General features: G+C 46.0%; 2 protein-coding genes across 4 annotated transcripts; both read left to right on the forward strand.

The window, feature by feature from the left end:
* The first annotated feature begins 44,896 nt into the window (after positions 1–44,896).
* On the forward strand, positions 44,897–101,248 carry ahnak (AHNAK nucleoprotein). 3 transcript variants are annotated; one of them, XM_041179871.1, is made up of 6 exons: positions 44,897–45,021; positions 75,996–76,104; positions 78,301–78,454; positions 79,696–79,886; positions 82,306–88,099; positions 89,840–101,248. In XM_041179871.1, exons 3-6 carry the CDS (start codon positions 78,301–78,303, stop codon positions 99,793–99,795), a joined length of 16,095 nt encoding a protein of 5,364 aa, XP_041035805.1. In that variant the 5' UTR covers positions 44,897–45,021; positions 75,996–76,104; the 3' UTR covers positions 99,796–101,248. The 3 variants fall into 3 exon arrangements, with proteins under 3 accessions (XP_041035805.1, XP_041035806.1, XP_041035804.1); XM_041179872.1 differs by having other exon boundaries at positions 82,306–87,517; XM_041179870.1 differs by having other exon boundaries at positions 82,306–101,248.
* Positions 101,249–119,871: 18,623 nt separating this feature from the next.
* polr2g (RNA polymerase II subunit G) lies at positions 119,872–135,804 on the forward strand. The gene is made up of 8 exons (XM_041179838.1): positions 119,872–120,005; positions 123,082–123,191; positions 127,091–127,250; positions 129,080–129,130; positions 130,716–130,781; positions 133,169–133,240; positions 134,050–134,083; positions 134,621–135,804. The coding sequence occupies exons 1-8, from the start codon at positions 119,994–119,996 to the stop codon at positions 134,632–134,634; spliced, it is 519 nt and encodes a 172-aa protein (XP_041035772.1). The 5' UTR covers positions 119,872–119,993; the 3' UTR covers positions 134,635–135,804.
* Positions 135,805–144,179: the final 8,375 nt, after the last annotated feature.

Raw genomic sequence — 144,179 nt, forward strand, 5'->3', positions numbered from 1 at the left:
ACTGAACTGATATCCTCCTACCTTGGCTCTGTTTTCTATCCCTTTGTCTAGTCTCTCCCCACCCACATCCATGACTCTTCTGATGTTCTCTGTCACTTTAGAAGTTTCCAATTTCCTGCCCCTCATTGTCTCCTCTTCACCATAGACATCCAATCTCTCTACACCTCCATCATCCACCAGGATGGTCTGAAGGCTCTCTGCTTCTTCTGGAGGCCCAACCAGTTTCCATCCACCTTCACCTGCCTCCACCTGGCTGAACTTGCTCTCTCATTAAACAATCTCTCCTGAATTTATCTCACTTCCTCTAAATAAAAGGTGTTGCTATGGGTGCCCGTATGGATCCAAGCCATGCCTGCCTCTTCATTGAGCATTCCTTGTTTCAGTCCTACTCAGGCCCCCTCCCTCAACTCTTTTTCTGATGTATTGATGACTGTATCAGTGCCGTGTCCTGCTCTCGCCCTGAATTGGAAAACTTCATTAACTTTGCTTCCAATTTCCACTCTTTTCTCAGTTCCACCTGGTCCCTTGCTGACTTTTGCCTTCCTTGTCTCTGTTTCATTCATGGGACGTGGGCATCAATAGCTAGGTCAGCATTTATTGCCTATCCCTTGCTCAGAGGGCATTTTAAGAGCTAACCACATTGCTGTGGGTCTGGAGTCATATGTAGGCCAGACCAGGTAAGGATAGCAGATTTCCTTCCCTTAAGGACATTAGTGAACCAGATGGGTTTTTACAACAATCATTTCATGGTCATCATTAGACTTTTAATTCCAGATTTTTATTGGATTCAAATTTCACCATCTACCTTGATGGGATTGTGAACCCGAGTCCCCAGAGTACTAGTCCAGTGACAATGCCATTAAGCCTACCACCAGATTGGGGAGGTGGTGGCAATCAACTAACATTCATTATCAGCCCACTGACTCCCACAGCTACCTCAACTACGTTTCCTCATGCCCTACACCCTCTAAGGATTCCATTCCGTTCTCCTTCATCTCCTTCAGTTCCTTTATCTCCATTGCATCTGTTCTGATGATGGAACCTTCCACAACAGTGTTTTTGAGGCGTCTTCTTTTATCCTATACCAAGGATTCCCCCACTCTGCCACTGTGGTTGACAGGGCCCTCAACCGTGTTTGCCACATTTCCTGCTCTCACACGTTCCCCTCCCTCTCAAAACTAAAATAGGGTTCCTCTAGTCCTCACCTTCCAGCCCTCCAGCCTCTGTATCCAACGGATCATTTTCCATCATTTCCGCCACCTCCAGAGTGATGCCATCACCAAACACATCTTCTCCGCCCTCCCTTGTCAGCATCCCAAAGGGACTGTTCCTTCCGTGATACCCTGGTCTGCTCCTTGATCACCTTACCAACACCCCAGCCCCTTCCCACGGCACCTTCCCATGTAAACACTGGAGGTGTAACACCTGCCCTTTTACCTCCTCCCTCCTCACCGTCCAAGGCCCCAAGCACTCCTTGCAGGTGAAGCAACGATTTACTTGCACTCCTTTCAATTTAATCTACTGCATTTGCTGCTCACAATGTGACCTACTCTGCACTGGGGAGACCAAACGCAGACTGGGTGACTGCTTTGCGGAACACCTCCGTTCAGTCCAGAAGCATGACTCCGAGCTTCCAGTCGCTTGCCATTTTAATTCTCCACTTTGCTCTCATGCTGACGTTTCTGTCCTTGGTCTGCACCTGTTCCACTGAAGCTCACTGTAAGCTTATACAACAGCAGCTCATCTCTCAATTAGGCACTTTACAGCTTCTGGACTCAGCATTGAGTTCAACAATTTCAGACAGTAAACTCTGTTCTCCGCCCCAATTTTGTTTCCTTTTCTTTGCTTGTTTCAGTTTTTCTCTTATTTTTGCTTTCAGTCAGCAGCACTCCTGACAACTCTTTTGTTTCTATGTTTCTTCCCTTGTCCCATCACCATTCCCTTTGGCCCTGTCAGACTAACTGTTCTGTCATTCAATCTCTGTCTTCCATCCTATCACAGACTTTCCCTTTGGCCCTTGCCCCACCCACCCCTCGCTCAAAACCTACAACATCTCCAACATTTCCCAGTCCCTAATGGAAGGTCATCGACCTGAAACTTCAATTCTGTTTCTCTCTCCGCAGATGCTGAGCGTTCCCAGCATTTTTCTGTTTTTATTAGCGACCTCGGAGGGTTGGAGAGCCGTGGGAGACTACAACGATAGGGAGACAGGCTGGGAGAGGGGAGGTCTCATTCAAAAGGACAAGGTACCGCAGCCAGCATGTTAGCCTGGATTACAGGTTTGAGTTGTGGAGGGACCATGCATCTCATACCAAACTGGCACACAAAAAGGGGAAAGGGAAGAGAAGACATGTTGGCTGTTTCACGCAGATAAAGGAACAGAATGAGTCGGCACATTTCTCAACTCAGAGACTCATTTCATGTGGAGGATCGAGGCGGTGGGGGTGGGGGGGCGCGATGGGGGCAGAGCGTGGATTTCTGTGTCAGAGCAGGGTTTCTCTAAGGAAATGCTAGTGACTAATGCTGCGGAGGGGAGATAACAGGCTGTTTTCCACTGACTCACCAGAGGAAACAGGCTCATTCCAGCCCCTCCCAGCCCCACTGACTCAAGATCCAGGAATGCACAACTGGATTGTGTCAGGGACAGTGGGGAAACATGAGAGCAGAGCTCTTAGCTCTTGCACAGCACAGCTCACTGGGGCTCAACGCAGGCTTATTAAACATTGCACAGCAGATCAGGAGGGAGTGGTTTGTACACAGGAATTTATTTAGGAATGCAAGCATTCCCACCCTCCTTCCTACACTGGACTATGGTTAGAAATTTTCCCTCCCTCCTGTCCTGAAGGTGCTGACACCTCGCTGAGGTATGCTTGCAAAGGTCCTGTCCACCCAATGCCAAGTGGCCATGTGTTGCAGCACAGATGCTGAATACCAGCTGGATATTCAATGTTGTGGGGGAAGGCATCGCTGTCAAGTGGCTCGATGCTGGGTATTGATGAAGGGGCAGGAGCCATTGCTGACTGTTTCCCCCCACGTACTCCAGGAGCACAGAGGCCAACCATTGCACCCCAGTTGAGATCAGCTAACTAACATGAGCATTTGTGTGTGTGTGGGGGGGGGGGGTCACAAGATCACAAGGGGCAGCAATTTCCGGTCGGCGAGCGGGGGCGGGGCCCACTTGCTGACATGGGGCGTGCGTCCCGACATCACTCCGCGTCGTTTTGATTCTCAGCTCGGCGGGCCCGCAGCCAAGTCGGCTGCACGCCCATCGAACTGTCAGCGGCCACTTAAGGCCTTTAAAAAAGCAATTTACCTAATTAATGGGCCGGCCCGTCCAGCCTTAAGGTTGGCCAGGCAGGCGAAGAGCCCAGGCGGCCTTCCAAGAAAGCATGAAACCTCATCCCCGGGCGGGGTGAGGGTTTCATGAGGGGTTTAAAATGTCCGGAAAATTTTAAAATAAAGGTGATGGACGTGTCCCAGCTCATGTGACACTGTCACGGGAGGGGACAGGTCAGGAATATGTTTTCCTGCCTTTAATAACGTTTTCACGCTTGAGCCGATCTCCCTGAGGCGGCCCTTCGCCTCAGGGAGATCTGTGCGCTCTTCTGTGTGCGTGCGCGAAAGAGCGCGCTCCCGGCTCAGGGAATCCCCACCCCCACCCCCACCCACACCCCGCCCGCACGGGGAGCGCACAGCACTTCCGGGCGGACCGGCCTTAAATGGCCCACCCCACGTAAAATGGTGGCACGGCCCCGACTGGGGGTGCCGATCAGGAACCCACCCCCGCCCGCTCCCGCACAACCCCCCCCCCCACCGAAGGGGGGAAAATGCTGCCTAAGAAATAGAAGCAGGATTGGACCACTCAGCCCATCGAGCCTGCTCTGCCATTCAATACGATCGTGGCTGATCTTGGGCTTCAACTCCATTTTCAACTCCAAGTCTTGAGAGGGTCAGTCTTGAGACCTTCATATTCTGTACACCTCATTGCCACTTTGGGTGGTGCCTTAATCCATATTTACCATCCCTTTTTTTTTCCCCTCCAAAACTGGAACTCCCTAACAAGCAACGAGCTGTGACGTATAATGGTTCCGATGCTGCACCAGCCATTTGAAGGCTGCGTGTTCAAGTCCCAGTGGGACAAGCTGACGACTTGCATTTGGTGAAGTTAATCTGGGGGTTGGCAACAGTTAAAACGAACGAGCATGAAAATTGTTGGATTCTTGTAAAAAAAGGAAACCGACTGGTTCATTAATGTCCTACCCTACCCGGTCTTGACCAACACAGGGTTTTGTAGTCCTGTGTGGTTGACTGTTAATGACCTCTGGGCAAATAGTGAGGCCTTTGTCCCTGAGAAGAAATACATTTTAAAACGTCTTCGCCCATCGACTCCAGCCTTCAGTTCTGAAGAAGAATCGAGAGGAGATGGTGGTGTGGTGGTAATCCAGAGGCCCAGGCAGTGATTTTGTTTGAAACAGTGTCATTTTATAACCATGCGTCACAGCATCACACGGTGCAGAAGCGGCCCCTCGGCCCATCGAGTCTGCACTGACACGTGAGAAACACCTGACCTACCTGCCTAACCCCATTTACCAGCACTTGGCCCACAGCCTTGAATGTTATGACATGCCCAGTGCTCATCCAGGTACTTCTTAAAGGATGTGAGGCAACCCGCCTCCACCACCCTCCCAGGCAGCGCATTCTAGACCGTCACCACCCTTTGGGTAAAAAGGTTTTTCCTCACATCCCCCCTAAACCTCCTGCCCCTCACCTTGAACTTATGCCCCCTCGTGACTGACCCTTCAACTGAGGGGAACAGCTGCTCCCTATCCACCCTGTCCATGCCCCTCATAATCTTGTACACCTCGATCAGGTCGCCCCTCAGTCTTCTCTGCTCCAACGAAAACAACCCAAGTCTATCCAACCTCCCTTCAAACTTAAATGTTTGGGAGGTCCTGATTCCATTGTTTCCACTTTGAGGCTTAAACACTTGGACATTTCTCCAGCTTTTCCCTTGTGGCTCAGTCCCGTGTGTGCAGCCCTTGAAGCTCCTCTCCTTTCCGTCCTTTGAGGAGCACCAGTTGCAATCTGGCCTCTGCTGATTTGTGGGCTGGTAGAATGTTTTTTTTTTCAGGAAACCAGTGTTTCGGGTGAAAGATTTTTTTTTAGTTCATTCTTTCATGGGATGTGGGCATCACTGGCAAGGCCAGTATTTGTCACCCATCCCTAGTTGCCCTTGAACTGAATGTCTTGCTTGGCCATTTCAGAGGGTAACTCCACATTGCTGTGGGTCTGGAGTCACATGTAGGCCAGACTGGGTAAGGACAGCAGATTTCCTTCCCTAAAGTGAACCAGATGGGCTTTTACAACAATCAACAATGGTTTCATGGTCATCATTTGCCATGGCAGGATTTGAACCCAGGTCCCCAGAGCATTACTGTGGGTGCCTGGATTACTAACCCAGTGAAAATATCACGACACCATCGCCTCCCCCTTTTACCTCAGCTTCTGGTGTATCACTTGACAAGTCAAATCACCACCACCCCCACTCCTCCAATCTCCCTTGCCTGGCTGCAGTGTCCTCACGGAGTTGTAGTCTGAGCTCCATCCAGTTCCTCACGCTCCACCATTCAGGGATAGGGAGGCTACATTTCTTTCCCAGCCACGTGACCCTCCTTCCTGGTTTGGGGGATTGTGGGGTGGGGGTGGGGTGGGATGTGGGAGGGGGGTGGGTGGTAGCGGGGTGAAGGGGCACTGGTGATGATGCTTGTGGACCAAACTGACTCAACTCACTTAATGGCGTCAATTAAATATTGTTCTAAAATCTCCTGGAAGGCTTTCTTTGGCCACTGAGAGATTGGTGCCAGCTCCAGAAAACTCCCAGGGAGGATTGGCAATCTTAGCCTGGGAGGAAGGGACTGTGCAGGCTTGCTAGAGATAGAACAGGTTTTAAAGGGTTAACTCATGCATAAACTTATTTTGTGTTCCATTGAGTAGCGGGTGATCCAACTAAGGCCTTTAAAAAGATCAAACTGGTTGATACAGAGAAACTATTTCCTCTGGTAAACAGGGTGCATTGTCTTAACAAAATCCAGAGCTTGGCCACTTAAGAGTGAAACCAGGAGCCACATTTTCACACAAAGGGTAATGGAAATCTGGAACTGTTCCCCTGCAACACCACCCCCACCCAACCCCACTGCAAAGACTGTGGCACAGGGGATCAATTGAAATGTTCAAGCCTAAGATCAGTACCAAAGGTTTTCGCTGGGTGAAGATTTTGAGGGATATGGGGCAAAGGTAGGAAAATTGGGCTGCGATATGGAGCAGCCATGCTATGATTGAATTGATGCAACAGTCTTGAGCGGCTGGATGACCTTCCCCTGATCCCTTAAATGAAAGAGAGGTCCTGTCTCCCTCCTCAGGTGCGCCTAAAGGGTCACATGGTGCTATTTCAAAGAATAGCAAGGGAGTTCTCCTGGTGACCTGGTCACCAATTACCCCTCAAGCAATGTTTCTAAAATAAAAGCAAAATTCTTCAGATGCTGGAGATCTAAAACAAAAACAAAAAAAAAAACTGGAGAAAACAGAAAACTGGAAGAAGCTCAGCAGGTCTGACAGCCACCTGTGGAGAGAAACAGAGTTAATGTTTTGAGCCCATTATGACCCTTCTTTGGATCTCTGAGGAAAAAAAACAAGTCATTCGGTCATTTATCTCATTGCTGTTCATTACTGAGAAAAGAGACATGCTGTCAAAGCTTTTTGTCTTGCACTCATCAGGACAGAAACAAGAATGCCAAATTTCAAAGAAGCAACAATTTATACCACATGAGAAAAGGTAAGTTGATTGGTCAAGGCCTTGCCATGGAGAATGCACCAGGGAACTGTTGTCTCCCGTGCGTTTGTATAATTCAAAAAAGGGTGCAATGCCTGGACATGTTCTTTCTGCGTCCAGAGGACTGGCCCTTGCGTATGGATATATGTAGCTTCTAGCAAGCGTAAGTGAGCCACATTGCAAGCCTGATTGACAGTCTTAAATTGGTTGTTTGCGTAATTCTTAGCATGCTCTGGATTGTTCAGCAAGTGCTGTCCAATCGTAAAACCACATCTAACATTAGACACTGTGCTCTGAGTTTTTCAAGCACAGGCTGGTTGAGTACATTCAGTACTCTGCCTTTTGTGAACAGCTGTTGATACGATCTACTGATTTAACGTCGTTGGGACATACGGCCTACATACCTAGCATCACACTGGCACTGAAATTCATATGACCCATTATTCATTTGTGTGGTAGGCAAAATGTCTTTTTGGCTTGACGGCAGCATCCTGTCAGTGGAAAATACCATTCATGTTGCCACTGCATAGTAGCAGCATGAAACAGATAGCTTCACTGTTGCTGAAATTTTTGAGATGCTTTACCCCTCCAAGGTGATTTGAGGTAGATTGGGCGCTTTTCAGGTCTGGAAGTGGCAGCCTTAGGCCCATTTGTGAGTAGGTGCGATGTACAGCGAGCAATGATCTGATCAGGGTAATCCTAATCCCACAGCATAGCTTTGATGCACCCTATTTCAGCATCAAACTTGCACAGTGAGCAAATGTCTCAGGCCCTATATACGAGGTTGTCGATAAGGCCAATCTTATAGTGCATGGAACTGTAGGAATCCCAACACATAAACCGACCTGTAAAGGTAGGCTTTAATGAACTCATGTATGCCCAAATAGATGGTGTTGCTGTGGGATCCCCTCTAGGCCCAGCTTTCACTAACACTTTTGCTGGTTTCCACAAGATACACACTTTTGAAGGAATGACGCCTAACCTCCTGCATCCCCTTGGATATTTCCGATATGGTGATAATATGTTTGCTATTTTTGAATCTGCGTGTAAGAGTTTCTTTGCACATCTTAATTAATGGGTTCCATTCTGCACTCAAATTCACCTTTGAAATGGGGCAGTCTAACAAGATCCCTTTCCTTGACATTCTAGTTGAGAAATCCACAAATGGGTTCTCTGCGATTATCTATCGCAACATCACCACCTGGAAGTTTCCCTCCGAGACACACGGCATTCTGACTTGGAACTATATCGGCCATTCTTTCATTGTCACTGGATCAAAAACCTGCAACTCCCTATCAGCACTGTGTGGGTGTACCTAAATCACCCAGATAGCAGCAGTTCAAGAAGGTGGCTCACCACCGCCTTCTCAAGGGCTTTTAGGGATGGGCAATAAGTGCTGGTCTTGCTGGTGATGGCCACATCCCAGGAAGAGCCAGGGCTCAACAGCGAAGGTTGTGGTTGAGGGAGGAGGAAGGGCCATGCAGGTAAGGTCACACCATCAGGACACTGCAACATTGTTGTGTTTGCTGCATCTTTCTCGCTGTTGCTCAACGATTGACTTCCGCTCACTCTACCCAGCTGCAACAAAGCCTGGCCTTCCCAGAATCACAAAACCACAAGTGAAACCACATGGTGTGGAACGGGGACAGCAGGCAACCCCGTCTGCTCACAGCGAACTGGATCACTCCACAAAGGAGCATTCATGCACACAGTGTCAAACACACCTGCAAACCACACACACTTAACAGAGAGATAGCAAGCAAGGGATGTGGGGAATTGGGATCTTCTGGCACTCAATATGTATCCCTCATAAAACAAAGTCTTGCATTTCGATAGCATCTATCATGCCCTCAGGATGTCCCAAAGTGCTCTAGACAAGTAAGTACTTTTCAAGCGCAGATAGTGTTGTAATGTGGGAAATGTGGCAGTAAATTTGTGCCCAGTAAGCTCCCATAGACAGCAATGAAATAATAAACAGTTCATCTGTTTTAGTGATGTCATTTGAAGAGTAAATTTTGGCCAAAACTTCCTCATCCTTCTTCCAACAGTGGCCTTGGGATATTTAATGCTCATCTGAGATCCAATCCAAACCACGGCAACTCCGACAGTGCAGTACTCACTCAGCTGTGGCACTGGGAGTGTCAGCGGAGCTCTTGTGCTCAAATCTCTGGAGTGGGACTGGAGACCATGACCTTCTGCCTCAGGGTCCAGGAATCTATGGCTAACGCCAGTGTTTGTCCTAACTCATTCCCGGGGAGTGGCCTTGCAGTTCTTTAATGTTCTACCGCCAGGGTTAAGTTGCTTCCCTTGTGTCCTGGCGATCAGAGCTGGATACTCATGAGTGGTTTGTGGGTCAACCTCTTTGTGTTACTGCATGATTCTGATTTGGGAGGCCGAACTGAGTCTTAAAGGTTTGGCTTCTGCCAGGCTTATCACTGTGGGGGTGGGAGGTTTAGCTTTTTATTTTCTTACATATTTGAGCCTGAGCCAAAGAAAGTACAGGAAACCAAACACTATAACTTTTAATAGGATTAAAGGGAATGAAAACTCTGAGGATTCCACCCACAAAACCCAGAGGCTTGGATGTTTCGTCTCATTCTTACGAGGAACACAAGGGAAGGTTCAGGGTTCAGGATGCTGCCAAGGTTGAAAACAACAGGAGAGAAGATGAGCAAAGTCAGTGGATAAGTGACACCAAGCTTGGGTTTGTAAAACACTGGCTGGGATTTTCCAGCCCTGCCATGGCGGGACCCACCCTGGTGGGATGCGGCAGGCCAGACAAAAGTCCACTGGCTTTCGGCAGGACCGGAAGGTCCTGTCGGTGGGCAGAGTGGGAAAAGCCCGGCCACTGTGTCTCCTGCCAATGCAGTATGGCCACGCAAGATGGCCACCGTTACCCGTCTGAGCATGTGCACTGGCCTGCGCTTGTGCACTGGTCCTGCATGTGCACTGGTCTGCACTTGTGCACTGGTCCTGCATGTGCACTGGTCTGTGCGTGTGCACTGACCCTGTACGTGCACTGGTCTGCGCTTGTGCACTGGTCCGTGTATGTGCAATGGTCTGAGCTTGTGCACTGTTCCTGTATGTGCACTGGTCTGCACTTGTGAACTGGTCCTGTATGTGCACTGGTCTGCGCTTGTGCACTGGTCTGCGCTTGTGCACTGGTCTGTACTTGTGCACTGGGTCCGTGTATGTGCACTGGTCTGGGCTTGTGCACTGGGTCCGTGTGTATACAGGAGCCCAATGATGTCACTGATGGAGCCTGCAACCTAGAGTGGCAGAAGGGGGAGGTAATGATTTGCAGACAGGAAACTAACCTTTCCTTGAGGGATATTTTACTGCAGTCATGTTGGTAGTGTTGCTAAACTCTATCTCACTATCCCAATAATGTAAGTGGATTGTAGGTTGCTGTGAGGCAATATAGCCCAACGCTCACAGCAACATACAATCCACTTGCGTCACTGGGATGGTGAGACACAGTTTAGAAACACTCATCAATGCAACTGCAGTAAAATATCCCACAAGGAAAAGATCTTAGTTTCCCGTCTGCAAATCCTTCCCTTCTGACCCCCCCCCTGTAAAAGGAGTTTCCAAAATCCATCACTGTCAGTCCAGGATAGGAATTCAATAAATTCTCTCCTCCTGCTGCCAGTGATGACTGCACATGCGCCCTGCTGTACATTTCCCCCTATAAATATGGCAGCCTGTCTGGTGGGTGACATATTAAACCAAGGTCCCCCTCCCCCTGGGGCCTGTCATCAGTGTACAATTGCACGTGAGCGGCGTTGGCAGCAAACGCAGCCTTTTAAAACACGTGAAATCTTAAGAACAAGGGGAGGAGAAAGGTTGCCCAGCTTTGAGGTCCTGAGGAGGCCAGTTAGGTGGAGACACTGGTGTTGTGGGTGTAGTGGTAATGTAACTGGACTAGCAATCCAGAAGCCTAGGTTAACACTCTGGGGACGTGGGTTCACATCCCACCAAGGCAGCTGGTAGAATTGAAATTCAATTAATAAAGTCTGGAATTGAAAGCTAATCTCAGCAATGGTGACCATAACAACTATCATTGATCGTCATAAAATCATCTGGTTCACTCATGCCCTTTAGGGAAGGAAATCTGCTGTCCTTACCTGGTATGGGCTCCAGACCCACAGCAATGTGGTTGACTTTTAACTGCCCTCTGAAATGGCCTCGCAAGCCATTCAGTTCAAGGGCAATTAGGGATGGGCAACAAAAGCTGGCCTTGCCAGTGACCCCCACATTCAATGAAAGAATAAATTAGCCCCTGGAGCCTGCTCTACCATTCAGTGAGATCATGGCTAATCTGTATCCTACCTTCACCTACCTACTGATCTTGGCTTTATAACCCTTATACCATAGAATTGTAAACAGAATCAAAACCATAGCAGCACATCACCACCTTCTCAAAGGCAATTAGGGATGGGAATAAATACTGGCCTAGCCAGCGATGTCCATATCCCATGAACAAATAATTTAAAAAATCATAGAACAGTGTAATAAAAGAGGCCATTCAACCCGGTGAGTCTGCACCAATGCCTTCATAGAGCAGCCACTCTATGTTAGTTCCACTCCCCCGCGCTCTCCCTATCTGCTTGCCATTTTATTCAAGTATCTAACCAATTCCCTTTTGAAAGCTGCTGTTGAATCGGAGATGCTGTCTGCTGGGTGACATATTAAACCGAGACCCCCGTCTTCTGGGTGGACGAGTAAGATCCCATGGATACTAATTGAAAGAAGAGCAGGGAGTATTATCTCTGCTGTTCTGGGCAACATTTGCCCTCAATCAACATCCCTAAAACAGATTACTTGATCATCGTCACTTTGCTGATTGTGGGAGCTTGCTGTGTACAAATTGCCCGTAAAGTTATGCATAAAATAAGTTTCCAATGATGCCTCCTCTGGTTTCTTCTGCCTATCGTCTTAAACCTGTGGTCTTTGGTTACCCTGCAACCACTGGAAACATTTTCTCTTTATTTGCCCTATCTAAACCCTTCTCATTTCAAACGCCTCTATCAAATCTCCTCTCAAGCTTCCCCGATCTAAGGGGAACAGTCCCAGTTTGCTTAACAAAAATCTATCACTCTCAGTTTTGGAGTTTTCAATTGACCCCCAGTTTCACCAGCCCTTTTTTTAGGAGGTGGCATTGTTGGAGTAGGAGGCAGTGATCTTGATCTTGACACAGAAAGGATGCAGGGGGAAACGAGGAGGAACAGTGGGATTTTGTGTTTAGGAAGAAGAGGGTTAGGGGAATCACTGGCCAGATTTGATAAAACAGGAAGACAAAAAGATGGCAATCTTAGAGAGAGGTTGTTGAAGGCAGGGGGTACCTTCACACCATCCTGACTTGGGACTATATCGGCCGTTCCTTCCATCGTTGGGTCAAAATCCTGGAACTCCCTTCCGAACAGCACTGTGAGTGTACCTATATATGCTATAGGACTGCAGCAGTTCAGGAAGACGGCTCTCCACCACCTTCTCAAGGGCAATTGGGGATGGGCAAAAAATGTTGGCCCAGCCAGCGACGCCCGCATCCTGTGAAAGAATTTAAAAAAACCTATTAAATTGCAAGATTTCTCTTATATCCTTCGCAGGAGTTTGAGAGGCGCATGCAAAGGGACAACCTGACTCGTTCTACGTGCGCTAAAGGGAAAATTTTTCAAGCTGATCATGTCCCTTTAAATTTTGATGTGGTCACTTTGATGACAACAATGTTGCTTTATTTTAATTTCACAAACCTCGCTATTTCTGCCTCTTAACAGATCAAAAACGCCAGCAGGGGAAAATAAAAGATTCAAAGCAACCACATCAAAGCATAGTCACACTAAAGAATGCAGAGGGAACCTGTGAAAGGGTTGGCACCATTTCGAATGAGGTTACAGCACAGTGGAAGGCTATTCGGCCCATCCTGCCTGTGCTGGCTCTTTGAAAGAGCCATCCAATTACTCTCACTCTTCTCGCTCTTACCCCATAGCCCTGCAATGTTTTTCCCTTGATGTATTTGTCCAATTTCCCCTTTTGAAAATTCCTATTGAATCAGCTTCAGGCAGCACATTCCAGGTCACAACAACTCACTGGGTTAAAAATAAATCCTCCTCTCTCCTTGGGTTCTTTGCCAATTATCCTAAATATACCTCCTTTCATTAGAGCCCCATGCCAGCGGAAATAGTGGTTTTTCCACATTTATTTAAAGCTGTCCATGATTTTGAATCCCTCTATTTCGTCTTCCCTTAACCTTCTCTGCTCTAAGGAGAACAATCCGAGCTTCTCCACCTCATTGAAGCCACTCATCATCCTCCTGGCCCTTTTGCCAGTTACTTTAAATCTGTGTCCTCTGGTTACTGACCAGTTGGTCCTGTTACATCTCCTTTTCGGCCCCCAAATTCTCCTCCCCCATTTCTTTGTCCTTTGCTGCAAGTGTTCACTCCTCGCTGACGTACAGTTCTGCACACGTTGACTCCTGTGTTCACAGTATAGCCATTCTTCACCCATGAGCTTAGACTGTCAGGGTCACAAGAACACAAGAAATAGGTGCTGGAGTAGACCATTCGGCCCGTCGAGCCTGCTCCACTATTCAGTACGATCACGGCTGATCTTGGTCTTCAACTCCATTTTCTCACTTTCCCATACTCCTTAATTCCCTGAGAGACCAAAAATCTGTCTATCCCACAGCTCTCTGGGGTAGAGAATTCCAAAGATTCACAACCCGCTGAGTGAAGCAATTTCTCCTCATCAGGGTGTTTGACCTTCCCCCATCCCCATCATCGCCAACAAACTCAACACTTCAACAAACACTTTCCAAAGAAAGGTTAGAGCTTGCATTTATGTAGCGCCTATCATGTCAGCAGGAAACCCCAAAATGCTTCACAGTCAATGAAGTATTTAATTCGAACTGTTTTTTTTAATTCATTCACAGGATGTAGGCATCGTTGGCCAGGTCAGCATTTATTGCCCGTCCCTAATTGCCCCTTGAGAAGGTGGTGGTGAGCCACCTTCTTGAACCGCTGCAGTCCCTGTGGTGTAGGTACACCCACGTGCTGTTGGCAGGGGGAGTTCCAGGATTTTGACCCAGTGACAGTGAAGGAACGGCCAATATATTTCCAAGTCAGGATGGTGAGTGGCTTGGAGGGGAACTTGCTGGTGGTGGTGTTCCCATGCATCTGCTGCCCTTGTCCTTCTAGGTGGTAGAGGTCGTGGGTTTGGAAGGTACTGTCGAAGGATCCTTGGTGAGTTGCTGGAGTGCATCTTGTAGATAGTGCACACTGTTGTAAGGGACAGAATATTTAAGGTGGTGGAAGGGGTGCCGATCAAGTGGGCTGCTTTGTCCTGGATGGTCAAGCTTCTTGAGTATTGCTGGAACTGCACCCATCCAGGCAAGTGGGGAGTATTCTGTTGCACGCCTGGCTTGTGCCTTGTAGACGGTGGACAAGCTTTGGGGAGCCAGGGGGTGAGTTACTTGCTGCAGGATTCCCAGCTTCTGACCTGCTTTTGTAGCCACAGTATTTATATGGCCGGTCCAGTTCCCAGGATGGTAACCCCCAGGATGTTGATAGTGGGGGATTAAGTGATGGTATCACTTAATAGTGGGAGATTAAGCCTATGGATGTTATCTACTTGGACTTCCAGAAGGCCTTTGACAAAGTGCCACACATGAGGCTGCTCAGTAAGATAAAAGCCCATCGTGCTAGAGGCAAGGTACTAGCATGGATAGAAGATTGGCTATCTGACTGGAGGTAGAGAGTGGGGATAAGGGGGTTCTTCTCAGGATGGCGGCCAGTGATTAGTGGAGTTCCGCAGGGGTCAGTGTTGGGACCACAACTTTTCACTTTATACATTAATGATCTAGATGAAGGAACTGAGGGCATCCTGGCTAAGTTTGCAGATGATACAAAGATAGGTGGAGGGACAGGTAGTATTAAGGAGGCGGGGAGGTTGCACAAGGATTTGGACAGGTTAGGAGAATGGGCAAAGAAGTGGCAGATGGAATACAACGTGGTGAAGTGTGAGGTCATGCATTTTGGTAGGAAGAATAGAGGCATAGACTATTTTTTAAATGGTGAGAGAATTCAGAAATCTGGAGTGCAAAGGGACTTAGGATTCTCTTAAGGTTAACTTGCAGGTTGAGTTGGTAGTTAGGAAGGCAAATGCAATGTTGGCATTTATTTCGATAGGACTAGAATATAAAAGCAGAGATGTGCTGCTGAGGCTTTATAAAGCTCTGGTCAGTCCACATTTAGAATATTGTGAGCAATTATGGGCCCCGTATCTCAGGAAGGATGTTCTGGCCCTGGAGAGGGTCCAGAGGAGGTTCACGAGAACGATCCCAGGAATGAAAGGCTTAACATATGAGGAACGTTTGAGGACTCTGGGTCTATACTCGATGGAGTTTAGAAGGATGAGGGGGGATCTGATTGAAACTTACAGAATACTGAAAGACCTGGATAGAGTAGACATGGGGAAGATGTTTCCATTAGCAGGAGAGACTAGGACCCGAGGGCACAGCCTCAGAGTAAAGGGAAGAACTTTTAGAACAGAGATGAGGAGAAACTTCTTTAGCCAGAGAGTGGTGAATCTATGGAATTCATTGCCACAGAAGGCTGTGGAGGCCAGGTCATTGAATGTATTTAAGACCGAGATAGATAGGTTCTTGATTGGTAGGGGTTTCAAAGGTTATGGGGAGAAGGCGGGAGAATGGGATTGAGAAACTTATCAGCCATGATTGAATGGCGGAGCAGACTCGATGGGCTGAATGGCTTAATTTCTGCTCCTATGTCTTATGGTCTTATGGTAATGCCATTGAATGTCAAGGGGAGATGGTCATAATAGTAGAAGGTTAAACATTCCACAGCACTCATGGAAGCCAAGGAAGATTGTGTTCCAGCCTCCAGGGCCAGATGGTATAACTCTAAAATCCTCAAATAATGAGCTTCAGTTGATATTTTTCAGAACTTGATAAATGCAGAAGTGCCTAGAGGCTAAGAGAGGTACATAGAATGTACAGCACAGAAGCTCATCTGCTCCATTCTGCTGTTTATGCCCCAAATTAGTCTCCTCCCACTCCCTCTTCATCTCCACCCCCCCCCACCCCGCTTAACATATCCTTCTGTTCCTTTCCCCCTCATGTGTTTATCCAGCTTCCCCTTTAAATGTATCTATACTATTCACCTCAACCACTCCCTGTGGTAGTGAGTTCCACATTCTCCCCACTCTCTGGGTAAAGGAGTTTCTCCTCAATTCCCATTGGGTTTCCTAGCGGCTATCTTATAAGAGCAACATAATCCCATTAGGTAAAAAAAGGATAAGGCACACATCTAGTGATTGTGGCTGGTTAGTCTAACAGTGGGAGGTCTTATGGTACAGTGAGTAGTGGGCCTACCCCTGGGTTCATGTCCCACTTCAGGACTTGATGGCCACAGGAGGTGCATTCGTAATGTGGCCAAACAGGTTGGTTATCAGCCTGTAAATCCTTCCAATAAGCCAGGTGGCAGGCAATAGGAGCAGGAGAATTTCCTAGTCAGCCATACTGCAGAAGGCAATGGCAAACCACTTCAGTACATTACCAAGCAAAATCATGTGCCAATCCAATGGAAGTCCATGGTCATCGATGCCTACTTAGGGCATGGTACCTAGAGGCAGCGTTTAACAAGGATAGTGCCAAAAATGTTTGGTGGCATGTATAGGATTCCCTTAATAAGCGTTAAAAGAGAATTGGTGTAGGAGGGAATTAAACAGCTTTAAAGTCATAGGTCATGTCTTGCCAATGCTATCTAAATCTTTTTATTGGTTAACTAAACTAGTGGACAGTGTACAGTTGACTTTGGATTTTCCAAAAGAGTCTAATGAAGGTCTTCAGGTGAGGCTGGTGAGGAAGCCTGGCTCATGGAGTTGTTAGAAAGTTGCCTCAATGGATTGAGAACTGGGCTGGCGACAAAAGGCAAGGGTTCAATGAAGGAGAGAAGATGCCTGGGAAAGACAGCAACCAGTAGGGTCTCACAGGAATGAATCGTGAGACCTCTGTGAACCGCCAATGATATGAGGATGGGAATGTAGGCAGTGCCAGTGTATTTACTAATGAGCTGTGAGGACACATGCCAAGTAGAGCAATTGGATATCTACTGAGAGATTTAGACTAATGATGTTTGTCTGATGTGATGGATATTTTTTAATGTGGTTAAATAAAAGGTCATGCATGTAGGATCAGGCAACAGTAAATATTTGTACAACACAGAAGAGTTTCTATGAGCAGTGGATTTGGACGTGATCATTGATCAGCGTGCTGCAGTTTTTAACAAGGCCAAGAGCGTGCTGCAGTTTTTAGTAAGGCCAAGCGTGTACTGTCGGAGGGAGTTTGACTATAAATCAGAAATGGCCCAGGTTCATGGTGAAGCCAATTCTGGAGTCTGGCTTTGGTCACCCGACCTTACAAAGGGCACAGGTGGATTGGAAAGGGTTGAGTAATGAGGGAGGGCGGGGTGATTCCAGACTTTTGGGCCTGAGTTACGAAGAGAGGCTCAGGCAATTCAACTTATTTCTGCTGGAAAAAGACTGAGAGTGGGCGGAGTGATATGATCCAGGTATTCAAAACAATATTGAGGTGGGAGGAAAAATACTAACTTAAACAATTGACGGGGGACTAGAGAAAAGGGCATGATCAACTCGGTTGTGGTGAAATAATGACTGGACAGCTTATTGATGGGCATCCAGTGTGTGTGTGTGATACTCTATCCCACTGTGAGCCAAGCCTTGAGCCTTAATCTAGGCTATCGTTTCCAGAGCAGAGCTGAGGGAGTACTGCACTGTTAAAGATACTGTCTTTTGGATGAGATGTTAAACCAACATTCCTGTCTGCCTCCCAGATGGTTGTCCCACGACAACATCAGAAGAGATGCAGGGGGAGGTCTCAGAATCACAGAATTTTAATGGCACAGAAGGAGGCCATTCGGCCCATCGTGTCTGCATTGGCTCTCTGAATGAGCATTATGACCCAGTGCCATTGACCTGCCTTTTCCCTGTACCCCTGCACATTGTTTCTGTTCAAGTTATCATCTAACGCCCTCTTGAACGCCTCGATTGAACCTGCCTCCACCATATTTCCAGACAGTGCATTCCAGACCCGAGCCACTCGCTGTGTGAAAATGTTTTTCTCATGTCACCCTTGCTTCCTTTGCAAATCATTTTAAATCTGTGCCCCCTCATTCTTGATCCTTTTACAAGTGGGAACAGCTTCTCCCTATCTACTCTGTCCAGCCTCTTCATGATTTTGAACATCTCTATCAAATATCCTCGTAGCCTTCATCTCTCCAAGGAGAACAGTCCCAACCTCTCCAATCTATCCTCATAGCTGAAGTTTCTCACCCCTGGAACCATTCTTGTAAACCTCTCCAATGTGTTCACATCCTTCCTATAGCTTGGCACCCAGAACTGTACACTGAGGTCTAACAAGTGTTTTATATGAATTCAGCATAACCTCCCTGCTCTTGTACTGTATGCCTCTATTAATAAAGTCCAGGATACTATATGCTTTATTAACTGCTCTCTCCCCACCTGTCCTGCGACTTACAGTGATCTATGCACAAATACACCCAGGTCTTTCTGCTCCTGCACCCACTTCAAAATTTCACCCCTTATTTTATATTGTCAGTCCATGTTCTTTCTACCAAAATGCATCATCTTACACTCCTCCACATTGAACTTCATCTGCCACCTATCTGCCCACTCCACCAGCTTGTCTATGTCCTCTTGAAGTTCCACACTGTCCTCCTCGCATTTCACAACAATCCCAAGTTTCTTAGCATCTGCAAACTTTGAAATATTCCCCTGCACACCAAAATCTAGATAATTGATATATATCAGGAAAAGCAGGGGTCCCAATACCGACCCCCGGCGAACTCCACTACAAACCTTCCTCCAGCCCGAAAAATATCCATTGGCCATTACTCTCTGCTTCCTAACTTTCAGTCAATTTGTGTCCATGTTGCTACTGTCCCTTTTATTCCATGAGCAATAACTTTTCTCACAAGCCTGTTGTGTGGCACTGTATCAAATACCTTTTGAAAGTCCATGTACATCACATCAATAGCATTACCCTCATCGACCTTTTCTGTTACCTCTTCCTAAAACTCCAGCAAGTTAGTTAAACATGATTTCCCCTTTAGAAATCCGTGCTGGCTCTTCCTTATCAACCCATACTTTTCCATGTGGCTACTAATTCTATCCCGAATAATTGTTTCTAGAATCTTGCCCACCACTGAAGTTAAATTGACTGGTCTGTAATTGCTGGGCTTGTCCTTACAGTCTTTTTTGAACAAGGGCGTAATGTTTGCAATTCTCCAGTCCTCTGGCTCCACCCCTAAGTCTAGGGAAGACTGAAAGATTATGGCTAGTACTCCTGCAATTTCTACTCTCACTTCCTTCAATATCCTTGGATGCATCTCACCCGGTCCCTGTGCCTTGTTAACTTTAAGTACCAACAGTCTATTCAACACTTCCTCCTTATCAATTTTGAACCCTTCTAGTGACAGAGTTTCCTCAGTGTTCTCCTGGGTGTTCCTGGAGCAATATTTATCTCTCAGTCAACATCACATTGCTGTCCCTGGGAGCTTACTGTGCACAAATTGGCTGATGTGTTTTCCTACATGACAACAGCGACTCACTTTAAAAGTACTTCATTGGCTGCAAAGCACTTTGGGGCATCTGAGGTTATGAAGGACACTGGAGCAATGCAAACACAATGGCAAAATACTGCAGATGCTGGAAATCTAAACAGAATGTTCTGGAGATACTCAGCTGGTCAGGCAGCATCTGTGGAGAGAGCTGCTGCACATTTTTGGCATTTTCTGGTGATATAATTGTCAGCGGAAGACTTTTCTTTCTTAAACCAGGGACGGGCACAAATCATGGTGTAGGAGCATATTAGTAATTTACTGATCTAAACACTGAAACATGAGAAAGAGAGACAGAGGAGGGACAAACGCTGTCTATTTGACTTGGCGGAAGCTTAGACACATGCACCTTTGTGAGGAAGCACCTGCGGGCCCTGAAGCTGCTACTGGAATTGTTTGTTCTGCTGGGTGTGGCTGTGTTCAACCCTGACCATCCTCTCAATAGTCCTCCTTTTCTAAAACCCGGCAAGTCGATAAACTTTCAGTGAACTCACCTCTTTAATGCCACATGGATTGCTGACAGAGACACAGCCCCCGATGTCACCCCGCACCCAAGCCCACCTCCGCCAATCACAAGGGACTGGCAATACTGTCGGCCTGCTGGAAGGTGGGGAAGACAAAATGTGCTGTCAGGTGATGCCCCCCCCCCCCCCCCCCCCCCCCCCACCCCCCCCACCCCCCCCCCCCCCCACCCGACCCCATCGGGGTAAAACGAGGCCCATGCATTTGCATACTCTGGCGAGCTCCTGGAGCCCAGCAGGCCTTCGATGACTGGCATCAGAGGGCATGTGTGTCAAGAGCACGCAGCACACTAGTGATCTTGGCTGACACCCCATGGTGCCAGCTGGGAGGATGCTGCACTGTAAGAGGTGCCCTCTTTCGGATGTTAAACTGAGGCTTCAACTGCCCTCTCCAAGCTGCATTACCTTCATGGCGAACATTTGTCCCTCAGATAACATCACTTAAAGAGATTATCTTTCTGGTTAATGATCACATCGCCTTTTGTGGGATTCTCCTGTGAACAAATTGGCTGCCGCATTACCTACATTACAATGGAGACTACACTTCAAAAAATATTTAATTGGCTTTAAAGCGCTTTGGGATGTCCTGAGGTCGTGAAAGGTGCTATAGAAATGCAACCCCTCTCCTTTACCCTGAATCCTGACTCTTCCTTTCTATTAAGCAGGTCTCACTGGATGCCAAGCAGAAGCAGGAATTCCAGCTGGGTTTACATCTCCCCTGGCCCTGAGGCCAACGGTAGCAATCACCCCTCCGCATTCCACCCCCCACCAGGACATCAAGCAAATCACCACAGCCCTGGTGCAGAACTTCTGGAGAGCAATACTCTTTCTTTAACTGTAAGGGGCTCTGGTGCCAACATAAAAAGTCCCCTAATTATTCACTTTGTAATGTGCCTCAAGGAGGTTATTATGAAACTTTGCAAAAAACTGTTTCAGCCTCAACCGTACTATTGTGTCCAATTCTGGGCACCGCATTTTAGGAAGGATGTGAAGGCTTTAAAGAGGAAAGAGTCATGATAATGGTGTCAGTGATGAGGGGTGAGGGTAGATTAGAGAAGCTGCGGTTGTTTTCCTTAAAGAAGAGAGGGTCGAGAGATTGGCGGGAGGGTTGAGAACAAGAGGACACCGATTTAAGGCGACTGCCAAACGAACCAGCAGTGAATTGAGGAAAATCATTTTTACACATGAGCGGTTGGGATCTGGAATGTCTTACCTGAAAGCATGGTGAAGGCATCTTCAATTGTAGCTTTCCAAAGGGGATTAGATAAGCACCTGAAGAAAGAAAGGTTTGCAGGGCTAATAGGAAAAGGCGGTGAAGTGGGGCTAGCTGAATTGCTCTTGCAGAGAGCCAGCATGGACGCTACTGGCAGAATGGCCTCCTTCTCTGCTGTAACTGCTCTGTGATTCTGTGACCAGGGCTTGCACGTTACCAGCACTGTTCATTCACTCATCCGGGATAGGATGGGAGCCGGGGTCACTGATAAAGAGAGTAAATTAAAAAGTGCAAGCCTACAACATGAAAGCAAAATAACTTCATCTCTGGAATTGTATCAACAGGCGCCAAATTCATTGTGTAACAGGTTGCACAACTGTATTAAAATAGTACCATGGACACTGAATTATGTAGATGTCTTAACATAGGCAATTAAAGCCGTACACATCATCACACATTTCAACATAAGCACCCTCTGTTGTCCTGGGGAAGGGTTCGGCTGATGACTCAGTGCAAGAAGTTATGTTGGCATTGCAGCACAGATGCACCAGAATGCTACCAGGGCTAAAAGCATTAAACAATGAGGACAAGTTGCACGGACTAATGTTGACCCAAAACGTTAACTGTTTCCCTCTCCACAGATGCTGCCAGACCTGCTGGGTATTTCTAGCACTCTCTATTTTTATTTCAGATTTCAGGCATCCGAAGCGTTTCATTGCAAAGGCTAGGCTTGTATTCCTTAAATTTAGAAGATTAAGTGCCATCTAGTTGAGATGTTCAAGACGATTAAAGTAATTTAAGGGGTAGATAGAGAGAAATTATTTTCTCTGGAGTGGGGAGGGTGAGCCCTGAACATGGCCGGCAGAGGGTGGGGGGAGTGTTAAAACTAGAGCTAGTCCATTCATGGGTGATGTCAGGAAGCACTGCTTCACAGAAAATCTGGAACTTTCTCCCACAAAATGCTGTCAAAGCTGGAGGGATCAATTGAAAAGTTCAATACTGAGATTGATAGATTTTTAATGGGTAAAGGGATGAAGGGTTATGGAACCAAGGCAGGTGGATGGAGTTAAGATACAGATCAGCAATGATCTAATGAATGGTGGGAAAGGCTCGAATTGGCTGAATGGCCTCCTCCTGTTCCTTTGACTAATGTTCCCTTAACAAATGTTGCCTGACCCGCTGCGTTCTTCCAACATTTTCTGTTTTTGAGTATTGCTGAAGAAAGAGACGTGCTGTCGAAGCTTTTCATCTTACACTCATCAGGACTTTTGCAAGAATGCCAAACTTCAAAGGAAGCAATAATTTATACTGCACGAGTAAAGGGTGCTGATTGGTTGGCAAGTTGGCTCTGATTGGTAGAGGCTTTGCCATGAGGAATGCACCAGAGAGCTACTGTCTCCCTGCAACACTCAGAATGCAATGTCTAATGTTAGATTTGATTCTGCGATTGGGACAGCATTTTCTGAACAATCCCGAGTGTGCTCAGAATTATGCTAACAACCAATTTAAGGTTATCAGTCAGGCTCACAATGTGGCTCACTTATGCTTGCTAAAAGCTATGTATATTTCATACTTAATGACCTATCCGCTGCAGACAAAAGAAACATGTCCAGGGAATTGCATCTTTTTTGAATTAAACAAGGGCCAATTTGTCTACCCAGGCATGCAAAAACTGTTTCCAGCATACTGGGTGGATGAGACCAACTTAAGGCTCAAAAGTCATGAAGGCAGGTCAGCATCATGTTGTGGAACATGTAGAGCTCAACAAAACACAGAATATGCCCTGGTCACCACTGCATCCAGTTCACCTACTGCATCCGGCCCAGACATCTTGCCATTGGACCAAGATAAGTCAGGGTGAGAGAGTAAGGCTAGCGATGGGCAAATCTCCCTCAATATAATCCAATTGAGCACAAGTCACATTCACCATCTTTCTATCATCTGTCATCCTCCTTTATTCTTTCATGGGATATGGGCATCGTTGGCAAGGCCAGCGTTTGTTGACCATCCCTAATTGCCCTGTAACTGAGAGGCTTGCTAGGTCATTTCAGAGGGCAGTTAAGAGTCAACACAATGCTGTGGGTCTGGAGTCTCAATTAGGCCAGACCAAGTAAGGATGGCAGATTTCCTTTCCTAAACAGGCTTGAGTGAACCAGATGGGTTTTTACAACAATCGATGATAGTTGTCACGGTCACCATCACTGAGACTAGCTTTCAATTCCAGATTAACTGAATTCAAATTCCACCAACTACCATGGTGGGATTTGGGCCCATGTCCCCAGAGCATTAGCTTGGGCTTCTGGACATACTGTAAGGTTACCACAATTGCCACCATCTCCTGATGAACATGACTCATACCATGGAGATCTGTTGAAGAACAATTTGAACCTGGTTGTGGACTGAATAGCTTCAAAGCTAAAGGGAGAGTATAAAGCCTACCTGACTGACACCAGCTGGATCCATCCATACTCAGCACCTCTTATTTCCATGACAAAAGCTATTCCGTGGCAGATTTGATTTGCATAAGCAAATCCTGACATCTTCTCCACCCTATGTTAGATCCACCATTTAGCACTCCATTTTGTCACCAGGCAACACAGCAATGAAACAAATCCCCAGAGGGGGAACAAAAGAAACGCCTCATGATTCGAGGCCTAGCTTGCTTCAATGTTTTAGCCCTTGCACTGGTTTTCTTCCCTTCTAAGTTAAAACTCTTATCCTTGTGTTCAAATCCTTCCCTGGCCTCCTCCCTGTCTCTGTAAGCTCCTCTAGTCCTGCAACCCTCCAAGATCTCTGCGCTCCTCCCATTCTGGCCTCCCATGCACTCCCCCGGTTTCCTTCGTGCCAACATTGGCGGCCCTGCCTTCAGTTGCCTGGGCCGAAGGCCTGGAATTCTCTCCATAAACCTCTCCACCTCTCTCTCCTACTTCAAGGTGCTCCTTAGTCCTTAAAATCTACCATCACCACCACCCCCCGGAAACCCCACCCCCCACCACCCCACACACACACACACACACACATTCTAATATCTCCTTCCTTTCTGTCAATCTCCTTTTTTCCCTGATAACACTCCTGTGAAGCACCTTGGGACATTCAGCAGCACCACGTAGGAGGCCATGGCCTGCTTCCAGGAGGGCAGGCACCAGAGTCCCAGGCCACAGCTAAGTAATGTGGGTGGTGGTGCTGCAGGGCGGGGGGGTGGTTGCTGGTGGGTTTCGCAGAGTGAGAATCGTGGGGAGAGGGAGACAGTGGGGTCAGAAGCAAAGGCAGGAGGAGGCGGGTGGTGGATCTCTGTGAGTGCCCCCTTTCATGATGTCCAGTCCCTCGGTCAAGCATGGAGTGCCTGAGATGCCTCCTGCCCCCATCGAGGGACGAGCCGGTTACCTGTCGTGCATGCCGCATGGCAACAGCCCTGCCTGCAGCTGGGTTAATCCTAGCAACAGTGCAATTAGGTCCTTAAGTGGTCATTAGCTGGCCACTTAAGGGCTTCAATTAGCGGGAGGCTGGAAGGTCAACCCTGGGCTTTCCCACCCAGAATTTACGGGATTCTGGTAAGCCACCACCCAACCTAAGTAAATGCACTTCTCGCATCCAAGCCTGCCATCAGTGAGAGCTCAAGATTCCAGCCATTACCTCTGTTTCTCTCTCCACAGATTCTGCCTGACCTGCTGACTATTTCCAGCATTTCCTGTGTTTGTTTCAGGTTTCCAGCATCTGCCTGTGTTCTGCTGGTGTCCGGACCGGTGATGCTCGGTTGGTCAGGCAGCATTTGTGGAGACTGAAACAGAGTTAACGTTTCAGGTCAATGGCCTTTCCTTCGGAACTGGCAAATCTTAGAGATGAAGAGTCTTTGAGAAAGTACAAATCCAGGTAAAAGGGGAGATGGGGAGGGAAGGAAGGGTCAAAAGGGAAGGTCTGTGAAAGGGTGAACAGCAGGAGAGACGAAGTGACAAAAGGGATGGTGGTGCGAGGCAAAATGGTGTGGTAATGGAATGAATAAAAAGACAAAAGATGAGCCCACAGGAGGTGAAAATGGCTATAGCAGAATAACACGCTGGGGAAAATACAGTAAATGTTATAGAAATATAAACTGATGTTGGCGTTTTCTTGTGAAGGTTGGAGTTCCTCAAGTACCTTGCCCTTGTGGCTATACCTCTTTTTTTATTATTCATTCGTGGGGTGTGGGCATCGCTGGCTAGGTCAGCCTTTATTGCCCATCCCTAATTGCCCCTTGAGAAGGTGGTGGTGAGCTGCCTTCTTGAACCGCTGCAGTCCGTGTTGTGTAGGTACACCCACAATGCTGTTAGGGAGGGAGTTCCAGGATTTTGACCCAGCTACAGTGAAGGAACGGCCGATATATTTCCAAGTCAGGATGGTGTGTGACTTGGAGGTGGTGGTGTTCCCATGTGTCTACTCTCCTTGTTCTTCTGGGTGATGGACGTGAGAGGTTTGGAAAATGCTGTCTAAGGAGGCTTGGTGAGTTGCTGCAGTGCATCTTGTGAATAATACACACTGCTGCCACTGTGAGTCAGTGGTGGAGGGACTGAATGTTTAAGGTGGTGGATGGGGGGCTGCTTTGTCCTGGATAGTGTCAAGCTTCTTGAGTGTTGTTGGAGCTGCACCCATCCAGGGAGGGTATTCCATCACACTCTGTCTTGTGCCTTGTAGGCGGTGGACAGGCTTTGGGGAGTCAGGAGGTGAGTTACTCACTGCAGAATTCCCAGCCTCTGACCTGCTCTTATAGCCATAGTATTTACATGGCTGGTCCAGTTCAGTTTCTGGTTCAGTGGTAATCCCCAGGATGTTGATAGTGGGGGGATGGAGGTGTTGTTTTTTGAATGAAATGTTAACCCGTTGTTCAGGTGGTTGTTAAGGATGCCCTGGTACTATTCCAAACGTGCAAGGAATTCACCCCATGTCGTGACCAACATTCCTCCCTCAACCAATGCCACCAAAACAGATTGTGTATTCTACTACAACAAAAACAAAAATACCTGGAAAAACTCAGCAGGTCTGGCAGCATCTGCGGAGAGGAACACAGTTAACGTTTCGAGTCTGTATGAAATATTTCACCTCTTTTCTATTTTTACTTAGTTCTGTTGAAGAGTCATACAGGCTCGAAACGTTAACTGTGTTCCTCTCCGCAGATGCTGCCAGGCCTGCTGAGTTTTTCCAGGTATTTTTGTTTTTATTTTGGATTTCCAGCATCCGCAAGTATTTTGCTTTTATCTTTGTGTATTCTACTGCTGATCTAATTTGCTGTTTGTGGGATCTTGATAACATTGCCTTCATGATAAGTGTGACTTCACTTTGAAAGTGATTCAATTGCCCTCAGAATACCCTGAGAACACAAAAGGCACTAGGCAAAGACAAGTTCTTGCTCTTTAACATGGAGTCATTAGATAACGATGAGGAGTAGGGTCAATTCTTTGGCTCTCCATGCCTCAAGGAGATTCAGGGGCTGATCATGAACTCTGGCTGAAACCTACTGCTGTACAGGCTGGCCGGTGGTGGAGGAGGATCGAATCCACAACAGGCCCGCTGTGGCTCGCTGTCACGCTGCATGGGGCAGTGCATATAGTCATGGGAGGCAGTGTGCTTCGCAGTGAGCACAAGGCGCGATGACAGGAGAGTATACCCAACAAGGGTCTGTAACTGGCTACCCCAGGCTTGAAATATATCGTATCAGGAAGTCATTCAGCTTGTGGTGGGCAGCTTTGCTGGTTTGGCAAACATGTTGAAGGAATGAAGTAGACTCAGTCCCATTCTGATTGTGGACTGCCGCAAAACAGATGCAGGGCTGCTCCCAGCATAAAATTCCACTGTGTCCAAATGATAAAAGTTCCACTTCCCTCTGCATCATGTTCCTTTTCTTTGCCTTCGCCCCTCTCCTGAAGGAAACATTGCATCACAGGCACAAGGCTCCCTCCCTTACAGTACCTCATGTCAGTGCTCATTTGTTTTGTAAAGATTCTGAACTGACCTATGCAGATCAGGAGGTGTGTCAATGATGACTTTCACGTAGGATATTTCCCAAGGCGCTGACAGCAGGGTTATCAGACAAAAATGGATACCAAGCCAAAGAAGGAGACATGTGATGATAGTGCCAAACGCTTGGTCAAAGACAACAGCAACAATCCATTAAGATAAAAGCAAAATACTGCGGATGCTGGAAATCTAGAACAAAACCAAAAATACCTGGGAAAACTCAGCAGGTCTGATAGCATCTGCGGAGAGGGATCCAGTTACTGCAGATGCTGTCAGACCTGCTGAGTTTTTCCAGCTATTTTTGTTTTTGTTTCAGATTTCCAGCATCCGCAGTATTTTGCTTTTAGCTTGGTCAAAGACACTGGTTTTAAGGAGTATCTTAATGGAGGAGAGTGAGAGGCAGAGAGGCTCAGGGAAGGAACTCCAAAGCATAGGGGGTCCAGGTAGCTGCCAATGGTGAGTCAGAGGAGCTCAGGGGATGTGTAAGAGGCCGGAATAGGTGATCATGTACAACTGGAGAAGACAACAGAGATAGGCAGGGGCTAGGCAGGAGAAGGATTTGAACTTGACAAGGAAGTACTCAATGAACAGCATGCCACTAGGAATTTCTGAGGAACAAAGGGACCTTGGCGTGTGTGTCCATAGATCCCTGAAGGCAGAGGGGCATGTTAGTGAGGTGGTGAAAAAGGCATATGGAACACTTGCTTTTATCAATCAAGGCATAGATTACAAAAGTAGGGAGGTCATGTTGGAGTTGTATAGAACGTTGGTGAGGCCACAGCTGGAGCACTGTGTGCAGTTCTGGTCGCCACATTATAGGAAGGATGTGATTGCACTGGAGGGGGTGCAGAGGATATTCACCAGGATGTTGCCTGGGATGAAACATTTAAGTTATGAAGAGAGGTTGGATAGACTTGGGTTGTTTTCGTTGGAGCAGAGAAGACTGAGGGGCGACCTGATCGAGGTGTACAAGATTATGAGGGGCATGGACAGGGTGGGTAGGGAGCAGCTGTTCCCCTTAGTTGAAGGGTCAGTCACAAGGGGGCATATGTTCAAGGTGAGGGGCAGGAGGTTTAGGCGGGGTGTGAAGAAAAACCTTTTTACCCAGAGGGTGGTGACGGTCTGGAATGCGCTGCCTGAGAGGGTGGTGGAGGCGGGTTGCCTCACATCCTTTAAAAAGTACTTGGATGAGCACTGGGCATGTCATAACATTCAAGGCTGTGGGCCAAGTGCTGGTAAATGGGATTAGGCAGGTAGGTCAGGTGTTTCTCACGTGTCAGTGCAGACTCGATGGGCCGAAGGGCCTCTTCTGCACTGTGTGATTCTGTGATTCTGTGAACTCATGGATGAGAATTCAAAAATCAAGACATTGCCGGACAAGGATCTGTTGTAGGTCAGTGAGCACAGCGGATAATGAACTAAAGGGATTTAGTGTGATTTAGGAGACAGGTAGACAAGGTTTGGCTCAATGGCAGGCATTAAGCGTAAGCCACTGGATCCACACTTTCAGAATATCTATGTACATAAGCTGCATGTTTGCGCTCACTCTCTCTCTTTCTGCTCTGCTCTGCTCTGTATGCTTTGTCTCTGATTTCAAATCAAAAAGAGCTCAGGCCTATACAGCATCTTCATTGTAGGAGATTTCCAAGTCATATCCCAGTGAAGAGACAGATGCTGAGCCGCAATGGAAGAGTTTGGGAGTTAACTGAAAGGACAGTTCCATAGAGTCAATCAAAGAACCATACACCAAAAGGATGCAATTCGGCCCATCATGTCTGAGCTGGCACTTTGTAAGAGCTATCCAATGAAAGGACGTTTCCCTGTGTGGGAGAGACTAAAACTAGGGTATACACAGTTTAAAAATAAGGGGTCTCCCATTTTCGATGGGGGTGAGAAGGAATTTTTTTCTCTCAGAAGGTCGTGAATCTTTGGAACTCTGTTCCCCAGAGAGCTGTGGAGGCTAGGTCACTGAATATTTTTAAGGCAGAGGTAGATAGATTCTTGACTAACAAGGGAGTCAAAGGTTATTGGGGGTAGGCAGGAATGTGGAGTTGAGGCCACAATCAGATTAGTCATGAGCTTATTTAATGGCGGAACAGGCTTGAGGGGCCAAATGGCCTACTCCTGCTCCTAATTCGTATGTTGGTATAATTAGTCTCACTCCCCCTGTTCTTTCCCCCATAGCCCTGAAAAATTTCCTTTTCAAGTTTTTATCCAATTCCCCTTTTGAAAGTTCCTACTGCATCTGCATCCACTGCCCTTTCAGACAGAGCAGTCCAGATCACAACAACTCGCAGCATTAAAAAATAAAATCCTTTCATGCCTCTAATTCCTTTACCAAATAACTTAAATACAGCATGTATCTTCTGGTGACCAACCCTTCTGCCAGGAAACAGTCTCTCCTCATTTACTCTATCAAAAACTCATCATTTTGAACACCTATCAAAAAATTGACCAAGCTGTCCCCTTATTTTACAGGATTATCCTGTGATCGAGCCCATTGGCCCGTGTCCTGAACTGCATGTATCCAGGACTTTGTCCCCTAATTGGGATGTCTAAGTCTCGCTCTGCTCCTGTTTGTGGGCTCTCACAGCCCTGCCAGAACCGCCAACCACCCCACCCCAACCCACCCCACCCCACAGCTCTGGCAGTAACGCCCCTCCTCCCACTCTAATGGACCCCCGTGCCAGTGTGTCCTTAATTTTCTCTGCGGGAGTTGGTCATCCCCCTTGAACCTTCCCTGTTCTAAGAACGATCCCAGTTTCTCTACTCTAGGTTTTGGGGAGACATTTCGAGGTGAGAGGGTAAGCAGCTAAGCAGAACGATTCAGGGGGAACATTCCAGTGCATATGGAAGTAGCCAAGCAGAACGATTCAGGGGGAACGTTCCAGTGGATATGGAAGCAGCCAAGCAGAACGATTCAGGGGGGATGTTCCAGTGGATATGGCTGAACCTTCTGCCTCCAGTGAGGAGCAGAGGGAGGTGAGAGTTGGAGACTTTAAGCACAGGGGGTGGGGGCCCATTAAAGTTCACTGGACAATTACGAAAGCATACTGCATTCTTGAAGTACTTTTGAATTGGGTAATGATCAGGATGACCAAACTGTCCTGTATTTTAAGAGATTGCCCCTTATTTTGACTGCTTGTCCCATGTCCCTTTTGTCCCGAATTTCTAGGACAGCCTACAGGACACTGAGCCTGAGTGTCTCAGTGGAGTGAATTGAGTGGGCCAGCAGAGAGATGATAATGTTGTGACCCAACAAGGTAGGCTATTTTTTTGGTCGCTTTAAACTCACTACCACATCGCCACCACCCCCCACCCCCCCACCACACCTGTTCCCCCCCACTCTTATGGTCACCAGCAATCACCCCAACACTCAACCCATCCCCCACCTCCCCCACTCCACAGCCCTCTCCCACCCCTCAAGCAATCACAGCACTGAATTCTTTTATATTTTATCACAGGATGTGAGCATCACTGGCAAGGCCAGCAGTAAAAATGCCTAATTGCCCCTTGAGAAGGTGGTGGTGAGCCGCCTTCTTGAGCCGCTGCAGTCCATGTGGTGTAGGTACACCCACGGTGCTGTTAGGGATGGAGTTCCAGGATTTTGACTCAACGACAGTGAAGGAACAGCCGATATATTTCCAAGTCAGGATGGTGTGTGGCTTGGAGGGGAAATTGCAGGTGGTGGTGTTCCCATGCATCTGCTGCCCTTGTCCTTCTCGGTGGTAGCAGTCATGGGTTTGGAAGGTGCTGTCGAAGGAGCCTTATTGAGTTGCTGCAGTGCACGTTGTAGATGGTACACACTGCTGCCACTGTGCGTCGGTGGTGGAGGGAGTGGATGTTGAAGGTGATGGATGGGGTACCAATCAAACGGCCTTTTTGTCTTGGATGATGTCAAGCTTCTTGAGTATTGTTGGAGCTGCACTCGTCCAGGCAAGTGGAGAGTATTCCGTCACACTCCAGACTTGTGCCTTGTAGATGGTGGACAGGCTTTGGGGAGTCAGGAAGTGAGTTACTCACTGCAGAATTCCCAGCAGCTGACCTGCTCTTGTAGCCACAGTATTTATACTTGCTTATCTTTTAAATACTGTATTTATTGGTAACTGTAAGGTTTTCTTCATAGTAAGGTTTTTGTAACAGCAGTAGTAAACCTTATAGGGAGTAGTAGGGTATATTAATTAAAATAAATATAAATGAAATAACTAAAACTTTTAAATAAAATAATTAAAATAAATTCCTAAAAGACATGTCTATGCAATTAAGAAATGTATAGCTTTTAATTGTAGGTGGTACTAGTTTCTAATAAGCACAGTAAATTGTAGTATACATAGAAATTATTCAAAGTTAATTTAGAAAGTAATTAAATTAAATTAACTAAATAGCATAATTAAGAATGGCAGGACAAGTGTTATGTTGCAGCTGTGGAATGTGTGGACACCTAGGTGATCTCGGACAGATCAGGATTATTGACCTGGAAGTTGAACTGCAGACACTACACAACATAAGGGAGGGGGAGAAATACCTGGACACTTTGTTCCAGAAGATAGTCACACCTCTCAGATAAGGGTCGTCTGTTTTGGTCAGCAGTGAGGGACAGGAAGGTGTGACCGTGAGTGAGGCAGGTAAAGGGACCGAGCAGACAGTAGTGGAAGAGCCTCAGAATTTGCAGTTGTCAAGCAGGTACAAGGTGCTTACTACTTGTGTGGACAAAAGTGAGATCTGCAGGGTGAATGAGCAGACTAGCCATGGCACCATGGTACAGGAAGCTGTTCAAGTGAGGGGAACAAAAATGAATGTAGTGGTAGTAGGGGACAATATAACGAGGGAGATTGACACTGTTCTCTGAAGGAAAGAGTGAGAGTCCAGACAGCTATGTTGCCTGCCCGATTCCAGGGTTTGGGACATTTGCTCAGGGCTAGAAAATAACTTGTAGTGGGAGGGGCAGGATCCAGTTGCTGTGGTTCATGTAGGTACCAATGCATAGGCAGGACAAAGGAAATGCTTCTACATAGTCAGTATGAAGAGCTAGGTACAAAATTAAGTAGCAGAACCTCAAAGGTAATAAGCTCGGGATTATTGCCTGAGCCACATGCAAACTGGCATAGGGCCAATAAGATTAAGGAAATGAATGTGTGGCTCAAAGGCTGGTGTGAGAGAAGTGGGCTCTGGTTCATGGGGAACTGGTATCAGTACTGGGGAAAGTGGGGGCTGTACCATTGGGACAGTCTACACTTGAACCGTGCTGGGACCAGTGTTCTAGCAAGCCACATAACTAAGGAAGTGGAGAGGGCTTTAAACTAAACAAGCGGGGGGGGGGGGCGGGAAGGAAGGTGAGGGATCAAGCTTGGGTAGATGTAGCAAATCAAGGGGTAGAGTCAAAGCAGGAGAGCAAAATAGTAATATGAGAAATGTGAGTCAGAGAGTGCCAAGAGAGGACAGAGGGATAAAAACCTAAGAATTCACCAGCAGTCAAGACCAGATGTTACAAAGCTAACAAAAAGACAAAACTAAAGGCTATATATCTGAATGCATGTAGCATTCATAACAAAGTAAATGAATTGATAGAGCACAATTAAGTAAATAAATATGATCTGATAGCCATTACAGAGATGTGGGCTGCAGAATGACCAGGATTGAGTCCTGAATATTGAGGGGTATTTGAGAAAAATATTCAAGAAAAATAGGAAGTTAGGAGGGGTAGCATTGTTAATCAAGGATGGCATTGGTGCAATAGTTAGAGATTACCTTGGTTCAGGAATCAGGATGTAGAATTGGTTGGGTGGAGATGAGGAATAGTAGGGGAAAGAAGTCACTAGTGGGAGTGGTCTACAGGCCCCCTAACTGTAACCACAATTAGGACAAAGTATTAAAGAATAAATATTCGGTGCTTGTGATAAGGGATGGCAACAATCATGGCTGATTTTAATCTACATATGAACTAGAAAAATCAGATTGGCAGTAGTGGCCTGGATGAAGAGTTCATAGCATACTTTTGAGATAGTTTCTTAAAGCAGAACGTTCTGGAACCAAACAGGCAGCAGGTTATTTTAGACTTGGTATTATATAATGTGAGAGGATTAATTAATGACCCCAGGGTAAAGGCACCCCTGGGTAGCAGTGAACAGAATATGATTGAATTTTACATCCAGTTTGGAAGAGAGAAGAGTGGGTCTAAGGCTAGTATTTTAAACCTAAATAAGGGCAACTATGTGTGTATGAAAGCTGAGCTAGCTGAAATGAACTGGGATACTAGGTTAGAGGATAGATCAATAGAAAAGCAGTTGCAGACACTTAAGCGGATAGTTCAGAATACTCAGAATAAGTATATTCCTACTATAAAGAAAAATTCTAAAGGGAGGACCACCATCCATGGTTAACTAAAGAAGTAAAGGAAAATATCAAATTTTAAGAAAAAGCCTATAACTGTGCAAAGATGAATGACAGGTCAGATGATTGGTCAGAATATAAAGAACAGCAGAGAAAAGCTAAAAGCTTAATCAGGAGAAAAAAATTAGAGTATGAGAGGAAGCTAGCGAGAAATGTAAAAACGGATAGCAAGAGTTTCTACAGGTATTTAAAAAGGAGAAAGAGTAAGTAAAGAGAGTGCCGATCCTCTAGAGAGTGAGAATGGGGAGTCAATTGTAGATAATAAGGAAATGACAGGTGAAATGAACAAATATTTTGCTTCTGTCTTCACTACAGAGGATACAAAAAACATCCCAGTAATAGCTGTAAATCGGGGGGTGAATGGGAGAGAGGAATTTGGTGAAATTAAAATCACTAGGGAAACAGTACTGAGCAAACTGATGGAGCTGCGGGCTGACAAGTCTCCGGGTCCTGATGGACTTCATCCTAGGTTCTTAAAAGAGGTGGCTACCGAGGTAGTAGATGTGCTGGTGTCAATTTCCCAAAATTCACTAGATTCTGGAAAGGTTCCATCAGGCTGGAAAGTAGCAAATATAACATCTCTATTCAAGAAAGGAGGGAGGCAGAAAACAGGAAACTATAGGTCAGTTAGAGTGAAATCTTTCATGGGGAAGGTGTTAGAATTGATCATTAAGGATGTTATAACTGGGCACTTAGGAAAGCTCAAGGTAATCGGGAAGATTCAGCATGATTGTGTGAAAGGGAAATCAGGGGGACAATTTTTAGCTTGGCAGGCGGGCACACGACTGAGGGTAAAGTGACGCGCGATGACATTGGGCAAGCGTCCCAACGTCATCACGCACTCACTCAATATTTCAGTCGGTAGGCGGCCAGAGTCAGCAGTGTGCCCGCCAACAATTAAAAGGCCTATTAAGGCCATTTCCTTAGTACTAATAACTCCCCATTCTCACTCTCTAGAGGACCACATCTGCGTGCATGCACAAAGTTCACACTTGTCCTCCTCCCCCCACCCCTCCCCCATACAGGCAGTGCTGAGCGCTGCCACTCACCTCTCACGCTGGGTGGGCCTTAATTGGCCCACCAGCGTGAAATCACACTCCAGCCCCGAACACGGGCAGTGGTTGGCTTCCCGACTCCCCCTGCCCACCCCTGCTCCCACCGAGCCCGCCCGACAAGTGAAAAATCCTCCCCCATGTTTAACCAATTTATTGGGGCTCTTAAAAGGGGCAATATGCATTGTGAATAAAGGGGAGCCTGTTGACGTACTGTATTTGGATTTCCAGAAGGCATCTGATAAGGTCCACATCAAAGATTATTGCGGAAAATAAAAGCTCATGGTGTAGGAGGTAACATATTACTGTGGATAGAAGAATGGCTGGCTGGCAGGAAACAGGGAGCATATATAAAGGGGTCTTTTTCTGATTGGCAGGATGTGACGAGTGGAGTCCCACAAGGGTCTGTGCTGGGGCCTCAACGTTTTGCAATTTATATCAATTGACTTAGATGAGGGGGGGGCGAAGACATAGTAGCTAAATTTGCAGATGACACAAAGATAGGTAGGGAAGTATGTTGTGAAGAGGACATAAGGAGGTTGCAGAAGAATATAGATGGGTTGAGTGAGTGAATGGGCAAAAATCTGGCAGTTGGAGTATAATGTGGGAAAATGTGAAGCTGTTTGCTTTGGCAGGAGGAATAAGAAAGCAGAATATTACTTAAATGGAGAACGACTGCAGAATTCCAAGGTGCAGAGGGATCTAGGTGTTCTAGTGCATGAGCCACAAAAAGTTAGGATGCAGGTACAGCAAGTAATTAAGAAAGCTAATGGAATGCTGGTCTTTATTACAAGAGGAATTGATCATATAAGTAAGGATGTTTGCTTCAATTATACAGGGCAACCTCGAGTGCTGTGTGCAGTTTTGGTTTCCTTATTTAAGGAAGGATGTAAATGTGCTGGAGGCGGTTCAGAGGAGGTTTACTAGATTGATACCTGGAATGAATGGACTGTCTTATGAGGAAAGGTTGGACAGACTGGGCTTGCTTCCACTGGAGTTTAGAAGAGTGAGGGGTGATTTGATTGATGTATATAAAATCCTGAACAGTCTTGACAGGGTGGATATGGAAAGGATGTTTCCTCTTGTGGGTGAGTCCAGAACTTTGGGCACTGTTTTAAAATTAGGGTCGCCCTTTTAGGACAGAGATAAGGAGATAAGGAGAAATTTTTTCTCTCAGAGGTTGTGCGACTTTGGAACTCTTGGCCTCAGAAGGCGGTGGAGGCGGGGTCACTGAATATTTTTAAGGTGGAGGTAGATAGATTCTTGGCAGGCAAGGGAATCAAAGGTTATTGGGGGTAGATGGGAATGTGGAACTCAAAACACAAACAGATCAGCCATGATATTATTGAATGGTGGAGCAGGCTCGAGGGGCCGAATGGTCTATTCTGCTCCTTTTTCGTATATTCGTATGTTCGTACATATATGGCTGATCTAGTTCAGTTTCTGGTCAATGATAACTCACAGGATGTTGATAGTGGGGGGGTTCAGTGATGATAATGCCATTGAACGTCAAGGGGAGCTGGTTAGATTCTCTCTTGTTGGAGATGGTCATTGCCTGGCACCTGTGTGGCACGAATGTTACTTTGTTCCCCTCCTCACCAATCCCACAGTTGAAATGTCCCTTATTTTGTTTCATAAGAGTTGGTCACCCTTGTGATGACGGTTATTTTGGGGAGTGTTTGGGCATTTGTTAATGCTTCCTATATTCCAACAGTGACTACACTTCAAAAAGACGTTATTGGCTGTAAAGAACTTTGGGACCTCTTGAGATCCTGAATAGCACAATGTAAATGCTACTCCTTTCCTCTTTCTTTCTGTCACTGTGTAAGCCTGAGCCTAAAGGGTTGAACCCAAAACTCTCCCTCACATTAGTGAGTCTTTCAGCCAAGAATATTGAGCTCCCACTGTCTTGAGCAAACTAAATCTAATTAAGTGCTGGGAGCATCTCGAGCGCAAACGGTTACAAGTTGATGCAGGTTCCCTCCGTGACTGGTTTGGTAGCTTCCTATTCTGTTGCAGAGATGTACAGACCCAGGGAGGTCTTTGCTTACAATTCCCCGGGGCTGTGCTGAGCTAACTCGTCTCTCTTTTAGAGGAATGTTTCTGCAGGTTGGCCTCCCCTTTGCGGGTGCTGGGAGGGGAGTTGGGGGTGGGGTGGGGAGGGGGTGGCGCTGGGGTGGGGGGGATGGGAGAGGAGGAAAAACAGCCAGTGTTCCTGTAACTGACCATGTGGAAGGGGGAGATGGTGGGATAGTGGTAATATTGCTGCACTAGTAATCTAGAGGCCTGGAATAAGGCTACTGAGGGGATGGGCTCAAATCTCACCATGGCAGTTGGTGTTACTTAAATTCAATCAAAATTTAAAAAGAAAATCTGGAATATAAAGCTAGTGTCATTAATGGTGACCATGAAACTATCATTGATTGTTATAAAAACCCATCAGTTTCACTAATGTCCTTTTCGGAAGGAAGTCTGCTATCCTTACTCGGTCTGGCCTGCATGTGACTCCAGAGCCACAGCAATGTGGCTGATTCTTATACTGCCCTGTGAAATGGCCTAGTAAGCCACTCAGTTCAAGGCCAATTAGGGATGATCAACCAACAAATGCTGGCCTTGCCATTGATACCCACGTCCCATGAAAGAATGAAAAAAAGGTCACAATTCTTACTTTCTCCTCCAGCCAACCAGCAGCACAAAACACACGTACATGAACACAGACAGGAATACAGTATCAGGAGGAGGCTTTTCAGCCTCTCGATACTGTCCCCGTATTCAATTAGATCATGGCCGTTCTGGAACTTATCCCATATACCTGCCTTGTTTCCATATCCTTCGATACACTTTGCCTGACTAAGATCTATCGCTTTCAATTTCGGCATTTTCAATTGATGCCTCGTCCTCAAAAGCTTTTTATGGAAGGGAACTCTCTCCAATACTCTTTGTGTGATGAAAAGTAAAATGGTAAATCCTACGAAAGATAAACTTTCCTCACTTTGAGGCAATCAAGTTGGCGATCTGAGCTATCAGAGTAACATTTCTCAATCCTGACCCACTACATTCCATAAATGACTTTCTTATGGGTCATCTTTACACGTTTATCACTTCTTGTGTGCACTGTCCTTATCGCCTTCGGCCTCGTTTATAACCAGATAAGCATCTAGATTCTTCGATATTCTGTCTGGAGGCACACTATCAACACATCCCCCTCCTGGATCAGTCAGTGAGTGAACTCGTCAGTGTGGTACTCAGCCAAACAGACCAGGAAGAATCCAGGTTCAATTGCGCATTTTGGATTCCCTTGAGCACATGGTCCAGGCTGACACTCACCAGTGGGTACTGAGGCAGTGCTGCACTGTTGGAGGTGCCGCCTTTCAGGTGAGAAGCTAAACTGAAGCCCCGTCTACCCTCTCAGGTGAATATGAAAGATCCCACAGGCCCTGCTGATAGTCGAGCAGGGGAATCGGTGTCTGGCAAATAGTTACCCTTCAACAAATCTCACTAAAACAGATTACCTGGTTGTTGTTTGTAGGAACTTGCTGTGCCCAAATTGATAGCTGCTTTTTCCTACATTACGGCTGTGACCACATTTCAGAGTATTGGAAACGTAGAGCATTTTGGGGTTTCCTGAGGTTGTGAAAGGTGCCTTATAAATACAAGTCCTTTCCATCACCTGATCCCAGCTGGGATGGCTTTAGGAACATTAAAAAGGGATAAGTCAGTTGAGGGGTCCATAATCCTTGGAAACTTGTCCCTTACCTTCTGTAGTGCAGACAGTGAGTACTGCCAAGCTATTCCACCATGGCTGCGGAGGATGGGCATCACATCTGAACTCCATCCATTCCACATATGCAACTGTCCAGCTGAAGTTGCTAATCAGGAGCCTGGCTGGCTTTTTGTCTCCTTGGCCCAGGGTCATTGTCTGATTGTCGAACCCCTTTGATTCTACCCAACAGCTGGTACAGCAAATATTAGGAACTGAATCTGATATTTCTGGGCCTCTTACTGATTGGTTAATAACTGGAGCACATTTGGTTTTCTTCTACATTTTTGCCATCGGGTACATCCGTTTTGTTGTTAGATTCCCGGGTTCCTGTATAATCAGCCAGGGTTATCGGTACCATCCATCCTGCTTATTCACAACTTAATTGGTTCCGATCCTTGTGATGCTGACGCCGTCTTTGTGTAATTTTTAAAAACTTATTCATTCACGGAATGAGGGCATCATGGGCTAGAGACCAGCATTTATTACCCATCCCTAATTGCCCCTTGAGAAGGTGGGGGTGAGCCGCCATCTTGAACCACTGCAGTCCCTGTGGTGTAGGTACACCCACAACGCTGTTAGGGGAGGGAGTTCCAGGATTTTGACCCAGCGACAGTGAAGGAACGGCCGATATATTTCCAAGTCAGGATGGCGAGTGATTTGGAGAGGAGCTTGCAGGTGGCGGTGTTCCCATGCGTCTGCTGCCCTTGTCTTTCTAGGTGGTAGAGGTAAAAGCAAAAAACTGCGGATGATGGAAATCCAAAACAAAAACAAAAATACCTGGAAAAACTCAGCAGGGCTGGCAGCATCTGCGGAGAGGAACACAGTTAACATGGGTTTGGAAGGTGCTGTTGAAGGGACTTTGGCGAGTTGCCTGGGCATCACTTGGTGTAATCACTAAAACTTGTAACATCACAAGGGGCAGACTTCCCCTAGTATTTATGGAAGTTTAAGTGGCAAAGGACCTGAAACAGGTTCGCGCAGAAATGTAATAGTCACAGATAATATTCTCTGCAGGATCAGGAACCATGATGTTATGGTTATGGTTGTGGCTGGCTTCACCCTATTGTTAAGCCACCCAACTGACTAGAAAAGGGAGGGGCTGGCTGGCACAATTGGTATGTGCATTGCCCATGGAATTGAGCCATGCATTCAGAAGGTCTCAACAAGTTCAACCTCCAGTTAATGCCAAGCTAGCCAATTCCTAGCTGGTGCAGTTCATTAATCAATTCCCATTGCCAGGCTTATTTGCAGCCTGGTTAATTTGTCCCTAATTCCACTCAGCGCCACCTTCTTAAAAAGCCTCGTATGTGGAACTTCTCAAATATCTTCTGAAAATTAAGGTAAACTAGAGACAGTGACAGGTCACATCCACCAAGGTTGTTGTTGACAAGATTGTGTGCAGCTTTTAATAGTGCAGGGATGAAAGCAATAGTTGTTGAAAAATAATGCTGACCACCCAGCTCTACTCTCCAGATGTAATCCTTCAGTTCCTTGGCTTGCTAGTCACTTCTAATCCAGGGCTAAATGAACAGTCAAGATGCATGGAGAAATGGGAAGTAGGAAACCTCAAGAACACTCAGCCTGACTTGTCAGTCTTGGCAACAACTGTTTTCTGCAATGCCTATGTGATAGACAGCCTTATTAACTGGGTTGCAAGGAAGCCATATCTGTCACTCTGGGCTATGAGTATGGTGGGCAGCAGAACAAAGGCTACAGTAGGAACGTTGCAACTTTTTGCTCTATCTTAAGGCAAAGCCTCTGCCAACATTTCAACATTTGCGCGCTGTATCTTCTTCTTCTACTTGGTTCACTTAGCATCACTCTCACCCTGAATCAGCAGGTTGTGGGTTCATGCCCCACTCCAAGGCTCAATCACAACATCTGGGCTGAAACTTGAACGCAGCACTGATGGCCTGCGGCGCCGTAGAGGGTGCTATCTTTCTGATGTCACGTTTAAACCACTACCCTAATTACCTGTTCTGGTGGAAGTGAAGGATCCCATGGCATCTTCCAAGAGCAAGAAGTTCTCCTGGCCAAAATTCTCCTTGCAACAAACATCACTGAGAAAAAAAATATTAACCAGTAAGCCATCTCAATAATGTTTGTGACATCTTCCTGTGCATTTTCCTGCAAGGCAACAATCACTAATTCAGAGTAAATAATTACATTTGAGATGTATAAATCCTGTTTCTGCATGCAATTGTTGTCCAATTCCCTGTTGTCATGATGTTTTGGCCACACTTTTATATCAACTTTCAATATTGAAACTGCCATATTTGGAATGGATGTTCAGTAAACAGTTGCCAGTAACAAGGCAGTACTGATTGCTTTTAAGGGTTGTTTCCTCTGAATTACTTTTTAAAATTATTTTGCAGGATGTGGGCATCGCTGGCTAGGCCAGCATTTATTGCCCATCCCTAATTGGTGGTGAGCTACCTTCTTGAACCGCTGCAATCCGTGTGGTGTAGGTACACCCACAGTGCTGTTAGGGAGGGAGTTCCAGGATTTTGACCCAGAGACAGTGAAGGAACAGCCGAAATATTTCCAATTCAGGTTTATGTGTGGCTTGGAGGGGAACTTGCAGGTAGTGGTGTTCCCATGCACCTGCTAGGTAGTAGGGGTCGTGGTTTTGGAAGGTGCTGTCGAAGGAGCCTTGGCGAGTTGCTGCAGTGCATCTTGTAGATGGTCCACACTGCTGCCACTGTGCGTTGGTGGTGGAGGGAGTGAATGTTTAAGGTAGTGGGTTAGGTGCCAATCAAAGCGGGGCTGCTTTGACCTGGATGTAGTAACTGTTGTTATGTACGGCAGCCACTTTATATGCGGCAAGATCCCATGAGGAATGATCAGTTTATGTGTTGGTATTTTATGTTGGTATTATGCGTTGACTTAAGAAGGAATGTTGGCTGGGACACTAAGAGAACTCACTGTTCTTCTTCGAATAGTACCATGCAATCGTCAATATCTACCTGAAGATGCTAAAGGGGCCAGTTTTAACATCTCATCTGAGGGGCAAAATGACCTTTCTGCGGAACCTTCAATTAAGCCCCAGGCCATTCTTGACCATCAAAGTTAAGTAATCCACTCTCCTGTCCTGATTACAGCCTCTCTATTTGTACATCTCTTCAAGATATTAACTAGACAAGGTTGATTGGAATTGGAATTTTCCTGATTGCTCCCCATTCCCCTTCCTGAACTTGTGGGGCCTGCCTGCCCTTCAATATTCTATGTAACTACAGGCCTAAGAGTTCTGACGTGCAGAATGGTGGCATACAGGGAACCCTTTATCTAGTTAAAACCTCTCTTTTCACCTCTCTTGCTGGCATGTTAGCCACTCAAGTGCTCATTTTATTTTTTCCTTTGTAGACATTTGTGCATCTCATGTTCCTTGCAATTTTACTACTGGTCCTATTTAAAGTAACTCTTCCCAACTTCCCCCTTCCCTGATTTTCACTCTTCTTAAGATTATTTTTTCTCTCTCTCTCTCTCTCTCTCTCTAAGGTTTTGTTCCATAGGCTGCCCCTTAATGTAAAACACTGTTCACTACCTCAGACCATTCATGACCTCAGGGCATGCAAAAGTACTTTACAGCGCTGATAAGCATGGATGGAGCCAGGTGGTATTGTGCCCCTCTGCTCTGGCAGAGACAGATAACCAGACTGGACTGTACCCTCTGCTCTGACAGACATGGATAACCAGACAGGACTGTACCCTATGCTCTGAGAGACATAGGTAACCAGACTGGACTGTACCCTCCTCTCTGACAGACATGGATAACCAGACAGGACTGTACCCTATGTTCTGACAGACATAGGTAACCAGACTGGACTTGTACCCTCTGCTCTGACAGACATGGATAACCAGACTGGATTGTACCCTCTGCTCTGACAGACATAGGTAACCAGACTGGACTGTACCCTCTGCTCTGACAGACATGGATAACCAGACTGGACTGTACCCTCTGCTCTGGTAGAAACAGTACAGTGTGGTTATCTGTGTCTGTCAGAGCAGATGGTACAGTACACCCTGGTTATCCGTGGTAGAAACAGATAATCAGACTGGACTGTACCCTTTGCTCTGACAGACACAGATAACCACACTGTACTGTACCCTCTGCTCTGATAGACACAGATAACCACACTGTACTGTACCCTCTGCTCTGATAGACACAGATAACCAGACTGTACTGTACCCTCTGCTCTGGTAGGCACAGAAATCCAGAATGTACTGTACCCTCTGTTCTGACAGACATGGATAACCAGCCTGTACTGTACCCTCTGCTCTGACAGACACGGATAGCTAGGCTGTACTGTATCCTCTGCTCTGGTAGACACAGATAACCAGACTGGACTGTATCCTCTGCTCTGACAGACACGGATAACCAGACTGTACTGTACCCTCTGCTCTGGTAGACACGGATAACCAAACTGGACTGTACCCTCTGCTTTGACAGACATGGATAACCAGACTGGACTGTACCCTCTGCTCTGGTAGAAACAGTACAGTCTGGTTATCTGTGTCTGTCAGAGCAGAGGGTACAGTACAGCCAGGTTATCCGTGGTAGAAATAGATAATCAGACTGTACTGTACCCTCTGCTCTGACAGGCATAGATAACCAGACTGTACTGTACCCTCTGCTCTGGTAGGCACAGATAACCAGACTGTACTGTACCCTCTGCTCTGGTAGACACAGATAACTAAACTGGACTGTACCCTCTGCTCTGGTAGGCACAGAAAACCAGACTGTACTGTATCCTCTGCTCTGGTAGGCACAGAAAACCAGACTGGACTGTATCCTCTGCTCTGACAGACACAGATAACCAAGCTGTACTGTATCCTCTGCTCTGTCAGACATAGGTAACCAGACTGGACTGTACCCTCTGCTCTGACAGACATGGATAACTAGACTGGACTGTACCCTCTGCTCTGGTAGAAACAGTACAGTCTGGTTATCTGTGTCTGTCAGAGCAGAGGGTACAGTACACCCTGGTTATCCGTGATAGAAACATATAATCAGACTGTACTGTACCCTCTGCTCTGACAGACACAGATAACCAGACTGTACTGTATCCTCTGCTCTGACAGACACAGATAACCAGACTGTACTGTACCCTCTGCTCTGGTAGGCACGGATAACCAGCCTGTACTGTACCCTCTGCTCTGACAGACATGGATAACCAGGCTGTACTGTACCCTCTGCTCTGACAGACACTGATAACCAGGCTGTACTGTATCCTCTGCTCTGACAGACATAGATAACCAGACTGTACTGTACCCTCTGCTCTGGTAGACACAGATAACCAGACTGGACTGTACCCTCTGCTCTGGTAGACACAGATAACCAAACTGTACTGTACCCTCTGCTCTGACAGACACAGATAACCAGACTGTACTGTACCCTCTGCTCTGGTAGGCACAGATAACCAGACTGTACTGTACCATCTGTTCTGACAGACATGGATAACCAGCCTGTACTGTACCCTATGCTTTGACAGACACGGATAACCAGGCTGTACTGTATCCTCTGCTCTGACAGACATAGATAACCAGACTGTACTGTACCCTCTGCTCTGGTAGGCACAGCCACCCAGACTGCACTGTACCCTCTGCTCTGGAAGACACAGATAACCAGGCTGTACTGTACCCTCTGCTCTGGTAGACACAGATAACCAGACTGGACTGTACCCTCTGCTCTGGTAGACATGGATAACCAGACTGTACTGTACCCTCTGCTCTGGTAGGCACGGATAACCAGACTGTACTGTACCCTCTACTCTGGTAGACACAGATAACCAGACTGGACTGTACCCTCTGCTCTGGTAGACACAGATAATCAGGCTATACTATACGCTCTGCTCTGGTAGGCACGGATAACCAGACTGTACTGTACCCTCTGCTCTGACAGACACAGATAACCAGACTGTACTGTACCCTCTGCTCTGGTAGACACAGATAACCAGCCTGTACTGTACCCTCTGGTCTGGTAGACACAGATAACCAGACTGTACTGTATCCTCTGTTCTGACAGACACGAATAACCAAACATGGACTGAGCCCCTCTGCTCTGACAGACACGGATAACCAAACTGGACTGAGCCCCTCTGCTCTGACAGACACGGATAACCAGACTGGACTGAGCCCCTCTGTTCTGACAGACACGAATAACCAAACTGGACTGAGCCCCTCTGCTCTGGTAGATATGCTGGCCTGGACTGTGCCCCCCTGACCTGGTAGATATCGCAGAACTGAGCCTGTGCCATGCCCCTCAGGGTCTGGCACTCTGTGCTGCTGTTTTTGCTGCAGTTGTTGGCGAGGTGGGTTTGTCAGGGCACATGACTGCTCTGACACATCCCTGATGTAAGCTCTCTCCTTTTTCACTCTTACAGCACGAAGCTAGTCTCCACCCCTAAAGGACACACCCGATCGTGTACAAGAGCCCAGCCCTGTAACAGTAGAGCTTTATTATCGAGTATCTGGAGGCTGGAGCTACACTAGAGTGCTGCATTCAATAACGGGCTATTCCACACAAGCATTGGGTGCCCCGGCACCATGAGACGGCGTGGGCTTTAGCCTACAAATCGCTGCCACCAGGTAAATCGAATAGAGGGATCTGTAAAAGATATGTTTAAATGGTGGAAATTTTGCTGCAAAAAAAAAATTCGTTTTAAGATTTGTGGAAAGAGAAGTGAAGTTGCTGAGAGGTTCTCGAGTTGCAAAGTTATCAGAAAGTTTGTTTGGAAAGTTTTGCAAAGCGGAAAAATAAGTCCTTTCCAGCTGTTGGTGGCTGCATTAGACAAGAGTTGAGCTCTAACGTGGGCGTGGATCTCTTTTAAGTTGCCTGGTTGGGTTCACTGCCGCCTGCCTGATGCGTGGATTGGGACGAGCTAAACCCTCGCGCAGCCAAAAGATATCCAGCCTGCAAGAATCTGAACATCTAAATTTCTAACGTCAATTTTTTTGTTGCTGTTGTATTAAGTAGCACACGGGAGTTTATTTTCCAATTCCCACCATCAAAGGGAAAATAAATTGAACGGTGGAGGAGGAGGAGGAGGGGGGAGGTGATTTTGGTTCAGAAAAGGGTGGGAAGGGATGTTGTTGACAAGTTATAAGGGTTTTTTTTTCGCCCCCCGAAAAAAAAGTTTCTGCATAGGGTTTGACATGGGTGTGGAAAAAGGAAAGAAAAAAGCATCTCTTACCCTCCCCCCCCCCCCCCCCAGTATCTGGGCGCTGAGCCAGGGTCTAAACCTTGGAATTCCAGGCTGTGGTTGGAAAGACAGAGTAACTTAAAGCAGACTTTTGAGAGCAGAGGACAAGGTGGTGGTGGTGGCGGGGCGGGGGGAGAAAAAAAATGTAACCACGCCAGGATTTCATCTAGGATGAAGGAACGGGATAGAGAGAGAGAGAGAGGGGAGGGAGAGAGCAGAGTGACTTTAAAATCAGTGCGAGAGGTAGGCATGTGAAGAAATCCTGGAGTGGGTGTGGTGTGGCTATTTGAAGATTAAACAAATGCAACTAAGTGCAACTCCGGGAGATACCAGGGGGATTGTATTTTTTGTTTTGGTGTGTCAAACCCTCCACCCTGTAAATACTATTTTATTTCTGAAGCACTCCCCCCACCCCCCGTTTGAATGCATCTTCAAACTCTCAGCAAGCAAACTTTATTCCCCCCCTCTCTCTCTCTTCCCCCCCCCCCACCCCCCCAGCCCTCTGAGATTGAGTGGGTGGGGTGGTGGAATAAAGTTTGAAGAAACTTTTGAAGTTTGAAAACTGTGTCCGGTTCTCCCATCTCCTTCCACATTCGAGTTTGACTCGAATGCCAGTTTTTAAGAATTTTTTAAAAAAAAATACAGAAAGTGCTGGAAATATTCGGCAAGTTTCGGAAGACTGGCTTCGCTTGGCGAAACGGGTTGGGTCACTTTCCTGTGAAGTGTTCACCTATTCCTTCCTTTTGTTTGATTTAATGCCCCAGGGCAGAGTATGCGTTAATGCATGCATATATACACACACAAAACTTCCATCTGTGCCCTGTTTTTGGATCAATTGTTCCAAAGATAATGCCCCCGAAATACTTTTACACAGACATGTAGAAGGAGGAAGACGTCCTCTAATGTGTTAAGGGTGTGTCACTCTGCATGTGTGCTCGAGGGGTTTGCACAAACATGTGTGGAAGGATTGTACAACCGCCTGATTTTTTTTAACAAACACTGCAGAAAGGTGTATCCCATCCGACCGGGATACGGTTTTGTTTTGTTTTTAACAAACGAGAAACTTAAATCCGTTTGCAAATCTCCCCCAGAGCGAGTAGCCTCTTTGGCAATTAAAAAAAAATGTCACTGGGTTTGCTTTTTTTTGTGTGGAGGGGAGAGAGGACTGTTTGCGATCAGATCGAGACGTCTTGGCGGTCGGTTCTTTTTGGAGGGTGAAATCTGGTTTTCCACCAAATCACGATCAGGTTCACCCACTTCGCTTCACTCCCCCGCCCCCGACGCCCGGAGGTAGAGTGACTTGCAAATGAGGGGACTTCAGCAGCAGGGTCCCAAAGACCAAACCAGGTTTGCTTCTGGCGACCCTGCAGAACGCCTGAGGGGCAACGTAAGCTTGTTGGTACTTGCAGCGTGGACGGGTACCTTTGGTGTTTTGCATCTGGGATTGGGGCAAGGAAGGAGGGGTTGATCTTTGCATTGAAGCTCTGCCTGTTTCTATTAATACATATACTTTCTGCAGACAAGGTTCAGAAAATCAACTCCAGCGGCTGACCAAACCCTGTTGGCACTTATGTTTTAAACCAGTGGGTCGCTCGGTTGCAAGCCACTGAGCTGTGGAAGAGCCCAGTGGATTATTTTGTGTTTGAAGAGGGGTGTGGTGTTCAAGAGTTTTAAAATCACGTTTGCAATATCACCCATGTAAGTGGTGAGCTGTAAGGGGCAGGATGATCTTAGTTTCCCACCCCACCCTGGTCTGTAATGAGTTAGCTGCTGTACAACTGGGGATTGCAGCAGTAGGAGGTGTCACAAGTTTATCACCTGTGGGCTAGAGGGTAGAGTGGGTGGGGGAGTTGGAATCATATTCTTCCCCTCCCTAAACACACACACACACACCCAGGACACCATACAGAACCCTCTGCTGCCGGGTGCCAGCGCAGATGTGATACGTTGAAAAGGCAGCATCAGACTCGGCTGTGATGCCCCTCTTGGCCAAATAATTCGCGGGCCGCACAGCTGTCGCCAAAAGGAGTGGCCTCTCGGGTAAGGCAACTTCGGGCAGCAGTTATCAGTGGGGCCCTAGCCCAGCGAGGAGATCCCTCACTCTCTGGAAAGGAGCAGAGGAGTGAGGAGGAGAGCAGGGAGCTTGAAAGGAGAAACGCAAAGCTATGCCTGCGAATAAGCAGGGAGTGTCACACGAGGGGTACAGAAAGCCAGCCCTCGACAGTGTTGGGGGAGAGTGCGGAGTGAATGGTCATCATTTTTGGAAGAGAAAGTTGCTTGTCACAGAAAGGTGACATGGTGTTTCTGCAGTGTGATTAATCACATCCCTTTGACGCAGTAGTTTTACTGGGAGGAGGTTGTTTATGAATTGGAGAGAGAGCCAGTAGGGGATAATGTTAGCTGATGTGTGTAGTTCTGCCTTATTGGGTGTAGGGAGACACTGGTGTGTGGATTTTGTTCAGGGGTCCTGTTGGTTTGCATTCAACTCCTCGGTGTGAACTCTCGCTGGTAGGCAAGGGACAATGTGAGTTAGTTACACAACCCGTTAGATTCAGTTTTTTTCCTCCCTGCTGTGTGACTGGGTCCCTGCCATTCCATCAGATTTCCAAGAATCCTGCAAGCCTGCAACCTGACCCGGGGTTAGCGTGCAGTTCAATGGTCATTCAGTGATCTGGAATGCGCTGCCTGAGAGTGTGATGGAGGCAGGTTCAATCAAGGCCCTCAGAAGGGAATGAGACTGTTATCTGAAAAGGTGCAGGGTTACAGGGAGAATGGGGCTGGGTGGGTTGCTCATTCGGAGAGCTGGTGCAGATACGATGGGCCGTATGTCCTTCTTCTGCGCTCTAACAATTCTGAGATTCAGTAGGTCATTGACCCACCCCTCCACGTATCCCCCCCTCCCCCCCACAAAAATATATCAGTGTGCCAAAGTATTGCACACAGGGATTTAAAACAAACTTTGAGTGATGTACCATTCAAATGTAATTCAATCCCCGTTTTAAAGCTGTAGCTTTGATCTTCATTTACCCATAAATTCTTACCTCTGAATTGAAAACAATTTGTGTGATCCTATGTAAACCTGCAGTTTTGTAGTTACACCCTCTGGCCAGTGATGGCGCTGCTGCATCTCCTCTGCTGAAGGGTGCAGTGACAGCGTGACAAGTTTACACAGGTAATTGCCATTATAAATGTGGACATGGGAAATAAAAATGGAAAAGGTTTATCAGGAAGTGTGCCTAGATGAAAAATTTTGATTAGAGATATGTTGAGAACTTTGGCACACCAAATCACTTTTACCCATTGCCAGTGTCTCACTGAATTTCTTATTTATGTGATTAAGCACACAGGCATCAGAAAGCAACAGCCTGCACCAGCAGCCATGCTCTACAGTGTTAATATCTCCGAGCTTTTGGAATTTGTAGTCCCCAGGCTCAAGATTGATCCATTCCAGGAAATTTTGAGAAGTGTTTCTCTGGTTTAGGTTCTGGCCTGCTCCTTCGTTTCCTTGTTTTTTTTAAGTGTACAATGGGATCTCAGCCCACTTCCCCGTCCTCAGAAAGTAATGTTGAAGGTGCAAGATTATTGCTACTTCGGCAAGAGCTGACAATGAAAGTTAATTAGGAACAGGCGGACATGGAGCAACGCAGACACACGCACACACTGAGAGACATACCAAGACACGCTGAGGAACACAGATACCGCGCACAGGCAGGTGCTGAGGAACATGCTAAGACTAAGAGTTACTGAGAAACACAGGCACAGAGGCGCACACAAATACATATACCGAAAGATACACAGAGACAGACACTGAGACCTAGAGAGTCGCAGCACAACTTAGCAAGTGACATGCAAACTCTGAAACGCAGGAACCTGAGACACACAGGAACACTGAAAGACATGGGTACCGAGAGACTAAGACACTGAAAGATACAGGGAAACATTGAGGCACTGACCCCAATAAGATGCGCACAGGGAGAAATTACATATATTGGACAAGGTGGCAATTTTAAACATAGTAGGGAAGCTGGGAATAATGAGGCTCAATTGTTTTGCCAGTGACATTTTTCATGTAAACGTGTAGATCAAAGTTGTGACTAAAACAAAAATCTGTTTTTGTTTATCAATGCGAAGAGAAAAACCTTTACTAACAACCTTATCATAAGGATCTTCCAACTGGATAGTTGAATGAGTTCACACTCCAGCCATCTTGCTTGTGAAAAATGTTTGTAACAAAAGTGAAATGAAGTTGTCAAAAAAAAAGATGCATAGGAAATATGTGGCTCTTGTATGGACAGTGCAGTACCGAGAGAGCGAACTTTGTTGTCGGGGGTTATTGCTTTCTGATCAATGTTTTAAACTTAGACCCTTGTTCAAGTGGGTGCTAAAGGTCATGTGGCACTTGTTAAAGAAGAGTTCTCCTAGTGTCCGGGCCACTATTTATCCCTCAACCAACAGGTTAAGTGGTTGTTTATTTTATTGGAAGCTTTTTAGTTGTCCTAATGTGTCTTCCTTTTGTCGGCTGTCAGGTTTTTTGGATACTCTTCTGTGAAGTGCCTTGGGACATTTTCCTGCATTGCAAACACATTCTTGTTGTTGTTAAACGAAAACAGAAACAAAAATTGCTGGAAAAACTCAGCAGGTCCGACAGCATCCGAGGAACAGAAGAGTCATACGGACTCGAAACGTTAACTCTGTCTTCCTCTCCACGGATGCTGTCAGACCTGCTGAGTTTTTCCAGCAATTTTTGTTTTTGTTTCAGATTTCCAGCATCTGCAGTATTTTGCTTTTATCTTGCCATTGTTAATCTTGCTTTGTGCAAAATAACTATTCCGAGTTAATCCATTGAGCGAGAAGCATTTTGAGACACCTTTGAAATCTGGGATAAGGTGCAGTGTAGACGCAAAAGCTGTCTTCAAAGGAATGTATTGGGTTCAACGAGAAGATCTATTAACCAAGGGGATTTGGGAACATGACAACATTTGTACAGAAGTGGTTGTGGGAAGTGAGTTGAAAAAATAAACAGAAAATATAAAGCTCAGATTCCCCGTTGTCTATTTTAGAATCTGTCAATTTAACTCTGAGAACGTAGGAAACAAGTAACTACCCATAGCAATTGATTAAAAAGTTGTAATGTTTTTTTAAAAAAGGGCATTGCGTGAGAATATTTTGGAACTTTGACTGTGGGAAATAATTTGTAAATATTTACTGCCAGTTTCTGGTGAAAAGACTTCTGTAGAACCTTGCCTCTAGGGCTTGTTAAACTGTGGGGGTGGTGTTGGAGGGGGTAACGTTTTTTCAGATATTATTTTAGCCATTTGATTTACATACTCATGTAAAATTGCCATTCAGTATTTTAACCCATCAACGACTACTCTTGAAATAGTAAAGAGGAATTTTACAGAAGCGGGTATAGCAACAGTTGGCCTAAGGGTCATTTGTATCCCCAAGAGTGTGTGTGACATTTCTATCTGTGGTAACTTGTCTATTTTTTAAGGAGCGAGGTGGAACAGACCTGAAGTTCATATAAGTTCTCGTGAAATGGAAACGAGATGTATATTGATCTGAAGCGAGAGAAAGTCAATTTAAATAGGTTTAGAGCAAGCTATTGTTACGGCTTTATCAACATGACAAAATGGTGGTGCTTTCAAGATGTGGGTGCCATTTTGTATTGGTCCATTTTCCTTCTCATGTCTTCTCGAGCTGGGGTAGTTGCCTGCAGACCAGGCTGCTCTCCTTGCCGCAGCAGCCCATGCATTGAGTTGGCAGGCTGTTCGCCTGAAGGGAGGGAGGTGCAGGGGAGCTCAAGGCCAAACCCAGTCTTGTCTCCCTCAGAGGCTCACATCCACAAGTCCTATTCAGCGGGAGTCTCCGGAAATTCCTGGCTATTTCCTCCCCTCCATCTCCAGCATATTTCATGGGCATTGAGGCAAATCACAGTGGCTCCTCTGCTGAATCATTGCAGAGCACACCATTTCAGTCATGTAGCAAAAGTACTTCAGTTAGCTTACAGGGCTGTAAACAAGGGCAAAGGGTGTCCTTTGGCATAGAGAGCAGTAGTGAAAAGCGGTGAAGGTCCAGGATTTTGTTATGTCTTTTGATCCGAGCGTTTTTAACGAACGGACAGTTGCTGGAGATGTGAGCCAGTGATTCAAACGGGGCCCCACATCGTCTGCAGGACGCTGCTGGTGGAGTTGTTTCAACCATATTCTCAAGACTACCAATTTTAAGAGTGCATGGATTGCTTGAACATCATGAAATACAAAATGTTTTAATAAGGAAAGCAGAAAGTGCTGGAAATACTCAGCAGATGTGGTAGCATCTGTGGAGAGAGAAACAGAGTTAACGTTTCGAGTCTGTATGAAGCACTGAAGAAGAATCATGTTCAGCTCGAAATGTTAACTCTGTTTCTCTCTCCACAGATGCTGTCAGGCATTTCTGTTTTAATTTCACGTTTCCAGAATCTGCAGCATTTTGCTTTTACCAAATGCTTTAATTTTATTATGGTCTCTACTAGATGATACACGTTCATATTCAATGTAACTCTTGTCAACACTCAGTGTGGTTCTTATTGAAGTAGCTCACTCAGGCACCAAGAGCTCTAATTGCTGCCAACTTTACTCCTGAACCTTTCCTTTTCTCGGCTTTCCTCAGCTGATGAAGACAGAGGATGCAGCTGCCCTCCAGATTTTATACCATCGTTAATGCATGGCCCCTATTACAAATGTTCATGTCTACTGAAGGGCAGATAGCATCCCACTGAGCCCCGGCTTCTTTTCAACAGCACAATTTCCAGCAGGGGACCACTGTATGGCATTCAGAAGCCAGAAGCCTGGCTGATTCTTTTACCTCCAGCCTAATCTAACAACATTGGAACCAATTGTAGCTCCCACCTCACTCCACCACAAGCCAGACTCATCGCAAATTGGAGTTCAAGGTGGTGGGGCGGCTTCCGATTTTCTGGTCTGGTGACTCCTGCTGGACAAGCACGCGGGTACCGAGCTTGCTTGTGATGTCCTCCAGGGTCCAACGGCTCACTGTCCACCAAATAATAGCTACACAGGGTAAGGGGCAAGGGGTAACCCGAGGGAACCCGTACCCCACCTAAAGTCAGCATTTTCAGGAGAGGAACAGGGAGGGAGTCATGCTGAAAATACCCGAGAGAATAGATCGTAACTGCAGGGTCTGGGCTGTAACGGGGACAAGGTGGTTGGGAAAGAGAATTTCAAGTATGGTCTGTCAAAATAATAGAGGCAGTCAGAAAGAGGTGCTTAAAGTGCAGTTTGAGCTTGTTAGGTTTTTAGCATTTGCTGTTAATGTCAAAATAGTGTTTCTGCTGTGAGCATGATGTTGGACAGTCATTTCATTTACTGCTGAGAAGTGGAGACCATTACATCTGTTTCTCTGAAACACTTGATCTCATAGGTCTAGGCTGGAGCTCCAGTGCAGAACTGAGAGGGTGCTGCATTGTCGGAGGTGTTGCCTTTTGCATGAGGCCTTAAACCCAAGGCTCCATCTGCCAGATCGGGTGGATTTTGGAGGGTCCCTTCGTGCTTTTGCAAGAACAGCAGGGAGTTGCCCTAGTTTTCCAGCCAACATCCCTCTTTTCAATGCACCACCACCGAAAACAGATGAACTGGCCATTCATTTTATGAAGGTCGGTGCCATTCACAAAATGGCTACGGTGATTTGCCTGCATTCCAGTGGTGACTGTTCTTCAGAAGGAACCAGTATGCTAAACACAGACGAGTTTCTGAGACAAGACAGGATGCAGCGTACATGCAACTTGGGTAAAGTTTTGTAAAAGCTGGGTGTGAGGATTGTTAAACATAAACCCGGCAGCCTTAAATAATTAATCTTAATTCATTGATAACATAATTTGTATCATATATAATTCTTCTAAAAATAACTTAAGCAGTCAGGACGTTGAAAGATCATAATAAGCAGTGGCAGACTGCTGAAAATTGGTATATATAGTATATAAAGTATTTACAGTACAAAGAGAAGCCATTTGGCCCGACAAGCCCATGCTGGCATGTTTATGCTCCACATATGCACAGACTGTGCACGCTTAATTCAGATGCTTTACACAGCTGTTATTAATGCACAGGTATACAGAGTTTATATTTTACATGATAGTCTAGTGATTTCAAACATTGCTATCTGGGATCCCCTGCAAATACTGGCACTCTTCCAAGGGTTGCCTTCTGGGGAGCCCCTGCAAATACTGCCGGTCTCTAAGGACCACTCCCCCCCCCACCCACCACCACCCACCCTCCCGGCAAAGCTGATACTTTCCCAGTGACACCTTCCCTCCCCACAAATACTGACATCATTCTGTGCGACCCATTGTAACAGTGACACCTTCCTGGGGACCGTCTGTAAATTGTGGCCCTTTCCTGTGGATCCCGTTCAATTAGTTCCAGCCCGTTCAATCCACTTACAAATTCTGTTAAGAATCGGAGCCCCACCCCCCCAGTTTGAGAATCTCAAACCATGGGCAGAATCGTCCCAGGTTTGCATTAAGTGCGGTAGTGGGCATGAGAATCAACATTTTACCCGTCGGCCGCAATGGTGGGTTTTGGTGCTGTATCATCCGCTTCCAGCCTCATTGATTATGCAGCCACAGGAAACACACTATCCCGCTGGGCAGGTGACCGCTGAATCACCCACCACGCTGCTACCTCACCGTTTCCTCACTCCGGGTGCCATATCCAAACTGAAGCCTCGCACACAGTTCTCAATGCTTGCCGCCCAGGACTGCTCCAGTGAAAGCCAAGAAGAGTTCAAAGACCCGTCATTGGAATGCCTTTTGGAGGCCCATCGTGATGTCCTCCACCTCTGCTCTGGCCGCAGGAGGTCCGGCAATCTCACTACTTGGCATGGGAGGCGGTGGTTGGGAGTCAGTGCCAACGCTGCACAGAAGATGTTGGCCATCCAGTGCAGAAAGAGGATGAATGATCTCATCCGTGCTGCCAGGGTAAGGCAACCATCTCATCACTCTAAACTCACACACTCACCAGCCCATCACACATTCACTGGCATCTCACTCACTGCCAGCTCAAGGGACATCACCACTCACTCTTTCACACATTCCCTCACATCTCCAACCGGCCTCCTCAGCCCTCACCATCTTGAGGCCACTTGCACAGATCAACATGTGCCCCCACACACACCCTGGGATAACCCTCTTCTCCAGTATAGCCCTCGTCCTGCAGACTCTTCCCTTGCCTGAGGCCACTTCTTCCCCATTGCCCAAGCAAGCCCTCGTCCAGCAGCTGTTGAAAAGCCACCCCTGCCTTAAGGCTGGTCTGGTAGGTAGAATCCTGCTCATCAGCCTCCCTAAAAGTGATGTGGTGCTGCCTACGAAGCCTGGTGCTGAGCGCTGCCCAAAGCAAGGTAGGCCAACAAATCGCGAAGTCCCGAGCAAAGTGCAGCTTGCCAGGTGAACATCGCATACATACAGCGGTGAAACACGTTGGCATGCAATCACACTGACCTGCCTAGAATACTCAGTGTTGGGGGGGGGAGAATGATTCCGTACAGCAGGGCTTATAATAAGATGCTAAAGTGTTGAAATCAGGTTCCTGACGTGCAGCGGCGAGAAATGCAGCCCGCCACTCATGCGTGGAATGGAGGATCGCAAACTGGCTTCACAACAGCATAAAACTGATTTTTGGCTATCTCGCCATCTTGTCCGCTCACACCCGCCATGATGCCAGACGCCAACGGGGCTGGATGGTTCTGCCCTATGTGTTATAGCTACACAGAAAGTTTCAATGCCTGGTATATCCTCGGGTTAGTTCATCGGAGCTGGGTGTCAGCAGGAATGAAGAGGGCCAGCCAATGACGGGTAACAGAATTAGGGATAGTTCTTGCTCCTGATCGCTGTGTGCTGGAAGGTGGATAATTCTGTGGGATGAAAACCTCTCTTTCACTGCGACGTCCCCCCATGGATGATACATTCTGCCGAATCATGAAGTGTGACCCATTGGTTACAGCTGGAGTCCTCTGCCTGAACGCTCACCACCACCTTCTCAAGGGCAACTAGGGATGGGCAGTAAATGCTGGACCAGCCAGTGAAGCCCACATCCCATGAATGAATGAATAAAAAAAAACAGGAATCCGAGCTTGAATATTGCTGAAAAAAGTGGCATGCCGTTGAAGCTTTTTGTCTTGTACTCATCAGGACAGATTTGCAAGAACACCAATTGTAAAGGGAACAACAATTTGTACTGCATACGAAGAGAGTGCAAGATGAAAAGCTTTGACAGCATTTCTCTTTTTTCAGCCAATCAGCACTCTCTTCTCATGCAGTACAAATTATTGTTCCCTTTACAGTTGGTATTCTTCTGAATCTGTCCTGATGAGTGCAAGACATAAAGCTTCAATGGCATGATTCCTTTTTCAGCAATATTCAAGTTCAGTACTACCAAGTGACGAGGAATTAGAATCTTAAGGAGAGGAGAAAGGGTGAAATTAGAACAACATTTCTCTACGTGCCACAAGAGAGGCCAAGAAACACTGAAAAGAGCAGCTGCTGCAGCCATTATCTCAATAACAGAGTCCATCGACGAATGCTATTCCTGGAGTACTGATAATTTAGGTTTGGCTGCCCATAGGGTGTTGGGGCTCTGGCCTTAAAGTACTTGCAAGCACAAAGTGTGGGAGAGCAGAGGGCAGTATTACGATGAAGCCGAGGGATGTTATATACAGGGTGGGTCCCCATTTCACTAGCATTTTCAGTGGTAAATGTATAGTGGGCAGCAGGGGAGATGTAATCTGAGCAAAACAGCAGGACGTTCTTTTCTGTGGGCCTTTGCAATCCTGACCTCACCCAATGGAGCAGAGCTCACTGTATAGTGATTGGGAGCAGCTCCTCAGCTTGAACTTGTTCTTTTGTCAGCTCACTGAGCACTGCGACCAGTGCTGGCACCCACTTGCTGCTCCCAGGGGAACTCAGGGAAACCCACCACGGGTCGGGAGCTAAAGTTGGGACTTTCCAGGTCTGGCCAGCTCAGTTGGTTGAAGCTGTTGAGCCATGGAGAGGAGGCAGTTTTTCCACCCACACATGTTTTCTGAGACAGTGAATGACATGCTCCTGAAGTTTTGCCCTTCAGCCAGTGACTGGGAGGTGTTTAAGATCGTCCTGGAGGGTTGGGGCGAGTGGCGGAGGGGTGGTGCCTTTCTTGCAGAATTCCTGCTTGGCTGGGATTGGACATACGGCTTGAGCACCCACCTGGGCAGGCTGCCTAAAATCGATTTGGGATTTTGAAGCATTATTTTGCCAGGGGGTGCAGCAAAACCTCAAATATTGGCCTTTCCGAGTTGCTTGAGAAGTTGACAGTGGGTGCTTCTCCAGCATGGCTTTAGAAAGGAAAATCCAGGATATTGACCTGAGCCACCATGAAGGAACAGTCATACAAGCCCAGAGTGGCGTGTAGCTTAGAGGACAACTTGGAGGTGATGGTGTTCCAAGGAAATTCCTGCGCTTGTCATTTTTGTCCATTTTTTAAAATCTCTTCTGAAGGCATTGACTCTTTCCTTGGTGTCTGGTACCCTCTAGTACCTCTCACAGGTTATATAAGAACATAAGGAATAGGAACAGGAATAGATCATGCGGTCCCTCGAGCCTGCTCCGCCATTCAATAAGATCTTGGTTGATCTTCTTGTGTTTCGATTTCCACATTCCCATCTACCCCCGATAACCTTTGATTCCCTTGCCTAACAAGAATCTATTTACCTTTGCCTTAAAAGTATTCAGTGACTCCGCCTTTGCAAGCCAAGAGTTCCAAAGTCGCACAACCCTTTGAGAGAAAAAAATTTCTCCTCATCTCTGTCCTAGAAGGGTGACCCCTAATTTTAAAACAGTGACCCCCTGGTTCTGGACTCACCCACAAGAGGAAACATCCTTTCCATGTCCACCTTGTCAAGGCCGCTCAGGATCTTATACACTTCAATCAAATCACCCCTCACTCTTCTAAACTCCAGTGGAAACAAGCCCAGTCTGTCCAACCTTTCCTCATAAGACAACCCACTCATTCCAGATATCAATCTTGTAAATCTCCTCTGAACCGCCTCCAATCCATTCACATCCTTCCTTAAATAAGGAGACCAAAACTGCACACAGTACTCGAGGTGTGGTCTCACCAATGCCCTGTATAACTGAAGCATAACGTCCCTCTCGTAATAAGGATAGCATTCCATTAGCCTTATATTTTATGGATGTACTTTGGCAATAAGTGTTGGTGTCTGTTCCATCAACCTGGGAGGGTGATATCTCAGTGCTAGTCCTTGCTTGAATTCCTGAATACTTTTGAGCCAGAGGTTCACTGGAGAGCCATTAGGAGTACACTGGCTTATTTCCATCCCGCCCCCCCTCTCTGGTTAGAATCTGATACTTTGCTTTGATGTCTTATTAAGAGCCTTTGAAAAGTTATGCAGGAGTGCAGTGCACCATTTGGCTGTTGCTGCTTTGGGTGCTGGCAGAGTCCCTGGCCTTTCGTGCTGAGGCAGAGCAAAAGGATAGCTTGCTAAGCTGTGAACCATCTGAATATCTGCTTACAAATATTTGCACGAGCAATGCATTTTCTGTGTTTCCTGATTGCAGCTTTTCATGTCTGACTCCGACTGGCTTTCAGTGTGTTTCTCTCTGAGCTTATGCCTGTCTCTCGCTGTGTTCGAGGGGTGCTGGCCATGCTGCTCAGCCTCATATAAGTGCCTGTCTTCATGTCTGAGGTTGGGCCGTGAATGGTGAAGTGGTGGGGTGGCCGGTTTATGGGGCACATGGCCAGGCCTGATATTTTTCCCCCCTCCCGAGCCAAAGTCCTCACTTTCCCAACACTTGTAACCTTTGGGAGCAGGAAGACCAGGCTGCTTTTCTTACGCAGTGTTGGGTCAAAGTTTGGTGCCCTTAGCGCTGCTGGAGCTGAAACGAGCTTAAACCGCTTCTTTAATATAGGACAGTGTTCTATTTCAGGCCCCTGGAGGCCAAGATCGGTGGGCTGGGAGTCGGCTACCCTTGAATCTGAGCCTGGGTAAAAGAAGGAAAGGTTTTGCAGCGTCTTGCTTGATCCCAGGTGGTCCCAAAGTGCTTTACAGCCAGTAAAGTTCTTTCGAAATGTAGTCACTTTTGTAACATAGGAAATGCAGCAGCCGATTTGCACACAGCAAGCCCTCACAAACAGCAAATGTTAAAATGACCACATAACCTGTGATGAAGTACTGGAAGGCAGCTGGCAGAACTAAAGCTTTGCAGGAATGTCTGCCTTCACAAGGGAAACACAGGGGATGGTAAAAGCAGGCAGATTGACTTTTCTTAATAGAATTTGGCACATTGCTAACTCGGCTCTCAATTTGGATCAAGCCTGAAAAACGCAGTAAACAAGTAACTGCTCTACCACAGGCTGTATGTAGGTCAAGGGAGTCTGTGGCTCGGCTGAACTGAAAGGAGCTGTGTTATTTTTCTTGGCTTCATCTCTCCGAGCCCTGTTGATGTTAGCTGGAGGAGTGCAGTTTACCCTCCCTCCCTTCAAGGAGAGTTTAGGAAACTGGCAGAGAAGGAACTTGTAATTCCAAAGAAGCTAAGAAGAAGAAAGTTGTTTTTTTCCCTCTCTGGGGTACTTTTTATTAACGGGCCGGTCACTGAATTAGATTCACTTCCGTTGTGCAGAGGGCCAGAAGATTCCAGTTCCACACGTCACAGCTCACAGAGACTTTTCCAATCAGGAGCAACAAAAAAAAAATGAAGGGGAAAGAATTATTTTACCTCCATCCACCCCCACTCCAATTTTGGCTTCCTAAAAGGCCACACTCTTGCTGTGGTGCAGTTCTGGTACTCACCCCCTGACCATTTATATGGGAGCCAAGTCAGAGAGTGTCTGCTTGGAGTGAATTCAGAATGGATCTCTGGCAGTGACTTCTGCTCACAGACCAGACTGAATCTAGGGGGTGACTCCATGTTAAAGCAAGCTGCACAGTATGGTTTGTTTTTAATGGTTTTGGTTTGAGGATTTGCCCCTTTGGTCCCTATTGTTACTGCAACTTGCTATATTTCTCCCCTCTGGCAATGGGGCATAACACTTAAGGCCATTGTAAGGGTGCTCAACATCACATCGGTGGCCTGCGGGAGGGCGAGTATGATCTGAGAATTCAGACTGACTGAATTTGTCTAAGCCCGAAGCCAGACTAAGGCCAGGAGTCAACCTCGGTCTAGAGTTGGGCTGATTCTACAACCACTCCCTCATATAAGGGAGAGTCTTTCACTGCTATGGAGTTGGTACAGTTATGTGTTTGAGGATTATGACCAGCTGGGGTGAAACCTGCAGTTTGAATCTCCCTCCAGGTTGGCTGAATCCAATCAGATCTTGGCCTTCCAGATAACATCACCGTGAGGCCTGACCGACAAGCATCGGTGTATTTTCACAAGGGTTGGAGTTTTCCGTGAACTTGGCCTTGCCCTGAATCAATTTATTACCCGGTTGCTTGATGAGCCTTCTAAATAGCATAAAGAGTGACCAGCTCTGGGTGTACCAAGATAACAACTTGAGTTTCTATGATGTAGAAAGAGGTCCCAGGCTGCTTCACAGAGGCATATAGAAGTAAATGGAAGCTGAGCCAGTGAAGGTGGCATTAGGAGGTGTGACCAAAACAATGATCAAATGGGTGGACTTTAAGGAAGATCTAAAATGAGGAGAGGCAGGTGCAGGGGAATTGCAGAGTGTGGAGTCTAGGTGGCTAAAGGCACAGCTGCAAATGATGTGGCAAAAGGAAGGGAGAGGATAGAGGCCAGAGACAGAGGAACTACGTTTAGGAGTAGGGAGGGGAGTTTTTATAGGGCTGGAGAAAGTTAAAGAACTAGGGAGGGGTGAGGTCGTGGAGGGATATACACACAGGAATCAAAATTTTAAATTTGCGGCATTAGGGGGCCAGAAGCAAAGGGGACTATCCAATCGCTGGACTGAGGACACGTACAAGGAAGTCTTTGAGTTGATGTTTAGCTGTGCAGTGTACAAGGCTGAGACCCTGTCCTTCAGACAGACCTAAGAATCTGTGGAATGCAGCAGGGAATGTAATGAGTGCAGGGTCCAGATTTACTCATTTCCTTTGAAGCCACTGACTGCCCTTGCTGTTTACATAGGAGCAGACAGCAGGGAGGGAAATTGCATCCTGAGGCTTAATCAGACCCTAGCTAGACTACATTCAGCCTCCTTTTTTTTTAAAACCCTCCACAAATTTTCAACCCTCCACAAATTTTCAACTAGGAACACACTGCGATTGAAAGAAGAGGTTGTGAAAAACAGGCGCGAGGAGGGACAATCAAAGGGAACAATCTGGAACAGTATTGGAAACAAGTCCGACGTAAAGGTGATTCAAATGCTTGAGAGGCGTTTCCGACAGCTGGCTAATATGCTGATTCTGGAACTAACCCTATTTTTTTAGGATCAAGCCAGGAATTGGTTTACCCTGAAACCCATCAGTTCAGGATTATCTGGTCCGCAAGCAGCCTCACCAGCAGTCCTTAAAGGTGCCGTACCAAAAAGGTGCACCTTTTAAGAAAAGATACCTACAGATAGTCACTTGGTGGTGCAGAACTTGAGTTTTGCTGAAAAAAAAGACATGCAGTTGAAGCTTTTTGTCCTGCACTTGTCAGGACAGATTTGCAAGAATACCAAATTGTAAAGGGAACAACAACAAACTGCCGGAACCAATAAATTGTTGTTCCCCGTATAATTTGGTATTCTTGCGAATTTGCCCTGATGAGTACAGGACAAAAACCTCGACAGGGTGTCTTTTTTTTTTCAGCAACACTAATCCACTTGAATGCGGAGAGATGAACTCTCCTCCCTCCTCCATAATAAATCCCCCTTCCTGGAATCACCCGAGACCCTTGGTGGACTTCCTAGCCAGCCAAATCTCTCCCCCCCCAATCCTGGTATGTTGCCCCCCAGGCTGCAACTGGTGCCTGCAGCTCTCACTGGTACGTTTCTAATGAAGGCGGCCGATTAATTTCTAAACGTAGCTGTCTTCAGGGGCTAAATGGGGCTAGGATGCAGTTCCAGGGACATCAACAGCTCCTTTGTCCCACATCTGCTGGCCATTCGTCAAGTGCTAGACCATGAATGTCTGTAGGCTATTTGACTGGAGGGGGCATCGCAATCACATATTTGAATCAAATTGCCCTCAGTTGACACTCAAGTGTATGAATGTTTTGAGGTTACTGGATAATGATCAGGAGCAGTTAATCCTGGCAGCAGTAAAGGGTGTTGTGATAACACATAGTGTCCCTATCCTAAATGGAGGGAATAATTAGCCAAGATTCTTGCTCCTGATCACCATTCAGCAGCACCCCCCGGTTGGAAACCGTATGCAGAGGGAGCAGAAGAAGAATTAAGATTATAACAGCTATGAGAAGCTTTAGTTAAGTGGGGAGAAGACAAAAACAGGGGTGCTTGTCATTGGAACAACGCAGGCTAAGAGGAGATGTGCTGGAGGCATTCAGGAGTAACGAGCTTTGCTGAGGTAAAGAGGGAAAATCTATTACCACAGGTTGTAAGTCAGTGACTAGAGAGCAAAAACTCAACATCATCATTTGAAGAACAAGGAGAGAATTTCTTTTTAAGCAAAGGGATTTTAGGGCATGAAATGGTCAATCAGAAACCGCGGCAGATGCAAAATCCACAGATTTTAGTAAAAGAAAGTGGGTAAATATATGAAGAGTATGGCAAGGCAAATAGATTAAGGGGATAAGGGGATAGCTCTTCAAAGAGCCAGCACCATTGCAGTGGGCCAAATGCATGAGTCTCAAGCTGAGGGTAGGATTGGCTTGGCAGCTCCGCCCTCCAAAGTCAAATAGTCTGATGACACCCATTTCTTAGGAGAGCGGGAGAAGAGTGGTCACTCTAGGCGAAGTACTGGAGAGCACCTGCCAGGTGTTGGGAGCTGTGATTTAGGGGCAGGAGGGGAGGAAACCTAAAAAAACGAAGCAGTGGCAGACTGCTGTGTGCCAAATGTTACTGGATCCAGGGTTGTGGCTGACACATATCCTGTTTAGAAAAAAAAAAAGTAGGACAGAATAAAACAAATTAAATTCAACGAATTAACAGCTAACAAAAGAGGGTTCTATCTGGTTAAGCCTGTTGTTGTCCGACTGACTTTTCCAGAGCCAGTGCTTGAAACAGTTTTGACAGATTGGCCTTAGTGTTACCCCAGGAGAAGCTCATGTGGGCATTTTTCTGGGACATGTGAAATGGAATGAGATTAATTGGAATAATGAGACCCTGAAACTAATCCCGATGATTCATCAGAGGAGCGCATGGGGTCCATCAGACCTGGGTCGTCTTCAAAGAGACGCTTGTTTGTCAGTCTGTTGTGGGTGTCGTACTTTTGAAGCCAGAAAACTGATCCATTTCAGGCAGTGTGCCCGGCTCCCCTCTTCTCGCCTGTTCTCTCTCCCTCCCTTACTATCTCTCCCTGCAGTTCTTTAACATTCTCAGTCTCTTTTCAGCAGGTCAGTCTTACATTATTCTCCCTTCTCCTTTCCTCCACCCCTTGTTTTGCTGCCTCAGTTTTATTCCACCTTCTCCCTCCATCCTGATGACATTTTCTCTGTCCTTCTCTTGCTATGTTTTTTCTGTTCCTCTATTTTTCTCAATTGTGCTTATTGCTGAATGTGTTTCTCGATTGAATTCTTGTTTTCTCCCTCTCTTTATCCATGTATCTTACTGTCAGTTTTTCTGCGATCTGTTTCTATCTCTCTCTCGCTGTGTTGTTTCTGTATTTCTTGCTTTATCGTCCTGTATCTGCTTTGCCCTGCCCCTGATGTGAGGCTTTCTTTCCCTCTCTCTGTGTGTAAGTTTTATTCCCAAACTCCTACTTTTAAATGTTCAGACAGCGCCTCGGGTCATGTGGTTAATAAGCCTCTCTTAACATACACAATGCTCTTGTGTGACGGTACAGACCATCTGCTTTTTAATTACATCCAACACACTCTGTCACGCGGGTCCAGAAATTGGTTTGAAAGTTACTCTTAACCCCAAAAATGAAGGGACTGCTTTTGATCTGTAAAAACAGTTTTTTTTTTAAAAAACACTCTGATATTTCAGGGTGTGACTTATATCAGTGTGTGGTATAGCAAAGTGTTAGAATGACGAGTGTGGCTTATAGCAGGATTACAGTGAAGTCACGTGGAGTATACAAGCAATGACAACTTGCATATATACAAAGTATTTAAGGTATTTCACAGCAGCATTTTTGAACAAGGATTGACACTGAACCATGCAAGGAGATATTAAGGCAGCTGACCAAAAAGAGGTTGGTTTTACTGAGCATCTTAAAGGGAGCCCAGAATTGGAGAAATGCAGACACCTTGTAGGATGTTTTGATGAAAGCTCAACGATCTGAAACATTAACTCTGTTTCTCTCCATAGATGCTGCCTGACCTACTGAGTATTTCCAGTATTTTCCAGGTTTATTTTGGATTTCTAGCATCTGCAGTATTTTGCATTTGCACCTTGTAGGATTGTGGGGGCTGGGGAATTACAGAACTAGGGGGGGAGGGTTGAGAGGCCATGGAGGGATTTGAAATCAAGGTGTTGCTTAATGGGATGCCAGTGTAGGTCAGTGAACACCGGGGTGAATGATGAATGTGGCTTTACGTGAGTTAGGATATGGGCAACAGAGTTTTGGATGAGTTTAAGTTGGTGGAGGGTGGAAGATGGGAGCTAGCCAGGTATGCGTTGGAATAGTCAAGTTGGAATAGAACAACAAAGGCATGGATGAGGGTTTCAGCAGCAGATGAGATGAGGTGAGGTGGAGTTATTGAGGTGGAACTGGACAGAATAATGATGTGTGCATATTTCAGAGTGTTACCATCTGTGTTAACTGCTGCCCCTTGCAAGCATCAGTGGAAAGGAAATTTCAGTGTAATAAAGCAGAGTGTGCAAGGGAGGACTACAGTTGATGGAGGTGGCCATATGGTTGTGTGGGAGTTGCCAGATACCTAAGGAAATTCTAGCAAACGTATTGTCCTGTATAGTATTGAGTCATATTGACAAAGGACCCAAATCTGTTTGGGTGTGTGTGTGTTGTGGTGGTGGTGGAGGGGTGGCATTAGGTAAGAACTTAATGGAATTGAGGGGCTTATCTTATGAAGAAGGGTTGAGCAGGCTGGGCCTATACAGCTTGGAGTTTATTAGAATGAGAGGTCATCTTGTTGAAACATAAGATCCTGAAGGGATTTAATAGGGTGGATACCGGAAGGATGCTTCCACTTGTGGGAGATACTAGAACCAGAGGAGACAGTTTAAGAATAAGAGATCTACCGTTTAAGACGGAGATGAGGAGAAATTCTTTCTCTCAAAGAGTCATCAGTATGTGGAAATCTCTTCTCCAGAAAGCAATGGAGACTGGGACATTGAATTTATTCAAGGCTGAGTTAGACAGATTTTTGATAGGCAACGGAGTCAAAGGTTATGGGGGGCAGATGGCAAAGTGAAGTTGAAACCACAACCAGATCGGTCATGATCTTATTGAATGGCGGAGCAGGCATGAAGGGCTGAATGGCCTGCTCCTACCCCTATGTTCCCAAAAGGATCTTGCTTGTTTGAGGCTCAGTAACGAAGCACCCGGCTAATATCCTTGCTTTGGGTTACTTACTATGGATGTACCTGAAATTGGTGAGACAGATTGGCAGCAAGGACCAGAATTTGCAGGGGGAAAAGAGTGGAATAGGAGAGGAGAGACCCCAGTGAAAGGCCAAGGGCCATGGTGGAGGATAGCACCAAGGTTCAGAAGAGAGGACAACATAAATCAATAAGTAATATTTCTTTAAATTATTCATTCAGTGATCAGGTGACACCCAGCTTTGGATTTAAAGACCTAAGGATTGTTGGTGGAAGGTGATTCATTGAGTCATTTTTCAGAGCCGCTTTCTCGCTGATGTGCCAAAGGCAATAAGTTCTTGCAGGGCTGAAGTTTTACCGGTCCTGCTTGCCCCTTGTCACCATGTCTGAATTGTCATTACTGATGTGTCAGTCTGAAAAGTTGAGCCCAATCTTCACCCTCTGGTTGTGAGGGTGGGAGAGGTCAGGGGGAAGAGTTGAACTGAATGATTTTCAGGAGTTAGAACTCGAGACAAATTTCCTGCTCAGCACTCAGTGCACTGAGGCCAATTATAGCACTCCTACCGTCCCACCATCGGAGTTCAGCAGTGTTTGTCAACACTGATGGGGATGGACCCTGGGGCTTTCTTGTCTGTGGCTCAGCTGCTCACTAGGTAACACTAGAGGTTCCCCAGATTTGTTGTTCTCAAAATGAGGTGTTAGAACTAGAAGCAGTACAGTGAGTCTCAATTTTAACAGAGTGTGAGTGCAAAACAGAGAAAGGGTGGGGCAGTGTGTGTGGAGCTTAGGAGGGGCGAGAGAGGGAAGACCATCAGTAGACAGACGAAAAATGTTCATCTTGTGAGATGCAAGGCGAGGGAAGTGTCTGTGACCTGGCAATTAACAAATGCAAGAGGGTTACTGAAGAGCTGCTCAAAATGTGGCATCAGTGTTCAAGTCTTAAGGTAGATGTGATTTGTTAGGGAATGTATGTTGGACCATGCTGCTGTCTGACAATTATAGCTGTGATGATCTTCCTTGAGGTACTCAGTATAAAAACACATTGAAGCCCTGAAGGTTAATGTATCTAAATCATTGAAAACTTTCATCCAGACCAACATGATTGTGCAATAAAGCAGTCATTGTATTGTTTGCAATGACTTCTTTAAAAGCACGTACTGCCAGTTAATAAACAATTAGAGGAAGAAGATAACCTCTCACAGCAATACAATGAGACCTTGACGCAATCAACAGTTTTACTGTTGAGATAGCCTGAGTGGGCAAACCTATTCCCAGTGTGGTACTGAGTAATACAGACTACACTCAAATAAGGAATGGCCATTTGGCTGAAGTTTTGAAGGGATGCCAGGCATCCTTAGGTCTCTAAGATAAAAACAAAATACTGCGGATGCTGGAAATCTGAAACAAAAATAAAATAGCTGGAAAAACTCAGCAGGTCTGACAGCATCTGCAGAGAGAAATACAGTTAATGTTTCGAGTCCGTATGACAAAGAGTCATACGGACTTGAAACGTTAACTGTATTTCTCTCCGCAGATGCTGTCAGACGTGCTGAGTTTTTCCAGTTATTTTTTATTTTTGATCCGTAGGTCTCAACCCTGGTTGGATTATTAAACACCATTTTATCTCACCAGATCATTATGCAATCAATGTTCTGGATGGCGTTTTTGGATACTTGCTTGCTACAGTCATGATGAGAAATTTTGCTTTGAAGCCTATTTGATTGAATTTCACACAGGTGTGAGTAAGGCACTAGGCGTGTTAGAATATAGGTGACTGGACCAGAAAAGGATTAGACCTGCAAACTGATCCATGTCTCATACTAATGGTGCAGGCTTGGACAGGTCTGTGTTTTGTCAATTGAGGGTTTGGTGTTCACTCCTCCTGAACAAATAAGGGCCTTAAAGTTTTTTTAAAAATTCTGGGAACCCAGATTTGAATCCTGCCCTCGATGACTGAGCTAGGTGATCTCAGGTTGGGTGGGTGGGGTAAGGGCCTGCGGTAGCTCACTCATTGGGTTAGGGAGAGAAAAGAGAGTCAACGACGCTAACCATTTTGTATTGTTGTTCAGTGTTTCCTAATGGAAAATGCAGGGTTGGGAGATTGGACCACCCCCTGTGTTCAAATAACTTGCCTGTGAGAAATGACGTTGCTTGCAGTGGCAGAAGAATGCAGGGGTTGATGAAATCAAGCCCCAGCAGGAACAGGATTGGAAGGGAGTTAGCAAAAAAAAAAAAATTCAAAGGAAAATAAATCTTTTTTTTTTTAAAAAATCGTTCCGCCCGCTTCAGCGAAAGCATATTTTAAATTACCAGTCAATCCTCTGTGGTGTTACAAAAGGGAAGGGCTGATTTTAACTCCCAAAGGTAGGCAGAGATCTGGTGCGGATCAGGCTGCCTTGTTATATACCTCATCCCCTCCACTGAAGTTGAAAGTTAAAAGCAGTCCAGGGAGTCGATACCAAGGGCGGGATTTTCCACGGGATCGTCCGGTCTCACCGAAAGCCAGTGCCGGGCTGCTGAATCTCCCGCAGAGGGTCCCGCCACCACAGGGCTGGAAAATCCTGGCCCAAGTGTAACCTTTCAGCGAAGCTGGGCTGGAAGCCCAGGTTAATCAGATCAGTGTGCACAGATGTCATTCAGTCCCCATTTCAAGTCACATATTTTGGTCGGCACCATGTGTGGGCGCTATTTCAGATTTGCGGTCCTGGAGGCCATGTTGGGGTCCAGATGTCTCTTGGACAGTTTTAGATTTTTAAAGGGCTGCTGGGGGCGGTGGGAACCGGAAACCCACTCACTGCCAATTAACGGCCCACTAAGCTTCTTTTGGAGTTTGTTAAGGGGTCAGTCTGGTGAAGAATGGAATTTTCTATGTCTTTTTTTCTGGCAAACACAAACAGTCTGGTGCACTTCAGTGTTCGAAAGTTTATTTGTGTTTATGCTAAAGTGAAATCTGATGAGCCACTCAACACTGGGTCGATGGATCGAATCTTGCACCATAGCTTGGCATCTATGGCCATTTTCTGCCTTGCTTCACCTCCTGGGCTTCTAAGGAGTCTATACGGCAAGGCAGTGGCAATCCCAACATGGCTGCCACCTGCCTTTGCTGCTGATGCCTCCTGGAGGTGCTTTGTGCTTCTAAATAGGCACCATGTTCGCCTCTTGCCCAATTGGGTCATGCATTTAAAAATAGGGTCCTGGAATTCATCTGGGTGTCAAGTTCACGAACCTTCTTTGAAAATCTGGGCCTCTGTCTTTATAATGCAACTATAAACTCCATAATTATCCTCTGGGTGAAAATATTTGTCTGAAAAGCTTCGGCTCATGTACCCTGGATTTGAAGCCTTCACTAGTTTTCCATTTTCTAGACGTCAACAAGTAAAATAGGTATGATTAGGAGTAGTAGTATTACCCCCACCGAGCTCCACCACCACCCCCAACACACCCCTCCCCTCCCCATACCACACCAAAGAGGTGGAATTCGAACCTGTTGTCCTTCTTATCTGCACAGCTCAGTATAGAAAGTAAAACTACGCATGGGGAGAGGTGACTGGATCTGTTCACTTTCCATCAGAGTATCCTGGAGACCACGCCATTGTTTGCGTTTTCACTCATTTTGCTGTTCCATTTGTTTTGCTTTTGTGCCTCCTGTTGACACAAGTCTGTCTCCAAATTCCAGTCTTTTTTATCTTCGATCAGCGAAAGATATTTCTTTTACCTGAGTAAGCCGTCGCTCAGTAGCAGCCAATGTTTCTTTTCAGGAGGTGGCTATGCCCTGTATGTCCAATCGTGCCTTTGTCAGCTCACACCCGCCTTACACAAACAATGCAATTTTATATCAGTAAGAGGCAACAAATTCATAATAGGTTCTATGAGGACTTAGTGTTCCTTAGGTTTCCACTCTTTCTTGTCCTTCATGTCTAAATATTCCACTGCTTGAGCCTTCAACTCACAGCATCTACACAAAATCACTTCCTCTATGGCATCACAGAACTAGTAATTAATAGTTGTTTTTTATTATTTCAAGGACTGTAGGCATCGCTGGCTAGGCCAGCATTTATTGCCCACCCCTTCTTGCCCTTGAGAAGGTAGTGGTGATCTGCCTTCTTGAACCACTGCAGTCCATGTGGTGTAGGTACACCCACAGGGTAGTTCCAGGATTTTGACCCAGCAGCAGTGAAGGAACAGCAAAGGAACAGCTGACATAGTCCCAAGTTAGGATGGTTTGTGACTTGGAGGGGAACTTGCAGGTGGTGGTGTTCCCATATGTCTGTTGCCCTTGTCCTTCTAGGTTTGGAAGGTGCTGTCAAAGAGCCTTGGTGAGTTTCTGCAGTGCATCTTGTAGATGGTACACACTGCTGCCACTGTGCATCTGGTGGAGGGAGTGGATATTGGAGGTGGAGGATGGGGTGCTGATCAAGTGGGCTGCTTTGTCCTGGATGCTGTCGAGCTTCTTGAGTGTTGTTGGAGCTGCATTCATCCAGGCAAGCAGGGAACATTCCATCACACTCCTGACTTGTGCCTTGTAGATGGTGGACAACCTTTGAACAGTGAGGTGAGTTACTCTCTGCAGAATTATCAGCCTGTGACCTGCTCTTGTGGCCACAGTACTTTTATGGCTGGTTCAGTTCAGTTTCTGGTCAATGGTAACCCCTAGGATGTTGATAGTGGGGAATTCAATGATGGTAATGCCATTGAATGCCAAGGAAAGATGGTTAGATCCTCTCTTGTTGGTGATGGTCATTGCCTGGCACTTGTGTGACATGAATGAAACTAGCTACTTATCAGCCTAAGCCTGGATATTGTCCAGGTTTTGCTGCATATGAACAAGGATTGCTTCAGTATCTAAGGTGTCGTATTATGGTGCTGAACATTGTGCATCATCAATGAACATCCTCACTTTTAACCTTATAATGGAGGGAAGTCATTGATGAAGCACCTGTGGTTGGTTGGGCCTAAGACATTACACTGAGGAACTTCTGCAGAGATGTCCTGAGACTGAGATGATTGACCTCCAACAACCACAACCATCTTCCTTTGTGCTAAGTATAACTCCAACCATTGGAGAGCTTTCCCCCGATTCCCATTGACTCCGGTTTTACCAGGGGTGCTTGAAGCAATACTCGGTCAAATGTTGCCTCGATATCAAGGGCAGTCATTCTCACCTCACCTCTTGACTTTTGCTCCTTTGTCCGTGTTTGGGTCAATGACGTAATGAGGTCAGGAGCTGAGTGGTCCTGACAGAACCCAAACTGAGTGTCGGCGAACAGGTTATTGCTGAGTAAGCGCCGCTTGATAGCACTTCAATGACACCTTCAATCACTTTGCTAAAGATCAAGAGTAGACTAATGTGGTGGTAATTGGCTGGGTTGGATTTGTCCTGCTTTTTGTAGACAGGACTAACTGGTCAGTTTCCCACATTGCTGGGTGGATGCCAGTGTTGTAGCTAAACTGGAACAGCTTGGCTAGGGGAATGTTGTCAGGGTCCACAGCTTTTGCATATCCAGTACCCTCAGCTGTTTCTTGATATCATGTGGAGTGAATTGAATTGGCTGAAGACTGGCATCTTTGATGCTAGGGACCTCAGGAGGAGACTGAGGTGGACCATCCACATGGCACTTCTGCCTGAAGATGACTGCAAATGTTTCAGCCTTGTCTTTCGCACTGATGTGCTAGACTCCTCCATCATTGAGGATGGGGATATTTGTGAAGCCTTCTTCTCCTGTTAGTTGTTTAATTGTCCACCACCATTCATGACTGGATGTGGCAGAACTTTACAGCACAGATCTGATCTGTTGGTTGTGGGATCTCTTGGCCCTGTCTATCGCATGCTGCTTCTGCTGTTTGGCATGCAAGTAGTCTTGTGATGTAGCTTTATCAGGTTGACACCTCATTTTTAATTACGTCTGGTGCTATTCCTGGCATGCCCACCTGCACTGTGCACTGAACCAAGCTTGATCCCTTGGCTGGTGGCAATGTAGAGTGGGGGATATGCTGGGCCATGAGGTTATAGATTGTGATTGTGTTTAAATCTGCTGCTGCTGATGGTGCACAGTGCTTCATGAATGCCCAGTTTTGAGTTGCTAGATCTGTTCGAAATCTATTCCATTGAGATTGGTGGTAATGCTACACAACACAAGGTGGGAATCCTCAATGTGAAGATGGGACTTCATCTCCACAATGACTGTGTGGTGGTCACCTCTACCAATACTGACATTGGCAGATGCATCTGCAATAGGTAGATTGGTGAGTACGAGGTCCGGTAGGTTTTTCCCTCTTATTGGTTCCCTCACCACTTGCCACAGACTCAGTCTCACAGCTGTGTCCTTTAGGACCCAGCCAACTCAGTCAATACTGGTGCTACCGAGCCACTCTTGGTGATGGAAACTCACCCAAAGTACGTTCTGTGCCCTTGCCACCCTTAGTACTTCTTCCAAATGGTGTTCAACATGGAGGAGTAGTGATTCATAAGCTGAGGAGGCAGGGAGTAATCAGCAGGATGTTTCCTTGCTCATGTTTGACCTGATGCCATGAGACTTCATGGGGTCCGGGGTCAATGCAAAGGACTCCCAGGGCAACTGCCTCCCAAATGCATACCACTGTGCCGCCACCTCTGGTGGGTCTGTCCTGCCGGTGGAATAGGACATACCCAGGGAAGGTAATGGTGGTGTCTGGTACATTGTCTGTCAGGTATGATTCTGTCAGGCTGTTGCTTGACTAGTCTGTGGGACAGCTTTCCCAATTTTGACACAGGCCCCTAGATGTTAGTAAGGAGGATGGCTGGTGTGCCATTATCATTTCTGGTGCCTAGGTTGATACTGGGTGGTCCATCCGGTTTCATTACCTATTGACTTATCTGTTGTGGTTTGATACAACTGAGTGGCTTGCTAAACAAAAACAGAATTACCTGGAAAAACTCAGCAGGTCTGGCAGCATCAGCAGAGAAGAAAAGAATTGATGTTTCGAGTCCTCATGACCCTTCAACAGAACTGCTCATTTCTGTTGAAGGGTCATGAGGACGCGAAACGTCAATTCTTTTCTTCTCCACCAATGCTGCCAGACCTGCTGAGTTTTTCCAGGTAATTCTGTTTTTGTTTTGGATTTCCAGCATCCGCAGTTTTTTTGTTTTTAGCTGAGTGGCTTGCTAGGCCATTTCAGAAGACAGTTAGGAGTCAATCACAAGATGCTGTGGGTCTAGAGTCAATGAAGGCCAGACCAGATAAGGATGGCAGATTTCATTCCCTTAAGTGCATTAGGGATCCAGAATGATTTTTAGGACAACCAACAACAATTTGGACAAGCTTTTTTTTTAAATTCCAGATTAATTGAATTTCCACCAGCTGGCATGTTGGGATTTGAACCCATGTCTCTAGAGCATTTGCCTGGGCCTGTCCAGTGACATTACCACTATGACACTGTCTTCCCTCTACAGCCCTGGCTGATTCTACCCCCCCCCCCTGCCCCGGCCCCTACCCTCTTGCACCCCAGTCAAGGAGAAAACTGTAGCACCCTACACATCCCATCCTCCCCAATATTCCTGTTCGATGTGCTTCAGTATCTCTCACATAACATATATGGAGTATGATTGTGGGACATGCTGTGCCATTTTGTATCTGTCACAGTCAAGGAGGAGGGGCATTTGGCCATGTCCATGTCCTCGTTGCGGAAGAAACTAAGCAACTGACAGCTGCTACAGCTTTAATGTTCCATTGAGATGGTTCATTGTTGCTGATGTATGACTAAAGCTCTTTCATGCTTCTGTCACCCTGTAGGAATGTGGTTTGGGGTGGTTTTGTAGTCCTAGGGCAGACAGATTGAAATCCTACCATAGCAGGTGGGGTGCCGACAAGGCTGGGCAAGCAAATGTGGTAGAATAACAAAAGAGCTTGTGTTGATATAGCATTTAATTGCACCACTGGTGGCACCTCAAAGTGCTTCGCTATCAACCTTCAAAAGTGTTGTTCTGCAGGCAAACATGGGAGACAAGTACAGCCCAATTCCATCAACAACAATGGAGATAAATGGCCCGTTAATCTGGTTTTGGTACTGTTCATTGAGGGAGGAATGTTGACCAAGATACCAATGGAAACTTACTGCTCTTTGAATTCTTAGTTGCATAGGCTCTTTCTCTTTCACCTGAACAATGCCTCTTGGACAATGCAACATTCTTTCAGTATTGTGCTGGATTGTCAGACTAGTTTGTAGGCTCTAGTCTCCTGAGTGGGGTTTGAATGCACAGTCCTCTGACTGAGAGTTGAGAGTGCTACCAGTGAGCCATCGCTGACAAGAAAAGCAATGGCAGGAAGATATGCTGATTCAGGTAAACTCTCCCATTCAGAATGAATAAAAACCAGTCTTGTACAATTCCCAAAATAATTGGAAGCAGGATTCTGGGCAGCTAGGCCGCCAAACCAGTTTTATTTACCTATTTCGACGCATGTGAGTGTTTAGTTGTTTTATTTAAAAAATTTCTTAAACAGTTTCAAGGCTTTATATGCTTTCTTACCCTATCACATGGAGAGATACAAACCCACATGGGACCCTCTGATACCTCAAACCCAATCCCTCACATGGGCCAAGATAGTGAGCAAGTTGTTTGGCTGCTGGGAGGAATCTAAACCAAACCAAATTGATGCTGGGACCACTCTGGTCTAGGTGGATCAATTCCACCTAGGCAGTGAATTGACACATTGAGGGAGCAGAGTCTTCTTAGATTGCTTGGTCTTTCTGTTCGCCATAAATTTCCTCATCCCTCACAGACTGCTTGCAAACAAACAAGAGCCACAAGGGACACACGCGGATTGCAGATCCTGGTAGAGTTAACTGAATGAGCAAGAAATGCTTTGGCATTGAGCGGGTTCCTTCTCCAGGGCAAGTAGGTCTCTCCTACGGTGATGGGTTTTTCAAAAGGGTGGCAAAACTCACTGGGTGAGGCTGGCAGGTTGGAGTGAGAGGCGGGAAGAGACAAAAACTACTGAATGAGTGAGACAGCCCTAGGTCTTAAACCGGTGACTTGGCTGGGAGTGTTGCAAACTCGCAAGCTGTTGAAAGATTGTTCCTTTGGTTTTTGTGATAGTCAAAGAGGTTTTAATCAGATTAAAACATAGCTTTGTCACATTAAAAGAGCAGTTGTTGACTTAATGTTGGCAGCAATGTGAGGCTGGCCTCAGCATGCCATGTATCAGGGAAGCAACCTTGGATAATCACTAGATAGAACTGGATTTGACCCTTTGCAAACTATACTTCCTTCACAGCTGTCAAAACACAAGCCTTTTGAGCTTCAGAATATAACTGGTGCAAAAAAAAATTCTGTTTCCAAAGCAGATTGTTCTGGTCTAAATTCTTTTTGAAGCTTTCATGCTCATCAAAGTGAAGGATGTGAACTGGGGAAAACAAGGCCTGCCATTTTAGGCACCCTGGTGCTGAAGTTCTGCGAGAGTTTTGCAAATCTCTCACTAGAGTTACTGCAGGACTCCAGGGAAACTCTCAATGTCAACATCAAGCATTTCCCTTCTCCTGAAGGTACTGACTCCTGCTCGGGAATATTTCCATGGTTGTTGTTCTACCTATCATGCCTCACTTGAGTGGCATTTCCTTATGACTATCATAGAATCGGTTACAGAACAGTAGGAAGCTACTTTGCCCAAAGCATCCGTGTTAGCTCTCCATAAGAGTAACTAGACAAGTCCTACTCCCCTTCACCTTTTCCTCGTAGCCTGGCAATTTGTTTTCTCTTCAGATAATTATGCAACTCTTTTTTTGAAAGCCACGATTAAATCTGCCTCCACCACCCTCCCTCTCAGGTGGTACATTTCAGACCCTAACCACTCACTGTGCAGAAGCATTTTTCCTGATATCACCCCTGGTTCTTTTGTCAAACAATTTCAATCAGCCCTGCATGGCCAATAAACCACGGTGCCCGTTACAGCCTAATGTGATCCTGTCCTCACTTGACATTCATATTCCAGAAGTGTGACAAGTCAAAAAGTTAGTTCATTTCGCCTTTCCTTGACAGTTTATCGAGACCAACTGCAGAGGTCTAATTCATACAATCAGTCAATTCAATATTTCCTAACTCTACTTCTCTCTTCGCTGATGCTGGCAGACTTGCTAAGCATTTCCAGCATTTTCTGTTTTCATTTTGGATTTTCAGTATCTGTTGCATTTTGATCAGTATTTTCCTAGAGTTTGTTTGTATCTGGGTCTGTTTGACTATTTTAGCTAGACAGTCGTCGGGAGGGAGAGAGATTTCACTCATCATCATTAATCTGACAGAAATCAAGACCTTATAGTCTACGTGTCATAATTTGTGCTTGTTCCTTTGTTGTGCTGGAACAGCTCAGTTGGGCCCCTTTTTCTTGCAATTCAGAGAATTCAGTACCATTTCTGATAGATCATTCCGTTTAGATCACAAGGTTTGTAAGGTATGACAAAACCCTTTAGTACTCTGGATCTGTCCCCAGAGAAATTGGTGATGGGTCTTCTTAAGTGACTTGCTTGGACCATTTCAGAGAGCTTAGAGAGTACCAAGTAGATGGGATGGAGTCACATGTAGCAATCACATAGGTCAGACTGGGTAAGGGTGGCGGTTTCCCGTCCCCTGAGTCAGTTGTGTTTTTATGACAATCCAGCAGCTTTCATGATCATTTTCAGGAGCCATCCCACAAATGATCAGATTTATGGATGGTGTGTGGGGCTTAGATTAAACCTCCTGAGTCTGACTGCTGCTGCTCCTTTCTTCCAGTGCTGTGAGCCCGAAGCAAGCACAAAAGTGAAGTAACAGACCTTGTTCCAGCCAAAGAAGCGGCAGCGATTTTGTTTCATACTTTCAGAGACGGAGAAACTGCATAAAGGTATGTGCTTTCTGACTAACTCCCCCTCATATCCCACAGGCACAGTGGGGCACAGAAGTGTTTGTGAACACATCGCAATTGAAGTCAATGTTTATTTCAAAAATAACAGATCTCCTGGGGCACTGCTTACAGTCAAGTTAGATCCACATCTTAATTAGAACAGGAGCGTTATTCCATGCGAAGTACATGGTATTAATTCTGTTGCTAATGATCTGTCCTTTTCCCAAAGTCTAATTATTTTGAATTACTTATTTCCAGGACATCCTGAAGCCAACCAAAGAGCACTTACTGTTGCTGGGGACTTCTTAAGAGATTGTTTGATACAAGGCATAATGTTAAAATGTATAACAAACTTATCTCAAAACTAGAGAGAGAGAGAGAGATACCTTTATAATATGTTTAAAAAATCAGTGTCTGCATGTACTTCTTGTCTACCAAGCCTTGCCTGTTGTCAATTTTTCATCAGTTACATTTACAACCAAAACTGCCTATTTTAATTTGTTACGCCATAATCACACCCTCCCAATAGTGGTGTCATTTTGTTCCCTTAGTTTTATATCTCCTGGCTCACCCAGGGAGAAACACCAGTGCTTCAACCAATTCTATACTTCAAAATTCTTGTAAGCTTTTCTAATTTATGACAAGTAAGAATATAAAATTATACAAAACAAGGAATAAAAGTATCCTTTAAAATTTGAACTTTGTCCCCGCAGCTGGTCCCATTATTTCCTGTCCTTTTGTTCCAGTGCACCTGAAGACCATTGCTAATATGATACGGCAACATAATCTAATACCTGTACACAATTTCTATCTACAAATGCGTGCTTTCTATTGTCACACTATTTCAACTTTTCCATTAGAAATTTCTATGTCTATATTTATAAAGCAGACTCATCATGCTCTAATTTATCTTTGTCTTTTTCTCTGTTGAAATTGCAAAGTGTTGCTAGGGTGTTGTTGAACAACTGTTGGCACCCTTTGGCACTTTGCCCAAGTGGTCATTCTTCATGCATGAGCATAGGGGCTGCGTGTTGGCAGGCTTTTCAACTGTGGAGACATCACTCCCAAGCCTGATATCTGTTCCCTATCCAACATCAACAATTGTGCACCTTCAACTTCCGTAGCAATCAGGTACAGACCCCCAGCCCCTTCTCCCTCGAGTTCAACAGTACTAAGGCCAAATGAAAGACGAAATTTAGTTTCACCTTATAGCTAAGCTAACTTAGCTTATGTAGCATTGGAATCCAAGTCATTGCTGGTCTGTATGACTTTGTAGCACACCAGACAGTGCATTCACCTATTAAGCCATTAAGGTGGAAAGGAAATTGAATCTAGAATAGAATGGTGCAGCACAGAAGAGCCCACGATGTCTACGATGGCTCTTTCAAAGAGCAATCCAGTTAGTCCTAATGCCCCCACTCTTTCCCAATATCCCTGCAATTTTTTTTCTCCATTAAGTATTTATCCAATTCTCTTTGAAAACTACTGCTGAATCGGTTTCCGCTACCCTATCAGGCAGTGCATTCTAAGTACTATCTGCTTGTTACATAAAAGTTTTTCCTCGTGTCATTTCTGGTTCTTTTGTCAGTCACCTTACATCTGTATCCCTCTGGTTATCAACCTTTCAGCCTGGAAACAGTTTCTCTTTACTTACTCTGTCAAAACCCTTCACGATTTTAAACTCCTCTATCAAATCTCCTCTTAGCCTCCTCTGTTTTAAGGAGAACAAGCCCAGGTCTTCAGTCTCTCCATGTAACTGTAATCCCTTATCCCTGAAACCATTTTAGTAAATCTTTTCTGTACTCTCACCAAAGCCTTCCACATGCTTCCTGAAATGTGGGAAACAATGTCCCAATTGAGGCCAAACTATGTTTTATAAATCCTTGATTTATCCAAGATCCCATATACATTATTATGTTTTGTTAACCTATCCTTCCTCCTTAAAAAAAACTCCTCCAGGTCTCCCTGTTTTTGCAACCTCTTTAAAATTGTACCATTCAGCTTGCATCATCTCTTTCCATCCTCCTACCAAAATCTTATCGCCTCACACTTTTCTGTGTTGAACTTGGCTTTTAATTACTAATGCAAGCAATGGTAATAGTTGTTAAGGATTCAGACCCCCCCCAGATAGTGTTACACCTCGTTAGCCTTTTTCTTGTAGGTTGGCTAACGCTTTGCCGCTTTTGACTTTGGCAGATGGCTAAAAAGGAGGATGATCTCGACGTGCTGCTCCCCAACTGGTCAGGAGCAGCTGCACATGGATTCAGTATAAGTGGTGGTGATGATGGGATCTTCATCAAGGATGTGGTGCAGAATTCTCCAGCAGGAAAAAGTGGAGTGATGAGGGAAGGTATGGGTCCTGCTTTCCAATTGACGGCTTTCCTTGCCCACAGTTAAGGTTGAACTAATGGTCTAATTCTTAAACAGTGAGCCTCATAATCTCTCAATTTATTATATTAAAATGAAATTATAATTACCTTCACTCTTGGAGAATTTGCTGTGATATTGTTAAAAATATGCAACTTATTTAAAATCACCTAATGATCAGAAACCTAGACTTTTGGGTTTGTACAGTCTTAAAGTCACCATTACAGATTTCAAGATGCATTGACGGACCTCCCTGGCTGTGTTTACCATACAATGGATGATGCACTGCTTTATAAGGACAGAACTATTACACTATATGTTACACAATATGCTATTTTATTACAGTAGCTATGTCTCTCCAAAACTGCAAAGTCTAATTATTGTTAAGCAAATGCAGGCTGAGGTCATTCAGAGTATAATTGCAGTACTGTCAGGAAAGCCATTCTGTTTATATCGTCTCTCCCATTCTTCTGCAAAGTCTAATTATTGTTAAGTATATGCAAGCTGAGGTCACTCAGAGTATAATTGCAGTACTGGCAGTTTCAGGCCCCAGCACAAAGGTATGTATCATTATATGATTACTTTATACATCAGTCTCTATGTAACCTGTATTGGTAGGTTTAAACTATTAATTTTTGCTTTGCTGATGGACAAAAGAAACTATATTATGAGTTAACAGATATTCTATTGCTTCTTAATTTCCATAGCTAATCTTATTTTCTGAAGGCACTGGCTCTTAATGAATTGCAGGTTTCAATGGTTGCCTCTGGTACCTCACCCAGGTGGCCACATCTCATCACAATGAGTGTTAGCAAGCTATTGGACATCACCATCAAGCGCCATTCTATCCTCAATGAAGGTCCAGAAATACCTGCATATTCCAGCACAAGTCACTGAATAGAGTTCAGCCAGACATATACGAGGGCACTGAGACCAATGATAGCACTATTCCTGCTGGCTCAGCTGAAACCAGTTAGTTAACTCGGCATAGACTAGGGATCATTCCTGTCTTATCTCAGATTGACACTGAACAGGGCACTCGCTTGATGAGCCTTTGCAGTTTCCGGTCCCTGGCATCCTCTTTCTTGCTATGCAGCCGGGCTCTCGTCTAACTCTGGGCTGAGCTTGGCTTTTATCTTGAAGCTTCTCCGTACTTTTTAAACATCCTGCAAACCTGAAAGGCACTGTAGAAATACGATCTTTTTTTCCCCATCTTTCTCTTAGGTGACCAGATTGTGAGTGCAACTATCTACTTTGATGACATGGGATATGAAGAAGCGCAGAAAATACTACAGACTGTGGATCGACATACTGTGGGACTGAAGCTACATCGAAAAGGAGAAAAGCTTTCTCCTGGGGGAAGTTATTCTTGGAACCCGGAATGGATTGAGGCTACAAGCCCAGATGCTGTACTGGTATGAGCAGCACGTTGAGTAAAGTCACATTAAAATTATGGTTTTTTTTTTTTACAATTTGGAGTTATAAAATGATGCTACTTTTATGTTGCACAACTGCTTCAAGGAAGAGTGGGTCTGGAATATTCCAAAGCTACTTGTTCTGTGGGATCTGCCCATTTACATTACATATTCTGTAGCACAACATGGAGGCCTTGAGTTTGAAAGCAGCATTTGATAACTTTATTTTCAGGTTGCTTGACATAGTTCATGAGGCTTCCCAATTACTTACAGATGACGCAGACCAGGATGGTCTAAGCTGAGTGGATAGGTCTGAACTGGGACCATGGTAGGGGCTCCATAGTTGGCCTCAGTGTCTTGGATTAATGAAGGGAACACTGTCCAGGGTTCTGACTCCTGATTGAAATGAGTACTATGGGTGCACGTGGACAGGATCGGGTTTTGCTGTGTTGGATAGTCTGTTAAGTAATGGCCAGCCAAGCATAATAATAAGTCGCTTTAATGAGGTACCAGATGATCATCGAGTCAGGCAGACAACACCTCCAGAAGAGGGGAGATCAGATAAATTGTAGAGAAAATAATAAAAGAAATTGAGGAATGCAGTTTATGGCATAAAAATCCTCTTTCTAAAAATTACTGTCCTCTCCAGTAACTGGAGAGGCAAGAACTTTCTGTATTCTCTGCTACAAATGCTGCCCTCTAAAGGCACCAATGAAAAGCATCTCTTCTGGTGGGTCTCAATGCTCATAAGGGAGGGGGCTGTACCTCCACCCTCTGCTTTCATCTTACAACTCTGTCACCTGTGGCAGCATTGTAAGTTAAAGGTAATATAATGCACATCTTTTTTACATCTTTCAGTGAAAACAAAATTTCTGACTTATTCCACTTTGTTTTTGGTACTTCACTAATATCTAAGCGCAACTCACATCAACTTTTTTCACTTGCAATTCCCATTTTAAATGTGGATATTGGAATTGATAATGTAAAATTATCACACTATAATTACATCCTTCCACCAACAAAGCTACTAACACCACCATAGGTAACCAGCTCACATTCTAACATACTTCGCTTTTCTAACCTTGACCAAAATCACTTAGTAGTACAGAACTTGAGTTTTGCTGAAACAAAAAGAGACATGCTGTTGAAGCTTTCTGTCTTGCACTCATGAGGACAGCTTTCCAAGAATACCAAGTCTCAAAAGGAACAGCAATTTATATTGCATGAGAAGAGGGTGCTGATTGATTGGTAAATGGACTCTTGATTGGTAGAGGTGTTAGAGGCAGAACAGTTAATTGCCAAGCTTTTTGTTTAAATTCAAACCAAGCAAGTCAACTCTGATTGGTCAAGGCATTGCAATGGAGAATAAACTAGGGAATGGCTGTCCTCACGCTTTTGTTTAGTTGAAAAAGGCACTACACATGGACATGTTCTTCCTGTTTACAAAGGACAGGGCCCTGTGTATGAATATATGTAGTTTCTAGCAATGCATAGGTGAACGATTCTGCAATTTTACTTTAGTTGTTAGCGTAATTCTTAGTACAATAATCTCTACCCATCAGAGTCCACATGCCAACCAATCAGCATCCTCTTTTCATGCAGGATAAACTGTTGTTCCCCTTGAGATTTCGTATTATTGCGAAACCATCAAGACGAAAAGCTTTGACAGCGTGTCTTTTTTCAGCAATAACTTTGAACATATATTTCTTCAATTTTTCCCCATCACTCCTGAAGGAGCTAACTCTTCCTGCTGCTTGTGGCCCTCCATACCTCACTCATTTGTTATTTATAAGGCAACAAAACCAACAGCATTTATATGAGCACATTTAATTTAGAGAATGCTTTATGGCACTTCACACTGCAGAATACAGACGGTGAGCGGGAGAATTTGAAGAGCTGACTGAAAATGTGGACGAAAAAATAGGTTTCAAAAAGGCTTTCAAATTTAGAGTGGGAAGTAACAAGGTGTAAGGGTGTAAGGCGAAAGTAGCTCTTTAAGGCTTTAAAGTCAAAGGGTGGGGAAGGGAAGGTGAGTAGAGAGGACCCATCGAACACTAGACCATAGAGAATGGGATGGGGCAAACTGGAGGAGGTGGGTGAGTCTGGACAATTTATATTGGTAGGCTTTCCAACTGTGGGCAAGGAAAGGCATTAGAGCTAAGCTTGATCCTATCCTCACTGAATGTCCTCATATATGCCCTTTTCAGCAGAATCACAGGACAGGGATCAGGGTGGGTATTCTGGTTGATAGTTTATTCCCTTCCAAGCTCTCGTACTGACACATTAGCTGAGATTAGCTAACTCAGCACAGGCCTGAAACTAGGACTTTATTGTCCTGAAAGGAAGCCTGACAATTTCTCTTGAATAAAAACAAAAGCATGAAGCTGAATATGACACCAAGATTTTATATTTCTTCTAGAGTGGAGATGATGAAGACTATCAGAGGATTTTCAGAACAAAAATCAAGCCTCGTCTGAAGTCAGAAGATGGTGCAGAGGCATCAGATCAAGGCGACAGATCTTCCAATGTACATATCACTAGAAAGGTTATTACACGTACAATTCATACTTCTGGTCCCACAGTCGTAACAGACATGGACATCCAGAATCCAGAATTTAAAATAAAAGTTCCAAGGTATGAGCAAGTCACCACTGAGAGATCAGGACCAAAACTGGAAACGCCAGAGATGGATGTAGACGTTGATCTCCCAGGCACTGAAGGTCTGAAATTTCAAATGGGAGACAGCCAGCGGACAACGCATACGATGCACATTGTGAAAACAAAAGTTGTAGAGGTAACTGGACCAGATACAGAACATGCCCGGGCTACTTTCCACATGCCGCATATCAATATAACAGGAAGAGAAGGAACAGCGCCAACATCGGAATTTGATGTGAAAGGTCAAATTGTTGATATTAACACAAGTGCAGCAAAAACAGTCATTTCTTCTCCTAAGATTGATGGTGATGTTAATATATATGGAAATCGTGATGATTTTAAAGGCCCAAAGATTGATGTTCAAACGTCGAAAATGCAGCTTGATGGTTCAGGATTCAGTACACAAGATGGGAAACTAAATATCAAAATGAAGACACCAAACTTCAATGTTTCAGGTTCTGATGCAAAGGAAATTCCAATTCCCCAAGCAACGAATAAGTGGACAAAAGTAGAAGGATCAGATCTGGACATCGGTACTAACTTTCCTGAGGCAGACATCAAGTTATCTGGACCAAAGATAACAGGTGGCATTGAAATACCTGCAGTAGATCTGGATGTAGGTGGGGGTGTTAGTGAAATCAAAGGTCCTAAATTTAAAATGCCAGGATTCAGTCTTTCAGGACACAAAATCCAAAGCCCTGATTTTGATCTGCAAGCCAAAGGCACAAAATCCACAGATGATGTTGATGGCCCTGACATTAAAGTGGAGGGTGGCATCACAGGCCCTACATTTAAAAGGCCAGGATTCAGTATCTCTGGACCCAAGATGACAAAGCCTGATATTGATCTGGAGCAGAAGTGTCCAAGAGTGGCAGGTGATGTTGACACACCTGACATCAATCTGACGGGTGACTTCAAAGATGCAGAATTGAATATCTCAGGTCCCAAGATCAAAAAACCTGAATTTGACGTAGAGCTGAAAGGTCCAAAAATGAGCGGAGATGTTGATGCCCCTGATGTTAAGCTAGAGGGTGATCTCAAAGGCCCAGGTCTGAATTTTAAAGGTCCAAAAGTTGATTTTGGGGGTCCTGATGTCAAAGAAAGTGGTCTCAAGTTTTCAATGCCTTCCATAAGTATGCCCAGTGTAGGGGTTCCAGGCATGGATTTGAAACTTAAAGGCCCAAACATGAAAGGCGACCATGATGTTGTCCTTCCTTCTGCAAATATAGAGGGTGAGATCAAAGGACCCAAGATAGACGTAGATGTTCCTGACGCTAATCTTAAAGGTCCCAGTGGGAAGTTCCAAATCGGAAAATTGGAAACTCCCAGCTTCAAAATGGGTGGACCTCAGGTAGAAGGTCCCAATCTGAATATTGATGCCAAACTTCCCAAGGGAGATGTCAGCCTTACTGGACCAGACATAGAAGGTAGAGTTGATGTACCAGATGTAGATCTAGACATTAGAGGAGGTATTGGTAAAATCAAAGGCTCTAATTTTAAAATGCCAGACTTCAGTACTTCAGGTCCCAAAATCAAAAAACCTGAATTTGATGTACGTTTCGGAGGCTCAAAAATGAGTGGAGATGTTGATGTCCCTGATGTAAATCTAGAGGGAGATCTCAAATGCCCAGATATGAATATTAAAGGTCCTAAAGTTGATATCAAGGGACCTAATGTCAAAGGAAAGGGCCTCGAGTTTTCAATGCCTTCGATCAATATGCCCAGTATAAATGTTCCAGACATTGATTTGAAACTTAAAGGCCCAAACTTGAAAGGTGATCATGATGTTGACCTTCCTTCCGCAAATATAGAGGGTGAGATCAAAGGACCCATAATTGATGTAAAAAGGCCAGAGGCTGACATTGAAGGTCCCAGAGGAAAGTTCCAGTTACCAAAATTCAGATTACCCAACATTGCAATGGGAGGACCGAATGTAGAAGGTCCCGATCTGAATATCAATGCCAATCTTCCCAAGGCAGATATCAATCTAAAGGGACCACAGATACAAGGTGGTGTTGATGTACCCGATGTAGATCTAGACGTTGGAGGAATTTCTGGAAAAATCAAAGGCCCTGAATTTAAAATGCCAGAATTGAATATATCAGGTCCCAAGTTCAAAAAACCTGAATTTCATGTGGGGTTCAAGGGTCCAAAAATGAGTGGAGACGTTGATGTCCCTGACGTTAATCTAGAGGGCGATCTCAAAGGGCCTGATATGAATATTAAAGGTCCCAAAGTTGATATCGCGGGACCTGATGTCAAAGGAAAGGGCCTCGAGTTTTCAATGCCTTCAATGAATATGCCCAGCATAAATGTTCCAGACTTCGATTTGAAACTTAAAGGCCCAACTGTGAAAGGTGATCATGATATTGACCTTCCTTCTGCCAGTATAGAGGGTGAGATCAAAGGACCCAAGGTAGACGTAGATGTTCCCGACGCTGATCTTAAAGGTCCCAGGGGGATGTTTCAGATGCCCAAATTCAAAATGCCCAAGTTCGGAATGGGTGGAGCTAAAGTAGAAGGTCCTGATCTGAATATTGATGCCAATCTTCCCCAAGCAGATGTCAGTCTAACTGGACCACAGATAGAAGGCAGTGTTGATGTACCTAATGTAGATCTAGATGTTGGAGGTGCATCTGGTAACATCAAAGGTCCTAAACTTAAAATGCCAGAATTCAGTATCTCAGGTCCCAAGTTCAAAAAACCTGATTGGGATGTACATCTCAAAGGTCCAAAAATGAGCGGCGATGTTGATGTCCCTGATGTTAATCTAGAGGGAGATCTCAAAGGGCCCGATGTGAATATTAAAGGTCCCAAAGTTGATATTGAGGGACCTGATGTCAATGGAAAGGGCCTCAAGTTTTCAATGCCTTCAATAAATATGCCCAGTATAAATGTTCCAGACATTGATTTGAAACTCAAAGGTCCAAACTTGAAAGGTGACCATGATATTGACCTTCCTTCTGCAAAGATAGAGGGTGAGATCAAAGGCCCAATGGTAGACATTGAAGTTCCTGACGCTGATCTTAAAGGTCCCAGGGGGAAGTTTCAGATGCCCAAATTCAAAATGCCCAAGTTTGGAATGGGTGGAGCTAAAGTAGAAGGTCCCGATCTGAACATTGATGCCAATCTTCCCGAAGCAGATGTCAGGCTAACTGGACCACAGATAGAAGGCAGTGTTGATGTACCTGATGTAGATCTAGATGTTGGAGGTGCATCTGGTAACATCAAAGGCCCTAAACTTAAAATGCCAGAATTCAATATCTCAGGTCCCAAGTTCAAAAAACCTGATTGGGATGTACATCTCAAAGGTCCAAAAATGAGCGGAGATGTTGATGTCCCTGATGTTAATCTACAGGGAGATCTCAAAGGGCCCGATGTGAATATTAAAGGGCCCAAAGTTGATATCGAGGGACCTGATATTAATGGAAAGGGCCTCAAGTTTTCAATGCCTTCGATAAATATGCCCAGCATAAATGTTCCAGACATTGATTTGAAACTCAAAGGCCCAAAATTGAAAGGTGACCATGATATTGATCTTCCTTCTGCCAATATAGAGGGTGAGATCAAAGGCCCAAAGGTAGACATAGAAGTTCCTGACGCTGATCTTAAAGGTCCCAGGGGAAGGTTCCAGATGCCCAAATTCAAAATGCCCAAGTTCGGGATGGGTGGAGCGAAAGTAGAAGGTCCCGATCTGAATATTGATGCCAATCTTCCCGAAGCAGATGTCAGTCTAACTGGACCACAGATAGGAGGTGGTGTTATTGTACCTGATGTAGATCTAGATGTTGGCGGAGGGTCTGGTAACATCAAAGGCCCTAAATTTAAAATGCCAGAATTCAATATCTCAGGTCCCAAGGTCAAAAAACCTGATTGGGATGTACATTTCAAAGGTCCAAAAATGAGCGGAGATGTTGATGTCCCTGATGTTAATCTAGAGGGTGATCTCAAAGGCCCAGATGTGAATATTAAAGGTCCCAAAGTTGATATCGAGGGACCTGATGGCAAAGGAAAGGGCCTTAAGTTTTCAATGCCTTCCATAAATATGCCCAGTATAAATGTTCCGGACTTGGACTTGAAACTCAAAGGCCCAAACCTGAAAGGTGACCATGATATTGACCTTCCTTCTGCGAATATAGAGGGTGAGATCAAAGGACCGAAGGTAGATGTAGATGTTCCTGACGCTGATTTTAAAGGTCCCAGTGGGAAGCTCCACATGCCCAAATTCAAAATGCCCAGTTTCGGGATGGGTGGAGCTAAAGTAGAAGGTCCCGATCTGAACATTGATGCCAATCTTCCTGAGACAGATGTCAGTCTAACTGGACCACAGATAGAAGGTGGTGTTAATGTACCTGATGTAGATCTGGATGTTGGAGGAGGTAAAATCAAAGGCCCTAAATTTAAAATGCCAGAATTCAGTATCTCAGGTCCCAAGATCAAAAAACCTGAATTTGACCTAGAGTTCAAAGGTCCAAAAATGAGCGGAGATGTTGATGTCCCTGATGTTAAGCTGGAGGGTGATCTCAAAGGCCCAAATGTGAATATTAAAGGTCCAAACGTTGATATCGAGGGGCCTGATGTCAAAGGAAAGGGCCTCAAGTTTTCAATGCCTTCGATCAATATGCCCAGTATAAATGTTCCAGACTTTGATTTGAAACTTAAAGGCCCAAATGTGAAAGGTGACCATGATATTGACCTTCCTTCTGCAAATATAGAGGGTGAGATCAAAGGACCCAAGGTAGACATAGATGTTCCTGACGCTGATCTTAAAGGTCCCAGTGGGAAGTTCCGCATGCCCAAATTCAAAATGCCCAAGTTCGGGATGGGAGGAGCTAAAGTAGAAGGACCTGATCTGAATATTGATGCCAATCTTCCCGAGACAGATGTCAGTCTAACTGCACCACAGATAGAAGGTGGTGTTGAAGTACCTGATGTAGATTTAGATATTGGAGATGCATCTGGAAATATCAAAGGCCCTAAATTTAAAATGCCAGAATTCAATATCTCAGGTCCCAAGTTCAAAAAACCTGATTGGGATGTACATTTCAAAGGTCCAAAAATGAGCGGAGATGTTGATGTCCCTGATGTTAATCTAAAGGGCGATCTCAAAGGCCCAGATGTCGATATTAAAGGTCCCAAAGTTGATATCGAGGGACCTGATGTCAACGGAAAGGGCCTCAAGTTTTCAATGCCTTCGATACATATGCCCAGCATAAATGTTCCAGACATTGATTTGAAACTCAAAGGCCCAAACTTGAAAGGTGACCATGATATTGACCTTCCTTCTGCAAATATAGAGGGTGAGATCAAAGGACCAAAGGTAGACATAGATGTTCCTGACGCTGATATTAAAGGTCCCAGGGGGAAGTTTCAGATGCCCAAATTCAAAATGCCCAAGTTCGGAATGGGTGGAGCTAAAGTAGAAGGTCCTGATCTGAATATTGATGCCAATCTTCCCGAAGCAGATGTCAGTCTCACTGGACCACAGATAGAAGGTGGTGTTGATGTACCTGATGTAGATCTAGATGTTGGAGGTGGATCTGGTAGCATCAAAGGCCCTAAATTTAAAATGCCAGAATTCAATATCTCAGGTCCCAAGTTCAAAAAACCTGATTGGGATGTACATTTCAAAGGTCCAAAAATGAGCGGAGATGTTGATGTCCCTGATGTTAATCTAGAGGGTGATCTCAAAGGCCCAGATGTGAATATTAAAGGTCCCAAAGTTGATATCGAGGGACCTGATGTCAAGGGAAAGGGTCTCAAGTTTTCATTGCCTTCGATCAATATGCCCAGCATAAATGTTCCAGACTTGGATTTGAAACTCAAAGGCCCAAACTTGAAAGGTGACCATGATATTGACCTTCCTTCTGCCAATATAGAGGGTGAGATCAAAGGACCAAAGGTAGACGTAGAAGTTCCTGATGCTGATCTTAAAGGTCCCAGTGGGAAGCTCCACATGCCCAAATTCAAAATGCCCAGTTTTGGGATGGGTGGAGCTAAAGTTGAAGGTCCCGATCTGAATATTGATGCCAATCTTCCTGAAGCAGATGTCAGTCTAACTGGACCACAGATAGAAGGTGGTGTTAATGTACCTGATGTAGATCTAGATGTTGGCGGAGGGTCTGGTAACATCAAAGGCCCTAAATTCAAAATGCCAGAATTCAATATCTCAGGTCCCAAGATCAAAAAACCTGATTGGGATGTACATTTCAAAGGTCCAAAAATGAGCGGAGATGTTGATGTCCCTGATGTTAATCTAGAGGGTGATCTCAAAGGCCCAGATGTGAATATTAAAGGTCCCAAAGTTGATATCGAGGGACCTGATGTCAAAGGAAAGGGCCTCAAGTTTTCAATGCCTTCGATACATATGCCCAGTATAAATGTTCCAGACTTTGATTTGAAACTTAAAGGCCCAAACTTGAAAGGTGACCATGATATTGACCTTCCTTCTGCAAATATAGAGGGTGAGATCAAAGGACCCAAGGTAGACGTAGATGTTCCTGACGCTGATATTAAAGGTCCCAGGGGGAAGTTTCAGATGCCCAAATTCAAAATGCCCAAGTTCGGGATGGGAGGAGCTAAAGTAGAAGGTCCCGATCTGAATATTGATGCCAATCTTCCCGAAGCAGATGTCAATCTAACTGGACCACAGATAGAAGGTGGTGTTAATGTACCTGATGTGGATGTAGATATTGGAGGAGGATCTGGTAACATCAAAGGCCCTAAATTTAAAATGCCAGAATTCAATATCTCAGGTCCCAAGTTCAAAAAACCTGATTGGGATGTACATCTCAAAGGTCCAAGAATGAGCGGGGATGTTGATGTCCCTGATGTTAATCTAGATGGTGATCTCAAAGGCCCAGATGTGAATATTAAGGGGCCCAAAGTTGATATCGAGGGACCTGATGTCAAAGGAAAGGGCCTCAAGTTTTCAATGCCTTCGATCAATATGCCTAGTATAAATGTTCCAGACATTGATTTGAAACTTAAAGGCCCAAACTTGAAAGGTGACCATGATATTGACCTTCCTTCTGCAAATATAGAGGGTGAGATCAAAGGCCCAAAGGTAGACGTAGATATTCCTGATGCTGATCTTAAAGGTTCCAGGGGGATGTTCCACATGCCCAAATTCAAAATGCCCAGTTTCGGGATGGGTGGAGCGAAAGTAGAAGGTCCTGATCTGAATATTGATGCCAATCTTCCCGATGCAGATGTCAGTCTAACTGGACCACAGATAGAAGGTGGTGTTAATGTACCTGATGTAGATCTAGACGTTGGAGGAGGTAAGATCAAAGGCCCTAAATTTAAAATGCCAGAATTCAATATCTCAGGTCCCAAGTTCAAAAAACCTGATTGGGATGTACATTTCAAAGGTCCAGAAATGAGCGGAGATGTTGATGTCCCTGATGTTAATCTAGAGGGTGATCTCAAAGGCCCAGATGTGAATATTAAGGGGCCCAAAGTTGATATCGAGGGACCTGATGTCAAAGGAAAGGGCCTCAAGTTTTCAATGCCTTCGATCAATATGCCCAGTATAAATGTTCCAGACTTTGATTTGAAACTTAAAGGCCCAAACTTGAAAGGTGACCATGATGTTGACCTCCCTTCTGCCAATATAGAGGGCGAGATCAAAGGACCGAAGGTAGACGTAGATGTTCCTGACGCTGATCTTAAAGGTTCCCGGGGGATGTTCCACATGCCCAAATTCAAAATGCCCAGTTTCGGGTTGGGTGGAGCTAAAGTAGAAGGTCCCGATCTAAATATTGATGCCAATCTTCCCGATGCAGATGTCAGTCTAACTGGACCACAGATAGAAGGTGGTGTTAATGTACCTGATGTAGATCTAGATGTTGGAGGAGGTAAGATCAAAGGCCCTAAATTTAAAATGCCAGAATTCAATATCTCAGGTCCCAAGGTCAAAAAACCTGAATTTGATGTAGAGTTCAAAGGTCCAAAAATGAGTGGAGATGTTGATGTCTCTGATGTTAATCTAGAAGGCGATCTCAAAGGACCCGATTTGAATATTAAAGGTCCCAAAGTTGATATCGAGGGACCTGATGTCAAAGGAAAGGGCCTCAAGTTTTCAATGCCTTCGATACATATGCCCAGCATAAATGTTCCAAACATTGATTTGAAACTCAAAGGCCCAAACTTGAAAGGTGACCATGATATTGACCTTCCTTCTGCAAATATAGAGGGTGAGATCAAAGGTCCAAAGATAGACGTAGATGTTCCTGACGCTGATCTTAAAGGTCCCAGGGGAATGTTCCACATGCCCAAATTCAAAATGCCTAAGTTTGGGATGGGTGGAGCTAAAGTAGAAGGTCCTGATTTGAATATTGATGCCAATCTTCCTGATGCAGATGTCAGTCTCACTGGACCATCGATAGAAGGTGGTGTTAATGTACCTGATGTAGATCTAGATGTTGGAGGTGGATCAGGTAACATCAAAGGCCCTAAATTTAAAATGCCAGAATTCAATATCTCAGGCCCGAAGTTCAAAAAACCTGATTGGGATGTACATTTCAAAGGTCCAAAAATGAGCGGAGATGTTGATGTCCCTGACGTTAATCTAGAGGGTGATCTAAAAGGCCCAGATGTGAATATTAAGGGACCCAAAGTTGACATTGAGGGACCTGATGGCAAAGGAAAAGGCCTCAAGTTTTCAATGCCTTCGATAAATATGCCCAGTATTAATGTTCCAGACTTTGATTTGAAACTTAAAGGCCCAAATGTGAAAGGTGATCATGATATTGACTTTCCTTCCGCAAATATAGAGGGTGAGATCAAAGGCCCAAAGGTAGACATAGATGTTCCTGACGCTGATCTTAAAGGTCCCAGTGGGAGGCTCCACATGCCTAAATTCAAAATGCCCAAGTTTGGGATGGGAGGAGCTAAAGTAGAAGGTCCCGATCTGAATATTGATGCCAATCTTCCCGATGCAGATGTCAGTCTAACTGGACCACAGATAGAAGGTGGTGTTAATGTACCTGATGTAGATCTAGATATTGGAGGAGGTAAAATCAAAGGACCTAAATTTAAAATGCCAGAATTCAATATCTCAGGTCCCAAGATCAAAAAGCCTGAATTTGACCTCGAGTTCAAAGGTCCAAAAATGAGCGGAGATGTTGATGTCCCTGATGTTAATCTGGAGGGCGATCTCAAAGGACCCGATGTGAATATTAAAGGTCCCAACGTTGATATCGAGGGACCTGATGTTAAAGGAGGTGGCCTCAAGTTTTCAATGCCTTCGATAAATATGCCTAGTATAAATGTTCCAGACTTTGATTTGAAACTTAAAGGTCCAAACTTCAAAGGTGACCATGATATTGAACTTCCTTCTGCCAATATAGAGGGTGAGATCAAAGGACCCAAGGTAGACGTAGATGTTCCTGACGCTGATCTTAAAGGTCCCAGGGGGAAGTTTCAGATGCCCAAATTCAAAATGCCCAAATTCGGGATGGGAGGAGCTAAAGTAGAAGGTCCTGATCTGAATATTGATGCCAATCTTCCTGATGCAGATGTCAGTCTCACTGGACCACAGATAGAAGGTGGTGTTAATGTACCTGATGTTGATCTAGATGTTGGTGGTGGATCTGGTAACATCAGAGGCCCTAAATTTAAAATGCCTGAACTCAATATCTCAGGTCCCAAGATTAAAAAACCTGATTGGGATGTACATTTCAAAGGTCCAAAAATGAGTGGAGATGTTGATGTCCCTGATGTTAATCTGGAGGGCGATCTCAAAGGCCCAGATGTGAATATTAAAGGACCCAAAGTTGATATCGAGGGACCTGATGTCAAAGGAAAGGGCCTTAAGTTTTCAATGCCTTCAATCAATATGCCCAGTATAAATGTTCCAGACTTTGATTTGAAACTTAAAGGCCCAAATGTGAAAGTTGACCATGATATTGACCTTCCTTCTGCCAATATAGAGGGCGATATCAAAGGCCCAAAGGTAGACATAGAAGTTCCTGACGCTGATCTTAAAGGTCCCAGTGGGAAGTTCCGCATGCCCAAATTCAAAATGCCCAAGTTCGGACTCGGTGGAGCTAAAGTGGAAGGTCCCGATCTAAATATTGATGCCAATCTTCCCGATGCAGATGTCAGTCTAACTGGACCACAGATAGAAGGCAGTGTTAATGTACCTGATGTAGATCTAGATGTTGGAGGAGGTAAGATCAAAGGCCCTAAATTTAAAATGCCAGAATTCAATATCTCTGGTCCCAAGATCAAAAAACCTGAATTTGATGTAGAGTTCAAAGGTCCAAAAATGAGCGGAGATGTTGATGTCCCTGACGTTAATCTAGAGGGTGATCTCAAAGGACCCGATGTGAATATTAAAGGACCCAAAGTTGATATCGAGGGACCTGATGTCAAAGGAAAGGGCCTCAAGTTTTCAATGCCTTCGATCAATATGCCCAGTATAAATGTTCCAGACTTGGATCTGAAACTCAAAGGCCCAACTGTGAAAGGTGACGATGATATTGACCTTCCTTCTGCAAATATAGAGGGTGAGATCAAAGGCCCGAAGGTAGATATCGATGTTCCTGATGCGGATCTTAAAGGTCCCAGGGGGAGGTTCCAGATGCCCAAATTCAAAATGCCCAAGTTCGGGATGGGTGGAGCTAAGGTAGAAGGTCCCGATCTGAATATTGATGCCAATCTTCCTGATGCAGATGTCAGTCTCACTGGACCACAGATAGAAGGTGGTGTTGATTTACCTGATGTTGATCTAGATATTGGAGGAGGATCTGGTAACATCAGAGGCCCTAAATTTAAAATGCCAGAATTCAATATCTCAGGTCCCAAGTTCAAAAAACCTGATTGGGATGTACATCTCAAAGGTCCAAAAATGAGCGGGGATGTTGATGTCCCTGATGTTAATTTAGAGGGTGAACTAAAAGGCCCAGATGTGAATATTAAAGGTCCCAAAGTTGATATTGAGGGACCTGATGTCAAAGGAAAGGGCCTCAAGTTTTCAATGCCTTCGATAAATATGCCCAGCATAAATGTTCCAGACATTGATTTGAAACTCAAAGGACCAAACGTGAAAGGTGACCATGATATTGACCTTCCTTCTGCCAATATAGAGGGTGAGATCAAAGGACCAAAGGTAGACATAGATGTTCCTGACGCTGATATTAAAGGTCCCAGTGGGAAGCTCCACATGCCCAAATTCAAAATGCCCAAGTTCGGGGTGGGTGGAGCCAAAGTAGAAGGTCCTGATCTGAATATTGATGCCAATCTTCCCGAAGCAGATGTCAGTCTAACTGGACCACAGATAGAAGGCGGTGTTGATCTACCTGATGTAGATCTAGATGTTGGTGGTGGGGCTGGTAAGATCAAAGGCCCTAAATTTAAAATGCCAGAATTCAATATCTCAGGTCCCAAGATCAAAAAACCTGATTGGGATGTACATTTCAAAGGTCCAAAAATGAGCGGGGATGTTGATGTCCCTGATGTTAATCTAGAGGGTGATCTCAAAGGCCCAGATGTGAATATTAAAGGACCCAAAATTGATATTGAGGGACCTGATGGCAAAGGAAAAGGCCTCAAGTTTTCAATGCCTTCGATAAATATGCCCAGCATAAATGTTCCAGACTTTGATTTGAAACTTAAAGGCCCAGACTTTAAAGGTGACCATGATATTGACCTTCCTTCTGCAAATATAGAGGGTGAGATCAAAGGCCCGAATGTGGACGTAGATGTTCCTGACGCTGATCTTAAAGGTCCCAGTGGGAAGCTCCACATGCCCAAATTCAAAATGCCCAAATTCGGGATGGGTGGAGCTAAAGTAGAAGGTCCCGATCTGAATATTGATGCCAATCTTCCCGAAGCAGGTGTCAGTCTAACTGGACCACAGATAGAAGGTGGTGTTAATGTACCTGATGTAGATCTAGATGTTGGAGGAGGTAAGATCAGAGGCCCTAAATTTAAAATGCCAGAATTCAATATCTCAGGTCCCAAGATCAAAAAGCCTGAATTTGACGTAGAATTCAAAGGTCCAAAAATGAGCGGAGATGTTGACGTCCCTGACGTTAATCTAGAGGGCGATCTCAAAGGACCCGGCGTGAATATTAAAGGACCCAAAGTAGATATCGAGGGACCTGATGTCAAAGGAAAGGGCCTCAAGTTTTCAATGCCTTCGATCAATATGCCCAGCATAAATGTTCCGGACTTGGATTTGAAACTTAAAGGCCCAAATGTGAAAGGTGACCATGATATTGACCTTCCTTCTGCAAATATAGAGGGTGAGATCAAAGGACCGAACGTAGATATAGATGTTCCCGACGCTGATCTTAAAGGTCCCAGTGGGAAGTTCCGCATGCCCAAATTCAAAATGCCCAAGTTCGGTATGGGTGGAGCTAAAGTAGAAGGTCCCGATCTGAATATTGATGCCAATCTTCCTGATGCAGATGTCATTCTAACTGGACCACAGATAGAAGGTGGTGTTAATGTACCTGATGTAGATCTAGATGTTGGAGGAGGTAAGATCAAAGGCCCTAAATTTAAAATGCCAGAATTCAATATCTCAGGTCCCAAGATCAAAAAACCTGAATTTGACCTAGAATTTAAAGGTCCAAAAATGAGCGGAGATGTTGATGTCCCCGACGTTAATCTAGAGGGCGATCTCAAAGGACCCGACATGAATATTAAAGATCCCAAAATTGATATTGAGGGGCCTGATGTCAAAGGAAAGGGCCTCAAGTTTTCAATGCCATCCATAAATGTGCCAAAAATAAAGGGTCCGAACTTTGATTTGAGTCTTAAAAGCCCAGAAATAAAAGGCGACCATGATGTTGACCTTCGTTCTCCAAATATAAAGGGTGAGATTAAAGGTCCCAAGGTGGATGTAGATGTTCCTGAGGCTGACCTTAAAGGTCCTGGTGGGAAGTTGCATATGCCAAAATTGAAAATGCCCAAATTCGGAATTGGTGGACCTAAAGTAGAAGGACCAGATCTGAGTATGGATGCCAATCTTCCTGAAGCAGATGTCAACCTAACAGGACCAACAATAGGAGGCGGTGTTGAAATACCAGATGTGGATCTAGATGTTGAAGGAGGTTCCAGTAAAATCAAAGGCCCTAAATTTAAATTACCTGGATTCAGTATTTCTGGACCAAAGATACCAAAGCCTGGTTTTGACCTGGAGCTCAAAGGTCCAAAACTGTCAGGTGATGTTGATGTCCCTGATGTTAGTCTGGAGGGTGACATCAAAGGCCCTAAATTTAAAAAACCTGGGTTCAGTATCTCTGGACCAAAGATCCCAAAGCCTGATTTGGATCTGGAGCTCAAAGGTCCCAATCTGTCAGGTGATGTTGATGTCCCTGGTGTTCATATGGAGGGTGACATCAAGGGCCAAAATTTTAACATTAAAGGTCCCAAAGTAGATATAGAGGGACCTGATGTTAAAGCAAGTAGGCCAAAGTTTTCCATGCCTTCAATACATTTACCACATATAACAGCTCCCGACATTGATGTGAATTTCAAGGGCTCCAAAATAAAGGGTGATCAGAATATTGACATCTCTTCACCAAGTATAGAGGGAGAAATCAAAGGTCCAAAGATTGATGTAGAAACTCCAGACGTTGATTTGGAGGGTGCACATGGACACTTCAGCATGCCAAAAATTAAAATGCCCACATTTAAAATGGGTGGACCTAAATTAGAAGGACCTAATCTGGACATTGATGCCAACCTTCCCAGGACAGATGTTAACCTATCTGGACCAAATATAAAAGGTGGGGTTGAAGTTCCTGAGACAGATGTGGATGCTGATGGTAAAATCAAAGGCCCTGGATTTCAAATGCCAGGCATTAATATCTCATTACCCAAAATTAAAGCTCCTAATTTCGATCTTGGGTTTAAAGGCCCTGAACTGACAGGTGGTGGTGGTGCTGCTGCTGACATTAATATGGAGGGTGATATAAAAGGCCCAAATGTTGATATTAAAGGCCCCAAAGTAGATATTGAGGGGCCTGACATAAAGATTGAGGGCCCTGATGCAAAAGGAAATGGGCAGAAGTTTTCACTGCCTTCTTTGGACATTTCAGCTCCCAATATATCTTCCCCAGACGTGAATTTTGACTTGAAGGGCCCAAAACTGGAAGGTACAGCTGATGTTAGATCTCCAAGTTTTGGTATTGATGTGAGTACACCTGAAATCGATAGAGATGGTCAAGGAGCACATCTGAAAATGCCAAAAATGAAGAAACCAAAATTTGGATTTGGAATTAAAGGACCACAAGGAGACATAACTGCTCCATCTCTGGATGTTCCTGGTGCTGATGTAGATTTGAATGTTGATTCACCAGACTTGAACATTAGCACCAAGGGAAAAAAGGGCAAATTTAAAATGCCTAAATTCAATATCAAATCGAAGAAACCTGCAGGAGATGTGAAGGTGACCACTCCAAAGAGTGACCTTGATTTATCCAAGCCAGATGTAGATATTAAATCCCCAGATCTGAATGTAAGCCTTGGATCATCTGATGGACAATTAAACATCAAGCCATCAAAAGTAAAGAAACCACGATTTGGAAAAATGAAGTTGTCATTTCCAGATGTAGAGTTTGATCTGGCATCATCAAAATTTAAAGGTGAACTACCTAGTCCAAAGATTGAAGGAGATTTACGAACACCTAATATTGATGTTCCAACTGCAGATATACAAGGTCCACATGTTGACATCAGAGCACCAGGAATAGATGTCAATACGGATGTTGACTTGGAAGGACCTGGTTTCAAAGCCAAAGGCACAAAATTAAAATTGCCTTCAGTGAACATCAAGCCGCCCAAAATGTCTGAACCAAATTTGGATATTAATTTAAAGGGCACAAACGTGAAAGGTGAAGTGTCAGGACCAATGATTGACATAAAGAGACCTGAAATAGATTTTGATGTTGATGCTCCAAATGTTGACATTGATAAACCAGAAGGCAAATTAAAAATGAAAATGAAGAAGCCAAAGTTTAATATTTCAGGACCTAAATTCAAAGGTTCAGGTGTGGACATTGATGTTAGTACACCAAAATTAGAGAGTGGAATTAAAGGACCCGAAGTTAACATTGATGCACCCAGTATTGATCTTCAACCCAAGATCTCTGCTCCAGATCTACATTTGAAAGGATCAGGTCTTAAAGGTGATATTAGTCTATCTGACCCAACAATGGAATGTGACATCAAAGGGCCAAATATAAACCTAGATACATCAGATGCAAGTGTAGATGGAAAGTTGAAAATGCCTAAACTGAAACTCCCCAGCTTTGGTGGAGACCGCAAAGCAGCAGGGCCAGATATGGATGTTGCTGTCAGTCTTCCAAAAGCAGATCTTTCCGGACCAAAGCTAGAAGGTGACATTAACGTACCTTCAGCAGATATCAAAATTGGTGCTCCTGATGTAAACATTGATGGTTATGATGCTAAGGTAAAAGGATCAGGTTTCGGGATGCCATCATTGAAGATTTCAGGACCCAAGATCAGTTCACCTGACTTTGATCTAAAAGGTGACATCAAAGCACCTAAAATAGACATGAAAGGACCAAAGTTGGATTTTAAGACACCAGATGTCAATTTTGAGGGTGCAAAAGGAAAGCTGAAGATGCCTGAAATTAATGCTTCTGGTACTAAATTGCAAGGTTCTGATATGAATTTCAGCATAAATGCACCAAAGATAAAAGGTGATCTTAAGACATCAGGTTTAGATGTAAATCTTGAGACACCTGATGCGGACATAAACGCTAATGGTAAATTCAAAGGCCCCCAGATTGCAATGCCATCAGCTGATATCTCGCAACCTAAATTGGACCAAGATTTAAAGAATCAACAGCTGAAAGGTGATGTCAATATTTCCAGCCCAAATTTCAAAGGAGACTTTAAAGGACCAGGTGTGGATATAAAAGGTCCTAATATAGATATTGGTGCTGCAGATATTGACATTAAAGGTGGAGAAGGAAAGCTAAAGATGCCTCAGATCAACCTTGCAGGACAGAAGATAAAAGGGGTCTCTGCTCCTGATTTTGGTATAAATGTGAAGGGACCTAAACTAGAAGGAAACCTAGCTGCTGATCTTTCTGGTCCAAAGATAGACACTGACATAAAATGTCCTAAAGTAGACATTAAAGGGCCAAATGTGAAAATGGATACACCAGACATCAACTTTGGTGGTCTAAAAGGAAAAGGTCCCAGTGTTGATTTTAATGTACCAAAAACTAATATAGGATTTTCTGAACCAAAGTTTGAGGGAGACATGAAGGGAGGTGTAAATGTTGGTGTACCAGATGTAAGTGCTAATATAAAGAGCCCTGCAGTGAAAATCCCTACAGCTGACGTGAAGTTTGATGCAAAAGGCCCTACGATAAAAGCTGATGTGAAAGGTCCAGAGCTTGATGTCAAAGCCCCTGACATAAATGCAGATATTAAAGCAGCAATGGCTGATCTTGATGTTCCATTGGATAAAATGGCAATACCTAAATTCAAACATTCTCAATTTCAAATAAAAGGGCCAAGTTTAGAAGGACCACAAATGACAACGGGAGTCAGTGTTCCAGGTCAGTTAAATGTTTCAGGTGGACAAGGTGCAAGTGTCAGCATTAAAGGACCTCAAGCAAGTGTCAATCTGCCAGAAGGTGAGATGGAAAGTTCAGGAGTCAAGATAAAAAAGGGCAAAATTAAAATGCCTAAATTTAATTTTACTAAGTCTAAAGGGAAAAGTAGTATTGAAGGAGCAGAAGGTGAATTCAGTGTATCTGGACCAAAGGTTGATATTAAGGGCTCAAAGGGTAGCCTAGGATTCAGTGATGTTGAGATGGAAGGAGCAGAAATGGCGGCATCTGGGAAAGGTTCTGGTCTGGACATAAGCACTTCCCCAAAAGCCAAGTCAGGCACACTAGATTTCTCATTATTTAAAGGCAAAAAGTCAGAACGTCATAGATCATCATCTCTGAGTGATGAGCATGAACTTTCACCAACTTCCCCCAAGGGCAGAATAGAATTTGGAGAAGGGGCAGCAGGGGCAAAAGGCAAAAAGTCAAAGCTGAAATTTGGAACATTCGGAGGCTTCGGGGCCAAGTCAAAGGGCTCCTACGAGGTCACTCTTGGTGAAGGTGAGGCAGCAGGAGAGGGCAGTGGAATATCTCTAGTTTCCAAAAAGTCCCGCCTGTCCTCCTCGTCCAGCAGCGAGAGTGGATCCAGATCAGTATTCCGCCTTCCCAAGGTAGAACTAAATGTCAACAAAAACAAAGAATAATTCTGTAAATAGAGCTAAGTCCTTGTAAATAGAAATTAACTGCATTACTTTTAACTGATAAGCCAAGGCATGGAGGTCCAATGCCTATCTCATTGGCAGGTCAAAAATAGGATGGAATATTTAAAAGTGTTGAGCCATTGTTTTTTTTTACAATGCAAGGAATTGAACCATAGTCAGATCTGACCTGCAGATATTTCAGTACACTTCTGTACCAACTAATACAACAAACTAAAGTTCCATTACTACAAGCTGAAAGCAATAGCCTACTAGCAGAAAAAAACTATTTTGTTACATTTTCTATGTAGTGGTTTATTATTTTCATATACTGGTAAAATGGAGGTGTTAAAACATGTAATCACTGGTGCTCTCTCTAGCTTATTTTATTTGATGGAATTACAGCTAATCTATGAGAGGTTTTACTGATTAATCATTTGAGCAAGACCAACGTGGAGACAGTTGGAGAGGAAGAGTTTAAGTTGTCTTTAGACAAATAGATGCCATCCTATCTATATAAAGTGTAATTTGGTAATGGCCAGAACAGACTCAATTCGTCCAATGATCGGTGCTGTACTGCCAGAGTCCTACAGCAATAAAGTTCGGCCAGTTTTCTTTCCCTGTAAATTAACAGGACTGCAAAAACAAAACTCTACTTTGGATAGCTTAAATTCTTCTGCTTTGTAAAACGTGTAACTGTTGTCTATGGATCTAGTCAGGGCGTGTTTCCACTGTGAATCTGAATGTTAATGCCACCCTCTTCTCATGTGCCCCCCACCACCCCCCCCCACCCCCCACACACAACCCCACCTCCCCTAATCTCGTGTTGTTGCTGTTGTAACCTTTTATCCCTTTCTCCCCAAAGCCACAAAAAGTCAAGTCCCAGGGAATTTAATCGATGCTCAGCCATGCATGCAGTTTGGAGTGAACTCCAAGTATTAAAACGTATGAAATACTAAATTAAATATCAAATTTAGTTGCACTTCAAATACCCCAACCTCGGTCCTGGCCTTCTCCTCACCATTTCCCCCTCCCCTCCTGGCAGTACAGCATGGTTGATAAATGCAGTGCCTCGTGTGGAAATTTCAGGATGGGTTGGCTGGTCTGAGATAAGTTCGCTGTGCACACGTAAGGGCAGTCCAGCAAAGCAGCCTGTAATATCTGATATACTAGCATTAAAAGGCAGAATACGAGAGCACTGCAGTAAAGTACCGCCTTATCCTCAGCTAGCACCAATACTCCCGGTAACACAGCAAACACTTTCCTGTTTTTTACAAATTACAAGAAAATTGTGACTTTGCTTGGTTTTTCTTACCATTTCTTTGTTCCACTCAAAAGTGTTGTTAATAGAACTTTTCTTTATAATTCTGTCTGCACTTTTACGGCAAACAGTAGACAATGGGAATGTAAGACAAGTGTGTACCTTGTAAAAATCAAATAAATTGTTCATTATCCTGAACTAAAAGCTGGTCTTGTCTCCATCTCTCAGTTTTTATCCAAATTAGGAAAGAAAAGACTGAATCTTTGATTTGAGTGATAGGATAGCTGCAATAGGCCTGTGGGCTGAGGTGTGAAAAGAATAATTTAAGTAAGACCCGTGCTGCTGAACAGTACTCAGTCAGTTCTGGTGGTTGGTGTGTGTCCACACATGAAGGCTGAATGAGGGAAGCATTGGGTTTAGTTGTGGTCCCTTCATGGCCGAGCAGTCTTCCAACACCTAGACCCTTGAGATTCCTGGAACCACCCCTCTGGCACCGGAAATGCAGCACAATTAAACTTCTGCCATCTGGTATGGCAAATGTCCCAAATCCCAAGGTGGCCATTAACATAAGAGGGTTGGACACCTTCCCCATGGAGGTCACAGAATGTCAAAAGTTAGAACTGTGGGATATTGGCTGATCTGGACAATAATGATCTTTTTGGATAAAAGTCCAATAGGGTAATTTCTGCTGCTCACAAGAACAGCAGTATGGTGGGTTTTCAAGCAGTGAATGTAATCTCTATCACATGGGGTGGACACAAGAGCTAATCTTTACCACCTGAACTTCCGAGCTTAAGTAAAAAAAAAAGCCATCAAACCAGTTCCCATCCTAATTAACATCATTTCAACCCTCCATTGCTTGACCTGTGTCCTTGCTATGCCTTCACAGGGCCAACTATTTCAGCACTCTTGGGTCAACTCTCAGACCTGAAGAATGGCTGCTTGAGCCCATGCCACTGGAACCCAACCCCTAGCAGGAATCACAAATGTTAGGTAAAGAGTGAAAAACATCTGGAGGGTGGTGAGAGCACAGGAGAGGAGAAACTAACGATAGGGACACACCATGATCCTTTGCACTGCTGCACATACAGCATCTGCTCCAGCATTCCCCTACTCCAAGAATAAGCTGTCTGACTGCTTTGCAGTTATCTCTGATATATCGGGCCTGATTTTCATCCCCAAATGGAAACAGGAATGGGTTTGGGAAACATGAAATCTTTAAATTTGACTGCAAAAACAAGTCTCTTCTCCCTGACCCAGCACTATTTCCATGTGGCCTTTATGTGGGTTGGGAAGGCCTTGGATCGTGATGCTGTATACCTCTTCCAAGGTCGGTGTTGCTACTGTGAGCCCTATAGGAAAGTTGAATTTTCTCCTGCTCCCCTGCTATTTTCGTGTGATGCGGGTTTTGGAAACCCTCGAGAAACCCACCTCATTGGAGAGTTTGTGACCAGTGGAGGACACCTGCTAAGGAGTTGGGGACATTCTGACAGGTAAGTGTTAAAGGCTATGACAACTTCAAATGTCACTATTAGATTGTGTAAATGTAATGCAGATTTGTTTTAACTATAGTGATTCATCATTAGGGCTCTGTCCTGACAAGGTAAGTTGACCATTACATTGACCAGCATTGTGTAAGCATTGAGATGCACGAGTACTTTTTCCATTTGGAAAAGTGTTCTTATGCATTCAAAACTGACAAAAACCACTGCTTGTGATGTCTAGTGTAATAATCTGAAGTAATTTAAATGCCCAAGCCCTATTAAATTGAAAATAAAACCTTCATCAGCTTTCACTTAGAGAGTAAAAAGCATCAACCTGCTCCTGGACTGCTTTGCCTGACAGAACATTTGGAGTAGCTTAGAAAAAAAAGGCCTTCCAGTTTTCAGTTTCAATTAACTCCATTATTTACATTTCCCAAGTTTGTTATTGCAGCCGAGCCCATACGAACACTTGACTGAGCTTCAAAAACTTCAGAACCATATCGATGTTCACAGTTTAATCGACAGTTTAAGAGGTTTTAAAGGATTATCTGTCTTTGATGCGGTATATGAATAAGCATTTGTTTTTACAGTAGATTGACCACTGGAGGAATTTTTTTGAATGGCTTATATGAATATGAGTTTTTTTCAGTATAAAGCTCTATTAAAATGATAGTTTTTAATGTATACTTCAAAGACATGCTAAGGTCTGCCCATTGTGGATACTGAGTGAGTGGCTATGGAGGATGTAGGGGGAACATGGAAGGGGCTTGGGGTAATGGAAGGCACATGGAGGGGGCATGGGAGATACAGAGGGCATGGAGGGAGCATGGGAGACTTAGGAGATAGGGAGACTGGGGGTTATGAGAGGGCATGGGGAGTATGAAGGGGTTTGGAAGAGGGGGAGACCGGGGTGAGGTTTCAGAATGATATTGGAAGCTGGACTGCTAACCCGGAGAATTGAGACAGGCCTTCTAACCAGCTCACCTCCGCACCCATACTCCTCCCACACAGAATCATTGTTTGCAAAACCTGACCCCTCTCAGCCCATGTCTTGGGAATCAGGTTCGGGGGAGGGGGGTGGCCTGCATTTCAGAAATCACATAGTAGCCTAAATCGCGTTACAGGAGACCAAAATTCCAGGCCATCGTGTGCATTGGGAATAATAAACTTAGAAAGGAATTTTATCCATTTGAGGGGAAAAAGACCGCAGCAGTTCAAGAAGGTAGCTCACCACCACCTCCTCAAGGGCAATTAGGGGTGGGCAATAAATATTGACCTAGCCAGCAACGCCCACATCCCATGAATAAATTAAAATAATGTGGAGCAGATCGTTTTCTTCCCTTGGAATGCCAAATGACAATACTTAAGTGATCCTGGATAGTAAGCACTGACAGACTTTGTGAAAGGCTTCATGGCCAAGTCAAATGACCGTCATCCACTGGCCACACAATTTCCAACAGTGGTCACTGGATAATGATCAGGATCAGGAGCACTGACCGATTCTTTTTTGTGTTCTCATTGAAACCAAGTCAAGATCTGCTTTCTTAGCATAAATCCGAGATCTTCCTTGCCTGCTTGGTTCAGAACCACACCCCACCAGGGAACACATTTACCCACTGACCCATCGAGGGAGCTCAAGGTTGATAATAAAGTGGGCCAGAAGGGGACGGTACCATGGCTGGACTCCGAAAGCATACGTGACACACATGTTCTGGGTCAGCAGGGTGGTTATTTTTATTTATTCACGGGATGTATAATTAGTCAGGGTTATTGGTATCATCCATCCTGCTTATCCACAACTTAATTGGTTCCAATCCTTGTAATGCTGACCTTGTCTTTGTACACTCATTTGTTTTTAATTTATTCATTCACGGGATGAGGGCATCATCGGCTAGACCAGCATTTATTTCCCCCCCCGATTACCCCTTGAGAAGGTGGGGGTGAGCTGCCTTCTTGAACCGCTGCAGTTCGTGTGGTGTAGGTACACCCACAGTGCCGTTGGGGAGGGAGTTCCAGGATTTTGACCGGCGACAGTGAAGGAATGACCTATATATTTCCAAGTCAGGATGGTGAGTGGCTTGGAGGGAAACTTCCAGGTGGTGGTGTTCCCATGTGTCTGCTGCTCTTGTCCTTCTAGATGGTAGTGGTCGTGGGTTTGAAAGGTGCTGTCGAAAGAGCCTTGGTGAATTCCTGTGATGACGCCTGAAGAAATTCATCTGGTTTATGAATCTCCAAACCAACCTACTGGTGGCAATGATGAATATGATTACTTTTTTTTTACAGACAAAAGGTCAGCAGAGTTAAGAGACTTCAGAATCCCTGCATTTTGCCATATGCTGGTCAGAACCATTACAGGAAACTTTACACACAGAAGACAGAATTTTTCTCTCGTCAGGCGGGCACGCGCCCAGCCCGAACGAGAGTAAAATAGTACACGATGATGTCGGGTGAGCATCCTGACAGAGTCACATGAGGGGACATGTTTTTAACATTTGTAAGTTTTTGTTTTATTCATGGGTGTGTCACTGGCTAGGCCAGCATTTATTGCCCATCCCTAACTGCCCTTGTTCAGAGGGCACTTAAGAGTCAACCACGTTGCTGTGGGTCTGGAGTCACATGTAGGCCAGACCAGGTAAGGACGGCAGATTTCCTTCCCTAAAGAACTGGTTAGTGAACCAGTTGGGTGCTTTTTTACAACAATCGGCAATGGTTTCATGGTTTTCACTAGACTTTAAATTCTAATTAAATGCCTCTCTGTGCCTTTCATTGTGCACACCCGCTCGCATGCACAAATTTCCGTGCTTGCCCTCTTCCCACCCCCACCCCGGCAGTGCTCAACATTGTAGCACGTGTTTCACGCTGGCTGGCCAATTAACGATGTTGGGGCCCGATCGTGGGCATGGTGGTCAGACTCGTGACCACTCCTGGGTCTGCCCGCCGGGCGAGGGCAAAATTCAGCCCAGGATTTCCATGCTAAATGTTTACAGTGACAGTTTCAAATATTAAATTTTAACACTATTACATGACAAAAAAGATGACGATTATGGAGAACACATCTGCAAGTAAGGCAGCAATTTATATATGGGGGTATTTTTTTATGGTCATGTCTGCAGAGAAGAATCTCACTTGCTGCCCAGCTGTACATGCGCCTGCAATCTTCCAATCACAGCTGAGATTTTCCACCACCACAGCATACTTGAAAATTTTAGGCTATAATCAACAAAGCTGCATGATGTGTGGTGCATCCTCCAGATATTGACGCCCCCTTTCACACATGCCATACCCAATTCCTCTGAAGGTGGCACAACATGCTGTACGAATAGGTTACATCAATCTGCGTTACTGTTGACTTAAAATCAGTGAAACTTACAGTACAGGGGCCATTTGGCGCATTGTGTCATTTCTGTGCCATCTTTGCTGGAGCACTCCAAAGCTAATCCCGCTCCTGTCTCTCCGTATTAAATATATATGCAGTTTTCCCTTACAAGATGCAACTGTCCCTGCTTCACTGAGGTAGAGTGTTCCATGCTTCAACAACCCTCTGCGTAAAAAAAATTCTCCCAATCTTTCTCTTCACTCCAGTGATCATTTTAAAGCGATGTCCCTTCAACATTGACTCCTAACCAGAGGAAACAGTCCTTCCCTATCAAAAACCTTGATAATTTTTTAAAAAATGATTTAAATCCCTCTCCACTGTTAATAGACCAACATGCCAAGTCCCTCCTCATGATTACAGTTTCCCATCATTGGCACAATTCTGGTGAATCTATGCCGTGCAATGCCTGTAATGAATGGGCTGCCCAAAAGTGCTCAACCATTGTAGTCTACAAATTTAACATTACATTTTTTTCTATAACAAAAGCAAAATACTGCAGATGCTGGAAATCTGGAACAAAAACAAAAATAGCTATAAAAACTCAGCAGGTCTGACAGCATCTATGGAGAGTAAGACAGAGTTAACGTTTCGAGTCCATATGACTCTTCAGCAGAACATTTTTTCTCTTGTATTCTATAGCTCTGTACATAAAACCTAAAATGTCATGGACTATTTTATGACTATCTGTCTGCACCTGCACTTTCTAGGAAATAACTATCTGAATCTACAGCCTTTAGGCCTTACCATTTAAGGTATATTCCAATTGCTTGTTTGTTTTTCTCCCAGAAACCTCTCCTCAGGCCTTTTGCAGACTCCTTGCAGTTTGCCAAACCCCCTACTTTAATGTCATCGAAAAATCTCACTATCATGCTCCCTACGCCTAAGTCTACATTATGCCATATTTAATGTGAACAACTGTGGAGCCTGCATTGAAACCTAGAGTACACCCCTTTCAATCCTTCTCCAATCTGGACAACAGACATTAGCCCTATCCATTTGTCCTGTCAGTCAACTCACCCTCCTATCATATTGACTACATTTCCTCTTATATTTCTGAATCTTTGTAAATGAGCCTCCTGTGAGACAACTAAACAACTGCCTTCTGAAGATCCACTCGACCACCTCCATCTAGAAGGACAAGGGCAGCAGACACATGGGAACACCATCACCTGGAAGTGCCCCTCCAAGCCACACACCATCCTGACTTGGAAATGTGTCAGCCGTTCCTTCACTGTCACTGGGTCAAAATCCTGGAACTCCTGGAACATTGTGGGTGTTCCTACACCACATGGAGTGCAGCGGTTCAAGAAGGTGGCTCACCACCACCTTCTCAAGGGGCAGTTAGGGATGGGCAATAAATGCTGGCCTAGCCAGCGACACCCGCATCCCGTTAATAAATTTAAAAACATCCACAACATCCTTTTATCTACTGAAATGGCCACTTCTTCAAAAAACTCCAATTAAATTTATCCTTAATTATCTCTTGCATTTCCAACGTTCACTAATTCGATCTTGAATGATGGAGTCTAAGAGTTTACCCTTGACTAATATTAGACTAACTAGTCTATTGTTACTTGGTATAATCTTATCACCCTTCTTGGAACAAACTTTCATTTGCTCCCCTCCAGTCCCCAGTACAATTTGTATATCTAAGGAGGACAGTGCTGAAATAATGGTTCCATGGGTACCTAGGCTATGAACATCATAAGGATATTCAACTGCTGTTGGCATCACTGCCCTTGCCTGACATCCACATGCTTCCAAGTTTCTAGCTGGTGGCACAGAGACTGATGGTTGTTCCCCAGGCAAGGTGAGCTAACTCAGCGAAATGCTGAGCTCAATCTTGGAGCCTTCCTGGTCTGTTTGGGAAAATTATGATGTTTTATAGAATTATATCTGACACGTTAAATTAGCCCCATTCAATATAACGTTGAGCAGTGAAAGGGCATGAGATACAGAAATACAGTGCTTAACTCAATTAAGAAGGCTGATTCAATTTGAAGCACAGGATCAAGTGACTCTGACTCATCCATGTTGTTTCATGATGATTCCGCTGAAACACAGCATCCAAAAGGCAGAGTTAAATGAGAACCACGAGGCAAATGGCTAATCCCTGAGATGATATAAGTGGGGAGAGAATCTGGGGTTGAATGTAGGTCGGGATGGAGCGGAGGGATTTTCATTGGGATGTTAATCGAGAAAGGAACCCAGGACTGTAGAAACCCAGTGTCACTGGTCGGCTAACTTCAGAGGTTAGAAATGTCTTGTGATTCTCTTGAGTTGCTAGGTATCCATCAGTATTGCCAATAAGACGTTGCTGTGGTGCAGTGGCTAAGTACTGTATCCTAGGAAAACACTGAAGCTGCAGTGTTCTGTAAACAGTAAAGCTATTTTTGTTTAAAAACAGGATTGCCATTCTGGAACATTCGAACTTGTGTTAATCACTGTTGTCCAACTCATGGATGTAGTGATATTCTGTATATTAGAGTGATAGGGTTGAACCTTGAATTCATTACTGCCTTACAAGCAACAAGTTAATTTCTACTATTACATAAAGGTCCAAATATGGGCAGAATCGTCCCAGATTTTCACAAGGTGCAGTAGCAGGCGGGAAAATGGACATTTTACACGTTGGCCGCAATGGAGGCTTTTCACGCTGTATCATCCCATTCTCAGCGCATTCCGCCTCGTTAATAATGTACTCCTGGGAAACACACCAGGTTGCCGGCAGGGTGGCCTCTGATTCGCCTGCCCCGCCATCACCTCAGGCCTTCAGTAATCCAGGCGCCATATTAAAGGGTGCCTCTGCACAGGGCTAGCACTCTCTAAGACATCAGAAGCTGCTGGAAATTTATGACTGTCAAAGGAAGGAAACATGCTGCCCCCCAAGTTTAGCTAAACCTCCATCGGGCATCTATTGGACTCTGTGGAGGCCCGCTGTGAAGTCCTTTACTCCCGCAGTAGGCGAAGACCAGGGAGCAAGGTCACTAATCCAGCATGGGAGGCAGTGACAGCAGTGGTCAGCGCCAATGCCCTTCAAAAGAGGACAGCCAACCAGTACCAAAAGGGTATGAATGATCTCCTCCATTCCACCAGGGTAAGTCACTCTTCTCATCACTCTCAACTCAAACACACAAGCCCATCACACATCCAAAGGGATCTCACTCACTGTCAGTTCAAGGGACATCACCATTCACTATCCCATACACACCATCTGCCCTGTGAATCACGTCCTCATCCTGTATGTGACACCACTTACCAACCACACATGCCTGGCATCCTTATCATCTGGCCTAGCAGGCGTCCTGCTTACTCACTCTTCATCCATATTCATGCGGGACAAGCTGGCACACAACAAAAGGGAGAGGTCGCAGACTGGTGCACGAATGCCCAACATCAAGGTCCTCACAGACTTTGATAATAGAGTCATCCAGCTGGCCGGCAATGATCTGGACCGTTTCTGTGCTCACAGAGAGGTCAGCGGTGCTCAACCAAGTGAGGGTCCAGCAGTGCAACATCCGTCAGACAACCATGCTGTGAATCAGTTCCCAGGTACTGCGCTCCCCTACCATGCACAATTATCTCTCCATGCTTTTGCAGGCACATCTGGGAAACAGCCGAGGGGGTCCACGACCCAGGTCCTTGACTCAAGCCTCGGAAGAAGAATCTGATGACACCCTCATTGAAGAGCCGTCACAGCGCTCACCCACACCTTCCACCACCGCAGAGACACACACCTCGGTGGGACCTAGTTCTAGAGTAGCTTCAGGGTCAAAATCTGGTGAGCACATCGCACTATCTGATCCACAGCAGGTGGTGGCAGGGACTTGCCAGGTTTCTGGCACTCGGAGGACTGCTGGAGGCCAGAAATCTGCTGAGTCTGAGTCAGATAACGAGCCTCTGGACTCAATCATACTTCAGTTGCTGGAGCTGCAAAGGCAAGCCCAGGAACATCAGGAAGGAATGTCCACTGCACTCCTCAGATTGGAAGGCACGATGGAGCAGTCCATCTGCCTTCAGTCTGAGGTGATAGTGCCAGTATGCCAACACACCAGGGCCAACACAGGTAGGATGGTGGCCACCGTGGAGACCTTGGTCCAGGACATAGACCCAGCACTGCTGTGAAAGCTGAACTCCATCGCTGACGCCATATCTGGCCTCCCCAACAGTGTGAACACGAGTGGGGTGCAGGGCAGCTTGATCTCACTTCAGCTTCCCCTTCTCCACAAGGAGTCAGCCAGAGGCCCTCGGACACCCATAGGGAGGGGGATCAGCAGATGCACACCTCAGGGTCATCCGAATCCCCTCCACCTGTAACTCCAGCAGCTCCAGCTCCACAGGCCGAGGACGGTAGGATCCTGAAAGCAGACCGGGATCTTCCAGGGCTTGGCCCTTCAGAGGACACCCATCAAGGTCATCACAGAGAGGGCGTAGCAGTCAGCAGGCTGCCTCCATGTCCGCTGTGGATGTCGGGGGAGCACCAAAACAAAGCGGCAGGATTAGGGAGGTTAAAAAGATGTAGTTGCACAGCCTGAGCACATGTGTTGATCACTTGCACATACTGTTCACTATTGTAAATAAATTCCCAAGAATGTCTCCTTGCCAGCAATATTCCCTTCCAGTTTTTTTACCTGAAGTTGCTGGATGATCCTAATTATTTCAGCACTGAGGGAACACTGCATTGTCAGAGGGTCAGTACTGAGATGCAATCTTTGGGGTGAAACTTTAAACCGAGACCCAGCTGTCTTTTCAATGCCTGGCACTATTTCAAAGAACAGGAGTTTTCAGGGTGTCCAACATTAGTTTTAAAGCATGAAGGAATGCTCTGGAGACATGAAAGGTGGGATATCATTTCAGAAATGTATAATAAAACAATCAAAAAACAAATTTGCTGCCTTGTGAAGTAGGAGTATGTTTTAATTTTAAAGTTTTGTTATGATGAGCAGTGTTCGTGTCACTCAGCTGTGAAGCCTTGGTTCCAACGCAGGATGAAGGGCGGAATTTTCCGTACCCATTGGCAGCGGATGTGTTTGGCAGCATGAGCAGACAATATGGCGAGAAGACCAAAAGGGTTTCACAACGTTGTGAAACCAGTTTGCAGTTGTCCGCTCCGCCCCTGAATGGTGGGCCATGTTTCCTGCCGTCGGACATCAGGAATTTCATCGTAATACATCTGCATATCATCATAAGCCCAGCTTGCTGGAAACATCCCCCACAGTGGAGCGTCTGGGCACGTTGGTGTGCTGTTTCACAACTGTACATAAGCGACATGCACCTGGAGAGCTGTGCTTTGGTCGCGACTTCGAGGTTTGTTTGCCTACCTTGCTTCAGGCAGCACTCGCAGTCATCAGCGCCAGACTTTGCAGACAGCACCACATCATTTTTACGGGGGCTCACGGACAGGTCTCTTCCTACCAGACCAGCCGTAAGGCCGGGGTGCCTTTCCAATGGCTGCAGGGCTAGGGCTGGTTTGGGGAAGGTGTGTGTGTGTGTGTGTGTGTGTGTGTGTGTGTGTGTGTGTGTGTGGGGTGGGGGGGGGGGGGCGGAGTGACCTCAGGCAAGAGAAAAGGCTGCAGGGCAAAGGCTGTACTGGGAAAGGGGGCTATCCCAGGGTGTGTGTGGGTGCACAAGTTGATCTGTGCAAGTGGCCTCAAGATGCTGAGGGCTGAGGAGGCAGTCTCCAGAGGAAGATGCGGCCAGATGGAGATGTGAGGGTGTGTATAAGAGAGTAAGTGGTGATGTCCCCTGAGCTGGCAGTGAGTGAGATGCCAGTGAATGTGTGATGAGGTTGAGTGTGTCCTTGGTTGCCTTACCCTGGCGGCATGGATAAGACAGATGAGATCATTCATCCTCTTCCTGCGTTGGATGGCCAACCTCTTCTGTGCAGCATTGGCACTGATCACCACCGCTGTTGCCAACCAAGCCGGAGTGGTGAGATTGCTGCCCCTCCTGCAGCCAGAGCGGGGCTAGAGGAGATCATGGCAGGCTTCCATGACATCCAAAAGGTGCTCCAGGGATGTGTCACTAAACCTGGGCGGGGGGTGGGGGGGTGGGGAGCTGCAGTCTTCTTCCCTTTCGGGGCCTTATGTTCTATGCAGCGGTCCTGGGAGCACTGAGAACTGTGTGCTCGGCTGCACTTTGAACATGGTGCCCGGCGTGATGAAGCTGCGAGGTGATGGTGTGGCGAGTGAGTCAGAGCCGGCCTGCCATCGAAGCTGTGCATTTCCTGGGAATGTACGATTAATGAGGCAGGACTGGGATGATACAGCGTGAAAAGCTGCCCCTTGCGGCCGGCAAGTAAAACGCTCTTTTTCTCTGCCCACTACTGCACTTAGTGCAAATCAGGGACGATTCTGCCCAAAGGCAAGTGTCTCAGTCCAGGGCCTCTTCCCTGTGCAGCGTGTGACCTTCAGATCAAAATGACGGTCCGGCTTCACAACCACTGGACACATTACTGATGCCTGCACCTTGATGGTGCTTGTCATTGCTGCCAGAATGTCGTGGGCAGGCATCACAGAGTTCTGTCATTCTCCCAGTGTACTTTTTTTTGAGGTGGGGCTACCCACCCCTCCCCCCTATACACAACCCCCCGATAAATTTACATTTGCTTTATTGAATCATCCACAACTCCACAGGACAAAACCCAAAATTTAAAACAACCTATTCCCAATGCCCGACACAAAGTCACCACGACTCGGTTAAAACTTACAAAAACACAGGCAAAAAAAAAACGTCCTGTCCTGAAACCTTAAGGACGAAAAAAAACCCCTCAGAACAACATCACCAAGATGTGGCTGAAAGAAGTTAAAAAGTACCGGCAAAAAACATCAAATTTTTACCCCAAACCTTCACAAAACCCCCAGCCCAATATTGCTACGATTTGGCTGAAACTTACAATCCCCGACACAGCTGGCCTGTTCGGCGTTGACTGGAGGCCTGAGTCAAGGTGACCAAACTCGACCTTCCTTTTGACTGCAGCTCAAATCCTTCAGGCCAGTATCACCACGATATGGCTGAAACACTTACAATCCCCAACGTGGCTGGTCTGTCTAGTGTTGACTATAGGTCTGCGAGCCAGGCTGACCCTTCCTGACCCTCCTTCTTGACTGCACTGTCCCCCTTCACTCCTGTCCTTTTTATGATGATTCTTATTGAAATATCATGAACACATTTCCTGAGGCCATCCTGCTGAATGGTTAGTGCTTAGCACCTTCTTTGATCCTTCAAGTCTGTTCCAGATAGACCTACAGAGTGCTGCTGTTGTTTCCACAACTGAAAACAATGAATCCCACCAAGGTGAGGTATCCCTGGCTCCAAAACAGATCTCTATGTGAAAGGTTTCTCTCCTTTCGTGACAGGAGTGAATGGATGTTGTCTGGGGCCACCTGGTTGTGATAATGGCCTCCTTCATTTCTTAATTAGATTACATGATGGTGGTTATCCTGTGTTCACTCCTGTGATGATGTCTTAAAGCCCAGTCCTTTTAATAGTATCAGTATGGTTGTGATATTGGAATGTCTGGGATTAACCCCCGCCCCACAGTGTAGCCTGCCTCGGTGTGTTTTGTTTTGAGGCTGGGCTTTCATTTACAGTAGATAAAAACAAAAAACTGCGGATGCTGGAAATCCAAAACAAAAACAGAATTACCTGGAAAAACTCAGCAGGTCTGGCAGCATCGGCGGAGAAGAACTCGAAACGTCAACTCTTTTCTTCTCCGCCGATGCTGCCAGACCTGCTGAGTTTTTCCAGGTAATTCTGTTTTTGTTTTTCATTTACAGTACTTGTGTCTGTGGAGGTTGAATAATTCCTTGAATATATTGTATTGATGATATGTCCATTGTATTGGGTAAACAGACTTCTTGATCGCATTGGTCAATGTCCAAACCCTTTTGATGAGTCACTGTGTTTCCACTAAATGTCCGAATTAACCCCTTGCTGCCCAGCCCTGGACTGCTGTCTGCAGCTTATCGTTTAGAAATTTATAGTTCCAATCATGAGGTAAAAACATGTCCATAGGTTTGAAATTATGTTCCATAAATTTCCCAGTTGGAGGGGATTTTGATCCTGCATCCTGGAATCTAGCGATCATAAGGATCTCCGTTGCGTCTCCACAACATGTACCTGAGCACTAAGGGTATGTGCGCTGCCATCAGTCACACAGGAGTCAAAATTTCACAGATGCAAGGTGAAGACTGTCCTCACTGCAGCTCGTCATCATCCTCCATGAATCTTGCAGCTATGAGGGCCTCGTGAGCACGCTTGCCTCGTCTAGCCAGTGTAATGGCCTCATTGATAGCATCCTTGCCTTCGAGGACCTCATCATAGTCATCCCCTTTAACGTCCTTTTCATCGGAGGATACCTGCAGCTCCTCCATCTCCTTCTCAGCTTTGTTAACCCTGCAAAGTCCTCCTGACTAACATCTGAGGGCTTGTGCCAAAATTGAGAGAGCTGTCCCTCAGACTACTCAAGCAACAGCCTGACATAGTCATAGTCACAGAATCATACCTTACAGATCATGACCCAGACACAATCATCACCATCCCCGGGTATGTCCTGTCCCACTGACAGGACAGCCCCAGCAGCGGTGGTGGCACAGTGGTATACAGTTGGGAGGGAGTTGCCCTGGGAGTACTCAACATTGACTCCAGCCCCCATTAAGTCTCATGGCATCAAGCAAAACTTGGGCAATGAAACCTCCTGTTGATTACCACATACTGCCAACACCCCTCAACTGATGAATTAATGCTCCTCCATGTTGAACACTACTTGGAGGAAGCAAGGGTGCAGAATGTACTCTGGATGGGGTCTTCAAAGTCCATCACCGAGAGTGGCTCGGTAGCAAATAAATACTGTCGCTACAAGAGCAGGTCAGAGGCTAGGAATCCTACGAGGTGAACTCACTTCCTGACTCCCCGAAGCCTGCCACAATCTACAAGGCACAAGTCAGGAGTGTGATGGAATACTCCCCATTTGCAGCTCCCACCACACTCAAGAAGCTTGACACCGTCCAGGACAAAGCAGCCCACTTGATTGGCACCACATCCACATTCACTCCCCCCATCAACGATGCACAATAGCAGCAGTGTGTACCATCTACAAGATGCGCTACAGGAATTCACCGAGTATCCTTCAACAGCACCTTCCAAATCCATGACCTCTACCATCTAGAAGGACAAGGGCAACAGATAGATGGGAACACCACCACCTAGAAGCTCCCCTCAAATCACTCACCATCCTGACTTGGAAATATATCGCCATTCCTTCACTGTCACTGGGTCAACATCCTGGCTTGGAAATATATCGCCATTCCTTCACTGTCGCTGGGTCAAAATCCTGGTACTCCCTCCCTAATAGCACCGTGGGTGCACCTACACCACATGAACTGCAGTGGTTCAAGAAGGCAGCTCACCACCACCTTCTCAAGGGCAACTAGGATGGGCAATAAATGCTGGCCCAGCCAACGAAGCTCACATCCCAAGAATGAGTAAGAAAAGGCAGGTCACCAAGCCGCCTGCCGCAGATGCATCTGTCCATGACAGTATTGGTGGGAGTGACCACCGCACAGTCCTTATGAAGACGAAGTTCCATCTTTCTTTTGAGGATACCCTCCAATGTGTTGTGTGGCACTACCACCGTGCTAAATGGGGTAGATTTCGAACAGATCTAGCAACTCAAGACTGGGCATCCTTGAGGCATTGTGAGCCATCAGCAGCAGCAGAATTGTACTCAAACATAATCTGTAACCTCATGGCCCAGCATTTCCTCCCCTCTACCATTAGCACCAGCCAGGAGGTCCACACTGATTCAATGAAGAATGCAGGAAGACATGCTAGGAGCAGCACCAGGCATAAAAATGCAGTGTCAACCCGATGAAGCTAAAACACAGGACTACGTGTGTGCCAAACAGCATAAGCAGCAAGTGATAGACAGAGCCAAGAAATTCCACAACCAACGGATCAGATCTAAGCTCTGCAGTCCTGCCACATCCAGTCGTGAATGGTGGTGAACAATTGAACAACTCACTGGAGGAGGAGGCTCCACAAATATCCCCATCCTCAATTATGGCGGAGCCCAGTACATCTATGCAAAAAAGCATTCTTAACAATCCTCAGCCAGAAGTGCCTGAGTGGATGATCCAGCTCAGCCTCCTCTGGAGATCCCCTATCATCACAATAGTCCGCAATGGTACTGAAGGCTTGTGCTCCAGAGATTGCCGCATGCTGAGCCAAGCTGTTCCAGTACAGCTACAACACTGGCATTTACCTGGCAATATGGAAAATTGCCCAGGTATGTCCGGTATGCAAAAAGCAGGACAACTCGGCCAATTACCACCCCATTAGTCTACTCTTGATCATCAGTAAAGTAATGGGAGGGGTCATCAACAGTGCTATCAAGCGGCACTTGCTTAGTAATAACCTGACGTCCAGTTTGGGTTCTGCCAGGGCCACTCAGCTCCTGATCTCATTACAGCCTTGCTTCAAACATGGACAAAAGAGTTGAACTCTAGAGGTGAGGTGAGAGCGACTGCCCTTGGCATCAAGGTAGCATTTGACCGAGTGTGGCATCAAGGAGCCCTAGTAAAACTGGAGTCAATGGGAATCAGGGGGAAAACTCTCCGCTGGTTGCAGTCATACCTAGCGCAAACAAAGATGTTGTGGTTTTTGTCGGAGGTCAGTCATCTCAGCTCCAGGACATCACTGCAGGAGTTCTTCAGGGTAGTGTCCTCGGCCCAACTATCTTCAGCTGCTTCATCAATGACCTTCTGTCCATCATAAGGTCAGAAGTGGAGATGTTCGCTGACAATTGCACAATGTTCAACACCATTCACGACTCCTCAGATACTAAAGCAGCCCATGTCCAAATGCAGCAAGACCTGACAATATCCAAGCTTGGGCTCACAAGTGGCAAGTAACATTCACGCCACACAAGTGCCAGGCAATGACCATCTCCAACAGGAGAGAATCTAACCATCGCCTCTTGACATTCAATAGCATTAACATCGCAGAAACCCTAATATCAACATCCTGGGGGTTACCATTGACCAGAAACTGAATTGGACTAGCCCTATAAATATTGTGGCTACAAGAGCATGTCAGAGACTGGGAATCCTGCAGTGAGTAACTCACCTTCTGACTCCCCAAAGCCTGTCCACCATTTACAAGGCACAACTCAGGAGTGTGAAGGAATAGTCTCCACTTGCCTGGATGAGTGCAGCTCCCACAACATTCAAGAAGCTTGATACCATCCAGGACAAAGCAGCCTGTTTGACTGGCACCCCATCGACAAACATTCATTCCCTCCACCACCGATGCACAGTGGCAGCAATGTGTACCATCTACACAATGCACTGCAGGAACTCACCAAGGCTACTTAGGCAGGCCACGACTGCTACCAGCTAGAAGGACAACGGTAGCAGATACGTGGGAATACCACCACCTGGAAGTTCCCCTTCAAACTGCTCACCATCCTGACTTGGAAATATATCACCTTACCTTCACTGTCACTGGATCAAAATTCTGGAACTCCCTCCTTAACAGCACAGTAGGTGTACCTACACCACAGGAACGGCAGCTCATCATCTGTCATGAAAGTATAATAATTTTCATAATATTTTGCTGGTTTATTGTGAAGTAGGTTTATGGGGGTAAGTATAATCGAGTCTGTCTGTGTGTAATTTAATTATGTTTTATCGTCAAGTGGACTTCAAACTTTAAATCATCAAAAGAAACTAGGAGCTTGACATGCCAATGAGTAAACATGGATACTGGCTTAGCATGTAAGGTGTGAAGGGAAATTGCATTTTTTGATAAATGAAGGGAGATTTGGATTTCAAAGATCTCTTAGTCTGGTTACGACTAGCCAGATAAGCAAGGCTAAGGAATGTGTTTATTTTTCCCAAAGGTTACTGATAATGTTGACAACATTAATATTTTTATATTATGAGGAAGATGTGGTTTCAAAGACATATGGAACAATAGAATTTACATATTAGAAAGAGATAAACACTTTTAAAGGAGAATGAAAGGTTATGTGTTGCGAAGACCATGTAAGACCTAACAGGACTGTGTGAAATAGCCTTAATGAAGCTTCCAGCATTGTGCATAAGTCATAGAGTCTTAGAGTTATATAGCACAGAAACAGGCCCTTCTGCACATTGTTTCCATGTTGGCCATCAAGCGCCAATCTATTCTAATCCCATTTTCCAGCACTTGGCCCATAGCCCTATATGCTATGGTGTTTCAAGTGCTCATCTAAATGGTTCTTAAATGTTGTGAGCGTTCCTGCCTCCACCACCCCCTCAGGCAGTGTGTTCCAGATTCCAACAACCCTCTGGGTGAAAAAGTTTCTCCTCAAATGCCCTCTAAATCCTGCCCCTTACCTTAAATCTAAAGCCCCTGGTTATTGACACCTCCACTGAGGGAAAAGGTTTCCTCCTATCTACCCTATCCATGCCCCTCCTATTGTATTGTACCTCTATCAGGTCCCCCCTCAGCCTTCTCTGCTCTAAGGAAAAAAACCCTAGCCTATCCAGTCTCTCTTCATGAAACGCTCCAGCCCAGGCAACATCCTGGTGAACCTCCTCTGCACCCTCTCCAGTGCAATCGCATCCTTCCTATAGTGTGGCGACCAGAACTGCACACAGTACTCCAGCTGTGGTGCAACTCCAACATAACCTCCCTGCTCTTATATTCTATGCCTCGGCTAATAAAGGGAAGCATCCCATATGCCTTCTTAACCACCTTATCTACCTGTGCTGCTGCCTTCATGGAGCTATAGACATGTACACCAAGGTCCCTCTGATCCTATGTACCTCCTCAGCTCCTACCATTCATTGTGTATTCCCTTGCCATGTTAGTCCTCCCAAAATCCATCATCTCAAATGTATCAGGATTAAATTCCATTTGCCACTGCTCTGCCCATTTTACCAGGCCATCTATCTCATCCTGTAATCTAAGGCTTTCCTCCTCGATTTTTACCACACCACCAATTTTTGTGTCATCTGCAAACATACTGATCATGCCTCCTATATTCAGGTCTAAATCATTAATGTACACTGCAAACAGCGAGGGTCGCAGCCCCGATCCCTGCTGTACACCACATGTCACAGGCTTCCAGTCGCAAAAACAACCTTCGACCATCACCCTCTGCATCCTGCCACTAAGCCAATTTTGGATCCAATTTGCCAAATTGCCCTGAATCACATGGGCTCTTACCTTCTTGACCATTCTCCCATGCGGGTCCTTGTCTGCCGTCTAACTAAACGGAAATTGGGGAAAAGCCATTTGGAATTCCACTGTTCAGGATTTTGTGTCAACTTGCTGCGTTTATTTTACATCTAAAATTTATTTTGGACCGTTGCTTTAAAGGGAGTGTAACTAGGAGTCAGGTTAATTAGGAATTTTAGGAGTTATTATAATAGTAATTGTAGCCTTATGCATGTGCTTGAAATCTTTTATTTTGTTAATAAATGTTTTAATTGTTTAAATTTCTAAATCTCTAAAGGATCTTGGTGGTCTTACTATCTTACTATGTCTGAATTCAGTGGACGCATCTCATAATAAATACAAATTGCAAAACCGTCATGATTGCGCGACCAGGTTTCCCTGGAGGATTCGGTCCGCCAGGCGCAGCATCATCAGCCACGTCAAAGCACAATCAGGAGTGGGCAATAAATGCTGTCCAGACTAGAGATGCCCACATCCCGTAAATGAATGTAAGAAAAAATCCTCCCCTTCCCCCTTCAGCGCCAGGGTGTGGAGTGTGCAGCAAGCCAACAATGATACCCACCTGTCAAACGTCGACGTTTTGGCTGAGGGAGGAAGATGGCGGCACATCCCAGCGGACAGCTCCTGGAAATAAATGGCGGGAGCTGCGGCCGGCCGCATCGCATCACGTGGGGGGCGGGGGCGGGGCCGACGTAGGGGCGCGGGTGACGTGCTTGCGTAGTGACGCACGTGATCAGGCCTTCTCTGCAGCCGGCCTAGTGGTGGTCGGACGGTCGGTTTTTGCTTTTCCTGGACGGGAGCAGCTTATATTTTTCCCCCCTCTGCCAAAACAAGAAAATTTCGGTTCATTGCGACCATGTTTTATCATGTGAGCGGTTTTATTCTTTTTAAAGGATATAGGGCGAGGGAAAGTAAGGCGGTTGACCTTTTTTTTAAAAAGAAATCGAATTTGCGCTTTGAGAAACGGCGGTCGTGACCATGATCCGTGGAGGCGGTGATGTCACTTGAATGGCAGGCGTCTGGACCTATCATGGCGGTGATGCCACTTGACAGACGGCCGTCTCGACCTACCCAAGCGGCGGTAGGCTGTGATGACCCGCTCAGGTGGTGGTGGGCGGGTCTGTAAGGTGATTGGCAGCTATTGGGACCAATGGCAAAGAGAGGGGCGGAGGCGCAAGTGGAGCCCCCAAATTTGTTTAACCTGCGTAAGGGCAAAATCCTGCAGATGCTGGAAACCTGAATTAAAAACAGACAATGCTGTAAAGTGTTACAAAGAGATGTATAACAGTTAAATCAAGTCAATAGTCCCTTCACTTCTAAATTAGAGGTACATGGAGTCAGAGCGATCAATTCCTGGCCAAAAAGTTAAGGGATATTTTGGCACCAGGGTACCTGTGAAAGCTCCAACCTCGCAAACTTGGTAAAATCGTCATCCCGGTATCAAAGAGGTTGGGAAGACGATTGCACGGGGGTGGGGGCGGGGGGTTCTGTGGCTAATTGCGTATGAATAACGCAAGGTTAGGATTAGTCAGGGGAATAGCACACCATTGGAAAAATTTACCATCTCACGTGACTCTATAAATCTTCCCTGACGCAGGACACCCAGCCCAGTTAAAATCCGGGGTGGCTAGGCACCCTGGGTGGAGTGGACCGTTTGGCCTACTCCGCCAGTCACCAAGATCTGCCGGTAGGGTGTGGGTGCTGGGCAAGGATAAAAAGGGGAAGGAAGAATAAAAGAGAAAGGCCTGTCCTGGGTTAAACGACAAAAGGGTGAAGGTGATTGCGAGGCAAAAGGAGATGGTAATGGGACAAGTAAACAAACAGAAGTTGGGTATGGAGCAGGTGTGAATCATCACCCGTGCTTTAAACCTGGGATGGGAGGGTTGTCTTCTGAGGAAAGGTTGGACCGGCTAGCCAGTGGTGGGCAATGATGTCCTCAGGACCTATCCAGGTGGCAGGCGGGTCTGTCGAGTGATTGGCAGCTATTGAGACCAATGACAAAGAGAGGGGGAGATTTGATAGTAAGAAGCGACTTGGTTGAAACATATAAGATCCTGTGGGGTCTTGACCGGGGTAGGGGGATGTGGAAAGGATGTTTCCTCTTGTGGGAGAATCTAGAACTAGGGATCACTGTTTAAAAATAAGGGGTCACCCATTTAAGACAGGGATGAGGAGAAATTTTTTCACTCAAGGGTTGTGAGTCTTTGGAACTCTCTTCCCCAAAAGGCGGTAAAAGCAGAGCCTTTGAATATTTTTGAGGCAGAGGTAGGTAGATTCTTGATTAACAAGGGGGTGGAATGTCATTGGCGGTAGGTGGGAATGTGGAGTTGAGGTTACAATCAGATCTTATTGAATGGTGGAACAGCCTGAAAGGACCAGGTAGCCTATCCCTGCTCCTATTTCGTATGTACAGCTTTTCAGTGAATCTATCCCAGAACCATGCAAAGCTGGTGGAAGCAACTTCAGCTGTAACATTCAGGAGGGAGTGAAATTTTTTTTCCTCATGTCTTCATGGCTTCTTTTTCCAATTACTTTAAATCTGTGCCCTTGGTTCTTGATCCTGTCTAATCCTGACCAGTTTCTCCCTATCTACTCTGTCCAGACCTTTCATGATTTTGAATAACTCTATCTAATCTCCTCTCAACTTTCTCTTTAAGGAAAACAGCCCCGCCTTCACCAATCTATCCATGTAACTGAAGTTCCTCATCCCTGGAACTATTCTCGTGAATCTTTTCTGCACTCTGCCTAACGCCTTCACGTCCTTCCTAAAGTGTGGCGCCCAGAAGTGGACGCAATACTCTAGCTGAGGCTGAACTGGTGTTTTGTACATGTTTAATATAATCTCTTTGCTCTTATACTCAATGACCCTGTTAATAAAGCCTAGGACACTGTATGCTTTATTAACTGCTCTCTCAACCTGCCCTGTCACCTTCAATGACCGATGCACATATACCCGCAGATACCCCTGCTCCTTTAGAATTGTATTCCAAATTTATTTAATAACTGAATTTAAATTCGCCATCTGCCATGGTGGGATTTGGCCTTGGGTCTCGGAATCATTAATCCCAGACCAGTAATATACTATGCTATTGTTACTGATAAATGGGAAAACTGTTTCAGTCACGTGGATTACAGGATAAATATTGGGCTTGACACCTGGAGAACTCTCCTGTCCTTCTTTGAATAGTTGCATGGGACCTTTTCTGTCCAGCTAAGAGGTTTTAATATTTCTGATGCAAGATCATCGACGTGAAACGTTAACTCAGTTTTGCTCTCGAAAGATGCTGCTGGACTTGCTGAACATTTCGAGCGTTTCCTGTTTTTAATCGTAAGAGGGTTTAATGCCCCTCCTCCAACCGTGCAGCACTGCCTCAGCACCCGCACTGGGGGAGCGAACCCAGATTTTGTGTTCCGGGTCTCTAGAGTGCTGACAAACCCACCTCCCTTGCTGAATAGATAAGGCAAGAGTGGCTCCCTACCCCACCCTCCCAACACACACACACACACAGAAAAAACTATCCTGTGTGTGTGTTTGCCAAACTATATCCTGGGAGTGGGGATGGACATTGGTTGAGAGCTTTATTGAGCGTGGTGAAGGGGAATCCTCAGTTGAGGGAAAGGGAAGACATTTCGGAAACACTGGTGATGATTCTTCATCTGCATTCCTATTTCTGCCTCATCTGGACCCATCGCATGTTTCCTGACTTAGCGCAATCTTCTTTTGCCTGGCACCATCATCCCTTGTCATTTAATCTCTCCAGCCTTCTACCCCATCCAAGACCTTCACCCCATCCCTCCCCCGCCTATAAGTATATTCAAGATTGAGATTGATAGACTTTGAGGTACTACGGGAACGTTTCAACCCTCTGAAATTCCAGTCGTTATAGTCAAAAATCATACTCGTCCCATTTTTAACTATCTCTGTTTTCTTCTCGTGCTTTCAGATTTCTTTGGAACACGAGATCCTGCTGCATCCTCGATATTTTGGTCCTAACCTGCTCAACACGGTCAAGCAGAAGCTCTTCACCGAGGTCGAGGGAACCTGCACTGGAAAGTGAGTGACAAACCAACTCCGTTTTAAAATTCATATAGGATCATAAATCTCAAGCCTGCGTATTCTAGTCTACAAAATCGTGGTGTGTTTTATGTCGTGCTTTCCCATCAAGTTGTAACATCCACAGTTATAATGAAAACTGCCTGTGACTTTTTTCCCCCCCTTTATTTGTTGGTCCCTTGGAAGATGAGACTGGGGAGTTAATAGTGGGGAACGCGGAAATGGCAGAGACGCCTAATCAATATTTTGCCTCAGTTTTCACGGTGGAGGACACTAGTACCACCCCAATAGTAACAGGTAGTGCAGAGGGTATAGAGAAGGAGGAACTTAGAACAATCACCATCACTAGAGAAAAAGTACTGAGCAAACTATTGGGATTAAAGGGTGACAAGTCCCCAGGACCTGATGGCCTACATCCCAGTCTTAAAGGAAGTGGCAGCGGAGGTAGTGGATGCTTTGGCTACAATATTCCAAAATTCCCTGGATTCTGCAAAGGTTCCAGTGGATTGGAAAAATGCTAATATAGCACCCTTATTCAAAAAGGGAAGGGGAGGCTGAAAGTAGGAAACTATAGACCAGTTAGTTTAACATCTGTAGTTGGGAAATTGTTGGAATCCATTATTAAGGAAGTAGTAATGGGGCATTTGGAAAGTCAAAATGCAATCCATCAGAGTCAGCATGGTTTTATCAAGAGTAAATCGTGTTTGACTAATTAGCTAAGAGTTCTTTGAAGATGTGACAAGCAAAGTGGATAATGGGGATCCTGTAGATGTAGTATATCTGGACTTCCAGAAGGTCTTTGATAAGGTGCCACACAAAAGATTAATACACAAGATAAGATCACACGGAGTTAGGGGTAATATATTGGCTTGGATAGAGGATTAGCTAACCAACAGAAAGCAGGGAGTCAGGATAAATGGGTCTTTTTCTGGATGGCAAGCTGTAACTAGTGAGGTGCCATGGGGTTTGGTCCTTGGGCCCCAACTATTTACAATCTGTATTAATGACTTGGATTGAGGGATAGGAGGGACTATAGCTAAATTTGCAGATGACATCAAAATAGGTGGGAAAGTAAGTTACAATGAAGATTTAAGAAATTTACAAATGGATATGGACAGGTTAGGTGAATGGGCCAAAATTTGGCAGATGAAGTTTAACATGGCTAAGTGTGAGGTTATCCATTTTGGTCGGAAGAATAAAACGGTGACCTATTATTTAAATGGAGATAAACTTCAGAATGCTTCAGTGTAGAGGGATCTGGGTGTCCTCGTGCATGAATCGCTGAAAGATAGTATGCAGGTTCGGAAGATAATAAGGAAGGCAAATGGAATTTTGGCATTTATTGCTAAAGGAATAGAGTATAAAAATAGGGAAGTGTTGTTGCAACTGTGCAAGGCATTGGTGAGACTGCCCCTGGAGTACTGTGCACAGTTTTGGTCCCCTTATTTGAGGAAGCATGTACTTGCATTGGAGATGGTTCAGAGGATCTTCACTAGATTGATTCCAGAGATGCGGGGCTTGTCTTATGAGAAGAGATTGAACAGCTAAGGCCTACATTTGCTAGAATTTAGAATTTAGAAGGATAAGAGGAGATCTAATTGAGGTATATAAGATGCTAAAGGGGATAGACAAAGTAGACATGGAGTGGATGTTTCCCCTTCTGGGGCATTCTAGAACAAGAGGCCATAGTTTTAGGCTAAGGGGTGGTAGATTTAAATCAGAGATGAGGAGAAATTACTTTTCTCAAAGGGTCGTGAATCTGTGGAATTCACTACCTCAGCGTGCAGTGGATGCCGGGACGCTGAATAAATTTAAGGGGGAGATAGACAGAATTTTAATTAGTAACGGGTTGAAAGGTTATGGGGAGAGGGCTGGAAATTGGAGTTGAAGCCAAAATGAGATCAGCCATGATTGTACTGAATGGCGGGGCAGGCTCGAGGGGCTGAATTGCCTACTCCTGCTCCGAGTTCTTATGTTCTTACATTATCCATTCTTGAGACATGGCCATCGCAGGCAAGGCGGACATTTATTGCCCATTTGCCTGAGTGTCAGCCATGACCCAGTGGGTAGCACTCTTGCCTGGTTCAAACCCAGGGGCTTGAACGCAAAAGTAAAACCAAGGCTGACACCCTCCATTGCGGTACTGAGGCAGCGCTGCACAGTTGGAGGGGCCATCTTTTGGAGGAGTCATCAAACTGAGGCTCCCTTCTCCCTGCTTGGGCCGGTGTCAGAGATCCCACGGCACACTTTCAAAGAAGAGCGGGTGAGCTATCCCGTGTGTCCTAGTCAATATTGATCCCTCCATCATTATCATCATCATCATTATCACAAAGTCAGATGACCCGGGCCATCCTCGCATTGCTTTATGTTTGTGGGATCTTGCTGAGCGCACATTGGCTGCTGCATTTCCTACATTACAACAGTGACTATGCTTCAAAAGTATTTAATTGGCCAGAAAGCGCTTTGAGACATGAAATGTGCTTTTTAATTTCAAGTCCTGATAAAAGAAGGCTGGGGGGATGATCTCATAGAGGGCTTTAAAACTCTGAAAGGTTTTGACAGAGTCGATACAAGGTGAATGTTTCCTCTTGTGGGGAAGAGCATAAACCAGAGGCCATCAATATAAGATAGTCACCAAGAAATCCGATAGGGAATTCAGGAGAAACTTCTTTCCCCAGTGAGTGGCGAGAATGTGGATCTCGCTACCACTGGCTGCTGCGATTAGTATTTTTTATAAATTTATTCTTTCATGGGATGTGGGCGTCGCTGGCAAGGCCCAGCATTTGTTGCCCATCCCTAATTGCCCTTGAACTGAGCACCTTGCTCGGCCATTCCAGAGGGCAGTTAAGAATCAACTACATTGCTCTGGGTCTGCAGTCACATGTAGGCCAGACCAGGTGAGGATGGCAGATTTCCTTCCCTAAAGGGACATTAGTGACCCAGATGGGTTTTTACGACAATCGATGATAGCCTCACTAATGGCGACCATGAAACTAACTTTATATTCTGGATTTTATTAATTGAATTTAAATTCAACAACCTACCATTGGTGGAATTTGAACCCGTGTCCCCAGAGCATTAGCCTGGGCCTCTGGATTGCTAGTCCAGTGACATTGCTACTACGCCACCATCTTTCTATAGATACATTTAAAGGGAAACTGGACAACCCGAGGAGGGAGAAGGGAATAGAGGGTTACAATAGTAGATTTAGATGAGTAAAGATGGGCGGAGGCTCGAGCGGGGCATAAACACCAGCATGGACTGGTTGGGCCGACTGGCCTGTTTCGGTGCCGTACGTTTTATGTCAACCTGGGAAAGTCAATTGTTTTTATTATTCCTAGTTGCCATTGAGAAGCTGAGGTTGGGGGTGTGGGGGTGGGTAGGAGGCACCAAATTCAACCCCATGTAAAGGGTGCTTCCCCAGTGCTGCTAGGGAGATAGTTGCAGTATTGCATCCTTCCTTGGGTGTCTGTTCTGGAGCGCCTCAGTCTTATGTCGTCAGCTCCTTAGTCAGTACTGCAAGAAAATCCCCTATCCTCTAACCAACTCTGACCCTAAGTCACCCTATGTTTTCCTTTTTCAGTAGTATTAAAGCTTGATCGGCACCCCATCCGCCATCTTTTCCACCTTTTGGGGAAAGGGCAGGCGAGTGGCACCAATTGGAGAGCACTTTCAAAGAGCTGACACAGGCACAATGGGCAGAATGGCCTCCTCCTTGGGCTGTACAACTCATTGGGTACAGAGCATTGAGGTAGACCCGACGCGGTTGTCCCTGAGCCACTGGTGAGCTCTACTCTGATCTGATGATCGCACTGTCTGTGTTTCAGTCTATGGTGTTCTGGTCTGGAGTGTTGTGCGATCTAAGCTGCAACTTTTTTTTATATATGTTGTCTTCGCAGGTATGGTTTTGTGATTGCCGTCACCACCATAGACAACATTGGAGCGGGAGTCATTCAGCCAGGGCGGGGGTTTGTACTCTACCCTGTCAAGTACAAGGCCATAGTCTTCCGGCCGTTTAAAGGGGAGGTGGTCGATGCTGTGGTCACTCAGGTCAACAAGGTAACTAATATCTGGATATACTGATTCCCCAGAACAAAATGTGGAATCAGTTGAAGTCTTGAGATATTTTTTTCACTTAGTTGCTCTGGGCTTTCTCCTTTGCTCCTGGGAGAGAGGGAAGAAAGTGTTTGGCCATATCGGTCCAGCTATCAGTTACGTAGCAGGCTTGATGGACAAGCTGGTCTTTTCTTGCCCTGAGTTTAGTATGAAGCCGTTTTTCATTTTTACCCTTAAGAGGGGTATCAGCTGAGCTCAGTGTTGCCAGCAATCCTGCCCCTTAGCCAGAAAGTTCCGGGCTTGAACCCCACACTAAAGATAAAGCTCAGTGGTAGCCAGCAGCTAACAGTGCACTGTAGTCTGTAACGGGACAGAGTCACTGTTTATTCAACAGGGTGAGGATCACTCACTGTGTAACTGTACAGAGTCACTGTTTATTCAGCAGGGTAAGGATCACTCACTGTGTAACTGTACAGAGTCACTGTTTATTCAGGGTAAGGGTCACTCATTGTGTAACTGTACAGAGTCAGTGTTTATTCAGCAGGGTAAGGGTCACTTGCTGTGTAACTGTACAGAGTCAGTGTTTATTCAGCAGGGTAAGGGTCACTTGCTGTGTAACTGTACAGAGTCAGTGTTTATTCAGCAGGGTAAGAATCACTCACTGTGTAACTGTACAGAGTCAGTGTTTATTCAGCAGGGTAAAGGTCACTCACTATGTAACTGTACAGAGTCACTGTTTATTCAGCTGGGTAAGGATCACTCACTGTGTAACTGTACAGAGTCAGTGTTTATTCAGCAGGGTAAGGGTCACTCACTGTGTAACTGTACAGAGTCAGTGTTTATTCAGCAGGGTAAGGGTCACTCACTGTGTAACTGTACAGAGTCAGTGTTTATTCAGCAGGGTAAGGATCACTCACTGTGTAACTGTACAGAGTCAGTGTTTATTCAGCAGGGTAATGATCACTCACTGTGTAACTGTACAGAGTCACTGTTTATTCAGGGTAAGGATCACTCACTGTGTAACTGTACAGAGTCACTGTTTATTCAGCAGGGTAAGGATCACTCACTGTGTAACTGTATAGAGTCACTGTTTATTCAGGGTAAGGATCACTCACTGTGTAACTGTACAGAGTCACTGTTTATTCAGCAGGGTAAGGATCACTCACTTTGTAACTGTACAGAGTCAGTGTTTATTCAGCAGGGTAAGGATCACTCACTGTGTAACTGTACAGAGTCACTGTTTATTCAGCAGGGTAATGATCACTCACTGTGTAACTGTACAGAGTCAGTGTTTATTCAGCAGGGTAAGGGTCACTCACTGTGTAACTGTACAGAGTCAGTGTTTATTCAGCAGGGTAAGGGTCACTCACTGTGTAACTGTACAGTCACTGTTTATTCAGCAGGGTAAGGGTCACTCACTGTGTAACTGTACAGAGTCAGTGTTTATTCAGCAGGGTAAGGGTCACTCACTGTGTAACTGTACAGAGTCAGTGTTTATTCAGCAGGGTAAGGGTCACTCACTGTGTAACTGTACAGAGTCAGTGTTTATTCAGCAGGGTAAGGGTCACTCACTGTGTAACTGTACAGAGTCAGTGTTTATTCAGCAGGGTAAGGATCACTCACTTTGTAACTGTACAGAGTCAGCGTTTATTCAGCAGGGTAAGGGTCACTCATTGTGTAACTGTACAGAGTCACTGTTTATTCAGCAGGGTAAGGGTCACTCACTGTGTAACTGTACAGAGTCAGTGTTTATTCAGCAGGGTAATGATCACTCACTGTGTAACTGTACAGAGTCACTGACTGTTTGATTGTGGGCTTTTCTTATTCCACAGGTTGGACTTTTCACAGAAATCGGGCCCATGTCCTGCTTCATCTCCAGACATGTAAGTTGCAACATTTAAAACGATGCCTTCTCTCATCTAGTGACGGTGCTTTAGTTGCTGTGCAAATCCAGAGAATCTGGATTAAAATCCCTTTGTGGCAGTTTGAGAATGCAAATTCAGATTATTAAAAAAAATCATGAAACTTTGCACACACACACACCCCACCCCCACCCCCGCCCCCCGAGGGGCTTTTTCGTGACCATAAGACTGTCAGATTTTCGCAAAACTGTTTACCAAGTCCTTTCTTTAAGAAAGGAAACTTGCCTCCATGTGACTCCTGTCCCACACACATGCCTCACTCTTCAACTAACCTCTGAAGTGGCCTAGCAGACCACCCAGCTGTAGCAAAGCCGGCAGCAGCGGTTCAAGAAGGCAGCCCAACATCACCACCTTCTTGGGGGCAGGCAGCCAGAGACGAGCACTTGTTTATTCCCTAGCGATGCCTGCGTCCAGAGAGTTCATTTATCTGAAGTCAGCCCTGTGGCCTGGGGTGAGCAGCAATAGGTTGATCCCGGGCATGGAGGGATTTTCTTACGAGGAGAGGTTGAGTGGGCTGTACTCATTGGAGTTTAGAAGAACGAGAGGCGACCTTATCAAAACATATAAGATTCTTAGGGGGCTTGGCAGGGTAGATGCCAAGAGGTTGGACGGAATTTTACGCACCCACTGGCTGCTGGGATCTACCAGTCCTGCCACAGGTCAGTGGACTTCTGGCTGGGGCGTTGCCTCACCCGCGGCAGGTCCAGAAGATCCTGGCTGTTGTTGTCCCTTGTGGGAGAGTCTAGGACCAGAGGTTGTAATCTCAGAGTAAGGGGTCACCCATTTAAGACAGAGATGAGGAGGAATTTCTTCTCTCAGAGGGTAGTGAATCTGTGGAATTCTTTACCGCAGAGGGCTGTAGAGGCTGGGTCCTTACATATATTCAAGGCTCAGATAGACAGATTTTTAATCAGTAAGGGAATCAGGGGTTATGGGGAAAAGGCAGGAAAGTGGAGTCGAGGATTATCAGATCAGCCATGATCTCGTTGAAGGGCTGAGCAGACTCAATGGGCCGAATGGCCTACTTCTGCTCCTACGTCTTATGGTTATGGTCCATCAGTGGAGGAAATTCCAAGGGAAACATTTAAAAATAAATAGCGAGTGAGCTGTTGGGTCACCTTTTCAAACCTTCACACATCACTTCCACCTCTCCTGGAGCATAAATGCCAGCACAGAGCTGATGGACTGAATGGCTGTACGTTCTGTGTAACCTGTGACACATCCACCTCTATACAAATGGCGGGAAGCTGCTAGGTGGACAAAAGATATATATTTCCCCCCCTTCCCCAGCCCCTGCCCCTCTCTGGCAGGGAAAGAGACGTTTATATGAGCATCCAGTTGGGAAATCCATGGGTTCCTGTGTCAGGCAAAGAGAGTTATGACTGTGTCCGCAGTCTGATAGCCTGTTGGCGTCTTCAGCCGAAGCTGAAGTACACAGAAAGCTGCTTGTGTACGGACTCCCAAGGCCTCGTGAGTCAGCGCCTTTGAGAGGAGTTAAATTGATGAGCCGGCCGTTAATCTTTTACTGTGTTCTCTTTCCTTCCAGTCAATTCCATCCGAAATGGAGTTTGATCCCAATTCCAACCCTCCGTGTTACAAGACCAGTGACGAGGTATGTTCATGTCTGGCAAGATATGATTCATATTGACAAATGGGTCCCAAGCCAGCTTGCAAAGCACGAAACTAGATGCGATTGCTTTTCTTGATAGTTGGTTTCTTTACAGAAGGTAGCATTACATATTTCTGCCTCCTACCCACTGACCCAGCAGTCTCCCTTTATACTATACTGAGAATAACTATAAACAAATGAACAAATTAACTAACTAACAGCCCCTCAAAGAGGTACTGCAACTAAATTAAATCTACAGGGGAAATTTATCAAATTACAATAATGTTCGTAGAGGCTGATGATGCATTCCAGCCCCTGTGGTGCCCACCATTCACAGAAGGCCTTAAGCATACCAGCAGACACCGGGTGCCCCCTCTCCAGGGACACCAAGACACATATGAAGCCGCGAAAGAGGGGCAGACAGTCAGGCCAGATGACCCCTTCAGCTGCCCGCTGCTTGGACCTGTAAATGGCCATCTTGGCCAGGCCCAGGAGCTGGCTTACAAGGAAATTCTCCATCCTCCCCACATCCAACCTCCCTCAGCACTGTGTAGCCAAAGGTCAGGAGCATGGGGCTGAAGACGGTCCGTCTTTATACATGCTCCAAGGGAGCCCCCTGGAGAAGCGGGTTGTAAAACAAGGCCGAGCTAAGCTTGAAGGGAAACGACGTGTATTGCGAATGTTCAGGCCAGAATTGTGACTACATTTTTCCTGGAAGCAGATCTTCCTGATATGCGGAAAGTTGAAACCCCTTTTCGCTCGGTGTCTCCTCCACTACATTTACTGTAACGGGATGGGAGATTAACCCCCCCCTCTGCAGATGTGCGAACCCCTGATAGATTCCAGGCTTCAAGAGCCTCTGGATTGTGTTGCCTGCTGGTGTGGCGGCTGCTGACTCTGCATCGCCTTTGGGAGGGAGCTGGACCGGCTCATGACGGGGGCAGGGAATGTGGCACTTGGAAGGGAAATGTTTGTACTACTTTTACTTTCACAAAAGACTCATGATCTTGGGCTTGGTTTCGATCACCCGACAGGGTTCAGTGAGAAATATTCCATTCATTCACTGTTAGCCCCAAGGGTTTTTCCTCCTGGTTTCTTAACCTCTTCTAGAAGATTACCGGCTTGACGGCAAGCTGGCCAGTCTTTCTCGTACGTCCTGTTCAACCTCATATCTGCACCATCACTAAAATCGCCTACTTCCTCCTCCTTAACATTGCTCGACTTTGCCCTGTCTCAGCTCATCTGCTGAAATCCTCATCCCTGCCTTCGTTCATTCCAGACTCTCCCCTGGCTGGTCTCCCACATTCTACCCTCCTGTAAACTTGAGGTCATCCAAAACTCTGCATATCTTAACTCGCACCAAGTCCCATTCCCCTATTTCCTGCTGTGCTCGCTGACCTACACTGGTTTCCAGTCAAGCAACCTCTTGATTTTAAAATTCTCATCCTTGTTTACGAATCATAGCCTCACTCCTCCTCTCCCTATCTCTGTAATCTCCTCCAGCCCCACTACCCTCCTTATATCTGTAACCTCCTCCAGCCCCTACAACCCTCCCTATCTCTGTAACCTCCTCCAGCCCCTACACCCCTCCCTATCTCTGTAACCTCCTCCAGCCCCTACACCCCTCCCTATCTCTGTAACCTCCTCCAGCCCCTACTACCCTCCTTTTATCTGTAACCTCCTCCAGCCCCTACAACCCTCCCAGTCTCTGTAACCTCCTCCAGCCCCTAAACCCTCCCAGTCTCTGTAACCTCCTCCAGCCCCTATAACCCTCCCAGTCTCTGTAACCTCCTCCAGCCCCTACATCCCTCCCTATCTCTGTAACCTCCTCCAGCCCCTACAACCCTCCCTATCTCTGTAACCTCATCCAGCCCCTAAAACCCTCCCTGTCTCTGTAACCTCCTCCAGCCCCTACAACCCTCCCAGTCTCTGAAACCTCCTCCAGCCCCTACAACCCTCCCTATCTCTGTAACCTCCTCCAGCCCCTACAACCCTGCCAGTCTCTGTAATCTCCTCCAGCCCCACAACCCTCTGAGATCTCTTTGCTCCCTCCAATTCTGGCCTCTTGCGCGTCCCCAATGAGAATTGCTCCACCATTGGTGGCTGTGCCTTCAGCTGACTAAACCCCAGACCCTGGAATTCCCTCCCCCACCCTCTCCACCTCACTTTATCCCTTTAGAGTTAAAACCTAACTCTTTGTGGTCATCTGATGTCATATCACATCACGTGCCTTGGTGTTGTACATTGTTTTGTAATGCTTCTCTGGAGCACCTTGGGTCACTTCATTAGCATTAAAAGTGCTATATAAATATAAGTTGTTGTTGTTAGTCAAGGCTGCCAAGCTCCTAATGTAACCAAGAGCCCCCCCAACTCTGTTGGTTTGTTTCCAGGACATCGTTATCCAACAGGATGATGAAATTCGACTGAAGGTCGTAGGAACCAGAGTAGATAAAAACGACATAGTAAGTACACAGCCCAGTGTATATGCAAGTTATTTTGTAATGGCTGCCCACGTATCAGGTGACGAGTGACTTCATCTTTAAAAAAATGATTTTTGTTCGTCAATAACTATGTTGGTGAATGTACTGAGATGCGCGCACACACACAAGGGCACACAAACGGGCACACGCACTAGGTTTGATTTCCCCATCACCATGAATTACCCTGTCCGGGACCACGACAATCAGCTTCTGTGCTCCTGGCCTGGGAAGGGGGCATCCTCGTCCCACTCCCCATCGCTCTCCAGCAAACCCTGCTGGAAGAGTACGCCGTGTGGGACGACATCTGGGGAGCGTGGGGGTGGGAGGGAGATGAGATTTTCTTTTTTACTTTGCGCAGCGTGGTGTTGTGCCCCAGAACACGCTGCCTGAAAGGGGCGGCGGAGGAAGCAGATTCAATGGGAATTCGGTGTGCATTTGAAAAGGAAACTGGTCGCCGGGCTGTGGGGACAGGGTGAGTGGGGGTGGGGTGGGTGTGGTGCTGAGACTAATTGGTCAGCTCTCCCAAAGAGTCGGCACAACGCGATGGGCCACTTTCTCCGCCCATGAGAATCTGTCTTAACAGGGCCCGGCCCAGCTGTGCCTCCCCACACATGGCTGAAGACTGCCGATACTTTGAAGGAGCTCGCGGGATCCTGGTGCTTGTGGCATGTCAGGGTCACGGCGGAGGGAGTGGGAGGGAACCCTGGCTTCTTACACGCCAGCTTTTACTGACAGGAGTTGAATTCAGAGCTCCGATAACCTGTACTCTCCCCTTTTCCCTTCTCTTCCAGTTTGCCATTGGCTCGCTGATGGATGACTACTTGGGTAAGTGCAACTGCTGTGTCTGTCCAATGGGCGTAAGTACGCCTGTCTTGTTCAGTGGATGTCTTCACTAGATTGGGTTACGGTGTGTAGGGAGTAATAGTTGAGGCTGAACCCCCACAGGTGAGCAGGTATGTACTGCTGTCACCAGGTTCCCATTGTATGAGGGTTAAGTCTGAAATAGGCTCGAGGTCCATCAGGTGGTACCCAGCGCACAGTTAGGCGCAGAGTAGGAGTGGAGCATCGTGTCGATGACTGCAGCCTTAAACTTCAGAACTGAACGAGTTGGGAAGAGCTTACTGAACCCCTCAGCGCCTAACCGGCGTTGTTGAGCAAAGACTGGTGCTTGCACGTGAGCACATAGAGGAATTACCTAACCAGCGACAGCAGCAAGTGTAGTGCCCGAACTGGCAACACCAGCATCAGCCTTGGTGGGGGGGGCACAGAGGGGCTGGATCTGTTATTTTATTCGTCGTGGCCTCTTAATGATTAAACCTTTTCAACTGTCTCCCCCTCCCCCTCCCCCCTCCCCGCTTGCAGGACTTGTGAGCTAAAGTGGCCGGTGACCCTCCAAAGCTGGTGTGGGGGTCGGCGGTGGGGGCGGGCAGACACCACCCGAAGATCACCCCTTCCCTCCCTGATGCAATACCCCCGTCCCCGCCTCTCAAAACCCGTTCGACATCGCTGGGATTGAAGCGACGCCGGCGAGACGATGGCATGGTTTGGTGTCGCAGGATGCACTTGCAGCAGGAACCTCCTGCCCTTCTGAACGGATCAGCTCCCAAGCTGAGTTCGACACAGTGATCTGGCTCTCCTTTGGCAGCAGGCACTTGCCCGTACTGTCTCATTTCTCTCCACACCCCCCCCCAACACACATACACACACACACACACTCATCTCTCTTTTGATAGTGACTTGGCAGAACGACAAAAATGACACCTACAGTAAAAGCAAAACGCTGCAGATGCTGGAAACCTGAAGTAAAAGCAGAAAATGCTGGGAAAATGCGGCAGATCTGTGGAGAGAGAAAGAGAGCTGATGTTTTAAGCCTGTGTGACTTCTTCAGAGCGAGACATTCTACTGCAGAAGGAGCAGCAGCTCTGAAGAAGAGTCATACGGACTCGAAGCGTAAGCTCTTGTCTCTCTCTCTCTCTCTCTCTCTCCACAGACACTGCCAGGCCTGCTGAGTTTTTCCAGCATTTCCTGTCTTTATTAGAAACGACCCCTAGACCTGCCTGATTTACCGCCCCGTTGTGACTTCACACGCGTTACAGCGACACTCGTTCCGCATCTCGGCGCACTGGACCCCAAGCCAGGGGTGCAAAACCTGCCCTCTGCTTCAGACCCAGCAGCGCACGGCAAGGACATTCCAGCCACCCCCCTCTTCCAGTGCCCCAACGGCAGCATCCAGTCAATCGCTGTTTGAGCCCAGGACCTGTAGAATTTACCGTGGCGAGCGGCAGCTGGTTTTTCTGCCCGGCTGCCCGGACACACCCCAGTTTCGGCAAGAATTGCAACGACTTCTGCTCGTCGGCACATCCGGGATGTAGGGTGAAGTCTGACGTCATGTTCCTGAATACAGGAGATTTGTGATCCCCATGTGTGAAAAAATATTCTACATCTGTCCTTCCTGTGACTGAATATTTTGTATTTTATTTTTCTTGTTTTGTATGTAATCATGTGACAAGGTAATCCAATAAAAGAAATATCGGTTAATCCGGAAACCTGTTGTTCTATTTTGAGTTTGAGCGCAAGACTTCAGTTCCAAACTAGAGAGTTTCACTTCCTTCTGTGTAAATTTGAGCTTGTTAAAGGCAGTGAAATTTAAACCCCTCGTTTGAAATAAACTGATTAAAATGGTGCAGCCAGGGAGTGTAACACTAACTTGTTGATCAATGTATTGAAAGTAGTACACAGAGGGAATTAAATACTTGTGACCTTTTATACAAGAGGTGGGTTCTAAATCTGCACCAGGAGCTCTGCGAGATTCTGTCTCTGTTGACTGAGGAGTGTGTCGCAGTTGTGTCTGTGAACTAATGAAGAAAACATAGATTTTTGATTTCGAGATAGTTGACACTCTTTCAAGTGGTGTGACTGACCCAACAGCAGGTTCAGATTGACTGCTGCTGTGATCTTACCACAACTTTGAGGTAAAATCATCTGTGTTCTTTCGGAACTGCAGCAGAACATGCGGCACTCGCTTCCCAAACATGGGTGTTGCAGCACTTTGGTGGGGACAGGCCTGTCGCTGTATAACACTGGGGTACAGTACTGGTGGGGATGGGTCTGTCCCTGTATAACACCGGGGTACAGTATTGGTGGGGACAGGTCTGTCACTATAATACTGGGGTACAGTACTGGTGGGGATGGGTCTGTCACTATAATACTGGGGTACAGTACTGGTGGGGACAGGTCTGTCACTGTATAACACGGGTACAGTACTGGTGGGGATGGGTCTGTCACTGTATAACACGGGTACAGTACTGGTGGGGACATGTTTGTCACTATAACACTGGGGTACACTACTGGTGGGGACATGTCTGTCACTGTATAACACGGGTACAGTACTGGTGGGGATGGGTCTGTCGCTGTATAACACGGGTACAGTACTGGTGGGGACGGGTCTGTCGCCGTGTAACACTGGGGTACAGTACTGGTGGGGACAGGTCTGTCGCTGTATTACACTGGGGTACAGTACTGGTGGGGACAGGTCTGTCACTGTATAACACTGGGGTACAGTACTGGTGGGGATGGGTCTGTCACTGTATAACGGGTACAGTACTGGTGGGGACATGTTTGTCACTGTATAACACTGGGGTACAGTACTGGTGGGGACATGTCTGTCACTGTATAACACTGGGGTACAGTACTGGTGGGGATGGGTCTGTCGCTGTATAACACTGGGGTACAGTACTGGTGGGGACGGGTCTGTCGCCGAGTAACACGGGTACAGTACTGGTGGGGACAGGTCTGTCACTGTATAACACTGGGTTCCAGTACTGGTGGGGACAGGTCTGTCACTGTATAACACTGGGTTACAGTACTGGTGGGGACAGGTCTGTCACTGTATAACACTGGGGTACAGTACTGGTGGGGACAGGTCTGTCACTGTATAACACTGGGGTACAGTACTGGTGGGGACAGGTCTGTCACTGTATAACACTGGGGTACAGTACTGGTGGGGACGGGTCTGTCACTGTATAACACTGGGGTACAGTACTGGTGGGGATGGGTCTGTCACTGTATAACACTGGGGTACAGTACTGGTGGGGATGGGTCTGTCGCTGTATAACACTGGGGTACAGTACTGGTGGGGACGGGTCTGTCGCCGAGTAACACTGGGGTACAGTACTGGTGGGGACAGGTCTGTCACTGTATAACACTGGGGTACAGTACTGGTGGGGACAGGTCTGTCACTGTATAACACTGGGTTACAGTACTGGTGGGGACAGGTCTGTCACTGTATAACACTGGGGTGCAGTACTGGTGGGGACAGGTCTGTCGCTGTATTACACTGGGTTCGAGTACTGGTGGGGACAGGTCTGTCACTGTATAACACTGGGTTACAGTACTGGTGGGGACAGGTCTGTCACTGTATAACACTGGGGTACAGTACTGGTGGGGACAGGTCTGTCACTGTATAACACTGGGGTACAGTACTGGTGGGGACAGATCTGTCACTGTATAACACTGGGGTACAGTACTGGTGGGGACAGGTCTGTCACTGTATAACACTGGGGTACAGTACTGGTGGGGACGGGTCTGTCAATGTATAACACTGGGGTACAGTACTGGTGGGGACGGGTCTGTCACTGTATAACACTGGGGTAAAGTACTGGTGGGGACGGATCTGTCACTGTATAACTCTGGGGTACAGTACTGGTGGGGATGGGTCTGTCACTGTATAACACTGGGGTACAGTACTGGTGGGGACAGGTCTGTCACTGTATAACACTGGGGTACAGTACTGGTGGGGACAGGTCTGTCACTATATAACACTGGGGTACAGTACTGGTGGGGACGGGTCTGTCAGTGTATAACACTGGGATACAGTACTGGTGGGGATGGGTCTGTCACTGTATAACACGGGTACAGTACTGGTGGGGACATGTCTGTCGCTGTATAACGGGTACAGTACTGGTGGGGACATGTTTGTCACTGTATAACACTGGGGTACAGTACTGGTGGGGACATGTCTGTCACTGTATAACACTGGGGTACAGTACTGGTGGGGATGGGTCTGTCGCTGTATAACACTGGGGTACAGTACTGGTGGGGACAGGTCTGTCGCTGTATTACACTGGGTTCCAGTACTGGTGGGGACGGGTCTGTCACTGTATAACACTGGGTTATAGTACTGGTGGGGACAGGTCTGTCACTGTATAACACTGGGGTACAGTACTGGTGGGGACAGGTCTGTCACTGTATAACACTGGGGTACAGTACTGGTGGGGACAGGTCTGTCACTGTATAACACTGGGGTACAGTACTGGTGGGGACAGGTCTGTCACTGTATAACACTGGGGTACAGTACTGGTGGGGACATGTCTGTCACTGTATAACACTGGGGTACAGTACTGGTGGGGACAGGTCTGTCACTGTATAACACTGGGGTAAAGTACTGGTGGGGACGGGTCTGTCACTGTATAACACTGGGGTACAGTACTGGTGGGGGCAGGTCTGTCAGTGTATAACACTGGGGTACTGTACTGGGGACAGGTCTGTCACTGTATAACACGGGTACATTATTGGTGGGGATGGATCGGTCAGTGTATTACACTGGGGTACAGTACTGGTGGGGACAGGTCTGTCACTGTATAACACTGGGATACAGTACTGGTGGGGACAGGTCTGTCACTGTATAACACTGGGGTACAGTACTGGTGGGGACAGGTCTGTCACTGTATAACACTGGGGTACAGTACTGGTGAGGTTGGGCCTGTCACTGTATAACACTGGGGTACAGTACTGGTGGGGACTGGTCAGTCAGTGTATAACACTGGGGTACAGTACTGGTGGGGACAGGTCTGTCACTGTATAACACTGGGGTACAGTACTGGTGGGGACAGGTCTGTCACTGTATAACACTGGGGTACAGTACTGGTGAGTCATGTCTGTCACTGTATAACACTGGGTACAGTACTGGTGGGGAAGGGTCTGTCACTGTATAACACTGGGGTACAGTACTGGTGGGGAAGGGTCTGTCACTGTATAACACTGGTGTACAGAACTGCTGGGGACAGGTCTGTCACTGTATAACACTGGGGTACAGTACTGGTGGGGCCAGGTCTGTCACTGTATAACACTGGGGTACAGTACTGGTGGGGACGGGTCTGTCAGTGTATAACACTGGGATACAGTACTGGTGGGGACGGGTCTGTCACTGTATAACACTGGGGTACAGTACTGGTGGGGGCAGGTCTGTCAGTGTATAACACTGGGGTACTGTACTGGGGACAGGTCTGTCACTGTATAACACGGGTACAGTATTGGTGGGGATGGATCGGTCAGTGTATTACACTGGGGTACAGTACTGGTGGGGACAGGTCTGTCACTGTATAACACTGGGTTACAGTACTGGTGGGGACAGGTCTGTCACTGTATAACACTGGGGTACAGTACTGGTGGGGACAGGTCTGTCACTGTATAACACTGGGGTACAGTACTGGTGAGGTTGGGCCTGTCACTGTATAACACTGGGGTACAGTACTGGTGGGGACAGGTCTGTCACTGTATAACAATCGTGTACAGTACTGGTGAAGTCATGTCTGTCACTGTATGACACTGGGGTACAGTACTGGTGGGGATGGGTCTGTCACTGTATAACACTGGGGTACAGTACTGGTGGGGACGGGGCTGTCATTGTATAACAGTGGGGTACAGTACTGGTGGGGACGGGTCTATCACTGTATAACATGGGTACAGTACTGGTGGGGACAGGTCTGTCACTATAACACTGTGGTACAGTACTGGTGAGGTTGGGCCTGTCACTGTATAACACTGGGGTAAAGTACTGGTGGGGACAGGTCTGTCACTGTATAACACTGGGGTACGGTACTGGTGGGGACATGTCTGTCAGTGTATAACACTGGGGTACAGTACTGGTGGGGACGGGTCTGTCACTGTATAACACTGGGGTACAGTACTGGTGGGGACGGGTCTGTCACTGTATAACACTGGGGTACAGTACTGGTGGGGACAGGTCTGTCACTGTATAACACTGGGGTACAGTACTGGTGGGGACAGGTCTGTCACTGTATAACACTGGGGTACAGTACTGGTGGGGACATGTCTGTCACTGTATAACACTGGGGTACAGTACTGGTGGGGATGGGTCTGTCGCTGTATAACACTGGGGTACAGTACTGGTGGGGACAGGTCTGTCGCTGTATTACACTGGGTTCCAGTACTGGTGGGGACGGGTCTGTCACTGTATAACACTGGGGTACAGTACTGGTGGGGACAGGTCTGTCACTGTATAACACTGGGGTACAGTACTGGTGGGGACAGGTCTGTCACTGTATAACACTGGGGTACAGTACTGGTGGGGACATGTCTGTCACTGTATAACACTGGGGTACAGTACTGGTGGGGATGGGTCTGTCGCTGTATAACACTGGGGTACAGTACTGGTGGGGACAGGTCTGTCGCTGTATTACACTGGGTTCCAGTACTGGTGGGGACGGGTCTGTCACTGTATAACACTGGGTTACAGTACTGGTGGGGACAGGTCTGTCACTGTATAACACTGGGGTACAGTACTGGTGGGGACAGATCTGTCACTGTATAACACTGGGGTACAGTACTGGTGGGGACAGGTCTGTCACTGTATAACACTGGGGTACAGTACTGGTGGGGACAGGTCTGTCACTGTATAACACTGGGGTACAGTACTGGTGGGGACATGTCTGTCACTGTATAACACTGGGGTACAGTACTGGTGGGGACAGGTCTGTCACTGTATAACACTGGGGTAAAGTACTGTGGGGACGGGTCTGTCACTGTATAACACTGGGGTACAGTACTGGTGGGGACAGGTCTGTCACTGTATAACACTGGGGTACAGTACTGGTGGGGGCAGGTCTGTCAGTGTATAACACTGGGGTACTGTACTGGGGACAGGTCTGTCACTGTATAACACGGGTACATTATTGGTGGGGATGGATCGGTCAGTGTATTACACTGGGGTACAGTACTGGTGGGGACAGGTCTGTCACTGTATAACACTGGGATACAGTACTGGTGGGGACAGGTCTGTCACTGTATAACACTGGGGTACAGTACTGGTGGGGACAGGTCTGTCACTGTATAACACTGGGGTACAGTACTGGTGAGGTTGGGCCTGTCACTGTCTAACACTGGGGTACAGTACTGGTGGGGATTGGTCAGTCAGTGTATAACACTGGGGTACAGTACTGGTGGGGACAGGTCTGTCACTGTATAACACTGGGGTACAGTACTGGTGGGGACAGGTCTGTCACTGTATAACAATCGTGTACAGTACTGGTGAAGTCATGTCTGTCACTGTATGACACTGGGGTACAGTACTGGTGGGGATGGGTCTGTCACTGTATAACACTGGGGTACAGTACTGGTGGGGATGGGTCTGTCACTGTATAACACTGGGGTACAGTACTGGTGGGGACAGGTCTGTCACTGTATAACACTGAGGTACAGTACTGGTGGGGACAGGTCTGTCACTGTATAACACTGGGGTACAGTACTGGTGGGGACGGGTCTGTCAGTGTATAACACTGGGATACAGTACTGGTGGGGACGGGTCTGTCACTGTATAACACTGGGGTACAGTACTGGTGGGGGCAGGTCTGTCAGTGTATAACACTGGGGTACTGTACTGGGGACAGGTCTGTCACTGTATAACACGGGTACAGTATTGGTGGGGATGGATCGGTCAGTGTATTACACTGGGGTACAGTACTGGTGGGGACAGGTCTGTCACTGTATAACACTGGGATACAGTACTGGTGGGGACAGGTCTGTCACTGTATAACACTGGGGTACAGTACTGGTGGGGACAGGTCTGTCACTGTATAACACTGGGGTACAGTACTGGTGAGGTTGGGCCTGTCACTGTATAACACTGGGGTACAGTACTGGTGGGGACAGGTCTGTCACTGTATAACAATCGTGTACAGTACTGGTGAAGTCATGTCTGTCACTGTATGACACTGGGGTACAGTACTGGTGGGGATGGGTCTGTCACTGTATAACACTGGGGTACAGTACTGGTGGGGACGGGGCTGTCATTGTATAACAGTGGGGTACAGTACTGGTGGGGACGGGTCTATCACTGTATAACATGGGTACAGTACTGGTGGGGACAGGTCTGTCACTATAACACTGTGGTACAGTACTGGTGAGGTTGGGCCTGTCACTGTATAACACTGGGGTACAGTACTGGTGGGGACAGGTCTGTCACTGTATAACACTGGGGTACGGTACTGGTGGGGACATGTCTGTCAGTGTATAACACTGGGGTACAGTACTGGTGGGGACGGGTCTGTCACTGTATAACACTGGGGTACAGTACTGGTGGGGACAGGTCTGTCAATGTATAACACTGGGGTACAGTACTGGTGGGGACGGGTCTGTCACTGTATAACACTGGGGTACAGTACTGGTGGGGACAGGTCTGTCACTGTATAACACTGGGGTACAGTACTGGTGGGGACAGGTCTGTCACTGTATATCCTGGGGGACAGTACTGGTGGGGGCAGGTCTGTCACTGTATAACACTGGGGTACAGGACTGGTGGGGATGGATTGGTCAGTGTATAACACTGGGGTAGAGTACTGGTGGGGACAGGTCTGTCACTGTATAACTCTGGGGTACAGTACTGGTGGGGACGGGGCTGTCATTGTATAACACTGGAGTACAGTACTGGTGGGGATGGGTCTGTCACTGTATAACACTGGGGTACAGTACTGGTGGGGACAGGTCTGTCACTGTATAACTCTGGGGTACAGTACTGGTGGGGACGGGGCTGTCACTGTATAACACTGGGGTACAGTACTGGTGGGGACAGGTCTGTCACTGTATTACAATGGGGTACAGTACTGGTGGGGATGGGTCTGTCACTGTATAACACTGGGGTACAGTACTGGTGGGGACGGGGCTGTCACTGTATAACTCTGGGGTACAGTACTGGTGGGGATGGTCAGTCAGTGCGTAGCATGGGTTCTGGATTGGTGAGCAACAGGTTGCTGTGGGTGGTGTTGAATATGAATGCAGCCACTTTAGTTCCTTCCCAGAGGTTTGATAATAGTCACCCTTCACACAAAAGCTGCTGATGACTCCCATGTAAGAAGTTCAACCATTTTATTTCAGCACAAGCAAATCTATTATTTACAAGTACTCCGAACAGCTTACTGCACGGCAGCCTAATGTATTCTGTCTCTGCTTCGCACTGCCCCTGGCACAATGTATAAGTGTGTGTGGGGGGGGCAGGTAGCTGAATTAAAGCGACTTCAATCCCACTCTCGCTCGAGTATTTCCCAGCCGAAGCGGGCTTGCAAACAATGGGGTTCACCCGGCTGGTTTAATTCGACACCCACCACCACCACCCCTGCCTGTTCCGCAGCCAGCTCAACACCTCAGCAGCCTCAGCCCAGACCCGCGTCTCAATCTGGAACGCTCCCAGTCTGTGTGGACTGCCGCGATGTTTGCTGCGCTAAACCGGAGCATCGCAGGAGTTCAAGTGCCCTCCCAATCCTTGCACGGGCAGTCCTGTTAAAAAAAAACCAGCAGCAGAGTGCCAGCCCTGCCCCGATCCTAACCGGAAAATACCCATGAGATACCGGACCCTGTCTGGAAACTCACCGCAGCTCCCACAGTCAGTGACTCCACCTGTCACAGCCGCTTAACGCCTGCTACTTTGCACTCCACGCTGTGGCCCAGTGGAAGTGGAAAGGACTCTCCCTTTGCCTCTTCCAGGGTGCATCAGGCAGTTTGTAACCTGGCCCCGTGATCCAAGGCACTGCTTGTTGCAACACATTTGCTGCTCAAGACAGACTGTTCACCCAAGTCGGCGGGGCATTTGGAACAAGTACTGACAACCATTTAGCCAGAGACCTAACCA

The sequence above is a fragment of the Carcharodon carcharias genome, chromosome 37 (assembly GCF_017639515.1).
Source record: "Carcharodon carcharias isolate sCarCar2 chromosome 37, sCarCar2.pri, whole genome shotgun sequence".
Classification (NCBI taxonomy): domain Eukaryota; kingdom Metazoa; phylum Chordata; class Chondrichthyes; order Lamniformes; family Lamnidae; genus Carcharodon; species Carcharodon carcharias.

What these genes read in the sequence shown, in the direction of transcription:
- ahnak (XM_041179870.1), top strand. Translation starts at nt 78,301, where the DNA reads ATGGCTAAAAAGGAGGATGATCTCGACGTGCTGCTCCCCAACTGGTCA. An exon ending in AAGTGGAGTGATGAGGGAAG is followed by an intron (nt 78,455 to 79,695) that starts GTATGGGTCCTG and finishes TCTTTCTCTTAG; the next exon opens with GTGACCAGATTGTGAGTGCA. An exon ending in CAAGCCCAGATGCTGTACTG is followed by an intron (nt 79,887 to 82,305) that starts GTATGAGCAGCA and finishes TATTTCTTCTAG; the next exon opens with AGTGGAGATGATGAAGACTA.
- polr2g (XM_041179838.1), top strand. An exon ending in CCTGCTTCATCTCCAGACAT is followed by an intron (nt 129,131 to 130,715) that starts GTAAGTTGCAAC and finishes CTTTCCTTCCAG; the next exon opens with TCAATTCCATCCGAAATGGA. An exon ending in GAGTAGATAAAAACGACATA is followed by an intron (nt 133,241 to 134,049) that starts GTAAGTACACAG and finishes CTTCTCTTCCAG; the next exon opens with TTTGCCATTGGCTCGCTGAT.